Source organism: Hermetia illucens, chromosome 1 (genome assembly GCF_905115235.1).
Source record: "Hermetia illucens chromosome 1, iHerIll2.2.curated.20191125, whole genome shotgun sequence".
NCBI classification, from domain to species: domain Eukaryota; kingdom Metazoa; phylum Arthropoda; class Insecta; order Diptera; family Stratiomyidae; genus Hermetia; species Hermetia illucens.
Window position 1 is genome coordinate 61,743,359 of NC_051849.1, and position 144,179 is coordinate 61,887,537.

A 144,179-nucleotide genomic window follows, 5' to 3' on the forward strand; every position below is an offset into this window, starting at 1 on the left:
ATCTTAAAAGCTATAATTTCAGTCAGAATAATTAGGGTCATGCTGTTAGAGATTATGGTATACTGATTATATGACTGTAAACACTTCTTGGTCATTATAGATCAGCAGAAATTACCTAAGAATACCTGTTTGGAAATCTGTTGATAATATCCATATTTGTACACACATGTTCCACCATATTTAACTAGTTAAATCAGTGGAAAAATTATTACCTCAAAGAATTATTTCTGAATGTTTGAATCTACTCAGAGACAAGTGCTTTTCGCATTGACTCCTTGTAAGATAGTCTTTCATTCCTCCATTTGTGTAAATACAAAATCGATAGAGGCAACAATTTCAAGTTGGCGGATTGATTGGCTTTCTCTAGTTAAATAATTGTAATCCGCTGGACAGTTTTATGTCGCCCTTTTTGCAGTCAAATTAAAGTATGCCTCGATAACCCAAATGAAGCCTACCAAATGCAAACTCAGGCAAGTAGTAGGTTGCTTTCTCATATTTCATTCAGTTGGTCGTTGTTAATTCGGACGCAAACTTCAATTTTAAAAATATTCCATGCTTGACTTTTTGAACCTCAGTCTAAGGAACTTATTTGGTGGATTTTGTCAAGAATCATGTAGTGGATAATATAATATTTTGGAGCAATAGGTGGAGTGAATTTTAATACAATTTTATCCTAAGACAAAAGTGGACCTATTTCGGGGGGCTCGATTCTAATGTATTAATTCGATTAAGTTCGGAAAACAATTAAAAATATCTTCCATTGGAAAAACTAGACAAATTGTTAAGTGCTGTGATAGTGTTGTAATTATAATTCACGAATATTAGGCATTCATAGACTTTCTGAAAATTGTCCACATGGATTTCGACGAGTACAGAAGGCGGGGTAAGTACATTTTAGCAATTTTCTTTACAAATGTTAAACGTTTTAAATTACAAGTACTTATCAAATATATAACGCGCCTAATAAAAAATAGAATAAAGAAAAAGGGAAAGAAATTGTCAAGTTGGTTCATTCTGCATAAAATTGTAGAACATTTATAGAAAGATGCTTTTATCGTTTTTCATGAGGTGAACGATTTTCAAACTGTACCTACTCATTTTATCGGAAGTTTTGTATCTTCTTTGAATAGATAATCGATTTTCTTGAAATGCAATCGCATTCCCTGGACAAAAAGAACACAAATGTTGTTAGAACACATTTAAATTCTTAATTAGTGCATCCGAGCGGAAATGGAAAGTCAAGGATTTGGATTAAATTAGAACCACTAAGAATTTTTTAAAATATTAGCCCCTTTACTCAAAATCTTTTCACAAGAAGTATAAATGTAATTAATATTTTTGTATACTTCATTTATTTACTAAAAATAAAAAAAAATCTAATACAAATTTTATTTGATAAAGCCACTCCTAGGTTCAATACCTTCCCTTCTTTCATCTGGAGTTTCAAAAAGTGTTTCTTCCATTACTCTCGTTCATACATTTCTAACATCCTTTTGAAAAGAACATTTAAGATACGTTTATAGACCAGCCCCCTCCCCTCCCTGGTTTTAAGAGGCTGAATATATTTTTCATTAGGATTAAATTCAGGAAAAGACTTTACCCTCGCCACTAAGCACACATTTTGAAACTGCAAGATATTATTTATTTTTGCAATCCGATAAAGACTTTTCATCTGACATTTCAATTTAAGGTTGACTATATGTAGTTATTCCCCTAAGGTCATTCTTCCCAAACTTATTACTTCCTACTTGAAGTCCAGGTATTTCTGATGGACGTCAATGTTGAATTTCCGGCAGTTTAGCAGCACCTGTTTGACCGTAAATAGCTGGTCATTTGTCGATTTCCAGTCTGACAGTGTAAATATTTTCTCTATTATTTTCATCAAGATTTTATAGGAGGCACAGAGACAACTTAACAGCTTTTTTGTGGATAGGGCATATCACATTTTTTGACCACTCTTACGGAATCTGTTCTTGCTTCGACATGGATCGCCTGATTTAATGAGTTCAGCAGGGGTATGATCAATGCCAAGAGTCCTGTTCATTTCTTCATACTTGATGACTAACTCTATCTTCCAATGTTTGCGGTTCAATGTTCCCATTATGTTCGACCACAATTCGTATGAATCCTGGTGACTGAGTTGTATGCGAGGGGTTTAGGAGTTGAGTTTTGAAATAAAACGCCCATCTCTGGCGTGTTCCTCACGTCTTCCGCGGTTGTTTTGATAGCGCGTTTTAGCTCATACCAGATATCATCTATAGGAAATTTAGTGCACAGTTTTTTAGGCTAAAATAGACTACGTATACGAAGTAAGAGAAAATTATCAACGGTCTCAAAGTTGTAGTCTCCTATCTTTATTGTTTCATTTGACCAGTGCCAATTGACGCCTTTGTCTTAAACCGTTGTTGATATTGAATGATCCCGAGATTGATTCTGCTGATTTTATCTGTCCTTGGACATTTTTCGAAGTCAGTCTAATTAATTTTATCAATTTGATCGGGATACCGCATTCATGACTGTGCTCAGTTCTACCGTGGCCAATCCTTTGCAACTGATAACCATATTTCAGCAGTTTCCCATTTGCCTGGAGTAAAGTCTCTTTCTTATGGGCCGATGATGCTTGGGATGTATGGGACTTTCGGGCCTCGTTCTTTGAAAGTTTAGCATTGTTCAGCATGTAACATTCCTCCGTTCCTTTCCACTCGTCGTCAAATCAGTCGTCGTCCAGGCATGGAGCGTGCGAGCAGAAGGTTGCAAATACTGCCACCACCAATCATGGACAGTGTGACTTATGACTTATATATCATAAGTCGCCAGGAGCTAATGAGCCAAACTGGTTAAATATGGAGACGACCAACTCACCAAGCGATTTATCAATTTATGCTCAAGGTGTGGGACAGCGAATCAATGCCTGACGACTGGCAACGAAAAAGTATCTATTCCATACATAAAAAGGCGTATATCATGTAGTGCAGCAATTATAGAGGTATCACGTTGCTAAGTACCATTTATAAGATATTTGCCGCTGCCTTGATAGGCCAGGTGAGCCCGTACCCCTAGAACATCATTGGCCCATACTAAAGAGGCTTCACTCCAGGCAAATCAACAAGAGATTAAATTTTCTCCCTACGACAAGCGGCAAAGGCATTGAATTAGTCGGATCAGATTATAATTACTACTTCATTCAAAAATTATTGACCTGTCCTTTGAGAGGGTTCATAATTTAATAGTTTGATACCTTCTTTAGGAAAGTGTTAATGTATTCACAGCTCTCTAAAAAATGGAGAGATTAGTTACATCCATTTTACTAAGCATTTGTGTAAAACAAACTTACATGCTAAAGGGGATGTAAAATTGTTTTTCGCCATATATAGTCATGTAAATAAAAGGTTTCGATTAGTACTTTTCGATGCTATAGTTCAATGCAAAAGTGTGAAGAGCGGGAGCCGGAAAGTGGTAATCTCTTTCACAGACCCATTCTCAAAACCTACTCAACTGAAAAATCTGAAAAAATCATGAAGTTACCACTATACCGTACCTAGGCTCCTAAATAACCTTCACACCGATATCTTTTCAAATAATAATAATAATAAGGGTCAATGCGCACCTCAAAACCAACAAAATTCTGCTTGAAACGCATTGAATGTATTCGCTATCCCTTTACTGGCTTATGCATGAATATTATCGTTGATGAAGACCGATCTGGAAAACGTTCAGCGGCGAATACGGACTACTATGTCCAAATTCCGAATGCATCATCCAAACTCCGCCGTGGAGCGGATGAACTTGCCTCGTGACATCGGAGGTAGAGGCGTGGTTGACGTGGCGGCACAATATCACCGCCAAGTCGACTCGCTGTGTGCTTATTTTTACAACAAAGAGCAGGAGAATCTTTTGCATGTGGTTGTCTGTGGGCTAACTCCACTTAACTTGCAGGATCGATCTTTCAATCCTCTGAGTGGGGTGAAGTCGGACCAAGAGCAGATCGATGAATGGAAGTCGAAGGCAATGCACGGTAAACACGTCAATTGTCTTTGGTAGCCATTTGCCGATTTACATTTGTCGAACACATGGCTGTGTGCTGGGAAGCTCTTTGCTGAGACGAAGGAGTTCATGTGTGCCATTCAGGATGGCGTGGTCGCCACCCGAGCATATAAGAAGCTCATCATGGAAAAATGGGTGGAGAATGACCAGTGCAGAATCTGTGGTTCGGAGTTAGAGAAGTTAGATCATCTCATTTCTGGCTGTGCTGTTATGGCACCGGCGCAATACATCACCAGGTATAATGCTGTATGTAAGGTTATTTATTAAAACCTGTATGCAAGGGCTAATCACGGGAACATGCCCGGTTTACCGATATGAACCGGAAGCAGTAGCTCCGTTTACAGCATGTATTGGAACCAGCAATTTTTTGACTGATCACCATATTCCATACAACAATTTGACGTACTGTTAGTTGACAAGACGGGTCGCTCGCATATAATATTGATGTTGCTATCCCCCATAATAGCAACATCGAACGGAAATACGTGGAGTAGAAGGTGAACTATGAACCATTGGCTCGGGAAATCAAAGAAATTTGGCATCTCGAGTGGGTGGTTGTAGTTCCGATAATATTGTCAGCTACAGGTATTATACCTAAATCCCTCACGGCTTCCTTGATGATTTGGGACTCTCATACAGTCTGGTTCAAACAATGCAGAAGTACACCTTTCTGCAGACATGCTCGATGTTGCGGGGAGTTCTCGACGGATTCTCCCATTGACCTACCACCGGCCACCACCACCATCGCCCCTTTAGTTTTTAAGTAGGTGGGATGGTCCGAGCCTAAATGTTTGGCACTTAATGCTAGTATTAGGTACAATCTGGCATCAGCCGGGGTTGTGGTAACTCGGATATGTATATTACTATAATTCTTAGTAATTGACTGTAAACCCTCCTTAAGTTCATTCTAGAATCATGAAATTTCAATAATGGAGGCTATAATATAAACCGTGATCCTACTAAGTTTGTTAGGGATGGCACTATTACCAACAAAGTTATAGTGGCTGAATTAGTCTCCTAAGTGCACATTCGAAGACTTTGAATGTCAGTATCATGCTAAGTGAATAATATAATAATAATAATCGTTGGCGCAACAATCCATATAGGATCAGGGCTTTGAAGTGTGTTAGAGACTTCATTCAAGACCGTAACGGTAGACTACAGTGCAATGTAGGAGGAAATGTGGTCAGCATTGCGCTCGCCCAAGATTATTACCCTGATTTGACTCAGGTACTCATTCACAGCTGAGTCGACTGGCAACCGACGTTAAATGACGATGCCCTGACCACGACCTTCCGTACGACAACCCTGTGCTCTAACCACTCAGCTATCCGGATAGTGAATATTCTGACAAAATATTGTATATGCATATATATTACGTGCTAGCTACAAATGGAACAACTGTGCACTCAAATATTTTTATATATAGCGTCCAACTTCTGGTTTCCCAACTTGTTCATTTTCAAATAAAGGCATTCTGGCGAATTATTTTCACCGAAAACCGCTGAAGGTCGGATCTCGTCTAAATCAATCAGAACTTTCCAGATTACACGACTAAATCGGCCTGTCAGTTACGCCTGAATAGTTCATCCTATCGCCTGTTATACTGAAAACACCACCCGCCGACCGGGAAGCCGGACGGCATTATTAATTCAATCCAGGCCATGGAAGGCATTGAGAGGCAAATTTGAGATTATTTATAAAAGAGGTTTCCAAGCGATGCACATGCATATACAATTCTTGCTTTATTGGCGCAAAATATGGCTGTGATTTTCCCACATGATCGACTGACTGAAGTTCTTAATTATTGGAAGGAGTTTTGAGGAGTGTCCGGATAGCTCAGTGGTTAGAGCACTAGGCTGTCATACGGAAGGTCGCGGTTCAAATCTCACTGGTGGCAGTGGAATTTGCATCGTGATTTGACGTCGGATACCAGTCGACTCAGCTGTGAATGAGTACCTGAGTCAAATCAGGGTAATAATCTCGGGCGAGCGCAATGCTGACCACATTGCCTCCTAGTGACCGTTACGGTCTTGAATGAAGTGCTCTAACACACTTCAAGGCCCTGATCCAATATGGATTATTGCGCCAACGATTATTATTATTATTTGAGGATCTGAAATTTTTAACGATAATATTACCCTCCAAACACTTGGTAGAATAATACCCTCAACGTGTGAATCAGTTTACAAATTTCTTCTTGAAGGTAAGAAAATGAACATGTAACAATTAGGAAATTTTATTAGATATTTCACTTTTAACATTAGTGAGCGTCTTTGTAAAATATACACTTTAGACATTTAAAAATTCATATAAAAAGAACATCAAATATCATCATACATTATACACTAAAAAAATAAAGATTGTTTTACTAAGGCTCTGTTTTGAAGTTGTGCTGAGAAAGAGACCCCGGGGTTGGGGTTGTGGTAAGAGGTGGGTTTAAGCGTGGAGAGGGAGATCTGGAACGTGACGTAGAGTGAGTTGAAGCATAATTATCTGCAAGATATTCATGTGAAGGGCGATATTGCGTATCTGGAAATGAATTGTATTGTGACGTAGATGGCATTCGGCGTACAAATGCAAAGTTGCCATCTAAACTGCCACCTTCAGCCTCAAAAAGAATATCAAAAATGAATTTCTCCGCCCACCGCTTTTGGTCGCTGCGTAGATCTCTCAATTTCATCGCGACCATTTTACCAAAAATGTCATAACGGTCATCTGTTGTTTTTGCTGGCTTGAAATATTCCTTTACGTTCATCAAAACTTCTTCAGTACGTTTATTAGTATCACTTGGAAGAGATCTCCGGGGGTGTTTCTGGGGATTTTCATACGCAGCACTGAAAGCAGAAACTTCAGAGAAAGTGGAAGATTCGTCCATATGCATGTCATAGGCTTCAGCAACATTTGAACTTTCACTCTTAAAATGTCTACTCGGGGTTTCTGCAAGTTCCTAAAAATAAAAAAAAAAAAAAAAATCATGAATGAAAATGGTTAACTAATTAAAGTAGGCACTGAAAATCTTGTCCAGCTTGTACTTTGTCCTTGATCAATGTAATATGTCTACTTAATACAGTTTAAATTTCCTAAGATTGATGAACTCCCCGCTTAATGGTGGATACATCTGTTCTATTGACATTTCCACTAATTGAAGTACACATTTAATAATTATAATTTTCCCAAATTTGAATTAGAACAAGGCTTGTAAAATACGGAGTTTGACTTAAACGTCACTAGGCGAGTGTTTTGGATGTACACTGTATCAAGTCAACATATTTGCATATACAGTCTCTCTCTCTCTCTCTGCCGCTCTGGCAGAACGGTTGTTTGAGGTGCTACGGCTTTGGGCGATTGGTGATTTCTCCTGGGCAAACCCCACTGTTTTTCCCGTAAATTAACTGGCCAGTGAAATTTAATTGGCATTTTCGGATTACAGTCTCTCTTCCTCTTCCCCCTCCTCCCAAATGTAATTCCACAAACCACAAACACTGTTGATCCTCCAAAATTCTTCAAACCTGATGAATCCTATCTTTCTGTATAATGTATCACAAAGTAAGAAAAACCACCCTATTTTGGTTGACGGACAATTTGGCATTGAAGAAAAGAGGAGTGTTGATTCTGCTTAAAACGCGAATGATTTTGTAACGACCAAACTGAAAAACAAGCAGATATGGTATTACAAAACGTTTTTCCGTCATGCTCATCGTGGAAGGGATTGTCAGTAACAGCAAATCGACAGCGAAAATTGTTAATGCGGTTAGACTCAACAGGTGAGATCCAGATAATCCTAACATTTGCATTCTTTCAACCAATGTGAAGTTAATTCTAATGGATTGAACTCTCAGAATTCACTATCTTCGATTATATCAGAATTAGGTAGAGTACTATCTCCCAAAGCCCAGACAGTGTATAAAATGCGGAAGACTTGGTCGTTCGATCAAGTTCTCCAGTTCTGTTACTGCGAAATGTGTTAGCTGTGGAAAAGAAGAGGAATGTCATGAGTGCGAGAATAAAAAATGTAATTCTATCAGGGTTGATAAAAATCATGCTTTTTTTTTGTTTTTACAATTTTTTTTTTTATTAAAAAAATCATTTAAATCATGATTCGTTTTTATTTAATTGTATTTATTGTAATTTTGTCATAATTATATTATACAATGGCATATTTTGACTTCACTAACTGCTAACTAGTGAGCTACTATTTAAAAAAGCTACTTTCTTACGGCAACAGGTAAATTGTGAACGTTATATATGCTATTGACAGCAGCTTTACTGTGCCCAGGTATCAGTCACAGTCACAATTTTATTTGGAAAAGAGATCACTTGATGAAGCTCACAACGAAAAGAAGGAAAGGGTTGTTCTACTGAGAAAGATCGTATATCTCAATAGATGTGTTGTCAAATTGATCATTGAACCCCTACTGACTGACTAATAATCATTTTTAGTTGTCAAGGCCTACTACGCCACGGAGAACACCGGTGGTGACATCTGTCAGTCAAATTAACAATATTCGAACTAAATTTCGAATATTGCTAACCCTGCTGTGCCACAATTTTATGCTGTAAACTAATATTTTTTATAAAAAAATTGGTTTAAATCATGATTTTTATAAAAAAATCACTTGATTGAAATCAATCAGCCCTGATTCTATGCAATAGTGCCCTACACACCGTCAGCAACAGGTCTTGCCCTATGTGGACTGAGCACCAAAATATAATCAAAATTACCGCAATCAAAACATATCGATAGGGGGAAGCAAATAATTCTTCGTCGAATTACTTCGACATTCTGAGTTCGGATCAGTTAGTCGATGACTGGTTTCCTACTTTACTCATGGCAAACGCACTTCCAGTAAGAAGCCAGAATAATGTCATAAATAAGATCCTCAGCGGTAATCGATCCTATTGATCACAAAAACCAGTTTCCAACAGCAAAACCCTATATATGCTGCAATGGTGTAACTGCATGCAACCGCCCCATTGCATCAATTCTGCCGGACAACAAAAACAATGATGAACATCTGAAAGCTAATAACTTTAGCCTCCGTAGATAGGTAGATAAAATCAAAACATCCAGTGATCCCTTGTTTGTCAAAGCCGCAAATGATGAAGATTTTACAGCATAATATTCAAAGCCTACCCAAGAATAGATACATAGAATCCAACAAAAAACTCCCTTGAATATTTTGCTAACAGCCAAAACTTCGATATCCTAACTCTCTCGGAATTTTTCAATACCAACGATAGTTGAGCGGTTAGCATGATCTCTGGGTACAACACATGTCTCAAAGTAAGAAAAGGCCGATACGAATACATCAAATGATATCTTTAGGGAAGAGACTGAAAGAATTTTCTCATTTTTAGAAAACAAATCTAACGCCATCATTGGCGATCTCAGCGAAAGCCATGACTCTAGAACTTCCGGTTAGTGATACCGAGTTCAGTAATCTGACTTTCTACCAAAGGCCGAATAACCGTCAAATCCACAATTCAGTCCCTGATACCACTATGACAAAGAGCACCCATCTCTGCTGGTGATGAGACACGCTCCTATTGAAAATAGTCATCACAGCGTAATCACCATCCAAAACTACAACCTTGGATATGCCTCTAAACACGTCATCGGTAAAATTTTTCCCCAAAATAAGTTAAACCAAGTAGTCCAAGACTTGATGGATAACAATTCGCTCTTAGATTGTTTCCTTATTCCAAGAGGAGATTGCGAGGTCCACAATCAACGTATCTAAAAGGAAACGTAAGGCGTAATGAAAGCCTTATATAAAAGTCATTTTCGAAGCCAACCAAATGCATATAAAGTCTTCAGAAATCACCCAAACAGAAGTACCAACTTAAAATATATTAATGCTCAGTCGGGATGGAGAACCAGCCCACGAAAAGTTAAAAATAAACATTGGACCAAACCATTTTTTTTCTTCAGCTTTTGTCCCGTTCACAAGCGGGACGGCTTCGCCATTTTATTTTATCAAATGCCTGATCTGGATGCAATCTCGAGGCTTTTAAATCCCCATCCAGCATATCAAACCACCGTTGTTTCGGCCGGCCTTTTGTTCATTTACCATTGACTTCGATGTTAAGACCAATCTTGATAAGTGAATTTTCATTAGCGGGAATTGAACGACCATACCATCAAAGAAGTCTCTCACAGTTTTTCCATGATCTGTGCAACCCCATATTGTTCGCGAATATCCTTATTTCGGATGTGATCAAAACATGTCACGCCACTAGTTCAACGCAGCACCTTCGTCTCCATTACCGCAAGACACCGTTCATTGTCTTTTATAGTCGGCCAACACTCAGAATCACAGAGAGCGACTAGACGGACGACATTACGGTAAATTTTAGATTTGAGCCGTTCATTAATACGTCGAACATAAAGAACGCCAATTGTGAAACGCCACTTCATCCAGTTTGCGCTAATGCATGGCTTGTAATAATAATAATGAGTGGTGCAACAATTCAATTGAATCAGGACTTTGAAGTGCGTTAGAGTACTTCATTCAAGACCGTAACGGTAAACTACAGGATTACAATACCCTTTATGAGCCAATGTGGTCAGCATTCCGTTCGTTCGAGATTATTACCCTGCCACCCATTCACAGTTGAGTCGACTGGTGTTCGACATCCAATCACGATAAAAAATCCCTCTGCCACCAGTGAAATTTGAACCGCCACCTACCGCTACGACAGCCCAGCCGCCCCCACCATTCGAACAACTGACTTGTGCAAACCCAAAAATGCCCATGAATTCTGGTACTTATAAAAAACGTTCGAACGCCAGAAGAAAAAAAACACCGATTTACCTGGAATGACTCTAATGGTCAACGTTATTTGAATAAGCCAAAATCGCAATATAACAGGAGAAGTGCTTTTGTCCAACAACACTTCTTTATTCAAGATCTTTACAATATCCCACCCAAACCCAAATCCTACTCAGTATCGTACCAGCACCGTGGCTAAATGTCCCAACTAAGCACAATCGCACGGTAGCATAAAATAATGTATGACTACTTGTAAGAATCTCGCCAGATTGCATATATATTTGGTTGCCATTCACCCCTTAGTGGGGTATAGCGCGTCAACCACACCTAAGCACCACGGTTCATGATTACTTGAAATACGCTTCAGAGCCATTATATGTCGCTCTGCTAATGGCTAGTTTAGCCAGAGTGCATCTCCTGCGTAGAGGACTCCAGATATACTCCCTGTTCACGCCACCGAAAGCTTTATCGAAATTGATGAAGAACAGGTACAGCGAAGATCTAGATTCCGCGCACTGTAACAAAATGATAGGGTTTTGATGTGGTCAATGCAGGAAGATCCGGAGCGGAATAGTTCGTATCCGCATGATACGGTGACTAGTCATTTAATCCACAAGAGGAGGAACTTCACCGGTTAAGAACCGTGGTGAAGTGTTCTTTCCACTTCTTCAGTTGCTCATCGACGTGGATGAGGAGTCGACCGTTGATGTCCTTCACAGCACCATGGAAAGATTTGCGGCAGGATGCGTGATACGATAATACAGTCCTGAAATCATTGCGTTCTGTAACAGCTTCTGCTTCCCTGATCAGCGCGGTAGCAAATTCTCTTCTTCTTGTCACGGCGTACACTACGCTGAACTTCTCGGGATTTCACTCGCTTTCGGAGATCGAACGCATCATGCCCGCCATCATACGCAACGGTCCATAGAGCTTTCGACGCCTTTCGTTTATCAATCCGTTTCTACGATTCCGCAGTCAACCAGATCTTATGACGCCCCGTCAGGACGAGGCCAACGTGTAACATCCGAGAAAAGAGCATTATAGATTGTGGCACAATGCCCATCCATATTCTCAGGCGGGTTACTCAGTATATCTGCCATCCGATCACTGTTGAGGGACAGATGGATCATACAAGCGATCAATATTAAACTTAGGGAGTCGCAGCTCATCAACCCTGCCAGAACCAGCGAAACCTAACTGACCATATGGCAGGCTCTGTGCTCCAACGATGTACCACCAATGACGAGGCGGTGGAAGTTGCAGAAATCCTCAAACTTCCCACCATTATCATTACGGCCGCCAATACTGTGTTTTCCCGTTCACATGTCCGAACAAAGGTGTTGTCAGATACTACCTTGGCGTTCAGATCACCCATCAAGATTACAATGTCACTTTTAGGAAACCTCACCTGAGCTGCATGTAGTCGCTCGTAGAAAGCAGCCTTTTCTACTACATCGGAAGTCTCCTTTGGTGCGTTATATTGTACAATTATGATCTTAACCCAAACCGGAATCTTGCAGTTAGAAGTCTGTCAGAAACCGGTTCTCAGTTTAAGAGAGCGCGTTACGGTAGCCGTCCGAAGCACACCGGATTCGTGGCTGTTGCCAGTTGGCTTTCCAAAGCACAGAAACATTTTGCCATTAGTGGGGCAAGAGGGAGAGGAGTGTGTGTGTGTATGATGGGGGAGAAGCTACAGCTTCTGAGCACTCAGGCCGTCTTGGACCATTGTACTCGCCTCCCCCGTCTAACGGAATATTCCGGATTCGTTAACGTATCGCAGGATTTCCATTAGTGGATGTGATGCTACCCGTCGCAATTGGAGAACATCGGCACCAAAGGTCTAATGCCTGATGCGTCCATAGGCGGGGCATTCACATAGGAAATGCTCCGTGGATTCCGCTTTCTCATTACAGGAGGGACACGTATCATCTTCGGTAATTCCTATTCTGAACATATGCCCAGCTAGTGAATTATGGCCTGTCAGAATGCCCACAATACACCTGCAAGTCCTCCTGCTTTTCGACAGGATAAACTTTGCGGTACGTATTTTCGGTTCTGGCAGGAAAAGTTTGGTGTGTCGAGCAGCATTTAGGCTCCGCCACCTGTCATTATGGGAAACTTGTTCCCAGTTTTTGAAAACAGATTTAGCCAATGCTACTGATACTCCAATTGCTGGCTCCGGTCCCGGCATAGGGGAGATTGACCCCTCTTTCGCTAAAGCGTCCGAGATTTCATTTCCCTCTTTGCCACAGTGACCAGGTACCCAGAGTAGTTCCACCGTATTGAATCTAGACATAGAATTCAAACGGTTTCAGTATTCCTGAACGATTTAAATTTTTCACACACTTGTATGTAATAAACCCGATTTTTGTGGAAAAAACAGACTAATTTACTATTTAAAAAATATTAACAAATTTAAAAAAAACTCTCCAGCGTTACCTCGTAAATTATGTACAGAAATAATGTTCAAAATTTCAAAAGGATCGGTGCAGTCATTTTGGAGTTATGAGGAGCACCGACTTAGAAAACGTGAGTTGTGAAAAAAACGCTTTGAAGTTTTGAACACTAGAAATTTTAGAATAAAACGTTCATAAGCTCATACTGAATCATTGATGCTATGTCTACAAAGGATGTTGCTATGATCCATGATGTCTGAAAAGCTTTTTTGCTCCTGTCTACGACGAATTCTGCCTTCTTTAATCTGTTTTACAGCTTCTGGCTCCACTCGCCTTATCGCGCCCATTCTACTGCTGATTCTCATGCCTTGCTCAATGGTTCACAAAGCAAAGAAACTTCATTGAAGATACAGGCTGTCACATAAGCTGCAATATCAACTTCATTAGAGGTTCCACTTAACTGCGTTGGTGAGATTTTCCAAATAAGTTAGTCCAGGCTGTCATTGTTGTTTTGCGTATAATCTCCGAAACATTGTTCCAGGAAAACATCTTTGCTCAGATTTTCATAGACAGACTTGATGGTACCCAGAAAATTTCTGTATGAAAAGCACTACGTGTGTTTCAACGAATCCAGTGCATTAGCAGTTGCAGCGTTTTGCCATTCGAACCACGAGTCCGCGCTGAGTCATGTATGAGGCGTGGTTGCTTAATCCGATGTATCTTCCTTATTTTTGCACCAGTTCATCTTAAATTTTCTCACAATATACTTAAAAAGGTCGAGGAACACCTAGGAAAATAAGCCTCCCTGGGTTAGACGGGCTTATGATTACCTTCAAAACTATTAGAGGAAATAAGGAGGAAGAGTATAAAGTAACGCAAAAGCTTACTTTTGCCAATACATTCCCAAGTCTACCTAACACATCTTGGTTCAACAATCTAAACCGCAAACCCTGCTCAACTATATGAACTTATTGACAGACTAATGACCAATCACACCTAAAATAAGCCTTTCCTTCTTAAAATTGGTGTACTAACGTCCGCTTTATGTCAGAATGCAGAGTAAGGGAGACTTTTCTTTAAAAGTAAAAAATTTTCAGAGTTCGAAGTGTTGCCTGATCTTTTCAACACCTTTTCCAATGGCCAATTTCATAGAAATAGCAAAAATCGAAATCTAATTTTCAAATTCATTTTTGTATAATAGTTTTCGGGTTGTAAATTTAAAATGTTTCCCGCTCACACATTTGATGCATACCACTTTCAATTCGTCATGACGCCATAACCAGTCAACGCACGTCATAGCTTCGGAGAGAGAGAGTAAGGAAAAATTGAGATAATTAAATGACTGTAAGCCTGTGACACATGTCAAACCTATCCGGTTAGTGTTCTGACTAGAAAGTGTCGGAGACGGAAGTCAAGTTGTAGAGAGATTCGACCATTATCTTAATTAATGTATGTTGATATAATCGATTATTGCTGGTATCGCAGGCCTTAGAAGTACAAAGTCGTCGTGGGCGCCGTGGATCACCACCAAAAAACATTTGTACATAAATTAATTTGTAGGTCCAAACGCGAAAGTTATGGAGAGGATGCACTAGGGAGAAGCAAATGATGCATGTTAACGGCAATTCGTTCGTTTGTTGACGTGCCTCGGCTTGACTTGCCCATAATGAAAAAATGTAGCCAAAGAATCTAGACAGCGGTGAAATTTCCTACATAATCGTGGGAGCAATAGACCGGAAACATGTGACAATCATTCCTGCCGCAGAAAGCGGATTAGAATTTTATAATTAAAAAGGTCAACATAATATGGTGTTATTGGCAATAGTCGATGCAAATTATAGTCGCAACGACTTAGCGCATTCATTACGCCTCCAAGCGACGACTGAACTTCGTTTGCGACGACCCATGTCTGCTAAGAAGCGTCGTGGTCGTTATTGTCAATTTGACAGTTCTCTTGTTGAGTGGGTTCAAATGCATAAAAATTCGGAGCTATGCGATTTGATTGTAATTTCAGAGGATATCAGCTCAAAATTACCTACTGCAACTTATTAATTTCGCTAAAAACACTTTAAACATGTTATGACAGTTCAGCCCGCAGTGACATTTTGAATCAAAAAGCTCGAAGTCATATGGAGTGGAGTCGAGGTCGTGAACGCCACAAGCGCCAATTGGTGGGGCTAATGTACGATTTTAGAGCAAACATAAACAGAGCAGAAACTCTACACTACGCTCCAACACGTACATATATTTTTCGATTTAGTATGAGCAGATAAAAAATTGTGTAGAATCTACTGTTCGATATAATAAATGCATTAATTGACTACTGCACAATGCTTACCTCATCATTTTCACTGCTTTTATTGTCCGAATATATGTTTTTATTTGATTTCTGAGGGTTCCTTTCCTGGTCGTTCAAAAAGGTAAGTAGGTGATAGTACCATAGCTTTGGTTTGTATACATCATCCAAAGATGAAACGGTTTCCTGAGATTCTCTCACTTTTTTCAGCTCTTTTCGATAGCTACTTCTCAAATTGTTAATTTTTTTCAAAATAGTTATTTTGTCACAACTTCCATCCACTTCTTTCCACACTTGAACCAATCGTTTGTACGCACGCTCTTTCATCACCCTATCATGGTATTCGGCTGATTTCACTTTCCACAAGCAACTTTCACTTCTGTATACATTTATAAAATCCTCCAAGCACTGATTTTCTCTATCGCGTGACATTTTTTTTCTATAGAAGGAAATTAATTCAAACTACACGTGCAAAAACCAGAGAGCATATGTTCTATATTATCCTGTAACAAAACGCTGACTGACTAGATGATCTGTCCGGCGACCGCCGGCCGGGCGCCTCAACGCACACACACGAACCGGTTTGCCACCGGCTGGCCGGATGGTTGAATCGTTTTTCCATCAATCACCGGCGGCCTGAACCACAGTATATCTAAAACTAGGCACGAACGTGCAACCAGGTTGCAGTTCGTTTGCCACACACCATGCAACCGAACTTCAAAACAATATTTTTCGAAAGTGTCATTTCGTTTACGCAAGGTAGTAATGTCCATAGAGGAATTGCAGATATAAATATGCAAAGATATCTCTGATTGGAATTTAGAGAATCCGCTTATTATTTTTATATTTTCACAAATGTGTTGCGATCACACACTATTACACTTTAGTTGCGGAACGTTAAGTCTACGTAAATGTTCATTGATTAATATAAGTAATCAGCAAAGAGTAGTGTTTATTTTGCACCAAATATAAATACTACATTAAGGGGGGAAAACATTAGAATGGTTTCAGAATCGATTTTCTAGCTATCCCAGAATGCGCTCTAGAAATTTCAAAACGAAATTCGTGGTCCTTTAGATTTTATAGAGGTAGAAGCCAAATAGTATCGGGTACAGGCTAAGAGTCCACCGCACAGGATGTGGTCGCTTTATATCCTTACGAAATCCTGTAGCGTTATGTAAATAGTGCATTTATAAACACTTGACATTACCCCCTTGTACGAGATCATTTGTGTTCGTTGTAATTGTATTTTGTTCGTAATTAAGAGCGATAAACGTCTTCATATCCGTATGGTGATTTTTCAACCATTCATTCATTCATATTCAAAGGCGTTTTTCTCCAAATGACGTTTTCTGCACATCCGTGGGAATTCTAGCTCAAAAAGTAATAAATCGATCATTATGAAATTCCGAGATATGATCTTTGTAAAATTACCAAGAATATGAACTAACATTTGAGATAAAAACATATTTTTGAAGGTATTTTTCTTAACACTGGCAAAATTTTTGATATTGACTGTTTTGAGCTGCTCTCAGTAGTAATGTAAAATTAAAACCTTTTTGGTTTCAAATGAAGATTAGAGTCGTCCTGCGGTTGGAGAACTCTAGCTACGTCCTTCAACCGGATATTGTCGCGTAATTTTTTTATTTTGTCCTTAAACTTTTTAAAGAAATTCTCAAAAGTTGATCAGAACATGGCTAATATAATGTCCAAATCTAATTGAATTTCAAATAATTCTTCCCACTAAAAAAAATCTCTAAGAATAACCTGGAAAAAATCCTACGCTCCAGAAAAAAATAGGCATGTGCAATAGAGATCAATCATTAACAGAGGATGAACATGAACCCTGGGTCAAATTAATTTGTCTGTCTGTCTATTGCAAGCATTCTTCTCGGAGAAGGATATAGCGATTGACACCAAATTTGGTGGAGAGATGGGAACACACATACAGTGAGTTACATCATTCTACGTCTGCATGCAAAAGGGGGGTGTAAATTTTTTTTTCACCAAATATAGTCATGTGGAGTATCATATGAAAGGTTTCGATTAGTGCTTTTGATGCCAGCCTTAGTTTTGACATTTGTTGGATAGGTGGGTAATGCGGGGGGTCGAAAATGATCATTTCCTTAACGGACCCATTCTCAGAAACTAATCAACCGAAAAAACTGTAAAAAGTCAGGAGGGTGCCAGTATATGGTGCCTTAGTTCCGAAATACCCCCATAAGAATATTCTTTCAAATAAAGTTAATAATAGTATAATTTTTAGTATAGTATTATTTTTACTAATTGCTGCAAAACCCCCCTTAAGTTCATCTTGGTAATTAATACTGACTACTAATTTTGTAGTAATGTGGCTACAAATCGCACAATTAGTTACAAAGTTATAGTAAGCCAAAGTTGTCGCTTTTTTTGCAAATTCAAGACCATGAATGTCAATATCATCCGAAAGTTTATATTAGGTGCTACGTACTAATGAGACAAATTCACACTTAAATGTTTTTATATATTATGATTTTCAATATTGAATGGCGTTAAGTCCCTTTTTTTGAAGTTTTAGGTAATTTAATATTTTAAAACTATCATAATTTTTCAACCCGTCAAGTTAGTTCTAGTTCGAGCCCTAGCTACATTTAGTTTTGTTTAGATCATTTATACTTTCCTTTTCGAGTTCACAATTTGTTGAAATACACAGGAGAAGTTGGATTAAGTCTAAAGAAGGGTAACTATGACATAATATACAGTCCTGTTATATTTTATTTTGATTTCATTCTTAATTTATGAAACAACAAAACTCAAGCTAACATGTTATTTCGTTCCCCGAAAATCACAATTTCAAAAACGCACTGCTAATTGCGCACTGAGGGTGAAAAGTGCCCTCAAGGGGAAGCCACATTAGAAGGCCTTTTTTCAGGGACTGTTTTGAGATTTTTTAGTGGGAAGAAGTAGTTTGAATTCAATCAAATTTAGACATTATATTAGTCATATTTTGAACAAATTCTGAAAAATAATAATTTAAGCCGAAATTAACATAGTTAGGCGGCATTAGTGCCCTGAAGGTCGTAACTAGAGTGCTCCAACTGCGGGATGTGTGGCGACTTCAATTTTTACCTAAAATCAAAAATGTTTTAATTGTACACTTATTTTCTAAAAATATGAACCTGAATGCAGATATAAATAGTCAAAATTAAAAATTTTGTTTTAAGAAAATATTTTAATCTTCGTCAGTTTTATCACTAATTATGCTCTTAAAAGCTAGAATAGCTGAAAATGCAGTCGAAATAGGCCCGACAAAATTACACAAGGGCGTAAAGTACACGATAATCGCTCGGTTCTACCCTCATAAAATCTAAAGGAACACGAATTTCACGGATTGGGACTGACCTCATGCCGAAGACCTTGGGCTATCGAAAACGAACCATGATTGGTTTCTGGAATATGCGTATGCTCCTCGACGAAGGTAGGGAGGGTCCTCAGAATGCTTGCGTATGATGGGAACACATGGTCTTGGCGACTGTTATGATAATGGTACAAGGTTAAGGAATTTTTGCAATTTTCACCAGCTTCTTCGAGCACAGATCCTGCCATAAGGTCAGTCCGGCTTTAGCTGGCCGACACTGTACAAGCAATCATATCAACCGTTTTGCAATCAGTAGTAGACTTTGGAGTTGTCTCCTGGATGTGCGCAACAAGAGGGGCGCTGGCATCGGGCTCGAAAGGGATCAACATCTGATGGTCGCTTACGTTAGCTTGAGCGTTGCGTCCACCACTTTTCGCACGGTTGGGTAGTTGCAATCCCCTAAGTTCAACATCAAGCATTTGTATACTCCAGCTATCGCTCCACAGTGGGCAAAGTTATCTTGCTGATAGAATTGTAGATATACTAAGTAACCTGTCTAAGAATATTGATGAGCATTGTCATACGGGTTGTCGGCCTCCATGGGCGTCAAAATCTAGTTGACCACGCAATCGTGCAAAAGGATCGATGAACAGAAGATATTAAAGGCTCCATCTACCGCTGCAAGCGATGACGGGGGTGACGTGCTCGAGCTCCGATGCCGAGCGAAATCAAAACAAGTTCAGCGTAGTGTACGCCCTGACAAGAGAGAATTTGCTATTCCACTGGTCAGGAAAACAACAATTACGGTAGAAGGCAATGATTTCAGAGTTGTATACCGCATCACAATAGAGCTTCTTTCTTCCGATGGCCCTATGAAAGACGCTAACGGTCGACTTCACATCCACGATGACGAGCAACTGTAGACGTGGAAAGAACACTTCACCATGGCTCTTTACCGAATCACATCCTATGAATTTCCTCCTCTTATGGATTAAATGACTATGTTGAACTGGAGGTAAAAATCAAGAAAACCAAGGTTCTTAGTCTAACGGGTCATCGCAATTCCCCCGTCGATCAATTGGTATGAAACGTTGGTCCTGGCAATGGTGGCATCGAACTGGATGTTGTCCGAGGCTTTCGCTGCCTTGTCTAAAACCTGTAAATGCTATCTCAACACTAAGATAAAGCTTAGACTGTTCAGTGCTAATGTTCTTTCTGTGTTGTTTTATGGGGGTAGCACATGGAAACCAAATCCAATAGTTACTAAAAAGCTCCAAGCATTCGTGTACACCTCTCTTCGCCATATCATCTTAGTACGCTGGCCTGAAATTATTATAAGCGAAGAAATTGGTCGGCGCACAGCTTTGGCACTCGTACACACTGTGATCGGAAGGCGGAAGTGGCACTGGATAATTCACACATTAAGAATTGGCATCAATTGCATTGCGGCTACGCGAGGCGGTGGAATCCACTCTCCCAAGATGGCCGAATGCCGAGGAGTGCGTTCGTCTCGGGAAGTCGTGAGGGGAGCTGAGGTACATTTTTTCAGTAGTGACCAAAGTAAATGATATATGAAGATAAATTATCATTTGAATCATAGAACCGATGATAAAGTTCATAAACATAAGAGCTATTTGAGGATAATGGAACCATTGTTGTAGATATTTATAAATGCAACCCAATTAACAATACATTGAGTTAAACCTTATTAAAATTGGGTCACTGTCTGTCTTTCACACGTATTTTTCTTGGAAACGGTCTTGGCGATTGATACCGAATTTGGTGGAAAGGTGGAAACTGTGAACGCTGACGCATACAGTGAGTCACAGTATTCTGCATTGAATTTAAGGAGATCCCCATACATGCAAAAGGAGGGTGCAACTTTTTTCCACCAAATGTTGTCATGTGAAGTCTTGGTTATTACTTTCCAAAGCCTATCTTAGTTTTAATATTTGTTGGAAATGCGGGAAGTTCGGGCGGTCAAAAATGATCATTTCTTCCACGGACCCATTCCTAGAAACTACTCAACCCAAAAATCTGAAATATCAATATTTGTTCAAATAAACTTAATAATAGTATATTACAATAATTTTTAGTAATTGACAGCAAAACCCTCCTTAAATTCATCATAGAATCAATCATCCATTTTAGCAGCAATGTAGGCTATATAGAGCATGATTCTGCCAAATTTGGTGGAAATCGCACTAATACTAAAAAAGTTATAATAGGTCAAAGTTGTCGCTTCTGTGCAAATTCAAGACTTAGAATATCAGTATCACGCGAAAGTGGATATTCTCACATAATTTCGTATATGCTTATTTTACATGGTAGGTTCTAATCGGACAAATGTTCACTCCAATGTTTTTATAAGAGAAATACACAAAACCTTTCATACCTGAATCGTCCAGCTTCCTGTTTCCCCATTTGTTTTTTTAGTATTGATTTTTAATTGACTTCTTGGCTTTAGTGTCGCTTATTAATTGTTTTCTCTTTAAACAAAATGAAACTATAGATTTTCATATGAATAATATAATTTATAATTTCACATTTTCAAAGATTACAAGCGAGGATTGCAGAGTCAATCTCAGAATAAGTTAAATTCGTATGAAGGCCTTTTAGTGTAAAAATTTGGCTAGTAAATTATCCCTAAAGGAAGAATAATTACAGAAAATAATTATTAATTACGTGGGATATAGCCTTCTATGCCTGTAAGAGAACCTTTGCCAAGAAATGGGGTCTCCGGCCGAGGATGGTTCTCTGGATGTACACCGCTGTAGTGCGTCCGATCCTGACGTACGGATCTATTGTATATGCTTTGAAGAAGAAATACAATAGGACGAAGCTTAATGGGATTCAAAGAACCGCGTGTGTAGGTGCTACGGGGGCTCTGCAGTCATGCCCGGCAGATGCTCTCAATGTACTCCTGCATCTCCTCCCCCTTGACCTCCACATCAAATATGTTGCAGCGTGCAGTGCCGTCCGACTACGTGAGTCCGGATGCTGGGCAGCGAAGTCCTACGGCCACAGCAACATTCTAGATGAAATACCTCGAGAAATCTGGGCATCCCCCACGGACTATGTCACACGCAAGCTGAACTTCACGAGAAACTTTGCTGTGGACCTTCCAACCAGGGCAAAGTGGAAGACCGGCGGCGTGTTGCAAGACTATGGCACGGTATTCTTTACGGACGGATCGAAGATGGCCTATGGAGTCGGCGCGGGGGTTTTCTCGAATACACACGGTGTATCCAAGTCGTATGGTCTCCCAGGTTTCACCAGTGTATTCCAGGCGGAAGTACTGGCGATATTGGAAGTCTGTTGATGGCTGGAGCGTGATTCGAGCCCCAAGCGTAACATAGCCATTCTGACCGACAGCCAAGCGGCCATGAAGGCCTTGTACTCAACGACGACATCTTCCCGGTTGGTGGGGCAGTGCAGAGACACGCTCAATCATCTGGGCGGCACGCTCAAGATCACTCTCCTCTGGGTTCCCGGGCATAGGAACATAGAAGGGAATGAGCGGGCTGACGGATTGGCCAGGGAAGGCTCTGCTCTTGGCAGTCCCTCGGGGAACACAGTCGGTGTTCCGCTGGCGGCTGTCGGGGGCCGAATCTACTCGCACTACCTAGCAGCCGCGGGCCTGAGATGGCGAAGGCTTACAAGCTGTGCCAAATCAAGGAGAATTTGGCCCGCTTATAACATAGCCCGATCACGAGAGCTCCTGTGCTAGACGCGCGCAAATGCATTCAAGATTACGGCGGTCTGCACGGGGCACTGGCCCATAGGGGACCATGCCGCTAGGCTCGGCTTACCCTACAACTCGCATTGCCGAAGCTGCGGAGAAGGAAGGGAAACCCTCATGCACTTTCTCTGCGATTGCCCGGCTCTGGCTCGTAAACCATTCTTTGGGGACCTCAGTGAGATTTCTAGTTACAGGGTCGGAGAGCTGCTTTCCTTCGTGAATGCTATGGGCTGGCTCTGAAGATCCGAGCTGTCCTGTCCCTATAACAACAGTCACGGTCTTAGGAGTTTGTGGCATCAAAACGGCGCACCAAAGCGCTAATTGGGCTCCTCGGAGCGGTCACTGATACCTACCTACCTACCTATGTGGGATGTGTTTCACAGGAATTCCACCTACGCACACATGCCTAGCCTATTTTTCATAAAGTATCCGAATAACTAGATCAAAGGTTTTCCTATGAGGGCTCCATATTTTAACCTTCCTTTAGTTTTTTTTAATAATAAAAAAAATATCTTTTCAATCTATGTCTTGAATTATGGTACACATTTTAAACTGACGAATCCGATAATCGTTTGTGTTTGTCTTCTTTTTGTCAAAGTGGGCTCTAAAAAAAGATGGGCGGTTGGTGGTAGACATATCTCCATCTGTAGTAATACAAAACTAAAAATCGAAATGTTTTCTTATTCTATGTAATTGGCCCTATCGTCCGAACCATGATTATAATTTTACCTTATTAAACATTAAAATGGCGGAGTTGTAAAGAAAAATCTTCAAAAAACACGTTATCAAAAATCCGAAGCAAAAATAAGAAATTATTAACGAAAATATATTACCGTCCTTCGAATCAGAACTACTGATATGTAGAATAATGTATAAAAATTTCAGCACGATCGGCTTAACAGAAGAAAATGTGGTTTCGGGAAAAATGTATTTTATGTAACTCGGTAAATATTTTGAATTTCGATCTAAAATGTCGTACAGATCTTTAACTTAGTTATCCCAGAATATGTTGCAAAAATTTCGAAGTCAAATTCGTTTTTCTTTAGATTTAATGAGCGTAGAACCAAGCGATTATCGGGTACAGGGTCAATCGAATGTTCAGGAAGTTAGTCGCTTTGTGTCGTTACGTAGCGCTATGTAAATAGCGTATTCATAATAACTTACGTACAGTCGTTTCTGCGAGTGCAACTGTTTTTGTTATAACTGTTGTTGTTGTTGTTTGTAAATAAAAATGAGAAATCTCTTTAAATTCGACAGACAACTTTTCGAACAATTATTATTCTCACCTGCATTGAAGTTCATATTCTTAGAAAATACATTAGTAATATAAAGTTAAAACCTTTTTAGTTTCAGATGAAAAAAGGTGTTACGACCTTTAACGGGCTAATGCATAAATGTATTTGTGTATATATGTATTTGTGGCTTAAATTATTCGAAAGAATTCTGAAAAGTTATTTGAAATATGACTAATATATGTCCATTGATTGAATTCCAATTAGTTCTTCCTACTAAAAAAACCGAAGAAGTGCGTGAAAATAAATCTTTTACAGTGGTTTCTCCCCAAAATTTCCGCATAATTAAGGAAAGTGTTCTAGTAGTATACTCCTTAACATCTCGACTTCTCGAGTGGTGGCATATACTAAAATTGTTCCTTAGGTTACAAATCACGCTACACACATCGAACCGATTCGCAACTGTTTCACAACCAGAGGTTTCGGACCCCAATCAGGTTTCTTCGCTGCAATTTTCGACTAAGCACTTCATGAAATAAATCTTCCGAACTTTCTGAATTGATTCTTATTTGACTTCTGGTTAGCGCCAAACATTTTAACGATACTCACCCATCGGACAATATCGTATAATTCGTTCAGTGAGTTTTTGCTATTCTGGTACTACTACCGTGCCTACTCATACAGCGAAAAGTAGCTCGTCCGGTTTGTCAAACACAGCTGATTCGGTTTTCCATACATCTCCCTCCTGCTTAAGGCAACAGCAATTTAGAATAATGCATATTCGCATTGATTTCATTTTCTTAACGGGCAAAGAGGAGTTTGTAACTCTTTGTGTCTACTTGTGGCCTGAACAATGCAAACTGATATGATCCCACACCTAATCGACAGGTCGGTCTGATTGTATGTGACAATCGTACAGTGGCTCCCAGCTTATTTGATACAGTGACTGTTTTTAATTTTACAGCACTGTAATGTCAACACTAGGGTGGATAAGTTATCCATCAAGTTTAAATGCATGTTCAATAAGCGAGTTTGGAATAAGGGGAATCCAAGAAATTGCTTATGATAGCGAATTTCAGTTCAGAGCTTATTCCATTCAGTTTGAGCGTTTTATTTCTTCTTTGTTTTTCCGAAAATAACTTTTTTATTTCACATAGTAGTTCAATACAAACTTATAACTATTATAGCTTAGGAGTATCATACATTTAAACTTAATCTAAGGTGTAAACGAGTGGGCCTCGGCGCAAAACCGGGATGACCGGAGTTCCTTATTAAGGCAGACCTGGACTGGATACCGGTTGTTACGCCATTGATAATGAAGTGTAAACTATCTCTAGACTAACTTATCACTAAAGCAACATATGTATGTATATAATAAATGAAACTATTTACGTATTATCAAAAACTTCCACTCGTTGAACACAGCTAAAAAAGTCGGGACGAAATGAAGGGGCATTGCATTTCAGGATAGGTTACAGGGATCTGAAGGCACCGGGTGCCTTTGTAATGTGAAGTACCTGTGAGAGACGGGAAGTCATTATCACTTTGAGGTATGTGATTTCTTTCACTATTGGGATAGGATCGCTGTAGATTTTAAGTAACAGGGTTCTGATGTTACTCCACATTTTTGGCATCATTCTTATGTTTCCATGGAAACGATGGTTTCGTATTTGTCGGGATTTAAAGAGAGTTTCCAGTGGATGAATTATCGGTAAAGTCCATCTAAGTAACAATTCAGATGAGCTTCATCGCAGGAAACATCTTTGGCAGAAGGAGGTCATCAGTGTAGTAATGGATGGCTGCGGTGAACAGGGAGAAAAGAGTTGCAGAAAGAATTGAACCCTGAGGAATGTCAGGGGTCGAGTATAGGAAGAGAAATGGTGCTGCTGGATATTGAATTGCGATTTCCGTCCGTCCAAAAAGCTAGGAACTATCTTATAGAGATATGAGTGGAAATTAAGAATCTCGGAAAGTTTAGAAGCGAATCCGTATTCCCTCCTTCGGTCTAGGAGACAAGCTATGGTGGATATCAGTCTTGAGGATAAAAAATGCGTGCTCAATCGAATGTTTAATTCGGTTGGGGAATTGGAACTCGGGAATAGTGTTAGTGCTCGTCTATGAGGAATTAATTTAATGGCCCGCTCGAAAATGTTGGCGGAGGAAGATAGGAGGTAGACCTATAGTTATCAGGTTTAAGAGGGTTAAGGTTCTTTTATGGGTGGGTGTAATGCGAACACTCTTTCAATTAGTGAGGAATGGAGCGTTGAGGAGACAGCGATTAATAAGTCAGGAAAGTATTGTGGAAATATTGGGAGCATATTTTCTCAAAACTATAGATGAGATTTGTTAACACCCATTGATTTCACACGCATTTTTCTCGGAGATGGTTGTAGCGATTGACACCAAATTTGATGGAAAGATGGAAACTGTGGACGCTCACACATACAATGAGTTACAACCTTTTACGTAGAATTTAAGGGAGGGGGGAGGTCACCATGCATACAAAATTGGGGTGTATATTTTTTTTCATCAGTCATGTTGGTTATCAAATAAAAGGTTTTGACTAGTACTTTCCGATACTGGTCTTAGTTTTGACATTTGCTAGAAAGGAGGGAAGTGAGAGGGGTCGCAATTGATGATTTCTTTAACGGACCCATTCTCAGAAACTACCTAACCGAAAAATCTGAAAAAATTAAGAGGTTGCTACTATATGATGCCTAGGCTCCGAAATACCCCCCATTCTGATATCCTTTCAAATAAAGTTAATAAATTAAGCCTTAAGGGGGTCATCCCGTGTGTCGGATCCGCGGAATCGATTTTTTTTGTTGCATCGATTGCATCTAGATATAGTGTAGAATATATTGGTAAAGTAATTTTTTGATGTGTCCGGATAGCTGAGTGGTTAGAGCGCAAGGCTGTCGTACGGAGGGTCACGGTTCAAATCTCACTGGTGGCAGTGGGATTTGTATCGTGATTTGCCGTCGGATACCAGTCGACTCAGCTGTGAATGAGTACCTGAGTCAAATCAGGGTAATAATCTCGGGCGAGCGCAATGCTCACCACACTGCCTCCTAGTGTACCGTTACGGTCTTGAATGAAGTGCTCTAACACACTTCAAGGCCCTGATCCAACATGGATTGTTGCGCCAACGATTATTATTATTATTAATTTTTTGATATTCGGAGTCGTTCGGAAATTATAGTGTTAAACACGTGATAAGTCACATGTCAGATTTATGTCGATCGCCGTAATAAAGCGCGTATTTATTGGTCCGAATGACGTTCCAATGACTTCGCTAAAAGGACAAGAATTGAAGCCAAGGCCGTACATGTGTTTCTTCAAGTCAGTTAAGGTGTTATGGCTAAAAATCCCATTCTACTTTTTAAATGCGTTCTTCTCGAGACTGCATGTTGAAAATCGGCTGCCACCATAGCGCAAAATCTATCCACCGAAATTCTTTGAAATTTTCACGACTTATTCAGAACATATTTCTACGGTCCACAAACTAGGATAATTGCGATTGATTCAGTAGTTTTTTTTATTCATTGAAGCAGCCGTAAAAAAACACCAAAAAAAAAAGTTTAACAAAGCACCAAAAATCTAGTTTTTAATATTTTTTAATAATGCTAGTTTGCGGACTGTAGTTAAGTCTTGACGTTAAAATGCCGTTTACTTTTTTCTTTAAGGTGATCACAGCACCCTCTAGCGTGGCAGAAGAAAAACACCTCTTTTCGGAGATTGGTGTATAAATTGCTCTGTATTTCAATAACGAACTATGCCATCGGGCTGAAAAAATTACTATGCACGGTCAAGGTATTAATAAATCTATGGTGAAAAATTCGTATTTGTATCTTTCTCCAGTTCTTCACAAAAATTTCCAAAAGAAGCCAAAAAACCTCCTTCACACGGGATGACCCCCTTAAGTTCATCTTAACACCACGAAATTGCAGTAATGTAGGCTACAATATAGAGCATGATCCTATCAAGTTTGGTGGAAATCGCACTATTACTAACAAAGTCATAATACGTCAAAGTTGTAGTTTTTTTGCAAATTCAGGACTATGAATGTCAATATCGCCCGAAAGTGGATACTCTCACATAATATATGCATATATTACGTGCTACGTACTCATGGGGCAAATGCATACTGAAATATCTTTATATAAGAAATACACAAAACCTCGTCCAGCTTCCGGTTTCCCGACTTTTTGGTTTTTGGAGGCTGCAATTAACTGTATTTGGCCTGACAAAGTCGATGGGAACATCTTTTTGTTTCTTATGCTAGACAGAGCAGGAGAGGTTTGGAAAAAAAATTTTTGGCTTGGTTAAGGCAGTTAAGGTGTTGGATTGAAGTGGGTCTATAGATTGGATCATAACGCTTTTGTAATATCGATCGCGAATATGGAGGGTGCAGCGATGTGATTGAAGGGAAGTGGTTCGCAAGGATGTTCACCTTTTTAGGAGTGGATAAGTTTTGTGGAAGAATAGTTGTTTTACTGGGTGGTTTCGCCCAGACAAGGAAAGTATTTTGAGTTCCCTGAACATTTCCGGGTTCAGTTCTATGTTTGTGGAGGTTAAAACTCTTTTGCGGACCTGTCAAGAGAATGGATTTCGAAAAGCAAGGGATTGCCTAGAGTATTTTTTTCTAAACAATGTCCGCCTTATGGTACATTCGTATTTGATATTCTCAAGGATATTATAAGCGAGAAACATTATGTTGCGGCAGTTAATCGCTTCAATATATTGACAAACTGTTCTATCTATTGTATCGTTGGAAACTATTTCAATGGAAATGGGAGACTTTAAAGTTCGCATTTCAGGATTCGGTTAAGAAGTTTTCAGCTCGCCTTTTGGAAGTCAGGAACTAAAGTTGGAGAAGGATGTACGACTCTGTCGGGGAGTTTGATATTTAGGACCACGACATTGTGGGCGTTGATACCAGGGGCTGCTCTAGGAAAGGTTTTGTGGTTGGGTTTGAGGGTTAGATTGCTGCTGATTAGAAAGTGGTCAAGTAGGAACGGTAGTATTTGTTAAGGGTGAGAAGGGCAGGGCTGAAGTGGGATAGGTCGATGTTGGGATGAGAGCTGGTAAGAAAATAATTTTCAGTTCAACCGTGCATCGAGCCAGGACGGATGTCTGGAATTAAGGTCTCCATCTATTATTACGGACCAGGACTTGCTAGCTCTCGGGTTTGCGACGCGATAGTAGGATATGACGGGTATCATGATTGTCGAAGGGTTATTAGGGAGAGAAGACGGCAGCAATGAAGACCATCGAAGATTGGGTTTCGAAGGAGATAAGGGTAACTTTGGTAGAATGGAAGCTATTTGATCGTGGGACTAGTTGATTAGAAAGGAATTAAGCAGAAATGAGGATGACCGTACCACCACAGGTACCTCGCTCTTGGGGATTAGATTGTGGGCCGTGAGTTTGAGGTTGAAATTTGGAAAATTGATATATGCTGATAGTGCCGCTAAGTTTCATGCGAGAAGTTTATTCTCGCCAAGAGATAGCTTTAGCTCGGTCGATGATAGAGTTGATGTTCAACTCAATGAACCCAACGTCCATTGTTGGACAGCAGAATACAAACCATTGCGCTGAATACCTGCAGGAATTCCTGCGATTTCCTGGCGAGCTCAAGGAAATCAGGATTGGAGATGTTCGAAGGATTTACCTGTTGGGATAGGGTATGGTTGCGGCAACTGGGTTATGGCAGAAAGGTGGTATTTGTTCCTGAGCATTCCTCTTCGCAGCAACTTGGAAGAAATTCGGGCAATTGTGATACATAGTTTGCGGGGTAGTCACTGCCCTGCAGTTCACGCGCTTTGACGCTTGCTAGTTTTCGAGCATTATCCCGTACCATGACCCTGGTCGCATTTCACGCAGCGTTAGGAAAGGTGATAGTTTGTTGCTGCATGACCCGGTCGTTGGCAGTTTCTGCATTGTAATTTTAATCAGGTAGTTGTTGGGGAGGGCACGAGAGATGTTGTCCTTAATAATTTTGAAGCCATTGAGGGCCCACTACCAACAAACAAGTGGAGGAGTCTTTCGATTTACTTTCTGATTACTAGTTCCAGGTTCTCTGATGATTTAAACGGTCGAATAACTCGAAATGAGCTAGCTTGCCTTTGCCATGGAGGATAAGAATCGAAAAAATCAAAAATTGGACTGACGGTTTCGTCCAGGGCAGAGGCAACTCATCAGACGCTGCCTCACCTCTGCCCTGGGAGCAGCGTGACCGAAAGTGCCAACAGGTGGAAAGACGCTCTCTTTTATCATCGCAAAAACACGACAAGGTTGCGAGTTATATTTGACTTAAAACGCCAGTCGTTGTAGTCTAAGCTAGACTAAAGCTAGGTTGTTGTTTAGGATCTGCGGGATCCTAAGTCCCCATCCACTTGATGGTGGACAGGACTAAATGAGGAGCAACTTACTAGCTCGTTTTTTAGTCCATGGATCCCTAGTTTGGAGCGTAGCACCCCAAGCATTAAGAATCGAAAAAATCAAAAATTTGACTGACAGTTTCGTCCAGGGCAGAGGCAACTCATCAGACACTGCCTCACCTCTGCCCTGGGAGCAGCGTGACCGAAAGTGCCAACAGGTGGAAAGATGCTCCCTTTTATCATCGCAAAAACACGACAGGATTCAACATTTTCGATTACTGTAATTTTTGTGGACGAGTCAAAGGTTAATATTTTCGCCTCCATCATATGTCTGGCGGATGGCAAATACCGAAGTGAACAAAGAGAACTTCAAAAGATTGTGAAGCATGGGGTGGCCATATGATGGTTTTGGCATGCATGTCCGCAACCGGAGTTGGTAGCTTAGTTTTTATTGAGGGGACAATCAATAAAATGCAATAGATATTAAATAAAATTTACTGAAAAGTGACGAGAAACTGAACGTACGTGATACGGGGGTACGATAATGATCCGAAGTACAAGTCTGGAGCTGTGCAAACTTGAGCCGCGCGTAATGTCACCATCGGCGCAGTCTGCTGATATAAACTTCGACGAGAATTTATGGAAAATTTCGGACAGCAAATAAGGAAGTATAAGATTTCGAATTAAGAAGACCTCAGTAAGGCGTTGCTGGCAGAATGGCAAATAATTATTCCAGACTTTACACAAAGCCTAGTTAATTCAATATCAAATACGCTACAGGTTGTCAATATCAAACTAAATATTAATTATTAGCATACATATTTTATTTAACAATAATTTGAAACTGTGCCAAATAAGCTGTGACTTCAAATATTGTATTTTTATGGGGTTTCACGTTTTCCTAATTAAATAATAACCTTTCTGTCGGCTCGTCGTGATCGGTTGCGCCATTTTACTCTGTCAAAGGCCTGATCTGGATGTAGTCGGTCGCCATCGATTTTGATGTTTAAACCAATCTTGGCAAGTGAATTCTCGTTAGCGCGAATTATATGACCATACCATCGAAGACGTCTCTCTCGCAATTTTTCCACAATCAATGCTACCCCATATCGATTGTGGATATCGATTGTGGATTGCCTGTTGCATGGGCATCGGTCGACGAAACTTCAGTTTTATTCAGATTTAATCTGAGACCGCGGGAAAGAACAGAGCTTCGCGTTCTACTTATAGTTTTTAAAACACGCTTTTCTATTATACCAGCTAAAACTGTGCAATTTTGAAAAACTTAATTAAGATCCAAATCAAGTAATGCAATGAATAGTAAACTTATGTCATCTTCGCCTTCAACAATAATGTTAATATTTTTCAACCCCTTTAAACAATATTTATTTTTTTAAGTCGATGGAATTGAATATCAAAAAGTACTTCTGTACTGGTTGCTTGTACTGAGTCACAAAATACTTTCACTGTCTTGATTCTATTGTTAGAGAAACAATAAAATAAACAGGATTCAGAAACAATCCAAATTATATACCCTTCTGCTATAAAATGGAATAATGGGATGTCAATGATCATTCAATTTATGTCTAATAAATTCCAACTAAATCCTTGTTTTAAACTCTGTTCTTTATACTTTTCCTTACCATTCACTCGTCAGCAACTGCAAATGAGGAAATAGTATTCTAAAACCCTTTCCTCGTAGTGTGATGCTATTATGTCCACTCTTGTAACCATTTGCAGGCAGATCCAATGAATGTGTTGACTTGACTCTCCGTGGTGAATGCTTTTTCCTCTGCAGTCCACGTCGTGAATGGACATACATAGTAACAAAGGGTCAGTATGGATAAGCCAATTTAACGAGGACTTTATAAGTTGCATTGAACGAAATAAGATTTGTCATTTGTCCTTTGTTGATTCGTAGCGTGTCGGGTGGAGAATGACTACATTTTACTATGTGTCTTCTAAATTAGGTGGACTTTCCGTTCAGAGACATGTAAAATACTTCCAATCTGTGAATTACTGTCAAGATGGATGTGTCTACATTTGTGAAAGCAATTAGGGTTTCTGGAACTGTTTGAAAAGATTGTCATGATGAAGTTACTGCTGCACTGAATACTAGAAAGTCTGCGTTCTGGCTTGGGTATGTGGGCAGACCAAAAGTACATTTATTTATGTACAACCCCATATAAACTTGAGAAATTCGTTTCATTCTATTTTTTTTTGAATGGGGTAACAACTGCCGAATAACTAACAATACGAAACAATGATTTTGACTATCTTCAGATATTCCTCTTTTCTCCTCTCTCAACCCTTACCCGCGTTCAAGAAGAAATGGATTAAATCGGGTTCCTTATTAAGTTAGATCTAGACCGGGCAACGGTTATTGCCCCCGTTGTTGAAAGTATGTTAGGAAAGTAAAACTAATTATAACATGAGCAGGATATTCCCCTTCTATTGTCTATTTCTTCTGAACTCAAAACACACCAACGTATCACTCACAGATTTGATAAATAGAATAGTTAAGAAATTGGGGAATTTTAATGCCTTTTATTTTGAGTGAGATATAAAATAAGCATATAAAGTATCACGAGGGAAATATTAGCGGCAAAATGGAGCGAAAGACTGTGATTTCCTCCTACACCTCCAAACATTTTAAAAGTTTTGGGAAACGGCATATTTGCTGGAATATAACTGTAATTTATTTAAAAAAAACTACTCTAATATAAGAAACTAGAGTGGACTACCATAGATGAAGTACTTTACGAAATGACTGAATTGAGTCAAAGAGTCTTGAAAGATAGTACACAATTGAATTTTGACCTAAGTAAAAGCAGCATTGCCATGTACTCAATTTGCCTCAGATAAGGAAACACAAAACCTTTCAGCTTCCGAGATCTGGACTCATTTTAACATTGGAACACTTACATATGTAAGTCAGTTTTGTTGTGTGTTTCTTGATTCTAAAATGATATTAAATAGTTTTGTGATCTTGTTATTGACGCTATTATGACAGATGCTAATGACAGTGACAGTTACCTGCTCAAAACCGAGCGATTAGTAGCAGTAAATTAGTAATAAGCCCATGAAGAACTTCAGTATCACAACAATGCTAAAAAACCTGCATAGTCTGACCCTGATCAATGTGCGAGACCAGGTAAATGGGGCAAGATCACTTTCCGCACCAATGAGAGAAAAGGGGCTGCTCCAGCATATATAATTTTTAACCTAGTTCTAGAAGGAATAATCCTTGACGATGAAAGGATTTCTTTAAGCCCAACTGCTGACCTATACTGGCAATATCGAGACAATGGCAAAAAGGCGGGAAACTAAAACTTTGAAAACGTTCAAAATTTCTTTTATCTGTGGTTTTCGAACCACAACCGATAATAATTACGATGTTCGAACCCACCCATGGTGGTTAAAAGTCAACATAGCCTGTTCCGCTTGAAACGTCTCTTCATAAAGTTCTTACTGCACAAGACACGAATCCCGTCCCCATTTTACCCGGGAGACTTCCGATGTTCGCAGGAAAAATTGCTAGTCGTTAGTGTTCGACAATATCTTCGAAAGAATATTTGGCCCCTAAAAGAAGATAGTCGCTTTCGTATCCTACACTATAGGAATGATATATTCCACAATTGTTTGATTTTGGGTAGAATCCAGTTCAATAGGCTCCTGCGGATGAATCATCTAATCCATATGGATGAAGATGACCCAGATAACTTTCTTTTCCTTCGCAACTTTCAGTCCATCTTATGTCCTCAAGCATGTGAAGAATCCAATTGACCAACAGCGTATCGATTTCATGCTGTATTGCCACGTCACAAGTCGCCGTGAATGAGGCATAATTAAAGACACCTTCGATGTCCGTAAATACGTCTAAGGAGTAGATGCAACGCCTTTTTAATTTTTGCCGTGAGCTCATAGTGTGTTGTCACTGTGGATTTAGCTTTCTGGTAGGTACTTTGCCTACAGCGAAGTGGACACCTAGAAATAATGATACATGCGTTCCCTAATGAACTTATGAACCGATCTTCCAGTCGTTTTAGTAGAAAGGTCGTTAGACTGATTGGTCGGAAGCCTATTGTGTCCTTGTAGGTAGATTTCCCTGGTTCGGGAATAAATAGTACCTTCACATCGCGCCGGTTGGTTGGAATATAAGATATGTACGATATATATTTCGAATATGTAGACCCAGGATATTAAATACCATCCGGACCGGCTATCTGTGGAATCTATGGAAAGAGATAAATGCCCATTTTACTCGCTCCAGTGATACTACTCTGGATGCCAGATTCCAGTCTCTCGGTTGAGGGCTGCATGAACCTGTCCCCCTAGAGGCGAGATTTTGGATGTTGCCTGCGAAGTATACCTTAGCTATTACCCTCGTGCCTTCACTTTCGGTATATTAGATAATTCTGATGAATGTTATTCTGTTTGAGCACAGAATTTCGTTATCTCCCTGACGACTTTTTATGGTTAGTTCACATTGGTTGTTAATTAAACACCGCGCGGGAGGGGGGGCGGGGGGGCTATCGCTTCCATTAGCATATAATAAGTCAGCATGCTGGAGGTTTAAGCCAACGATATCTCCTCCAAAAACCCATGGTTATTGTATGAGGTATATGATGCTGTTGATCAGACGATTGATAAGTGCAGTGGCCGCTTTACAATGCTGCAAATTTGTGCGAGAAATATGGCACTCCATCTTCGCCTCAGACGAAGATTCGTAGGCTGCATGTCACCTTCAATGGTCTTAAAAGCCGATATTTGTAACGAGTTAGTCGCGCATTTTTCAACACATCGTTGAAGAAAGGGCGCTATTGCCTGAGCTTTTCACTTGTGCTTTAACATTTTTCGGTATAAATCTAGAGATTCAAAGCAAACTTTAATGACTTACAGCTAAGAGGAGTTTCCTCCTAAGCGGTTTTCCCAGATGCAGTTTGCCCGAAAACAAGACTTTAGTCTTGGCAAGTGACGGCGAGTAAAGTCCGGGGTCAGGAGTGCTGAGAGAAGGATTCTGCTTCATCTCTGGTTTCCACATAAATAACGGATCGATGAACTCAGGCCTGCCCCTTCACACACAGTTGGATCGTCACGCCTTAGTTATACTGGGGAAAGTATGTTGATCTCGGCAGAGCTCCTTTTTGCCGAGAAACGGCTAGTTGAAACTGGGTAGAAACAATTCCTGTGACTATTCACTCCTCAGTAAGGTAATCACACCTTAACTTCCGGTTTCGATTACCGCTTAACTTCACTCCTGGTTCCTGAGCCTCCCTCCCTCCTCCCTCAACACGATAAGGTAGGTAATCGGCGAGGGAGGGCGTGTAACTCTTCTAACCTTTCTTATTCTCTTTCGCGTCTGGAAGCAGCCTGTGAGGCGTTGGCTATACCTCTTCACAGGCCTTTCTTAGTCAGGTAACGATGATCTCCCAACCAATTTCCGTCGAAAAGCACTCAATACATTTCTCACGTCTAATATCGTTTTTAATAAGAACCTTGGAGATTGGCATTTTCCTAGAATTTACAAAGAGGCTCTTATTTTCCTTAAACACAAACATACTTTCACTGAGAATCACCGCCGTATTTCTTTCCTGTTCCAAATTCTTGAGAGATACATCAACGATCGGTTGTAGGCTCACTTTGGACACTACTACTACTACTCAGTTATTTGACTTCACTAATTTCGTAGTCAAACGTTCAAATCCTTGGCACGAAGTGCACATTATCGGTACGGATTTTTCAAGGCGCTTGACTCTGAAATCACACATTACTGCTGTTCAAAATCACTCATTCATCTGACTTAACATTCCACTATCATGTGCTGCCCATTCCCCGAAGGTGATGGTGATTGCACGTCTCGCTCTTTTTTCTCCTTCCTCTGTTAAAATGCAAGGATTACATCTGACTCTACTACTATTTGTATACTTCAGCAACGACCTTTACTACTCCTCACTAGCCATTGCATGCTTTACGCCGATATCTTTAAATTATAAGAGCTTAGTCGATTGCGCGATGGTTAAAAACCATCTGACTTAACCAACTAAGAGGGGTGAGCTATTCCGTAAAAGTCACCCGCAAATAATGCAGCTCCACTGAAGTGTTTAGTTGATACGCGCTTGAACGTTCTGCTAGTCACGCTCGGGAATTCATCTCATGTCATTAGCAAAATATCGGCACAACCTTGCGTGTGGAATCGAAAAACTCGAGATCCAAGAGCTGTGATCGAGACAGAAGATCGGTGTTTCCTGCCTCAGACTTTTCGGTGCTGCATTTAAGGTTCCCTCCTTTTCCTGTTGTCATTTCAGTGTAAGCTCTGAGTTAGTTAAAGAGAAGTGGGAAGAGGGATACTCAAATTAAATAATTAGCTACAACGGTTTATTAAATAATCACAACAACCCGTCCCACGTAACGCTATTCACAATTTTAAGCATGATTCGATTAGGAAAGTGTAGAGTACAGGAATCAAAACAGAAGTACAGGATCTTCGAACCCTTTCGAATACCAAATGTTGCATTTATGTAAATCACAAAAATTCACTCGTTTTAATAATAATAATAATCATTGGCGCAACAATCCATATTGGATCAGGGCCTTGAAGTGTGTTAGAGCACTTCATTCAAGACCGTAACGGTACACTACAGTATATTGTAGGAGACAATGTGGTCAGCATTGCGCTCGCCCGATTTGACTCAGGTACTCATTCACAGATGAGTCGACTGGTATCCGACGTCAAATCACTGCTATCAGTGAGATTTGAACCGCGACCGTCCGTACGACAGCCTTGTGCTCTAACCACTCGGGCTATCCGGACGACGTTTTAAATTCAGTCGAAATCTAAAAACCGTACCGATTTGATGGTGATCCAAAAAACACTAGGGAATAATTTAGGCCATTGGAAAGTTCAACCACTTAAAAGTCGATTAACTCTTACAAATTTTCACTACAAATCCTTCCATCCGACACCCTTCAGGTGCTCCAACTTTCCAATTTAACTCCCAAGGACCAAAATGTTCAATGTTTCCACGACAACAGAGAGCTTTGAACAGTTTTTGTAAGTTGAAATAGGCCTTTGGCTGCCAACAACCGTGCGCTGATTTCATCGTCATAGCGGTTATCGGTTGTGAGTTTCGATCCTACATAGGAGAAATTTTCAACGGTCTCAAAATTGTACTCTCCATCTTAATTATTTTCCTTTGACCGGTGCGATTCGATGTTGTTCGTTCTTTGGTTTTTGACGCTGACGTTGCCACCATGTACTTAATCTTGCCTTCACTAATGTGCAGCCCAAAATCTTGCTCCGCCTGTTGGATGAAGGTGGACTGTACATCTCGGGTTGTTCTTCCTATAATGCCAATATCGTCAGCACTGGTCAGTAGTTGGGTGGACTTGAAGAGGATTGTGCCACTAGCATTGACATCTGCATCTCCACAGCCACGTTGAAGAGGACGCATGATAGGGCATCCCTTTTTCTTAAACCGTTGTTGATCTTGAATGGTCTCGAGAGTGATCCTGCTACTTTTATTTCGCTTCGCATGTTGGTCAGAGTCAGCCTAGTCAGTCTTATCAATTTCGTTGGGATACCGAATTCTCTAAGGCTCTCTCTAAAAAAATGTGGCTGATCTCATCAGCCTGGCCGAAAGCAGCTACAGATTGTGTTTGGTCTATTTATGTTAAATTCAAAACCCAACAAGATATGAAGTATATTATCGAAACCAGGCAAAAGTTTTTTAAAAGTATTTGCTCCTTACGCAAAAAAGGGGGTCAGGGGACTACACCGAAGGAGTAAATTGCTCTTCAAATTATCCTTCTATCCCAAAATAAGAGTATGTTTCTATGTAAAACGTAGCATGGCAACGTAACTTTCGACAATCAGTTTTGCTACGAAAGTCATGTCTTTGATGTCACCAATCTTACTTCCAAAACGTTGGATTTCTTATTGTGTTTCTTTTATGATTTTGATTTCACCCAACCCTTTTTAATATTCTCCAACTCCCTATTGTTGTATGTCACTGAGCAGACTGATATTTATTATTACAGCAAACTCTCATGTGCTGCGTTGCTAATATTCGAGTACAATTATTGACTTCAACTAAATTAGGGAGAGAATGGAGGTCAATGCAAACCAAGTGGACTAACAAGTTAATATCACACAGATTCGGGACCAATTTTAGTAGTTTAATTCTTTTAGTTCAAGAAGCCGATCATTCCGAACTGCAAGCCTAATGTCGAAAAATTAGAAACACTAGGAAGATAACCTTTATTGCTATCACTAAAATATCATATAGTTGTGTTCACCAATTCAAGACAATTTTAATCGTAAAGGAAAAATAAGTATAATAGTATGTCGGTTAGTCCTACATTTGATCATATTGCAAACATCTAGGATATAACGTTTTCTAATAATTTTATTTTCCTCCGTTTTAACTAGAAAATGATTACATTGCATTTTCCAGGTAAAGAAATGGTGGACTACATCGCTGACTACCTTGAGAACATACGTGATCGTCGTGTTTTCCCAAACGTCAAACCTGGATATATGAGAAACCTCATTCCCGATTCAGCCCCCGTGGATGGTGAAGATTGGGATAAAATTTTCGTAGATATTGAACGAGTTATCATGCCCGGAGTGACACATTGGCAAAGTCCACATATGCATGCGTATTTTCCGGCTCTGAATTCGTTTCCTTCACTATTAGGGGATATGTTAGCAGATGCCATAAACTGCCTTGGATTTACTTGGGCTAGTTCACCTGCATGCACCGAACTGGAAACTATTGTCATGAATTGGTTGGGAAAAATGATTGGTCTTCCAGACGAGTTCCTGCACACGAGCGGCACCAGTAAAGGTGGAGGTGTGATTCAAACAACTGCAAGTGAGGCAACCTTGGTGGGACTTCTGGCCGGACGAACTGTTGCAATTAAACGATATCACGAAAAAACGCCAGGGTTACAGGATGCGGAAATCAATGCAAGATTGGTCGCCTATTGTTCTGATCAAGCCCATTCTAGTGTTGAGAAGGCAGCATTAATAGGTAATTATTCTATGCGCAAAGCAAACAGTTAGCGCCCCCTTCATATAATATAACTCATTTCGAAAGAAACGTGAAAACATCTTACAGGAAGCTAACATTTCAAATCGTGTTTCAGGACTTGTTCGAATGCGATACATCGAATCAGATGAAAATCTTAGTCAGCGTGGTGCCCAACTCACCGAGGCCATCGAAAATGACATCAGAGAAGGATTAATACCATTCTGGGTGAGTCTTAGTAAATTGTCCACGTCGCTCGACCCACATAACTACATACTCTCTATGGCTTCTTACTCTCCACTTCATTAAAATCGTTGCAAACCATACTCTAAAACGAAGGCGAAGGAGAAACGTGTAAGGAATAATTGTGTATGAGTGACGTAAAGGAGCTTTATGGCTGATAGTCCCTTGGAGACCAATTAATAAAAGAGAAGGCAGTCACCAAAGGCTATTAGTGCGAGCAAGCTGATTGTTTTCTGGTACCAATGAAAACTGACTGACACCTGTTGCCTTGTTATGTTGCTCCCTTGATGTTTACAGTATTTGTTATTTCGGATTGATGGTTAAATATAAATTCATACTTGCAAGTATTGGTGTGAATCTTGCAATTTGGAAACTGATTTCAAGCGCGTTTTTAGTTTTTTGGTGGATGAGGAATGTATTCTATCCAAATTACGCTTCTGGGAAAATTACAAAAAATTAACATGACGAATAAATTATGCTCATCATTGCTACATCTCATACTCAAGAGATTTTGTATCTTTTCATGAAAATTTAAAGAGCCAACTAGAGTGGAATGTGGGTTTTTTATTACGCGGCATTTGTTTTCTATATCATAGGAATATATGCTATTCTAGGAGGGTAGTCATCATTAGATATGCGGTACCAACGGCTATATCTTAATTCAAATATATGCAAAATACACCCTAAAAACCAACAACTACTAAGTAATTTACTCAGCTGATGAGTTACTTCGAAAACGAGCGAATGTTTAGAAATTCATTTCTTGTAGAGGAGTGACCGTATCCTGCAATTCATAAGACTGGGAAGTCATTCTTACTTTATCCGATGCGTTCTTTTATCTGACTTTGAATACAATTGTCCAATTGAAAATTTCATTCATTAATGAATGGTACTGATGGTACTGATTTCACGTCTTTGCTTAATAGTTACAATAGAAAATTATTGCATCTGATTTCACGTTGGGGGCTCGATATTCGGAGGCATTGTTTGGAAAACACACAATTGAAGAAATTAACATTATCTGAACTATCAACTCAACAAAAAAATAATTTTTTTAAAGGCTCCTATTTTTTCTAGACTGTATTCTAATTTCGAGTTTTTATCGTTTACTATGCGTTCATCTACCTTCACTACTAACCTAGTATTGCGATGGCCTCCTGAATAATATCTTTTACCTGCTGCGTAATCTTCTAGGAATTAGTGAAGTTCATACTTGGCTAGACCTATTGTGTTATCTACTCAGACTGTTCCCAATCGGATGATATAACGATAAACCCCGACTTTAGTTCCACCGTTATTGAATCTCCACCTATGTATGTTCGAATGACCTCGTATCCGAATCATGCTTATTGCTGCCCCAATATAGGGCTGATATAACAGCGTTACAAGAGATGCGATGGACAGGGACGGGTTTCCTGGAGAAGAGCCACTACACTATATATTATAGCGGTCATTCAGTAAACCATGTGCTCGGAGTAGGTTTCTTAGTCAGCCAAAAAATGAAACCTGCTGTTATTGGCTTCGAAAACATAAGCGAACGGCTATGCACTCTGCGCTTGCGAGGCAAGTTTAGAAATATAAGCCTCATAAACGTTCACGCCCTACAGAGGAGACTGCAGAGTCGGAGAAGGATACCTTCTACGAGGCAGTAGAACGAACCCTCGAAGCCTGTCCCAGATATGATATCAAAATCATACTTGGGGATTTTAACAGCCAAGTAGGGAAGGAGCCCGTATTCAGGCGATACGTTGGCTCCCATAGCTTACACGAAAAAACAAATGATAACAGACTGCGGACTATTCAATTAGCAGGGTCACACGAAATGGTTGTTGGAAGTAGAGAAAGTGATCCGTGATGCCGAGGTAAATGCAAGAGGTACGATCCTCTTCAAGTCCACCCAACTACTGGCCTATGCTGACGATATCGACATTATGGGAAGAACCACCCGAGACGTACAAACTGCCTTCATCCAGATTGAGCAGGCGGCGCGAGATCTTGGGCTGCACATCAATGAAGGCAAGACAAAATATATGGTGGCAACGTCAGCACCGAAGACGAATCAACCAGCAACACCAAACCGCACTGGTCAAATACGAAGAAGAATAAGGATAGGAGAATACAACTTTGAGACCGTTGACAATTTCTTCTATCTAGGGTCGCAAATCACAACCGATAGCAACTACGATGATGAAATCCGCTCACGGTTGCTGTCAGCCAACGGAGCTTATTTCAGCTTACAAAGACTGTTCCGCTCGAAACGTCTCACCATAGGGTCAAAGCTCTTACTGTACAAGACTATGATCTTGCCAGTCCTCATGTATTCCTCGGAAACTTGGGTTCTTAACAAGAAAAATTGCGAACTTTTAGGCGCGTTCGAGAGAAGAATCCTCGGAAGAATTGTTGGCCCCCTACATGAGGATGGACAATTCCGTAGACTACACAATGACGAAATCTATGAGTGATACCATGACCGTCAGGTTGTGGATAAAATCCGGCTCAATAGGTTACGGTGGGCGGGTCACTTAATCCGTATGGATGAGGATGATCCCACCCGGAAAGTCTATAAGGGCAATATCTATGGTAGAAAAAGAAGACGAGGCAGACCCTGCCTAAGATGGAGCGATGGCGTAGGTCAGGACGCCAGACAGCTTTTAGGGATATCGAATTGGTGGACCTCGGCGCAAAACCGGGATGTCTGGAGTTCCTTATTAAGGCAGGCCTAGACAGGATACCGGTTGTTGCGCTGTGGATGATGATATCTGCAAGACATATGGTCGACAATTTGAGCCATGATGAACCAGTTTTATTTTTGGATTTCACCACCAAGAATGCCAGTAAAGACTGTTAAGTCTCGAATGGTATCAAGTAGCTGCTTCTGGTTTTGCCTCTGCAAACTTATTCTGTGATTTAGTGCTTGTTTAATTTCATTGTCACTAAAGATGTTGAATTTGCAACAGCTAAGTTTCTCTACTTCGGAGTATAGAAGCTGTAAATTTCTAATTACTAGTCCCTTAAAGCTTGCGCTGCCTTTTCCAAATTACCATGAACGGATCGGCTCAATTTTGAACGAGCGCGCCCTGTAAAAAGTTATACAACAGGAAGCCAGTTGTTTTCGAGAGGCTAGGCATCTTGCGAATTCTGTAATATCATCTTGATTAATGTTGGTGCCCCTATGGAGAGTCTACCCATGATAAGCAGGATGCTTTTTTGATGAGGTGGAACGAGCTCTTGAAGTTTGTCCCATATATGCCATTTAAATTGCGCTCTGCAACAAGCAATACCTTGGCACCTATAACCTGCATGATATGACCAATGATAAAGAATTGCGAACAATCGAATTAACAGCGATGTGAGAAATAGCCACCTAGTTTGCGCGGAAGATATCAGTTTTTATTCCTGGTTATTGTCCATAAGATATTTCTGACTATTTCACACAACAGGATAGCCTCATTTATGCAGAACTTTATACGTCGCCAGCATCGATCAAATTTCGAAAACAACAACAGCGTGTAACTCGCGTTGTTGATCGAGTTCTCCCATTTGTTTCGAAATTTTCCAGGCGGCTATATGCCGACTTCCTTCTTTTGGAGTAGGTTCCACTATATGGCCTGCCCGCTAGAGCCGGAAAATTTTGATGTAGGTAAAGGCTTCCGGTTTGTCATATAAAAAATACAACAAAGGTTGTTCTTTGGCTTGAGACAGCGGCCGTAGTGCCCGATTAGCTAAGTCAAATTCTTGCAGGTCGTTAGTTTCGTCGTCGAGTGTGTATTATTATTTTCTAATATTAGTAAAACGTGATGCTATCTTGTTAACAAGCATGATTTAGACCTTGTTCTTGTCGATTTCATCATTGTCCTTTGAAATTGTCGTATCTAAATCTATGAAGGTGCCTACTTGTTTCAAATCGTAATCGTTTAGGAAGATGTTCTGTCAAATTGGCATCTATTTTGTCGTCTGAATGATGATCTATGCAGCACCAATTCGTCTTCACCAAGTATGATCCCGCCTGTTGATTTCGTCTGTTTGGCTGTTGTCCTTGGGATAGGTACTATGGCATCTTTCGGAATATATAATCTAGCACGATGTTAAATAATGTCAGGGTCAGCCTTGCTTTAATCCGAAGTCTGTGCCGAATCATCTTGTTAGTTGGTTTTGCATCTTTACTTGAGCGCTAGACTGATTCATTGTCATAAAGATAAGCCTAATCATTTTCGCTGGAACGTCAAATTAAGACAATATTTTGTATAGTAACGATTGATCGATATTGTCGTATGTCTGATTGAACTCAAAAAAAAAAAAAAATTGAAAGGATATCAATATTATATTCCAAGCACTTATCCAGTATTTATTTCACTGAGAATAATATTCGGCAGGAGGAAGACGGTCTTTGCTGCTTCGATGTGCGGAGATTGGGTTGTACCTTTGGAGAGCTCATCGAAATATTCAATCTATCGACTTTTTATTTTTCCTATGCCTCCATTAAATTTCCTCGCTGCGTCTCTGCAAAATATAGATATAGAATGCTGTTATCATTACTTCCATTAAGTGGTAAGCGGATCTTAAATTATGCCTCTTAAAATGATCATTCAATCTATAGGTTCCCTATATTTCCTGTTTTATATGCTTCCGTTCCCTCTCTCTGTAGATCTTGTCGGCAGTATACTGACACCTTTGTCAAATCATTTAGTCCTTTTCCGCTGAGGCTTATGACCAACTTTCTCCGCAGCCGCTTTTGTTGCGTTTAATTCACTAGACATTACTCCTATCAACTTCCTGGTGCCTGCCAGCGTATGCAGGATTTGTTCTCCTAACGCTGACATATTTCGATACCATTTCTCTGTTGCTTCGATATCTCAAAAAGAACTCAAGTCAAAGATGATGCACAGATACAGCTCGTTTTTCAATAAGAGTGTGATCAATCTGGTTAAACGTTATCCCATCTAGTAATGGAATCGCCATGTTTCAGCTGCGAGCGAATTCTATAAGCCAGCTTTCCCTCTCGGTAGTTATATCCTGAAACGTTCTACCCTGCGCTTAAGTCGGCAAACACTATCCTCAAATCGTTCACGGTAAATGAATCAAATACTGACCAAAGGCGACAATAAAATTCGTCTTTTACTGCGTCGTCCTTGCTTTCCTTGAAGTATCTATGTTGATTAGCCTGTCGTTGAAAATCTTAGTTTTCACTGGAAGTTCTTGGATTTCCTGGCCATAAGTCATGATAGCATAGCCACTATAACTATATCGAACATGTGGGACATTGACAGCACTCAGAGAGTGATGTGACGCGTTAATCAATTACAGATAGAGGCATAAATTTTCGAAGAAGTTAAATTCATTTCCAATCTGGGGTCAAAAATCACAGACGGCAACAATATGAAGAAAGAAAGTCGTGCACCACTGATGACAGTTAATAGAGCCTAATTAGTTCATCGAAATCTTTCCTCTTAACCTTCATCCGTCCCTCGTATCAATTTGATACGAATCGCTACTTTCACGTTCTGTATTTTGTAGTAATATTAATATTTTGACCTGCTTTTTTGGCCCAAGGAATATTTTTATGAAATTCATTAGATAATATATTTCCTTCTTTTCTATTTTTCACCCAATTGGCACAATAAAAAAAGTCACGTAAAAGCTAATGTTATGTGTTCGGAACAGAGGTACAGTACCGACATTTGTTTTCTTGTAGCTATCAAACGAACACAGTTCTGTCTGCTTGCCAAGCGTAAGCAGCGCCATAGCGGTTATGCACCTTTCTGTTGTCAAACGTACGCCATAAAGAACAGTTCTGCTTCAGCGTTTTGAAAATTTTTATTTTGTGTTCACTTTCGCGTTTTATTGTCGAAATGTCGAATTTATTTGATTTCGATCCTCGTGAAGACGACGAGGAAGAAAGTGATTTTGATCCATTTGAAACTAGTAGTGACGACGAAGAATATTTACCAGAACCGGGTGAAAATGATGAAAGTAGTGAATACGAGTCAGACGACGATGTTGTAGATAATGAACCACAGCAACATGAAACTACTTGTTCTGAACCGAAGGAGTTTGTGTTATCGAAAGATGCAAAATATTGTTATTATTTCGAGCCGCCGCCACAATTGCCGAATAGATCTAATGCTTCATTTGCTCTACATGAAACACCTGGTAAATTTTTCTTCATATTCTACTTCTTCTTGTTATGCTTGTGATATTTGCTTGAACAGGTCGAACTTTGTTTGCGTCGTCACGATGTACTGATATTTTGTCGTCTTTTCTATTATTCGTGGAACCAATCGAAAAGACAATAGTCGAAATGACAAATTTATATGGATCTCGAAAATACAAGGAACTTTGGTTACCAGTTGATATTGCTTCTTTGCGCGCCTATTATGGTTTGCTAATATTAGCTGGCGTGTACAGATCGCATGGGCAATGTATAAATGAATTGTGGGATGACCAAACAGGACCACCAATCTTCCGCGGAACAATGACTTTGAAAAAATTCAAACTAAAATGAATGCATTCGTTTCGATGACAAAGAACAAAGAAAGGGAATTCGATCAAGAGATAAATTGGCACCAATACGAAACGTTTACGACAAATGGGTGAATCGATTGAAAATCTGTTACACTGTTGGGAAAAACGTTACAGTAGATGAACAACTTGTACCATTTCGCGGTCGCTGCCCATTTACACAATATATACCATCAAAACCGCATAAATACGGTATCAAAATATGGTGTTTGTGCGATGCAAGTACATATTATGCTTGGAATCTTGAAGTATATACGGGTCGCGACCGAAATTGTAAGAAGTAAATCAAGGCCAAAGAGTTGTTCTGACTCTAAGCAATCAACTGAGTTGTTGTAACATCACAACAGATAATTTTTTTACTTCACGGCAGTTGGCCCTAGAATTGAAAAAGAAACAAAACAAGTTGATTGGAACGATCAGAAAAAATCGAAAAGAAATTCCACCATTGCTGCTACAAATGAAAAACAATTTGTGATCGATCATGATTTGCGCAGCACAATGGTCTCTTACGTACCAAAAAAGAATCGTTTTGTCACTCTATTTAGTACACTTCATGACCAGAAAAGTGTGGCTAACGACGAACAAAAAAAGCCGGAAATTATTCGATTCTATAATGCGACGAAAGGTGGTGTTGATTCTCTAGATAAACTCGTAGGCACTTATCACTGCAAACGCAAGGTGAATCGTTGGCCATTAGCCCTTTTCTGTAACATCGTTGATACTTCAGCATACAACAGTTTCGTAATATTTATTCATCTCAACGCAGATTGGAAATATGAGAAAAAAAAGTATCGCCGTCGCTTGTACTTAGTGGAGCTCGGAAAGCAATTAGTTACACCATATATTGCGAACAGAAAAACTCGTCCTCGAACACCAAATGCAAGTGCTGTTATAGATGAAATTCAGAATATTTCATCAAGATCATCATCACCAACGACATCAACATCAGCAGCGCCAACATCAACGACAAACGCATCGCGAAAATCGAATTTACCAAATTCTCAAAAACTCACGCATGCTCCGTCAGCAGGAAAACGAAGTCGTTGTGCACATTGCGAATATAAAAACAACAAAAATTTATACAGCAATCGCTGTGATAAGTGTATAACTTATGTTTGCAATGCACATCATTTCAAACTATGCACAAACTGCATTGATAAACTATAATTTAATTCATTTTTTCATTTTTTACATTTCGGGATTGAAAGTTTTTTGCGAAAATCGACTTTTTTTTTTAATAAATACTTATGAACTGAATTCAATTTTTTTTAAGTAAAATATTTTCGAAATATTTTATTATTTATTTTATTTTTCCAAATAAAAATAAATAAAAATGCATGAAACACGTCTACTTTCTATGGGGTATCAATTTGATACGCGAGGAACTTTAATGTGTGGGGAAATGAGGGACGGATGAAGGTTAAAATTTCTTTCCAATTTCGTCAAAGGACTTACTCTATAAGACCATGATTTTCACAGCCCCCATCTATTTTCCGAGAACTTGGGCAATTAACAAGCTGCATTCCAAAGGAAGATCCTCTTCGGCCTAATAAATGGTGATGGACGATTTCAGCGTCTATATAACGACCAAATTTTTCGTTGAGGCTTAGGATGGGGTGATCTGAATGGACAAAGAAGAACCAGTTTCAAAAGTTACAAAAGCAATATCAAGAATCAAAAATTTTCTATCGCGGACACCAGTTGCTGCGCCATTAATGAAGATGATAAGAAAGAGGTGGAGGTTTTGTTTGCAGGTCTTATACGGTTGCAGTACTGCTAAGACTCGTGCTTGGACTGATTTTTTGCGCGAAGCTGGATAACGCACTAAGAGAAACTCTCTCGATAAGTTTAATACAAACGTTTTACTCACAATTAATGATACAACAATTACTTATATTCGAGCGGTGTTTATAATCAGACACGTATTGATCAGGAATTTTAGTCGCCATATTTTTCCAAAGTGATTTTCGCCACAATACATCCTTTAATTTCGTCCAATTCTCTCATTAATATTTAGCCCAATATTTTTACTGGCTCAACAACTCGCTAACGATTTTTGGCATATCATTCATCGGTGTAGGCCATTCCTACAGTAGACCTACTGACAATTTCCAAATAAAGCATGATGGTAAACAATAGTCCGGAAATTGTACACATTGTGTCAGTTCATTCTATTGCTCTGGATTGACTTATTTTAATTCAGATGAGCCTGATCAGTTTCGCACGGACTCCAGGCAGTATCTTATATGGTACAGATTGATTTATGCTGTTATGCCTGTTTGAAATCTACCCATTTCTAATTCAGGGTCTCTGACTTCTAGTGTAACTGGGAAGCGGATATCTACAAAGTTCTTAACGTTTGAAGAACCTGTCGTGCCTGAATAAAGTATTGAGTCCATCGGTTTTTGAACTGTTCGCAGTATTCCTGCATCTTTTCATAAGATTGTGTTAATTGTAATTGTTTAATCCTATTGTTATCGGTTTGCCAGGATCTCAAATTGGGCGTCTCAACTTCATTCATTTGTGTTTTTATTTTTTTTTTGTTTTTGACATTTTTTCACTCGTATCTCAAAATTTTCACGCTTTCTCCTGGAGCACTCCTGATATTGTTTAAATGTTTCATCATCGAATCACTTGCCTCTATCCCGCAAGTTTCGTGCTAGCTAATCCCGTTTCTTCACAATGTTATTGTTTCCTTGATGCTGGTTTAAAGTCAGTAAAATTGGTGCTTCTGTGAATTCTGGTTGAGGAAAATTGATTGTGAGGTGACCATATTTCTGTTGTATTTGCATTCCATAAGTCTGACACTATTATTATTAGTTACATTCTGGAGATATTCACTCTTGGTAGTTGAGAACCTCCGCCTTTTGGAACTTAGCATTGAAAATGCTGGGTACATGCATCGAAGACAGGGTATTGAATACTGATTCTTCCTTTGGAGAATGTACGCTTAGGAATTAGACCTTTTTACTAGAAGCGTTTGTATTTTTGTGCACACTCAAAGCCTCATTGTCTGATAATTTCGTTTCTGGGATCGCTAAGACACCAATCTTGTACTTCTCGATCTGCTCTATGAAAGTCATGGACGACTAACCTCAAACCTGTCAAATTTTGGTCAAAAATAAACTGAAATTTGCACGGTTGAATTTTTATATACATATAGAGCGAAGACTCACAAATAAGAACAAATATTGTCAGATGGCTAGATGGAAGATAAAGGGCTGTCAGAAGGCTTAAAGTTGCAAGAAACACGTAAAATTTCCATATTAAAAAGTAGTTTGACAATTCGTTTTTTCGCACTGAGAAAGTACTGGGCTGTCGTAGCGGAAGGTCGTGGTTCAAATCTTACTGGTGGCAGAGGGAATTGTTATCGTGACTTGGTGTCGGATACCAGTTGACTCAACTGCGAATGAATACCTGAGTCACGGGGTAATAATCTCGGGCGAGCGCAATGCTGACCACATGACTGCCTACAGTGCTCGGCAGTGTATCGTTACGATCTTGAATGGAGTGCTTTGACACGCTTCAAGATCTTGATCCAATATGTATTGTTGCGCCAACGATTATTATTATTATTAAAATGGCGTAACTAGTCAAGGCTTTTGAGCGGGACAAAGGGTGAAGAAGAATCAATGTTGTCAACCAATAGTGAACTAAACTGGAGCAATTTCACTTTATGCATCAGCGCAACTTGGATGAAATGACGTTCTTTGTGAATGATGCATCAACGAACGTCTCTCCATGGTAGCCGGAGTGATAGCCGACTATGAAAGATAATGAACCGCGTCTCGGTGTAACGGACACAACGACGTTGCTTTGGCCCTGTGACGTACCGCTAGGACTACATCCGAAATCCATATGAGGTTGCACCGACTGTGCCGACCGAATCAAAGATGGCTTAATACGTGTGATGGTGATTTGAAAGCCTCTCAACTCCAACCAGATCATGTCCACGACCGAGCAAGATGTCGTAATCGATTAAGACGAGCCGACCCCGCTTCTGAACGGGGCAAAGGTAGAAGAATAATATGAAGTTTTTCCTTTCCAAGACTATTGCCTTGGCCTCCTTTATTACTGTCAGCATCAACTTCCTATTTTTATTACCTCCGGTTTACCGATTGGTGTCTTTCCGTGAATTTTCTTACTGCCAACCCCCTTTTAGATGACAAAAACAGTGGAGCTTCTGTAGTCGTATTATGACCGGGACTTAAAAGAGAAACTTATTGTAGCTTTCGTACCCGTCTTTCCAGTATATTCCAAAGGTTCTTCCTTTTTTCCTGCCTTAGTTCAAGTCCACATTTCGCCGCGATAGCATAACATAGGAGCGGCCAACATTTTGTAGTTGTTAAGCTTTGTCTTGTTGTGTATGCATTTTAAAAATAGGAAGTTTTCAATTCGTGTAGGCCTGAGCCATTCCTATTTAACTTTTGAATTCATGGATTATTATCTACTACCTGCTACCTAGCTGTTATTTCCGGGAAGTGAATGTTCAAGACTCCTGAATTTATTATCCTTTTGTTATTAATAATATTAAGTAGAAATAATTTCGTAATATTCACCCATTTCCAGGTATGCGCAACTTTAGGAACAACTGGAGCTTGTGCTTTCGATAATTTAGATGAGGTAATATTAATTTCCGCATATTATGGGAAATAATAATTTTTGACTGTAATAAATAGATTGGAGACGTTTGTCGTAAGTACAACCTGTGGCTGCATGTTGATGCCGCCTATGCAGGTAGCGCATTTATCTGCCCAGAATATCGAATTTGGTTGAAAGGAATCAATAAAGCAGATTCAATTGCATTCAATCCGTCCAAATGGTTAATGGTGCATTTCGACTGTACAGCCATGTGGTGAGTATCCATGAACTACCTTCAGAATTTCGGAATATACTGACCATGAAAACCTTCCGTTCGATATACAGGGTTAAGGATAGTACCGCAGTTCATCGGACGTTTAACGTAGAGCCTTTGTATTTGCAGCACGAGAATTCAGGTATTTTTTCTTATAAAATGGAATATTGGTCAGAAATCAAACTAGGTTTTATACACGCAATCACTGAATGTATGTAATCCTGTTTAAGGGCTTGCGATTGATTACATGCACTGGCAAATCCCTCTGAGCAAACGATTCCGTGCCCTTAAACTCTGGTTCGTTTTGCGATCATATGGAATCAAAGGACTTCAAAAGCATATTCGCGAGGGAGTTCGTCTAGCACAAAAGTTCGAAGCACTAGTGTTTGCAGACCACCGATTTGAATTACCAGCAGAAAGGCATTTGGGTAACTACATAAAATTTTCAACAAAACTTATTGAGTAATAATTGTGATCGCTTCGCCCCTAGGAATGGTGGTGTTTAGAATTAAGGGCGACAACGATTTGACGGAACGTCTATTAAAAAGAATGAATCAACGCGGCCATCTGCACTGCGTTCCAGCTTCTTTGAAAGGGAAATATGTGATTCGATTTACTGTTACATCTACGCGTACCACTAACGATGATATATTGAGTGATTGGGCAGAGATACGACAAATTACTACCGAAATCCTGGAAGAACTAAATATTAATCTAAGCGACAGAGCCAAAGTTCCATTGAAAGGTAATGGTCCATTTCCATATCTACTTTGTGAAAATCCTGCCATATCGCTCTGGTTTGACTGATAAATGCCTACACCCGCTTATTTCGCCATTGCGTTCCTTGTAGATATTCGAGAGAAAAACGATACATTTGGTTCCAGTTTACTCCTAGCCAACACACCAATGTCGCCGAAGATCGTAAATGGATCATTTGCAGCTATTTTCGATGCTGGGGACTTTCTTCAGAAGGCTTACGCTGGAATAAGACTCAATGTAAGGACAGCGAGGCTAGGAAATTAATCTATATTTATTTCGAAGCATCAATCGAAAAAATATGCATATTGGAAAAAGAATTGATTAATTTATTTTTTTTCAATAAATCTTTACAGAATCAAGATTCGCCAGCAATGAGACGTAGAGTTCGTGGGATTCTTATGTCTGGTTAGTATTTGAGTTGTTGTTAAATGTCGCGCTCCTTAAACAAAGAAAATGACACAAACTGGCATTTCTTTTTAAAAAATTTTATTCCCAAGTTTTCCGTTAATCGTTTCTGGTTGATTGCTTTTTTATTTGAATTTGTTCTTATAATGTAGCAGCAACATGATCATTTTTGGAGTGTTTTGGTAGACCATATTTCAATTAAAAAATTGAAGAAGGTTTCCCGTTTTTGGCTACTAACTGCTTCAATCTTCCGATTACTGCTGAGGAGGATACTGCTTATAACTTTTATTGTATAAAAACAGAACCTTATTGGAATCGGCTTACTGCTGCCTATTTTTTTAAGGTTTTGTGTAAAAAAAAAGCTTTCTAAAATCGATTTACTGCCTGTCTACCTGTCTGTCAAATTGCTACACTCGTCAAAACGAACTTTGGTGGAAGGGTGGAAACTTTGACATCCCACGCATACTGTGAGTGACATAAATTTACGTGGAGTTACATGAAAGTGGAGGATGTAAATTTTTTTTGACAGAATATAGTCATGTGAGGTATCAATGAAACCTCTCGGTTAGTACCTCCTGAAACTGATATTGTATTTAACGTGAATTGTAAACTGCGCGATTAACGGGTCAAAATTTGACCACTTAAAGTGAAACAGAAAATACCCAACCCAAAAATCTGAAATCTAGGCTTCAAAGAATATCCCATTCCGATATTAGTGCAAATAAACTTACTAATAATATACTACCATTTTTAGAAATTGAGTGGAACCCACCTCCCCCCCTAATGTTCATCTTAGGAGTACTAACAGCAAAAAGGACAATATTGCACATATGCATGCCAAGCTTCATGGAAATCAAGCTATTATTATTAAAGCTGCAGCAGTTCAAACTTATCAGTTTCCCCGCGAATTTATTGTATCTTGAGCTATGCAAATAAGATGCTGACGTCATAATTAAGGAGAATAAGTGACATTCGAGTGAAATATTTTAATATTTTAATTTCATTCATGAAGGATCTACTTCTCCCCAGCGGCCATTATCTAGTGGGGCGCGGTTTTTCTGAATTTTTCTTTGAACTATGGGTACTGGGACTTAGAAGAAGGTATTCTCTCCATAATCGTCCTTACGTCGATGTCCAGAACGCGTTCTATGGTCTTCAACACGAAAGAGGTGAGGCTGATTGGTCAAAGGTCCTTCGCAGACTTATTGCCACGCCTGCCCGCATTGGTATGAAATCCACTCGGGCGCGTCTCCAAGATTGTTATGTGTATCCCACAGATATGCTCCGGTAAATCTCGAGTAGCCACTGCACAACCGTTTCTTGCTGTTTCTGTAACATGACTGGAATTATGTCATCTGAGCCTGGAGATTTATACGCGAAGAATCTATAGCCCAGCCGATCTTTAAGCAAGACTGTGACTTTCAGGCCTCCTCGCTGACATGTAAGTGGGTCTGAAACAGCAGCTCTAGGGTCTCATCAGAAGACTCCGTCCAGGAGCCTGCCAAACTTTTAAGGAAAGATGGGCTGGATGCTGGCGATGTTCTGGCAATAATCCAACCAGAACCACCTGTTGGTATTCTTGGTGGTCGACTTGTACTTCTTCACGCAGCCCTTGTATGGCCAACATTTATGCCTGTTGCAGATGTTGAAGATCTCCCTAGTCAGCTTCTTGAGGCTGGACAGATCTTCATTCCACCACGGTGAGAGTGTCTTCTTGCTGTATTTAGCAGGGCGCGAGACTTTAAAGGTGGTTTCGAATGCTAATCTTATCAAGAGAGTTTTTCTTGATAATTTAACCAAACTTGCTCCAGTTGATCTTCCTGAGGTACCTGAAAGATTTAGAAACGCCTGCGGGGTGATCTTGACTGAAAACTATGACTATGTCGTACTAATCATATCAAGAGAGTTTTTCTTGATAATTTAACCAAACTTCCTCCAGTTGATCCTCCTGAGGTACCTGAAAGATTTAGAAATGCCTGCGGGGTGATCTTGACTGAAAATTGTCCAACTATGATCTGAGAAGCATTTCTGGTCAGATACTCTCTAATTCTTTACCCTAAGAATCCATATCATTCACAGTTCTCCGAGCTGGGAAAACGGAAGGTTAGTGTACTGCTCATGATGCACGTAGATTGTTTTGTATTACTAACAACATCAATCACTTCTTTTGTGGATTTTTGAACTACTCCAAAGTGTACGCCTTGCACAAGCGTCGCAGTCTATCAACAGGTTGGTCTTCTTTGCAGCTATGCAGTTTTTCTGCGGAGTTGATCGGTCGTGAGCCATATAAGCCGAGGAAATATACACGTTCTCTGCCCCGACCTGCTCCAGTTTGACCACCATTAAGTCGCTGGAATTCAGGTTCGCATACAGAAAAGCGTGCAGACGCTTCGTCTCAAGGATATATGCTCTAGGTCTGTCCCGATCAGCGTTTCTTGTGTTGTGGAATAAATTATAATATTTGCTTTCGATGCCATTGATGACTCGGTCACCTCCGATCCAGGGCTCCTGTACAAGTGTCATGTCGATGTCTCCCTCTATGAGGAAGACAAGCAGGTCTATGGGGCACAATTCAAGTGCTGCAGATTTGTCTGCACTGCCCTCAGCATGATCTGCTTGTATAGGGGTTGGTCAGTAACCGCCGGAACGTCGATCTCCATCTACTCCAATTGCTTGTTGGTGGCGCCGATTAGATCCAGGCCGTCGCCCGGTTTTGCGGAGCGGAGCACTTTTACCTTTGCTTTCCTGACTCCGAACTGGACTTTGTAGTCTGCCTTTTCCAGTCCAGTCCAGTTCGTCAACCAGATGCCAGCCAGGTTTCCAGGGGATCTCATCGTAGGGGATGACTTAGAACTTTACCCTAAGCGTCGCTGATCTTAGCAACGTACGAACAGAGAAAGTGTCTGGAGAATTGGCCTTCGTATGTAATAACGTGGAACCCGCGGACCTCCTGAGATGAATCGAAGCCTTTGCCATCCAGGAGGTACCTGGTGACCATCTCCGACAGCCTCACGTCCACACTGGTTCACACCTTCGCGGCTATTTTGTCACTAGGGAAGTTGCCATCGGCCAAGGCCACATGTAAGTAACTTTTGGTCATGTCGCTGAAAGGTTTCGCAGTTTACGGCTCGTCGACTGACTGTTGCTGCTTATCTGTTTGTAGAGGTTGTTTAGAATCTGAGCCCTTGCACACTCTACTCTGGTTGTGTTATTGTTCGACTCCGTCTTGAGATCGATTGCGTTTGAGAGTGGTTGGTTTTGCCTTCTGCTAGTCTGCCAGGCGTTTCCTGTTATATTCTTCAACAATCGCCTAGCATTTAACGTGGTCCTCTTCATCCCGTTCGCCGAGTATTGGCCTCCTTATGCTTCGAAATCTTGTTCAGAATTTGTATGACCTTTTGGTACTGGCTTTTGAGGAACTCTGCTTCGTAGCCACTTTCCGTTGGCCGGGATTCTTGTTAGTCCTTGCTTTGAGAGGGCCTCCGATGTCGACGGTTTGGGTTAGGAGTACTATGGCTGGTATTCGTTACACTCAGCTCCACAACAGTGGATTCCAACCTAGAAACCAATAGTCCGTCTGCCGCCTTGCTCCGGGAGGTCCCTGCACTTGGTTTTAGCACAGCGGTGCTATGGCTGGCACCGACTGTACTGCCCTCGATGATTACTGTCTCCCGGCTAGAACTCGGCAACTTGCCCTCCGATGATGCGCCTGGCGTTACTACCTCTTCTTCTATCCTGTTTTTTTTTTATTTTTTATTTGTGTCGTTGGCTTGGTTCCACGAGTAGTTTGGAAGGAATGTCCACACTGGCTAGCTCGACGGCCACGTTAAAGGGCCTCATACTGGCAAGTTTGGTGAAAATCCTACCCATTTCAAATAAAGTTACAGCGGCCATCCAGTTCAAGGACAATGGTTTCCAAGCTGGAAGCCGCTAGTATGTCAACCACTACGGCCGGCACTGACTGTAGTGCCCTCAGCGACTATTGTTTCCTGGCCCGAGGATGTCCACATACTAGAGGCCAAGCTTCTTCTTGGCTATGCAGCCCGCGACGGATACTGTTCGCCTTGGTGGGGATCTTAGCGCAGGGAGGATCTCGTTCCCGGGCTATTGCTATCTGCACAATTTTGGCCCGTCCCTTCATGTGAGGACTTGACCTCTTGTAAACTCAACCTGAAACATAATCACAATAGGCCGTCAACTTAGTCAAACCCCATTTTGCATTTCAAGCTGTTTCTAGATTTACACAGGGAGTAAGCCGATTTTACGAAGTATTGTTTCATTGAAAAGTTTTAGCAAAGGAAAAAGGAGAATTTCCCAACCATTTGTGGAAAAGCGTTCTTTCTTTATATATTTTACTTCAAATCAAATTATAAAAATTTTATTTTAGGAAAGCAATTCTCGTTGGACTCGCGAATGGACCTTGTTGTGCATCATTGTTTGGATTCTCATCCGAAAAATGGCGAAAAAAAGGCAGCTGCAATTCGAGAAGATAGTGAAGATCTCTGGGAAGGTACGAAGGGAAGGTAGCGTAGAATTCATTTCATATATTGCTGTGTACTGTGACAATCTCGATGTTAGCAGTTACGAGAGAGCATCAAATAGTATCCTTCCAAGAAATAAAGATTCACATTATTTACATTTTGCTTGCCAACATTACTCATCTTCACACATCCAAAGTCCAATAAATTTTTTAACCCGCGGAAAAATAGAATTTATAAAACTGTGTTGTGTGTTTGTTTTAGTTCATGCAGGCTACTGTCTTCTCCTGAACGATTTCCCCATAATGGTCTGGAGATCATTAGGATACCCATTACGGTGGATTATTTTACGTTCCCAAAAGCTTTTTGCATATTATATTTGGAGTAGTTGTCATTTCTGCTGTTTGTAAGATTTTGTAAATGTTAATAACAAAACTTTTCAACAAACAATTTTTTAATTCGCAAACTTATATATATTTCGGGAGCTGCTTACTCCCTTCATTAGTCCTTAGTAAAGCACAATTATATTTGGCTTTTTCGTTTTCTAAACTTTATTTCGTTACATCAGTGCATCCGAACATCAAGCTATACACCGTATTAACAAACATTTTCTCCATATGAATGTATAGTATGTATCTAATTTATTATATTCAATGGAATTACGTTTTTATTGGATTGCAGCTTATGAGAATTTGGGGACGCCTCCACTAACGCCGTCACCGATGGTCTCACCTATGGCGTGTCAGGCGCCATCTGCCAAAACGATAGTCACGGGTCGCCATCGAAGACACAAATTACAGAAAAGCCTAACCGTAAACTCCGCACAGGATCTGATCCATAATAAATCTACCCCAGACGCATCGCTTAGTCAAGACTTTAATTTCGATAATATTGTTATAGGCCATCAGATGGGCACGAATATAGTAGGAAACAAATCCAGTGGCTCCTCAACTGTGAATAGTCGCCTTTCGTCGAATAATTTCCCCACTAGATGTCACAAGCCGTTGAAAGCTTTGGAGCCTATCCCGAGCACGACCCAGCCAAACATTGGAACTTACAGACCTGCCGGAAGATGTCGCGACGGAAGATCGAAACAAGAGTCTTCCCATGCGTTTTACAACAGAGCGTTCAAGGAGGATCTAGTTCATAGTCGGAGGCGCGCATTTCAAAATAGCGTGTATGCGACCGGAACGATGCCAAACATTGCTGAGCATGGATTTGAGGATGCCGTGGACTGGAATGCACTGAAAAAATCATTTGATGAAAGCAAACCGAAAAAAATGCCAAAAGTAAGGATCCGAATTGAAAACGAGTCGGGCGAAAGGATAGGCCACCTTTGTGATACCTCAAGTGACGAAGCCAGTCCAGCTAATGTGACGCAGGAGGTAAATGTGATTTGGACTTCCTTGGATTGCGGTCAGGGGGAAGACAGCCCGTCGACATTGTGCAAAAAATGCGGACATCATCGGAAAGTGGCAACCTCCTGATATTGGGGAAACTATTTGACGAAGTGTTACGTTTGGATTGTAGTTTAGATTTAGTTTGCAACCGAATTAGGCTAGAGTTGAAAGTGGATACGCAGAAGGAAGGGTCTACTTTCACTGCTGCTGTGCACGAATCAATAATTAGCTTAGTCTATTGAAATTAGAACAGTAATGATGGGAGTTTGGTGGAGTTTTTCGAGTTATTATCCGCATAGACAAGTAATTATTTACGACAAATGTGATTGTGTGTTGTTCTTGAAAAATTTTCTGTCCATTTAATGTTACTAAATTGGATTCAATTTATGCAATGTTATTGCTTGCATTGCAGACCTCGAACTTTTACTGCAATTCTAAGAATACATCTGAGTGACGAAACCCAGGTTTACCCATGCTCTGTTGTGATGTAAAATCTTTTTGAAATATGTATTCATATTGTAGTTAATATATTACGGAATTGAATTCCTTGTATCAGATTTCCTGCTCCTGTATATTCTTATCTATTGAGATCCTATAAACAAAGGTGTTGCTTGATTTGCTTGGGGATAAAATGGCTTTCGAATCAGCGACTCTTAATTCGCGGATATGTGTCCGGGTGGCTCAAGTGGTTAAGAGCGCTGGACCCTAGTAGTGGAAGGTCGTGGTTTAAATCTTACTGGTGAGTGGAGAGAAGGTTTGTTAATTTGATTGATTACCTGAGTCAAATCAGGATAATAATCTCGGGTGAGCGCAATGCTGACTACTGTAGTGTACCGTTAAGATCTTAAATAAAGTGCTCTAATGCAGTTCAAGGCCGTTGTCCAATATGGATTGTTACGGAAACGATTAATATTATTATTATATGGAAAAACTTGCTTCAAAATTCCTGTTTTCCCTTTTCCTTATTGCCTTTACGTGCAGCACACAGTACTAAGGACAATTGTATTTATGCATTTCTTTCTATATACATATGAAATACCATAATCAGAAAATTACTATCCAGAAATCGGGGGATGGCAACTTGTTGCTTCCAATCAGTTGTTCATTTAATAATTACACTTTTTCAAAATTTGGATTTGGACAAGGCGGGTAAAACTACAGAGTTAAGCGTCCACATACGTCACTGGGCGAGAGATGGATGGATATCTTCATCATATTTGTACATTAATTAATTTACTATTCCACAGAAGTGTTCTGGCCCGTATAAAGGCGTCTTTGCTCCCTTCTTGGCTAGTTCGTCCGCCGCCTCGTTGCCTTCCAACCCAGCTTGTTGGACGAGCCGAGTGTATTCAGTCTCTCAATGCATTCCCATACCAGTTTAGAGTTCATCTGGTTGGATCTAAGTGCCTTGATCGCTGCTTGGCTTTCGGTGAGAATAGCAATATTCTGCCCTCTGTACTTCCTTTGGAGATTAAAGGAGGCATATCTGTCTATGGCGTATATTTCTGCCTGGAATATGCTAGTGTACCCAACACATTGGCTCCAAGTACATTTTCCTTGGACCAATGACACCGGCACCCGCTCCCTTTGCTGTGAGGGATCCGTTAGTGTATCAAGTAATCAGTTGCTGGTTTAAACCGCATGTTCCACCCATGCTCTCCCAGTTTACCTTGTTTACCTTCTTCATGTGTCTTCCAGAGTAATTTTTGGTTTCGCGTAATTCCCAAGTATTTGACATCTGTTTCACGTTTCACCACCATGTCATGTAACTTTATGGCTCTCAGGTGATCAAGTTTACGTTTCCTAGTGAATGGTACAATGGTGGTTTTGGCTGGATTGATTCGCAGTCCTATCTTCCTGCACCAGGCACTAGTAACACTTAGTTGAGTTTGGATTCTATCACATAGGGTATCTTCATATTTGCCCCTACCAATTAAAACAATGTCGTCCACGTAACCCTGGACCTGTATTCCAGTATTTGTTAGCACGTCCAGTAGTTCGTCCACTACCATACTCCACATAAGTAGCGATAGTATCCCGACCTGTGGACAACCTTGAGTAGTATTCATGACAATAGAATTTGTACTTATCGGACTTCTATTTGCCTACTTTCTAGCATTTTGCCCATCTAGAAAGCCAGGGTATTTCCCACTCCTTTGCGGCTTAGGGCATTTTGTATCTCTGTGTGCGATATGTCGTCGAATGCTCCTCCGATATCCAAAAACGCACACCGTGCTATTTCTTTTGTTTCTATGGCATCCCGTAGTATATCCGTCAGCTGATACAGACCAGTTTCAGTTAGCCGTCCTGCCTGGAAAGCGTGTTGACACTGATGTATGGGATTGCGCTTTAGAACGTTAGTTCTAATACAGTTGTCTATGACCTTCTCCACTGTTTTGAGTACGAACGATGTCAGGCAGATCCTTTTTACCCGCTTTCGAAATAAAGACCATTTTTGCCCGTCTCCATGCCCTTGGTATATATCCCAGTGCTATGCGCTTTTTTACTACCCTCAGAAGAGACTGTTTGATGATTCCTAGGTCTCTGGATTAGTGTTGTGAAAATGCATCTACTCCGGGTTCCCCGGCATACCTCTTTTGCTAGTCTCCAGTTCTCCTTTCTTTCCCTTTTATTCGTTGTTGGAATGTCAGGCAGAATGTTGTCGTCTGCTGCCGTGGGGTAGGATTCCGGGAAAAGAGTTCTGAGACGCAGCTGTACCCTGTTCTCCTCATTGTCCCATCTTCCTTCTTCAAAGAGGCAGAGGATATTGCCCCATTTTTGGCTACAGCCTTATAAAGCCTGGTTGCTTCTGTGATCTGTTCGATTCCTTCACAGAATTCCCTGAAGGTGTGCCGTTTTGCTTCCCTGATTGCGTTGCTATACGGAGGCAGTGCATTTTTGTACCTGTGCCAGTCCCCGGTTTGTTTTGCCTGGTTGAAGAATTTTCGTACCTCTGCTCTCGTTCTGGCAAGGTTCCTGTTCCACCATGGCACATCCCTTGATGACTTAACTATCTTACCCGGACAGCTGGTCCCATAAGCGTCAATGGCGACTGTGTTGAGGTTTTCCACTACTGATTCTAGTTCCAGTTCGCTCCTGATGTCACCATCCCTTGGAGGTGGGTCATGTTGTTGCTCAAGTGCGTTGCATAGGATTCCCAATCCGTTCTCCTGGGATTCCTTAATATTGTTTTTATTTCGGAGTTACCCTCAATGTCGAATCTGATTATTTTGTGATCAGACATAGAGGGCGCATCCGACACCCTCCAATTCCTGACCAGCCCGCTCATTAGAGTATTTCCTGGAGTTATGTCTGGTACCTCCTATCTAGTACTGGTCACAAATGTTGGAGTGTTCCTTAAGTTACATATTTCTAACTTATTGCTCAGAAACATTCAAGAAGGTACTTACCACTTCGATTGGTGTGGCTGCTTCCCCAGACTTCGTGGTGGGCGTTGGCATCGCAGCCGAGGAGAAGTGGTAACGCCCTCTTCTCACAATACTTCACCAGTTTAGCGACTTCGTCCGGTGGAGTACATTTCTTTTCAAAGATCCTAATTTCCCCATTTGGCGAGCACTCAAGTTAAACTAAAATGACAAAAACCACCCGTAGGTGAGTACTAGTCGAATCAGAGTAGCAAATGATTTTAAACTTTCGGAAATGATGTGGAGTATAAAAGAGTCTAGAAGAGACATGAGTGCTTTGCGCACGCTCTCTCGCGTAATTTAAGTGTGCTCGTTAAATTGAAGACGTTCGTCAAGACACACACTCAGGTATTTAACGCACTTCATATAAGGGATTCGCTCAGAACCATTCTTGTTTGCGACAATGTGGAAATCTCTCCAATTCCTTTTTAAGTTCCAACTGGCGTAGGCCAAGGAATTTCGAAACAGAATCGTTTCACACTTCTGCGCATTGATTTTCATCCGCCAGCTGTTCGTGAAGAACTTAATGTCATTGAAAATCTTCTGAAATTCAACTTGTACCTCTATTACCATCTTGTGTGCCGTGCCGATCCTTTCGGAGATTTATTCAACTCGAACAACTTGAGTAATTCGCCAGCTAACACCGCAACTAGTATAAAAGGAGTCACTTTTCCTTGATGCAATCTATTCAGAACATGCAATTCTCCAGAATGTCCAGATGGAAATCCGAATTGCGCATTGGACAATAATTCCATCCTCTTGATATGCTCGTTCAAGGCTTTTAATATCAAAACCTCAAATACCTTGCTGATGTTAGGCAGCAAACCGATTGGGCGGTAGCTCTTAGGACTGAATGAATCCGTCCCTCTCTTTCAGAAGCCCGGGTGTCCTGGAAAGAAGGAATTGTTCAATAAATTATTGAATAGGAATGGCAATGTCCGGTAAATGCTTGAGAATTACGTTGGGAATGCCATATACACTGGATGATCTCTTATTGTTTACCCGTCTAAATATGGAGGTTATTTCCGCACATGAGACAAAGTAATCAATCAGATTATCACTCGGTATGAGATCAGCCTGCATTGCAAGACTGAAATGGAGAACTGTTGTGCCGTTCAGGCTATGGACATCTCGTTCTACAATTTTCGAAATTCTCGTTGGCTCTAAGTCTGTTCTGGGCCGATGCACCGATTCAAAGTACTCCCCTATAAGTTCGAGTTTCAGAGCATCATCCATCACGATGTAATTGCTTTGCGCATCAGCAGTTACGCTATTCGTCTCTATACCAGAGTCAATAAGGTGTTGTATCTCGCTGCCACTGACTTTAATTCTCGGCACAGTTACTTGTGACTTCTTTCGGAATAACATATTTATCTTTGTAAACATGGCATCTGAATCGCTTGGTGAAATGCCCTTTATCTTCCCGCCATTGGGAGCTCACTTCATTTATGTAGTATTGGCGGATAAGATTACGCGCGGAGGAGTGATTTGAGCGCAACTAATATGGGATAATGATAGTCCCCTTACCTCCAATAGATTTTGTTGGCTTTTACGGCTGCAGTTTCTATCCTTCCATATTATTCTGAGATTTAATCTTAGGGATGACTTGTTCAGTTGTATCCAGCGTCAAGTTCTCCAGCTTGAGAAGATACTAAAGTCTTTCTTCGTTGTTCAAGTTCCTGCCACCTGACGCAATTGTGCTATTGTTTCCCCCATTAAAACGTGAGCATTCCTCTCGATATCCCCGAACAAACCTGTCTTGTTTAAAGTTCAGCCAATGGCCGCCGACAGAAGGCGAACTCTTTGTCCATCAAACAGAACCTTAATGAAAATAGCGTTATTGTCGCTATCGTAACGAAGAGTCTGTAGTTTGCGTTGAGGATTCCTAAAACTAAAGTTCAGACGCGCGTCAGCAATGCACACAGATAGGAATTTACCATAGGCCAATTTGGACTATCTGATCCGTATAATTCGCATTTATTCTCTTTCTGGTATTGCTTTATCCAAGATTTGAGGAATACCCTCTGGGATTATTTGTGGCGTTTAGCCACGAACTATGCTTAGCATTCAAATCGCTGGCTATAATATAATAATTATGCAGCCTGCTCAGAGAGTAAATAGAGAATGGAATTCGTCTTTGAACAAGGCTCGGTTGTTTCTCACTGCTTATACTGACAGAATGTATAAATTCCCTCCTTTAGGCAGTGAAAACAGAATACAAGAGATTTCCAGGCCAATTAATAGGCCTGAAACGATAATGGCAACCCACAAGCATTCCGGTACCACCTCCCTCATCATAATTTCGTCAATCGTTCCCCCAAAATCCTTGAATGTTATCGAATGCCTCGCACTTAGAGGGGTCTCTGAAATCAAGACAATATCAGGCTGTTGCCTAGCAGTGAAATCAAGGAGCTCCTCTCTTCGGTGGATACCTACGATGAATTTCACATTAATCGCGGTAGACCATCCAGCGGTACCGCTGTGACTACAGACCTAGTGGCGGGCATGCAGTTTTTGTAAATATTTTGTTATATTGTTTATTTTTGTATTATGTACGTATAACGTATGTTTTCACACATGGTTAGTATTTTATTGAAGATGGTGTTCATCCCGCCACTTGCATCTTGTTGGGGTGACTTAGTTCCTCTTGTTGGACTACTTCTCCAAACGGGATCCCCGGGACAATTGGTGCTGAAGGGACGGTACCATCCAACACTGCTGACACCTTCGTCCTTTGGGCCCATCTCGCTATCTTGTGACATTGCGGTATGCATGATATCCTCCGATGCCCTGGGTTTCCGCAGTTGACACAGAAGGTTTTTTCAATGCCCTCTGCTTTATTCAGCGATCATTCGGTTGCAGTATGGCTTTTCCCGCACTTTACACATCGCAAGGTCATTTGTCAGTTCACTGTCGAGCGACCATTGCACTGGCATCTTCGGCACTTGGCTATTTCGCTATTTCGGCGCTCAAAATGAATTGCCCGGTAATTATGCGACCTGATGCCGATCAAATCGCTTTCCCGGTTCTTCGGGCTTATCTGCACAAGGAAGTGCGGGAGAATTCGTTGTTCCAAACGGATCTCCTCGTACACTGAGAGTAACTTGGCCTCATCTCCCGGAGCATTTTGAGCACCTTATCGGGCTCTTCGTTAGCGTCCAAGCCTTTCAGAAGGGAGGTTTGCGCCTTCTCTTCCTTTGGGGTGTAGGTAAAGTGAGGAGCCTTCACTCGCTTGAGGACCTCTTTTGCTTTTTTGGAATCCGCTATTTGTTTACATTTGATTTGGAATCTCTCGCCCCCGTCTTTTTGATAATAAAATTCGAGAGCCGCGCTCCTAAGTGGAGTGGCTAAATCTCTACCACCTAATTCATATACATTAATGGGGGCACCCCTTACTCCTTTTCTTTATTTCGGGTGCTTGTTTAGTCATTGTTTTTGCTCTTTTTGTATACCATTATACTCGCCTGATTGCCACCATTGTGGGGGTTAGGTGTTCCACTGCGCCATAGCCTCTAGTTGCAAGGTAAGGTCAAGCTTACTCACTGATGCGATCAAATCAGTGAGGGTCCAATAGAATATATGTAGCCAGTTACCTCCGACTGCAAAGTGTACAAAGGTTCGCGTAGCACCCTGGATTGAGGGAGGCATGTTTTGATTTCCCAGTCTAGATCTGGATGTAGCTATTTGTAAATTTATCCAACAATGTCACAAGAGTCAACCTGACTTTTATACTTGCTGTTGTATTATATTTAGGTTCGTTGCAAGCGAGATATTCATAAAAGGAGTTAACGCATTTGCCGTGATAGTTAAGCATGCTTCCCTTCTAAATTCAAATGGATAATTGTCCCTAGGAATAGGATCGATACATGTAAGTTGGCTCCTGTTCAATAGCATTAAGTAACTTTAAACTTAACTAATTCATTATGACAAAATTATTGTGAGCAAAACGGAAGCACAACAGTTTTAAGTAAAGTTTGAATGAAAGGCAGACTGCGGAATTCTGTGGAAACAACTGAACTTTGTGTGAAGAATTGTGAAAACTAATTTATGATAGGTCAAATGAGATGTTATTTCCAAAAGTGTTTTTTCTTGATGTCGATAAAATTGCTCTACCAAATTCCCAGTCATTTTTGTAAATAAAAAAGTTAAAGTTATTCAAAATTGTACTACTAGCTCTCATCCACTCTAAAACTGCTATAAAAGCCAATAAATGTGTTTAGCTTCTATGGATGTCAAATGTTAATGCTTTCGGTGTTAATAAAGATACAGCTGAATCGGAAATCCAATCAATTTTTTCACCTTCCCTGCCTAGTGTGGAGTGCGTAGTGTCTCGCAGGTAAAGGGTAATATGTTTGATGTTTCGGTTTAACCTCTTGTGTTAGCTAATATAGTTTTTAACACCTTATGGAAATAGAAAACTACTACGGACTACGCAGGTAGTAAACGGATGGCGCGGCAAATTCATCTTTTACACTTTTGCCGCCGTGGAGCGCTTTTCGCTTGCGCAAGAGGAAACTTTTTCCACACGCGAAAAAATTGATTCGCACAAACAGTGCACAATTATGCAATTTACAATTTCATTTTTGTTTTTACCATTTTTCGGATTTACTGTTAATGTTATTACTGATTCGAATTGCAATTTTTATTTCCTGATAATTTTGAATCGATACGAATTTCTAATCTGACTCTGAATTGGATAATTCATTGCAGATCTAGCATTTTCATTTACAGACGGCCAGATACCTGGCCAGGTAAGTTGCATTTGGACGGATAGATTCATTGCTTGGCTACGACTTAATATCAAATTGAAAGTCGCAAGGTCGGCGCTGCGTTTGCTTGTCGCAATAATTGATACGTACGTACAACAACGACAATACTTTTTGCGGTCTGTTTGACAAAGATTGCGTTTCTTCAACTTCGGCCAGAGGTCTGTGCAGAAGACAGTTTTATGGACGGCTGGATCATTTGAGCGGATCGCCGACAATTTCAAAATTGAGAGGATGTCAACTCAAGTGTGAAGCTTGCTAATATTATTTACCACAAACTACCATCTGCAATTTTCAAATAAGCTTTATTATTATCGATATTCTGATAATGAGCAGGAATGCCTATGACGTTCTTTCCCGGAGATGTGGACAGAAAATGAAAGTTAAGTACGTAATAATGCTTCGATTTACATAAAACCTTGAAAAGGGTTTGCATATAACGTATGAAATAGTGGTGTGAACCGATGAAATAATAACCTTTATTTATCGGTTAGCAAGTCAGGGTGTGATCGTCCGACCTCCACGTGATTATTGCTCGCAGTCCTTTTTTAATGAAAAACAACCAACACTGGAGGATGCAAGTGTCCCTTCGACCTGGGGGGAAGTCCGCCAACGCCAGGTTATAAGTTGGTGTAGGGCCGACAATCCTACCTAGAAAAGCAACCTGTGCCTGGGATGAACGAAGTTTCGGACTGGATGGATACACAGCGCCAGAGGCAAGGTAAGGGCACGCAATTTGGAAATATTTTCATGGGTCCTACACCCCTGGGCCAGGGGAAGCACTGATCAGCAGCTAATCGACACCACGCTTGAATATAAGTCTGATATCATTGCGTTGAAAAAAGTGCGTCTCTCAGGGACTATGTTCCTGTCGGAGAGTGGCTATACCGTCTAGTTGGTTAAAAAATATAGCTTGTTATTATCAGCAGTCAAAGGGTAGTATATGTGCCAGCGCGGAATGTGGATTGGTATCAACGATGGAGCATAAAACCTGGGAAACGCCTGCTCAACCAACACTAACAGCTCTACTACCAAACTATATCTCCACCTCCACCTAGTGATCGCTGGGAGTTCTTTCTTAATGAAAAACTGCAGACAGAGAAGATGAAGGCGAGTCTCTCGCGCTTGAAAACGGAACAAATTGTTCCGGCTGGTCCTCCAGGCTGGAGGTTGGGTAGGGCTTACAACCCTAAACGGAAAACCGACGTTATGAGCTCATAGAAAGAGCCTCGGGCAGGATAGACTTTAAAACGACGAACCTGACAACGACAATGGAATAACGATTTTTTTTTAGTACCAATGATAACAGACTGCGGATTATTCAGTTAGTAATATCGCATGAAATGGTTGTTGGAAGTACCTGGTTTGCGCGGAAAGCGATCCGCAAGCATAAATCGGCCTCTTCAGACGGGATCAAATTAACGTTCTTCAATTAAACGTTCTGATTGAAAGCTCGCACCTTTCAGCTTTGATGAATGTCGGAACATATGGGGGCCAATATAGACTCGGATTACTACCTCGTTCGCATAATGCTTCGGGCTCGAATTACAACAACACCTACAATCCCCTCTGACAATCAGGTAAGAGTGAATATTGAAGTAATTCACAACACAGCCCTTCGTTACACCTATAAGGGGGAAGTGGATGCCGCAATAACCGCAGCTAGCAGATGCTCTGCAGGTGAAGCATCAATAAATGATCTTCACAACCACCTGAAGGGCGTTATCATTGATATGGCTACGAACATACTTGGCTCCAGCAGCAAGAAAAGTCGCTCGGAGACTTATCACGAACTTCGTCGAGTGGAGAAGCGACTTGACACACAGAAAAAGGAAGCATGGTGTAACCAAAATATTTGTGAAATTGAAAAGTACAGAGATCAACCACACCAGGTGCGCAAGTTTTACGAACAAATCAGTATAATGAAGCCTTATTCACTTCGATGCTCATCCTGCCGAGACAAAGAATGAAATCTGATTTCCGGTAGAATGGGTATATTGGAGCGATGGGTTGAGTATTTTGATGAACTCATCAACATCCAAAATGGTGAGTTGGAGGTCCCGTCAATTGAAGACCACAGACAAATGTTGCCACCACCAAGCATGGAAGAAACAGCCCATGCTATCATCATGCATAATTCGCCAGGAGCAGATGGAATTACAGCTGAATTAGTTAAATATGGAAACGACCAATTACACAGTATAAACTGATACTCAAGGTGTGAGACAGTGAATCAATGCCTGACGACTGGCAAAGAGGTATTATCTGCCTCATACATAAAAAGAGGCATATCATGCAGTGCAGCAATTATAGAGGTATCACGTGGGTGAGTACCATCTATAAGATATTCTCCTCTATCTTGCTAGGCCGGATAGCCCCATATGCCCAGAACATCATCGGTCCATACCAAAGAGGTTTCACTCCAGGCAAATTAGCAACAGATCAGATTTTCTCTTTGCGACAAGCGATGGAAAAACTGTTGGAATATGGACATCAGTTGCACCATCATTTCATCGACATTAAAGTCGCCTATGGTAGCATAGCCAGGGTAAAACCGCAGGATCACTTTCGACAAACATCAACAACGGTCCAAGACAAGGGGATGCCATATCAGGCGTCCTCTTTAACCTGGCCCTGGAGAAAGTGATTCGCGATGCCGATGTAAATGCGAGAGGCACAATCATCTTCAAGTCCACCTAACTACTGGCCTACGCTGGCGATATCAACATCATGGGAGCAACAACCCGAGATGTACAGTCTACCTCCATGCAGATCGAACAAGCGGTGCGAGATCTTGTACGATTCGAAGTTGTTCGTTGGCGCTTACAACCTATACTTCGTCTTGAAGGCAAGACGAAGTATATGGTTGTAACATCAGCGCCAAAACCAAAAGAACGAACAACTTCGAATTGCACTGGTCAAATGAAAACAATGACGATAGGAGACTTCAACTTTGAGACGGTTGAACGGTTCTCTTATCTAGGGTCGAAAATCACAACCGATAACAGCAACGAAGATGAAATCCGCTCACGGCATCGTGACCTACGTCATCGCTTCATCTCAGGCAGGGTCTGCCTCGTCTTCTTTTTCTACCATAGATATTGCGCTTATAGACTTGCGGACTTTTCGGACTTATGGTTTTTAAGCCGATGAATTGCACGGACTGTTTCTTCTATGCTTGGTGGTGGCAGCGGTCAACGTCTTCAGTTGGCGGGACCTACAACTCACCGATATTTTGGTTGTTGAGCAGTTCATCAAAATACTCAACCCATCGCTCCAATATGCCCATTCAGTCGTCTGAATCAGATTTCCCTCTTTATCTCGGCTGGATGAGCATCGAGGTGCATGGGACTTCATCCTGCTGACTTGTTGGTGAAACTTGCGCGCCTAGTGCGGGTGTTCCCTTGTTGGTTCTCCCAGGCTTCCTTTTTCCGTCTGTGAAATCGCTCTCCGCTCGACGGAGTTCGTGATAAGTCTCTGCGCGTGCCCGCGTTCTTTGAGAATGCAACATTACTCGGTATGCGGCATTCTTCCGTTCCGTTGCTAGCTTACATTCATCGTCAAACCAGCCGTTCCGCTTTTCTTGCGGCTGCGGCCAAGTATCTTTGTGGCCGTATCAATGATAACGTTTTTCAGGTGGTTGTGAAGATCATTTGATGAGACAGCTTTTAGGGGTAGCAAATTGATAGACTTCGGCGCAAAACCGGGTTGTCTGGAGTTCCTTGCTAAGGCAGGCCTAGACCGAACACCCGTTGTTGCGCCGTTGATGATGATGATGGTTATCAGTTTTGAAAATATAAGTGAACGGGCATGTACTTTATGCTTGCGAAGCAAATTTCGAAATATCAGTTTCATAAACGTTCATCTCTCGACAGAGGGTACTGGCGAGTGGATGACAAATTTCTTCTATGTATTGTTAAAGCCTGTTTCAGATGTGTAATAAAATTCACACTTGGGATTTTCAACAGCCAAGTTGTAGAGTCCGCGTTTGTGCAGCCCTTCCTTCTTCTTTTTCATAGGCAATTAAAAAAAATGCATCCGTTAATATACAAAGATCCGTGAAGAATGCCCAGAGAATAATGAACACATATTCCGTTGTACTATAGCCAAAAGTTTTAGATACCGTTGTAGAACCATAGAATGCCACATTGTCCGTACATAAACTGGTCGAGAATCCAGACGAGACATACGGCTTCGATAACGGAAGCTCTCTATGACATCTGCTCAAGGACACGGATGTGAGGTTAGGGGGATTTGTAGATTGGCACAGGAGACAGGTGCTGTCTTTGACAATGAGGTGTGTCTTCAAAGCGAGAAAAAGAAATTCGTAAATTGACAGATTGTGCTGTATAAATGAACAATAATTCTCAATTCGTTGAGTTGCATTTCAGTTTCCTTTGACTGCCTGTGATTCGGGAACATCAGATGTGATCCGAGGGAGGCCTATTGAAGTGGATTGCATGTGCTGCGAATTCACATTTTAAAGGGATTCCATAAAGAAGGGCCAACGATCCTGATTGAAATATCCAGGTTGGAGAATTAAAAAACTTTAAGTGTTTTCATGTGATGTTTAGAGTAGTCAACAGAAAGGCCAAAAGTAACTATTATGACATTCTGAGTGCCTTATTGGCCCCAGTTATCAAAACAGTTCAGTGCTTAGACTTAAATAAAGCAACCGGAATACGTTTTGCCAACAATGAGATTAAACACAAAAATTAAGATTGTCAGTTTCCTGAGATTCTGAGTTAATTTTTGCATCGCGCTCCTCAGCTCATGACTATAGAACTTTTAACCATGCAGTCAGATAGGTCATGTTCTGTTCTCGCAGACAGCCAGCTCTTGCGACGTCTTTTTTGGACACAGCCAACAATATTCCTGTGCCTTTGATTTTTTGATTTTATGCAGTTTTCCCAATAGGAAAGTTTCCGATGATGTGGTTGCCGCTCAAAATTCAACTAACTTTTTAGTAGGCCTTATGCTCGTATAGTGTGCTACCGATGATCGTGGTAAAAGTTCCAGAACTCTATAAACCTCTAACCGTTATTGTTGTAGTTGTCCGAGCCTTTCCGTCATCTAGCCAAGGAAGCTCGTGTTTCTTGTACTGCATTCAGTTGCTCAGGATGTTTCCATGGCTTTTGTAGCGAAAATCTCCCTTGGGGCATCGGATTGAAGAATTGCAATGCAATCTTGCATCAAGATCCTAGTAAAAATCTGAACCTATGCCAAGAAAACGCGCCTTGACAACAGTCTAAAACCGGATTCCCTCTGCTATCACTACGCTTCTCAGTATATAGAAGTGCAATGCTGCCAGAGAGAATGGTCCAGAGTACCAACATCTCATTTCGCTTAGAATAATATCTAATCTATACCGGTAGGATTATCGCTGAAGTTGGAGGAAATATTCATGTTGTAATTTACATAACATCTGAGCGTTCATAAGAAGCGGCTTACCTGGGGTGTAAAACGGAATTAAGTATGTTAAAATATGATAATTACTAAAATAAATTGTTTAATCTCAAGTGTTGTGAAACGAAAAAGAAAAGAAAATTTATAGTGAACTAATATTTACTTTAATTTCAAGCCATTTGAAACATAAAGTAAAGCAGTTACATGTATAATCCCTATCCGACACTTTGGGCGGCTACCAAATTTTGGACGATGGCTCTATTCCCTATTATCAAGTCCTGTGCCCATGAATGGATTAGACACTTTATTTTTTCTCGTTCTGTTTCTGTGAATTTTTACTATTGCCACTTTGAAGTATACTGAACCGAAAAAATGGCGTAAGTTTTCTTTCAGATGATAAAAAGTAGCGTTTGCCCAAAAATATACTTTAGGCTTATAGAACCAATGTATCGGTAGTATCTGGTTATCAAGTCCAAAATTCTGAACGGAGTAATTTTTCGCTTGCACCGGATACTTGAGTTCATCACCGAAGAAGTCATTTATTAAGGACATTAAAAAGGCGGTTCCATAACCACCATGTAAACGTGCACCCTTCTCGCCAACATCGTAGGTGTGATTGTAGATTATTGAGCTTTTCCCATGTGGGTTAACTTGCAATACCTCCAATTTAAATAAAAGTCCAGAATAAAAGACTTGTTTCAAATGAACCACCAAATCGAAATGGGATGTGTCTCTTAAAGTGAGGTTGCAATCAGCATAATCTGGGTCTCGATGACATCCCGAATTAAGTATACGCAACTCAAAATCCTGTGCAAAAATATATTTCAGTACCAGTACCAGCACTAGATGTAAAGTAACAAAAATTAACCTGACGTGATGCAAAGGATATCCAAACCAATAATGAACTTATTACAACCGACATTATGATGTTTTTAGGATACATTTTCAGAAAGGTTAAGTAAGTGTAGGATTTAACTTAGATCGGAATCGCAAAATAAGTTTAGGATATTTTTCTGGCCAAATACTTATATAAAACTAACCTCCGATGGCTAACCGAAGCACTAAAATTAACTTTTGATCCACTACTCTTCAATTTAAACTTCATTTCAGTTATGAAATTTATCAAATCGATTTATCTAAGTAGTTAGGATTGATGATTTCCTAGTGCGTTTAATTGAGATCATGACGTGAGTTACTAATTATTAAACCATATTCCAAAGTCCAACAACTGACTTTGTTGGGACAATGATACATAATATAAGTACGAGTAAGCGCTGGTGTTTTAAGAATTTCTGGATTAGATGAAAATGTTAATCGACTTACGGGAATTGTTTCGGGACTTTCTGAACTCTAAAGAAGAAAACAAACCAAACAAAATGTAATATCATCTCTCAAATTCAGGGAAACCGTTAGTAATTTACTAGAAAAATCACTTTCTCCCATTTTAATGTATTAGGCAGACTATTGCAGCAGGTAAATTAAAAATGGTGTAAGTCAAATAAATTGAAAAGTCCGCAAAGTCAGGCTGCGGCCAGGCTCTTTAGACTCACTGTTCAATTCGGCCCCTCGAACATATTTAGGACTTTATGTAAGTCGCAGGTCTAAACCTATCGCTGAAATGACAACTGAGGCTGCTTGGATCTTCCGTAATCTCCATTCCTACTGTATATCATCTGCCGAGAAGTCTACGACCCGGATTTCTTCGTTCTAGTCCAAGGGTACGGCTGCATCGATTGCATACCACGTTCGTTGTTGAATAGCTTGACTTTATTATTAGATTGTTGCACATGAAATAGCCGATTTGGCAATCAAGTGCAGTTAGCCGCGATTTTGCTGTATCAAACCACCACCAGTTGACTATCGGATAATAAAGTACAAATACTCCTATACATAATCAAGGAGTCATTTCAGTTTCGACCATCGTTGTGATAACAGTGAATAAAAAGGAAAAAAGGATGGAAAAGAGCCAAGGACGTATACTTTTTCTGTATGAGTTCAAACTCGGTCAGAAAGCAGCGGAGTCGACCAGGAACATTAACAGCGCATTTGGAGCTGATACGGTATGCGAACGAACCATACACTATTCGATAGCTTCCCGGCACTTGCAACAACTTAGAAAGGTGAAAAAATTGATAAATTGGTTACGCCAGCCCTTACGAAAAAAGACATAGTGCTTCGAATGGAAATTTGCACTTCTTTACTCTCCCGCAACAGAAGCGATCTCTTTTTGCACAGAATAGTGGCATGTGATGAAGAGTGGATATTATACGACAATCGTAGCAGATCAGCACAATGGCTAGATGCTGATGAGCCACCGAAGCATATGCTGAAACCGAGCCTCCATCCGAAGAAGGTAGGTGACTGTTTGGTGGTCTACAGCTGGCGTTAACCACTCTTCTTTTTTGGCACCTGGAGAAACGATAAATGCACAGAAATACTGTGCCCAACTCGAGGAAATCCACCAAAAATTGAGTATTCAACGGCCGAGATTAGTCAACAGAGACGGCGTGATATTCCTTCACGACAATGAACAACCTCATGTTTCCAGAACAACGGTTCAAAAGTTGAACGAATTGCAGTATGAGACTCTGCCTCATCCACCATATTCACCCGACCTTTCGTCAACCGACTACCACTTTTTTAAGCATTTGGAACATTTTTTGGCGGAAAAACAATTTAGGAATGAAGACGCCATCAAAATTGCCTTGGAGGAGTTTATCAACACCCGAAAATTGGACTTCTACGAAACTGGCATACATGCTTTTGCATCTCGCTGGGAGAAGTGTTTTGAATCGACTGGCACCTATTTTGATTAATTAAATAAATTTTTGTAAGCTTTACCGTTGTTTAAAATTTTAGTACCAAATCGGCCATTTCATGTGCAACAACAAAATATTTTACCAGATTCTTTACGGAATACACTTACAATAAGGAAGACAATTTAATGCGAAGTTTTGATGGAGAATCTGCAGATGGAGTCTTGGTGAATGTTGTAAGTGGTAATGCTTGATGGCTTGCAAGCAAATGTTATGCGGTGGGTACTCTCTTCTCAGAGTTGGAATTGTTGATTGAAGAGCCGGTATTCGGTCTAGGCCCGCCTCAGTGAGGAACTCTAGGGATCCCAGTCTTGTGCAGAGGTCTACCTATTCGATATTCCCAAAAGTTGACTGCTGTCCTGGCCTATTCTATCGCTCCATCCATCCATCCTTAGATATTGCCTTATAGACTTTCCGCGCGAGGTCATCCTCTTCTATTCGGGTTAAGTGACTCAGCACGACCGCTGTCACCTATTGAGCCGGTCGTGGTATCGCCCATAAATATAATTGTTATAAAGGAATACGGAATCGGTCATCTTGCTGCAGAAGACCAAAAACTCTTTGAAAAATTTTTCTCTTGAGCCCGGTTAAAAGTTTGGAAATTTGTTTCCTAAGAACCGTCTCCGAGGAATACATGAAGTCTGGCAAAGTCATTATCTTGTAGAGTAAGATCTTTGACCCTATGGTGAGACGTTTTTAGCGGAACATTTTGTGATGAAATAGACTTTCCTCGATGGCAACAACTGAACGCGCCGATTTGGTCGTCATAAAGTTGTTATCGGTTGTAATTTTTGACTCTAGATAGGGGAAATTAAAAGCGGTTTTAAGGCATTTGATGTTGTTGTTATTTTGGTTTCTGATACTTCTATTGCCACCATGTATTTCATTTTGGCTTCATTAATGTGCAGTCTACGATTCTCCGTCGATCGCCGCCTGCTCGGGTTGTGTTTCTCATTATGCTATTAGTTGGGTGGACTTGATTCGCATTAACATCAGTATCATGGATTACTTGCTCCAAGGCCGGGTTAAAAAGAATGCATAGCAGGGGATCCTCTTATCTTAAACTGTTGTTGATGGTGAAAGCTTTCGAAAGTGATTTTGTTGCTTTTGTCTGGCTCTGTACATTAGTTAGGGGCAGCCTAGTCAGGCTTATGATTTTAGTTGTCATAAGCTGCCTTAAGGTCGGTGAATCAATGGTGCACTACATTCCAAGAGTTTTTTTTATTGACCGCTGCATAGAGAAAATCTGATCTGTCCTTGATTCACCTGGAGTGAAGCCTCATTCGCATGGCTGGATGATTTTCAGGGCTTATGGGGCTATGCGGCCTAGCAAGACAGTGGAAAATATCATATAGATGGTAATGAGCAAAGTGATAACTCTATAATCGCTGCACTGGGTGGTATCTTCCTTTTCATGTATCGGACTGGTAATGCCCTTTGCCAGTCATCAGGCATTGATTCGTTGTCCCGAACCTTAAGCAACAGGTATTCAAGCGCTTGGTGTAGTTAGTCGCCTCCATATCGAACTTATTTCGGCAGTAATTCCACCAGCTTGTGGCTACTTATAGGTACGCTTCTTAAGCCGATGAATTGCAGGGACTGTATCATCTATGCTTGATAGTGTCAACATTTGTCCGTCGTCTTCAATTGGCAAGATCTCGATTACTACCTGGCTATCGAAAGTTGAAAATGATTGATTACTGCAAGTGCACGCGCCCCTCTACAAGAGTCGTTTTCTCCAACTCGAGGGAGAATTTCAACGATATAAGCTGAACGTTCTGCGTCTAAACAAAATAAGATGGTGGAACTCTGTATAGTGCTCCTCCCCCTTGCTTCACTAATGGCAATGCGCCACTGTGGATCTCGGCATGTTTCATCGCCGGGTCATTAGTTGTACTTTGTTCGAGAACAGAGCTTGTTATAAAGCAAACGAACAATCAGCTTTTGCAATCATTGATTGAAGGATATCTTGAATGGACCATGGCGAAACTTGATGCGCTAAAACTGCCCTACAAAGCGAAATCCCGTGAAGTCAGGCGTAATTTGCGTCGTGGCAAAAGGGAATTAGTTATTGCACTGGTCAGTGAAGCGGAAGATAGCCACAACGCGAAGTGCATATCGCACCACGAAATAACCTTTCGATGGCCCTGTGAATGATTTTAGCGACATCTTATCCACGATGAAGAGCAGCTGAAGAGGTGGGAGGAATTATTAGTTTCACCTGCTCTTCATTGATCCACTAGGGTTACATCTTGTCACTGATATTGTCTCTTCTTCGTTTTGGTGACGTTCTTCATGCTGCCTTGTCCGGAGGGCGTGGAGGAGTTCACTGGCCCATGAAATCTTTCCTCAAACACGATTAAGCTGACGACATCTATTTGTTCTTTCATCGGGCCATGGACCTTGGCTAAATGACTCTGGATTTGGAAAGGGAGGCAAATAGAGTTAGACTGGAAATAAACATCAACAAAACCATGATTCTCAGTTTGACGGGCATCGTACTATCCGTATTTGCATTAATGGGTAGAGCATCGAATGCGTTGACTAATTTTTATGTTGAGGAAGCGCAGTTTCTGCTGACGGTGGCACCGAACTGGATGTCGCCCGATGCATTAATAGTGCTACATCCGCCTTTGCTGTCTTGTCTAAAATATCGAAACGTTATTTCAATTAAGATCAACTCTCAACTTGATCTATGCTAGTGTCCTTTCTGTGTTGATATATGTTATAACACATGGGAAATGACCACCACAGCTACTCAATAGCTCCATCCCTTCGTCAAGTATTACCTGCGACCCATCATCGGAGGGCGCTGGTCTAATATTAATCATACAAGGAACTTGGCGGGGGCACAGGCCTGTTACCCGTACGCGATGTAATTGGAAGGCGAAAGTGGGAGTGGATAGGCCACACATTCAACGGAAACAATTCCATTGCAATACAGTGGATTAGTTCTGGAGGTTTCTCTCAAGTTGGCTAGCGAAGGAATCACCCCAAGACCACTGGGCGTAGAACAATAGAGGTGAAATGCACGCGTCTTGGGAAGTCTTCGGAGGAGTTGAAGCGCATTTCAGTGAATCGGTTAGGTGTAGATGACGCGTCATACCCCATCAAGGGGTGAATACCAACCAAATACATATATGCATTCTGATATTCCTCAAGGGTGAGAGGTAGCCGTCGATTAACACGATGTCAATTCGGCTGGATGTAGTCCCGTCTGAAAAAACCCATGCTTGTTTATGGATCTCTCTCTGCGCAAACCAGGCAGTCCCAACGATCATTTCGAGTTAATTGAATAATCCCCGGTCCGTTACAATTGGAAATTATTCCACAGCTTAGAAGTCCACGGATCGCTTGAGTATAGGCTCCGTTCATATTTGGCTATTAAAACCTTCAAGAGTGATTTATATATTGCTGGGGCAGGCTGCGTGGGTCCGCCTCACGTCCTCTTAGGAAGCATCGTTCTCTGATTCGGGAATCACCTCTGTAGGAGCGCAAAACTTAATGGCGCTTATATTTCGAATTTTGTCTTGCAAGCGCAGATTGTATAGCTCCTTACCTTTGATTTTCAAGCCGATAGCAGCAAGTTATATTTTGGCGAAGCACATGGTTTACTGGATGACTGCCATAATAGATGGTGTAATGGCTCTTCTCCTGGAAACCCCTGTCTAGCATATCTCTTGTAACGCAATGACGTCAGCAAAAACGCGTAAATAGTTTTTATTGCCAGGTCTGCCGTTGTAAAATCAATTCAATTCAAGGTTCCTTTTGTGGCTTCATAACATGTAGTTTTTCGTATGTATAGCATGTAGTTTTCCGGAGAACCAGTTGGTACAACTTGTCCTATCTTCAGCCACTCAAGAGTTACCTTCATTTTTCCTTTTGGAGTTTTTCATTACGAAAGAACTGCAATCGATCACTACGTGCAAGTGGAGATAGGGATTGGTGGTGGAGCTGTTGGTGTCGCTCAAGCAGGTGTTTGCCAAGTTTTGTGCTCCGTCATGGATACTAATCCACGTTTTTGCCCTGGGATCTACACTATTCTTTGACTGCTCGCAGATACCCCATCAGTTGTCACACTTAAGGCCAATGCCCTTTTTCTGAGCTTTTAAAATCATCCCCTTTTCCATTCTTTGTAAAAATGTGGAAGTGGTAGATCTACAGAAACTGCAAGGGCAGTAATGAATAGTGCTGCGGGGGTGCGTCAAGCTGAAATGCTTCACTCCATCTAAGTCCATTTATGGCTGAGATGATTTCACTTCTCGTTGGAGGAACAGTCCACATGTGCATGTTACGATGACTACACATGCTATCCACGAAAAGTTGAACTGCATCGGATGTGATACAATTGAGAGCTATGAGGAAGTGATATTTACACCTCTTAGTGCACACTTGGTTTAACTTTCCGATATTTTACGCGATCTGGGAGCTAGTTCTTCACGCTGGCCAGCGGTCAGTAGAGCGTTGAATCCATATTAGATTCTTCGATCCCATTCCACGGTTCCACAGTCAGCCAGATCTTCTGATTTTTGTTTGGGACATATCCGATGACTTGAGTACCGCCCAAGAATTATATTCTTTTCGATGGGACTACTCCATGCATTTGACTACAATCAGTAAGATAGTTTTCTCATTACAACAGCCCTGTGAGAAGCTTGGACACAGCACGCCAGCAAAGATAAGCGATTATGAGATCATAATGTACGCCCATGGAGAAGTGGTGGGAGCTGAGGAAATCCACAAATCTTTCGTCAGTGTTGCTACGGTCGCCAAGACTCGTCTCGGCATCCAGATCACCCAGAACTATTTCCGGAAGCTTCTCCTAAACTGCTCGCAGAAAGCATCTTTCGATTCGGGAGTTTCGTTGGTGGATAACATTGTATCATATAATTGAAATGTTCTTAATTCTCGATTTTCTCCATCCTCTCTGAAACTAGCTCCGTTCACCGTAAACGTCAATCCAAGACCGGATTTACGCTTGTTGTCATAGGCTTTCTGCAGTACAATACATTGTCCTGTGAAAGGGAAAGGAATGCTCTTGAGAGTCCCAAAATTTCACCTCACTTAACAGCAGAATATTCAGTCTGTAACGCTCTAACTCTCACATATAGTTTATTGTTGTCAAGCATTGATATTGAAGCCTTTAAAAAATGGTTATAATATTCTACGAAATAGAAGCCTTACTTTCTTCGATTCTGGATGTTTTGCCCCAAACAAAATTATGAATATTATATTGTTCAAGTCGCTTCAATTACCAATTCGAATTGTTGGTTATTCATTTGCAGTTTGTAGTTCTAGGTTATACATACTTTCAGAACCTATTAATAAACATCCGCGTGCAGGATGTAGAGCACCATTGCAAGATTCTTCATCACCTTGTGTTCAACTATGTCTCAGGTTTAAACTACCATCTTCATTATAAATATACTCCTCCGAAAAGTTCGAAGACTGATCCGGTGAAATTACTGTGTGACCACACAATTTAAACGAACTACCGGGTTGATTATAATAAGGCCAATATACCTCTGTTTCTCAGGAAACGAGCTCGTGCTTCATAATCGATGCAGCCGTACTTTTGGACAGCAATACTATTGAAAATATATAGTTGCAGTAAATACCTGTGTAGGTCATGTTGCATCAACCATCGTTGTCGGGTCCTAGAAATGCACTTTAGCTCTCCTTAGAAATTTACGTAAAGTTTGCGCTCCTCCTCCATTGTTCTCCACCACTCTATTGTAACCCTCTCCTTGCCCATCTATCTAGGTAAGTATAAGTAGTCGTCGGTTCCATAAGACCCTAAAACAATGACTGTTGTTCGAAGGACAAAGCACGTATCTTCAGAGCCAACCTGTAGCGCCCACGAAGCACTACATTGCTTTGAGATCCCCAAGAAATTATTTATTTTGCATTAACGAAAACGGTACCTTTTATTTCCTATCCCTGTTGTATCTGAGGGTATTCATAAATAAGAAAGTAAACTTAACTTAGAAAAACAGTTACTTTGAACGCATTTGAAACAAAAGCTAGTGTAGTTGCATATATATTTCTTATCCGACATCTTAGGTAACGACCAAATTTGTAGCGATAGATCTATTTAGTACTATGAAGTCCCAAAACCATTTGAAATCAGTTTCCTGTCCGTGATTTGAATGAGGTTTTTTGGTACTTCATGTTTTATTTCTGCGAATTTTTACTATTGCCACTTTAAAGTATACTAAACCGAAAAAATGGCGTAAAGTTCCTTTCAGATGGTAAAAAGTACCGTTTGCCCAAAAATATACTTTAGGCTTGTAGAACCAATGTATCGGGAGATTCTGGCTGTTAAGTTCAAAGTTCTGAACAGAGTAGTTTTTAGCTTGCAGTGGGCAATTAAGTTCACCATCGAAAAATGCATTTATCAAGGACATCAAAAAAACGGTACCATAACCCCCATGTAAATGCCTATTTTTTTCACAAATATCGTTGGTGCGATTGTATATTATTGAGCGTTTCCCATGAGAGTCAATTTGTATTATTTCCAGTTTGAATAAAAGTCCCGAATAAAAGACTTGTTTTAAATGAACCACGAAGTCAAAATGGGATGTGTCTCTTAAAGTGAGGTTGCAATCTGCATAATCTGGGTCCCGATCGCATCCTGAACTCAGTACACGTAATTCAAAATCCTATGGAAAAATATGTTTCAATACCTAAAAGGTAGATACAAATCAATGGAAGTTAACCTGGCGTGACGCTAAAGATATCAAAACCATTAATGAACCTATTACAGTCCACTGTATGATGTTTTTAGGACACATTTTAAAAAAAAGTTACGTACGTAAATGCAGATCGGAACAGAGAAATAAGTTTCCGTTTTTTTTGGGACCAGGTAGTAAGGTAAAACTAACTAGAGATCAACTTTTGTTCGCTATGCCTCAGTTGTGTACTTCCTTTTAATCAGCAATTTTATCAATTCAGGTCCATTTACTTTGGTAATTAAGACTGATAATTCGCTAGTGCGTTTCATTTAGATCATTACGTAAGTAAAGTATTAAAGTACTTTTTTGAATGTTGACTTCATTGGGGCAATGAAAAATAATGCAGTGCTGGTGTTTGTACAGCAATTATTTTATTAGATGAAAATGTTTATCGATTCCCTGATCTTTAACAATTTTCACCTATATTGGGTTGGACATTATCATTATAATTTAGAGCGAAACAATCTGGCTATTCCCTTTTCTGCCTACCCGTACCTGGGGACCACCAGCTTAAGTAAAATGGAAACACTATAAGATCAGATAAACTGAGAGTCTTTAGTGTCCGCGGTTTTGCGAAATAGGCGGTATTTCATTCACCTTTCCCAAGGTTAATTCGACAGGAGAGTACGTTCAATATTATGTAATATTCCCTCTTTTTAATTTTAGCTTTCCAATTAACTTTTGCCATTTCATAATTATCATCCCGACATTCCTTTATATCCAGCATTGAACATTTAAAATAATTGATTTGATTTATTTTTTAAAAAGGAAAATCTAACAATTACGTTACGTACGTTGCATTCTGATTACGTCTGGAGTGATATTTCTTCAGGAATTTGTTTTATAAACACAACATTCATACATCTCTGTATTAGTCACAACTTAGTTAAAGGATATGTAACATTTTAGCGCCAGTCGGGTATTCTTTTATGAGTTCATATCCTAACATTGAACTTGTATTGGAGAGTTATTAAGTCTGCATCGCATTAAAATCGGTTCAATGTCTGTCTGTCTGCCTACGACACACACTTTTCGCAGAAACGGTTTACCTACTGACACTAAATGTTATAGAAAGGATGGAAGTGTGGACTCCTACAAATGCAGTGAATTACATTGTTCTATACTGGACTTAAGGAGGAATCCCCAATCAGGCAGAAATGGAAGTCATTTCACTTTAGAGGACGGACCTAATCCGAAAGACCGAAAGGGTAGAGGAAAAGAGGCTACTCAAGAAGTGCGGGGTGGTTCTACGGAAAATGAATACTGCTACCATCGTCCAACGAAACATCTCCATGGATGCCGGAAGAACTGCTGTATCTTATTGCATACCATCTAAACTCCTGGAAGACAGCCAAAGTGGAGGTGATGAAAAAGGACATTGCTAGTGCAATCCCCATTTGCAAAAATTGTATGCTCTCAGCCCTACAGAGGGGAAACAAATAATCGACAAAAGGAGACGAGGGGAAAACAGCGAGTATTTGCCGGATAATTCCGCGAGCAGCATCGAAAAAGGAGAAAACTCAGCAACCACAACCTAAGTTGAATAGCGACGTCAGTGTAGCAAAGTCGAAGTCGACTATGACGGCGACATCAGCGCCAAAGTATAAGAGACGGGGCAAACCACGATTAGAGGCCATTCTCATTAAGCCAAAAGAAGGGAGATCTTTCGCGGAAATTCTTCAAGAAGTCTGCAACAATGCCACACCAAAATACGGTGGCCTAGATGTTAAGTCTCCGGTGAACTCATACCGATGATATACTTGCCCAGCTTGAGTCGAAGACCGCTAAGAAGATTTCTAGCCTAGAAATCCTTTCACATCCTTGAAATAAGGGATCTGGATTGTCTCACTAATACGAAAGAGAGATGTGAGTAACCTTAAGTTGGGAATTACATCTGTTAGCTTGAGAGGGGAAAATTGGACACTGTCACTGTCCCTGAGAAGACAGCGATCCAACTTCTTCATTGCGGTAAAATAAAGATCGGGTTCGTTGTTTTAAGTCCTGGACATACGACTACTTAGCAGAGACTTGCAAGGGTCAGGACAGATGCACTTTGCGTTACAAATGTGGCGAACGTATGCATAAAGCAATGACTTGTGAGCTGGAAAAGTGCTGTGTTCTTTGCAAGGATTGCGGTTTGCAGAAAGAAGATGTGGCGCATATTCTCGGTCGGTGTTGCCGGGTCTTCAAAGAATAGTTACAGAAAGTGAACAATCAAGCACCACGTTAGACATCTTGCAAGTAAACATGCATAGGCATGCAACTGCTCACGAACTTATGGGACATGGTATGCCAGTATATCTGGCACTGCTACTATCTGGGTTTGAGATACGGTTAACTTGCGACTGTGGGCCATGGCTGAGGAGACGGTTTCGTTTGGGTTCGTTGTGCGGAAGTGACTTTTTCAGCGTTTACCTTACACCGAATGAATCGTCGTCTTGAAGGACGAGATTAAAAACACTTAAAAGAGAATTCTAGTCGGAAGAGACTTTAATACCAGCGCCCTCGAATGGGGTATGCCTAACCAAATTCTCTGAGCATACAGGACAGGACATATTGTCCTAAATAGCGGTAGCACCCCGACATTCCGAGACCCTGAATTTGAGGGCACTATCGCCGAGATAACTTTTGCTACGGAGTCTTTAGTGTCAACGGTCCAACGATGGAAAGCTTCGGAAGATTTCAAGTTCAGTAATCATTAGTATATTTCCTTCGAAGTGACAAACGACTCTTACCAATGTTCTGCTGTCTGAAAAATGGGTACCGGGTGGAACCTCGGGAAAATCGACGTTGCAATATTTGTCAAAGTTCTTTCAAAAGGGGTAAATCAGCAACAAACCCCAGTTGCAGACAGAAGAACTGTAACTTAATCGTACTTCATTCAATAATGAGCCTTTTCACCGCAGCTTGTAATGCATCGACTCTCATAAAGAAATAGGGTCCCTGCAAATTATCGGTGGACGGCTGAAATTGCAAAGCTACAAAGAAACTGCTTGAGATTTCGGCGGATTGCTGAGCGTACAAGAGGCCAAGATCCGTAGAGTATAAGAGTGGGAAAAAGGAAGTCCGCCGCGAAATCAACAGGCAGAAGGCACTCTGCTGGCGGGAGCTAATCAACGCTATTAAAAAACTCGGTGCCCATCGTTCATTTTGTTCTATGGGAGCAGCGAAGGTGGAAGAAATTGTGGAATTGTGTGTCGATGAAGGAGTGGGTACTGAGGACTGCCTACTCTTTACTTCAAAAGAACTAGAGGAGGCCGTTCTGTCCATGAAGGACAAAAAAGCACCAGCATCGGATAGTATTCGCTGCAAATTGTTGAAACTCGTACGTAAATTCAAGCCCAAGTTGCTACTCGACGCATTCAACGCATGTTTAAAAGCTGGTGTTTTCCCACTCGCTGGAAGGTTGCAAGCGTCGTCAGCGTGTCGTCTGCTCAGTATGTTGGACACAGCGGTGAAGCTGTTTGAAAGGCTCGTCAAGTCACGACTGAATGACGTTTTAGAGCTGGGCGATCCACCGTTGATGCCATTGAGGAGGTGGTCCAAACGGTAAAACCAGCTGGGCCACATAGCCGGCATTGCCAGCGAGTGGTGCTGCTTGTGACCCTCTATGTAAAAAACGGCTTCAATTTTGCGAGGTGGTACTTCATGATTGTGGCACTGGAAAATCGTTTCCATATTGCAGGCTACCTATTGCGGATGTCAAGCGACAATTTATAGGATCGCACCCTACTCTACGAAACGTGGGAAGGGCAGCACAGAATGAAGCTAATATCGGGGCCGATTCAGAGATCTATCCTTGGTTAGGACTTTTGGAATGCCTTGTATGACCCTTATACGACTCGGGATGCCTGATGAATCAGTGCGTCTTACTTTAGGGATCTGCAGATGGGCCGACTCCCTCAGTAAGGAAATTTACCATAAGAGCAAAGTACTAATCAAGACCTTTCATTTGATACCCTATACGACTATATCCGCTGAACATTTTTTTTACATTCCCCTTTGCATGTATGGGAAGCCCCCCCCCCTAAAATTTATGTCACTTACTGTATGCGTGGGATTTCATAGTTCCCATCTGTCCACCAAATTTCGTTCGGATCGGTTTAGCCGTTTTGGAGAAAAGTGCGTGTGATAGACAGACAGACAGACAGGGTCTGTCCTAGGGCCACTCTTGTAGATTATTATGTATAACGGAGTACTGACGCTAAACCTTCCTATTGGTGTGGTCTCCATTGGTTTCGCGGACGATATTGGTGTGGCGGCTGTTGCACGCCTTCTCGAAGAAGTCGAGCTTTATGCAAATGAAGCAGTCTATGAAATTAAATCCTAGTTAAAGAATGCTGGTCTACAGCCGGCAGAGCATAAGACGGAACTAGTACTTATTACTAAGCGGAGAAAGTGCACTTCCATGAAGATCAAAGCTGGAAAGCAAATAATTCGTTCCAAGCCTGTGCTTAAGTACTTAGGCGTAATGATTGACCAGAGGTTAAATTTCAGATTGCATGTAGAGGGTGCAGCAACCAAAGCATATAACATCGGAGCGCTGGTTGCGAGACTGCTACCAAATATAGGTGGCCTAAGGCCGAGCCGTCGGCTCCTTATTTCGAAGGTGGTCAGTTCGACCCTGTATGCAGCCCCAGTATGGGCAGATGCACTGAAAAATATAGCAAATGAAAGAATGATTGGAGCTGCGTATCGCATAAGTGTACTCCGAACATGTTGCGTTACAGAACAATATCCAATGAAGCAGCTTGCGTGATAGCAGGAATGGTCCCGATTGAAATTCAGGCGAAAGAAATACAACGACTTTACGATCGAACGTATCTCGCCTTAGAATCCCCTGCCCGTCGGCGACAGTTCGTACGAACTGAAACTGTCGCGAATGGCAAGAGAAGTGGGACGAATCAGAAAAGAGCCGCTGGACTCACAAAATCACATGGAATATCCGAAAATGGATTGAACGACCCCACGGTGAAGTAGGTTTTCACCTAACTCAATTCTTGAGCGGACACGGAGGCTATCGAGCATATCTGTATCGATTTGGGTGTGATGATTCGCCATATTGCCCAAAGTGCCAAAATATTGTAGAGGATGCAGAACACGTCTTTTTGCATTGCCTCAGATTCGAAGTCCAGAGGACTGCATTAGAAGCTACAACCGGGGAGCACTTTACACCTGAAAATATAATGGAACTTATGGTGAAAGCAAAGAGGATATGGACCGAAGTCGAAAAGGTGATTGCAACCATCGGAAAGAAGCTTAGGCAGGAAGAAGTCATCCGAAAGAATAAACGCGAGAGAAATACGAATATTAACATGATCGCAGAATAAATTCTGATCCAGCCTCGTGACGTAATAGCAAATGGGAGTCCCGCTGGGAAAGTGGAATGAGAAGGAGTTGGTTTTAGTGGGTAATAGTCCGACATAACCGTGTTGCAGGAGCCTGTGGTAGCTTTTGAAACTTTCCACCTTCCATCAACAAAAAAAGACAAACAGACAGACAGTGAATCGATTTCAATAAGGTTTTGTTTGACACAAAACCTTAAAAATTAATTCGCTAAAACACTAGTACTACCATATTTAAGTGAATTTGCTTCACATTTTCTCCCATTTAATGTGTGATATTTCTAAATTTTCGTTAATTAAGCTTATCACTTACACATGTCATTTGAAAGGTAACATAATGAGGCAACTTTTTTATAATGCATATTGAAATTTAGATAAAAAATCGATTTTGAAATTTTATTAAAATTTTAACAGTTGTATCTTCGAAGTGATAATTACCTTTAAAATTAAAAAAATTATTATATTATAAATATAATATAAGGAATTTTCTGTAGTTTTCGAAAATGCTATCATCCGGAATTAAATGATGGAGGAAGTGGAAAATCGTAATTCTTTTGGAAAGGTCAAACTTTTTGACACTATTCACGAAAAACCCTATAACTCTGTAACGACAAAAGACAGTGTGTCCATTCCAGGGCCTAATTTTCTTCAAATAAGTGGTACTATTTACCATTAAAATGTATACCATCATAAACGGAACACTGTATAATACTAGCTAACCTTGAAGGACTCCTCAAGAGTTCTCAGGGAGATATTTTAGTCCACTCTGATTCTCAGCGCTTTAATTGTAGTAAAGAACCACTGCCTTCGCTATTTGAAATCACCAGCCAAATTTAGTCAATTGTGACATTCATATATTATGTAATCAACGGGTTTTATAGAAAACTAGCACAAATCAGATTCAGGTAAATCAACAAAAAAAAATCTGTCAGCTGGACTTCCCTCCCCAGCAAATAACAATGATTGAATGCCAACATCAAGATTTTGCAAGGGTCTCTTGCATCTGTTCATTGTTTTCTCTGGTTTGTTTTGCTCACCCCGGCATTGTTACCTCTATCCAATTGCAGTTGATGGAATCAGAGAAAGTGAAACGTGATTTGATTATTATCACACAATGAAGGAGGACTGCCACTTGTAACTTCATGCTCATATACTACACTTCATGTCCGACAATCGCTGTTTGGTATAGATTATCTACTACACTCAACGAATATTGCAACTTTGCCAGCAATTTCGCCGTCATCTTGGATTACCACTAAGCCAGCATTGCATATTTGACTTATTTCGTTTTGCAGTCCAATCATGAACCTAGGCCATCATGCGGCAGTGCTGAATATTTATTATCACTTCCGATATTCGTGACTCGTGTGATAGTTTACGGAGTTGCATAATCTGAAGAAATGTGACTACAGATTATGTGTACATTGCCTATGCAACCTAAATATTTGATTTGTGTTTACTATCGAATCGGAGGTTTCACGAACTGAGGCGCGATTCAATTGAAGGCTTGTGGGATTTATTTCGTATGCAATAGCCTATGATCAATTAATTAAAGGTACTTTTTAAATCCTTGCGCGTACTGTAAGTAAAAATTTCTCAGAAATATCAGAAATTAGCGATCATTTTCGTTTCCCATGAGTAAGTAGAGTCACATGAGTTTGAGAACGGCCTCTTCCTTTCAACTTAGATTTATATATGTTCACACATCGTGGAAAGGAGAATTTGTTAACTGTTGATGCATATTACGGAATTTATCAATGTCTAGAGATATGCGGATGTTTCTTAAAGAAAAACTACGACGGAAGTTAGTGAAAAGAGGAAATAAAACAAAAATGGGTAATTACCAGCTTAAACTTATATACTTCAAACATGAATGTTCCAATAATAAGTATTGACGTAAACCCTTGTTTGGAATCTCATATTAAAGAAATTAATACAATCCGGAAATTTCATTTTATTTTATCAAAATTCTATGTTACCACCTACTGGAGTAAAAATATTTCTGAACGTAAAATTAAGGTGCCACTTGTCGACCCGATACTGAACTGAAGTCAACCAAGAAATTCACAGAAAGGACATATAAGTTAACTCGCGGAACATCCCCAATTAATAAATAAAGTAAATTATAATTTCGTCGATTTTGCGGATAATGCAATTTTTCGTTTTGCATCAAAAGTGCATTCTAATCATTTCTGCAAAGTGCATATTTCTGCAAAACTTTCCACTTGTGTAACTAGTTGATCTTTGGATCATTATCTATGGGATCAACAGCTAAGAATATGAAAAGAAAGTAGTTGTATTCTCTTTTAAAAGTAGCTTTTTTCTTAAGAAAGTAACCTATACTTTTGGGATTATTATAGCTCTTTATAATGAGTTAATAAATTCCTTCCCAAGCTATTACGATGCGATTAAAGTATTCATTTTCTAATTTACTTGAACATCCTCTCGTGTCTCTTTTAAATTTACTTGTAAGATTTTTTTACTTTATTGCATTTAAATGTTACATTGAATATTACAACAATTGGGCGTACCTAACTTATAACTGCGCGTGCATGCGCATGTAAATAATGCAATAACAGGTAAGCATTAAGTTTGGATTCATCTGATCAATTTCACGATTGATTGGGTACCAATTCTACTTACTTCATTGTTCCAAGGAGCAGTAATAGACTTGGATTCAATTTATATTAATATAACCCCTAAACAGCGAGTCAGTCATCTATATTATTAGTTGAGTTTCATCTTTAGCAGGCAATCTGCAAAATGGCTTCAATGGATACGGTTATTATACAGAATACACCGTCTGCTTTAGAACTCAGTGGCTGACGATTTCCAATTCAAGACCGGAGCGTACGATTCATCCAAACAATTGTCAAAACGGAAACTACTATCAAATGTAGGAGCCGCAAACAACCCTTGCAGTGGTTAGTTCCAATGACCGTTTGTGCAAAGATCTTAATGCAAAAGATATGGCAATCCGGAATAAGCTGGGATGATATCTCAACAGAGGAGCTTCTGAACCAACTGAACTACTTAGAAGTTCAACTATCAATCTCGGAGTCTACTCGGTCTAATGATGGGTTCAATACTCACGGAACAAAAGAAACGATCTACATGGAAATTCCAACATATCAGAGTCAATACATGCCGCTATCGTCTCCCTTAAGACAGTTGACATACAGAGGGGAGTCAATGTTAGCCACGATTGGAGTTGAACGGAGCTTTTCTATTAGCCGAGCTAATGCAAATTGTGTTTACAGCGATGCAATTGAAAGTAATGAGGGTGCAATGCTGGTGTGACCCGAGCATAGTTTCAGCATGGCTTAAAAAGATGCAGCCACCCTGAGGAATTATGTCGGTGATTGGGTAATCAAGATATGGAAAATTAGTGATGGATTCTGGCCTAGGTGATATGTAAAATTGAAGGACATCTCGAAGATTGTGTTCTCAGAGGAACAAGCCCCAAGTAGTTCGTAAGGCGTCCACTATGGTGGAACAGTCTACGATGCTTCGCAGGCAATGGGGCTTAAGACGTAAGGTGTTTTTCAGCATAGTAAAGGAGGGTGATGTACTGGAACGTTTTCCGCCATTTTCGAACCTGCAAGGGTGAAGTCATGTGCCCTTCTTGTGACGAAATAAAAAGTAATGATCTATTCAAAAGAGTATGAAAGAAGTAGACTACAAATTCTCCGATTTTTACAATAGGTTCGATGTGGCCAAAATCAACCCATTGTAGAAAAATCGACAGAAGCTGTATCCGTTCTTTGATCATCAGAGCGTCCTGAGAGTTGGAGGAATGCTACGAAAAGTCGACATATCCGAAGAGCATAAACATCCCATCTACTTGCCGAGAGAATACCGTGTTATTTGCCTGATAATACGGGAATCACACAAAAACACGTTACAAGGGAGTGTTCAGATAGTCCGTAATTATTTACGAATACGCTGTTGGAGATTCATTTTGAGGTCTAAAGCGGAGTCCCCCGGGGTTGCATTCTGTCACCGATATTATTTCTTCTTGTTATAGGTGATATTCTTCATGCTGCCTTGTCCGGAGGAGGTGGAGAATTTCAATGGACGATGACATCTTTCCTCAAACACCTCGACTATGCTGATTGTCATCTGTTTGTTCTCTTACCAAGTCATGGACCTTGGTCAAATGGTTGTGGATTTTTAAAAAGAGGCAAGTGGAGTTGAATTGAAAATAAACACTAACAAAACCAAGGTACTCAGTGTGATGTGTCATCACACTACCCTTGGCTGCATTAATGGACAAAGCATCGAGGATGTTGATCAATTTGTCTATTTAGGAAGAGTGGTTTCATCAGTGGCATCGAACCGGATGTTGCGCGACGCATTAACAACGCAAGATTCGCTTTCACTGCCTTATCCAAAATCTGGAAATGAAGTTATATTAACACAAAGATCAAGATGCGACTGTTTTATGCTACTACATTTTCAAGGCAATCTGCTATTTTTGTCTGCGTAGTTTGTGTCAAAAGAAATTTCCATTTGGTGTGAAGAATATTGTATTTCACCTGGTACCCAAGGCCGTGACAAAGTTGCTATTTGCAAATTATCGATTGATTGGGTCGAGTTTTTTTATTGTAGGATTATTATCACCATCATCATTCTCCACACCATTCAAGTTCCTTGGAATTTCTTGAAGGTCTGGCTGAATTCAATGGTCATTAAAAATATTAAGGCATCGCCCTCTATGTGGACATACATAGTTTAGAAGCTTGTTGTTTTCTCTCATGCGATGTAAAGGAGGCAGTGACAAATAATCATTGTCATCCTACTAAAATTCCTGGAAACCCATGAAACAATTTGTCATTATGGTAGGTGTGACATCTTGAGTACGGACTAAAATCTTTTTAATTTTCCAAAAGGTGCAGAATTTTCTTTAAACTAGTTTCAGGTAATGCATTTTGAACTTCTGAGTGATTCCCATTTCTCTTGACTGAACCTTTTTCCATAAGATTTTTCTCGCCACGGGTTAACCAACTTGTAAAAACATCTCTTGTTATCCACGACTGCTTGTTTGCCATATAATCGACGGGCGAGTAATTTATTCATCGAAAATAATGAGATCCCTATTATTGAAGATTCAACTATGCTGCTCCAAACTACACAGTTAGCTTTTCTTTGCTATGCTTTCTGTCTAGTAGGCATTCGTAAAAAGCCCTGCTTTGGTTTATATTTTCATCAGTCGAATTATAATATAATTTTGGAAGAAGCTATTTCCGGGCGGCTCAGTGGTTAGAACGCTAGGCACTCATTGGTGGGTCACCGCTCGTTCCTGTCAAGCAACGCGAAGAGAGGAGAATGGAGAATGTTTGGACTGTATTTGTATTTTAAGGTTGTGTATAAAACAAAACCTTATTAAAATCGGTTTACTGTCTGTCTTCTTTTTTTGGCGTTGGAAGGTGGAAAGGTTCAAAATCTACCGCTATCAACTGCCATACGGTTTTGTGAGACTTTTACTTACTAAAACCACCTCCTTTACCTTCGCTTACTTCGCGGGACTGACTGGTATTACGTCGCTGGGCAGGATAAGTTACGAACTGCGGCTTGTGTTGTTATTTACTACTTTCCTCCGAAGCTACTCCTTCTTCAACAGATTGTGGATCGCCTTTATGAATTTTTCCATCGCTCTCCAAATTTTTTCAGAGGCTAACATTTCATCCACGATATTCTCGGCTGACAACCGCACCCCGGCGTCAACTTCCGCCTGCGCTTTGTGTGTGACGAACCTCGGGCAGTCAAAAACAACATGCTCTGCATCCGCGGCATCTCGCATGATGGGCTATATGGAGAGGCGTCACTCTGGAAGCGATATAGGTATACACGGTACCCTCTACGCCCGCTTAGGAATTGGGTCAGATCGTAGCTAAATTCACCGTGCTTTCGTTTGATCGATGTTGAAGACCTGTGGAATAATCCTATGAGTCTAGCGTTCTTTAGTTGAATCATGTTTTGCCACTCCAAAATCACTTCACTTCGTGCTAATTGTCGACGATAGTTATAGGACTCGCCGATTGCATATGATAGGTCATAGGGGCGTCCTTCGTTCACCAAGATGTCGATCGGGATCATGCCTGCTATCAAACATGCTTTTTCGTCTGATGTTGTACGGTAAGCGCACGATGTTCACAATGTACTCAATCATATGGGGCTCCAAATTTTCTTCTGCTTGCTTCTTGCTTTTATGCCGATGACCAGATTGGAGCTGCATAAAGCAAGACGGGGCTGGAAATTCTCGAGTCGGAGTCTCGGAGTCGACGGCTTCGCCTAGGGTCACCTACATTTGGTAACATTCTTGCCAACAATGTAGCAATCCCGCAAACCTTTGTTGCGAAATTCTCAAGATGGGGCTTGAATTTTAGTCATCGATCAACGATGACTGTGTTTTTACCAGTTCTGACCTTTATCGACGTTTGCTCCCTTCGCTTAGTGATTAAAGCTAATACGGTTTTATGCTTTACGAGCATCAGACCAGCGTCTTCTAACCAAGACCTCCTTTCAAAAAATTCGTTTGGGAGGACCTCGACCTCCTCAATATCTTATACGACGGTAGTCACTCCGATGTCGTCTGTGAAGCTAATGATTGTCACCCCTTTGGACAGTTGCAACTTAAAAATCCCATTATACATTATTACCCTTGACTGACCCTTGTGGAATCCTGCAGGTTGTTCTATATGTCTTAGGTCCATCGTCCGAATCGTAACATAATAGCCTCTCCCGGAGGAATTCTATGACTATGCGCACCAGGTATTGGGGAGCGCCCAATTTAGCCAATTATTTTGGTCCATTTTGCAATATTGAAGGCATTCTTTTCGTCTAGAGTAACTATCGCGCCAGATTTATTGGCCTCTACTGCTTCCTCAGCAATTTTTTTACCGCACTGATCGCATTCACAGTAGATCTTGTCTTCCGGAATCTGACTTGCCTATCCGGATCACCCAAAGGTTTATTTGGCTTCCGGATTAGGATAAGCTTTTGTTTCTCCCACTTTTCCGGCAAAAAAAGCGCTTCTTTGAGGCACGTCGTAAATGTTTCAACGAACTATCTTGGAACTGTTTTAATGGCCACTACCTGAGCTTTATTTGGAATGCCATCCAAGCCTGGGGCTTTATTTTCTATAATTTTCTTTGCGGTTCCCAGGACTTCAGTAGACTTCAGTATTTACCTCGAAAGTTTCATCGGAATCTATCTGGACAGTAGGCGGGTTCGATTTACTTGAAACTGTTTTGACTAATGATCCTCCTTAGCAAACCAGGGTTGGTGATCGGAGGCGAGCGTTTACTCTTGATTGATGTTATGACTGCTTTGAATGCACCTCCCCATGGGTCGGAGTTTGCTTCCTTGCATAACTTCTTGAAGTGTTTAGTTTTACTTCTAGAGATGGCTACTTGCAATTCTTCCCTCGCCTTCTTGTATCGGTTGTGCAATTGTTCAGACTTAGGCCGATTTCTGCTACATTGACTGCGTCTCCTGGCTTTAAGCATATTTTGCGAAGCACATCGATTTCGACATTCCGCTAGAAGTTGGACATTCGTTTCTTGAGCGCAGTGCGGTGTGACATGGAAGCTTCATATGCTTTTTGTATCTTTTCACGAACCTGCCTCACCTTTTCTTCTGCGCTTCTCATCGGCATCGCTTCCCCCTGAAATATGCTGCAGTTTTCTTGATACATTTTGCTGCTGTCCTACGCTTCATCTAGAAGATTATATTCACTGTGCGTATATTCCTCGTCAATCTGCCATTGGACATAATGATCCCATATCCCATCTCCGAAAAGTATTGACGCCGCTAGTATTGGCCACAACGACATTCAGACGTGAAAATATTGTACTTCGAACAATATGCGAGCTCTTGCATTGTTTCGCGACGAGCCCAATCTTCGGCTATTATCATTGGGTTGTGGCGGCTTCGGAAACTATCATAATATTTCCACCATCAGTACGAATTCATCAAGCGTTTGGTGCAGGAAGCAATTGAATATGTGAACGCCGCCTACCTTAGTTCGTGTGAATCCGTCTTCTGGGCTATTCTTCATATCTTCGATTGCTCGGTTTCCACAGGTCTAGATTACCGTTTTTCCGCTTCTGTCTGATATAGAAACACCACTGTGGATATCTTTGTAATATTCACATATGCTGGAAACATCAATTTTATTTTCAAGCACGCTTTGGGATAGCAAGTCCTGGGCTGCATGAAAATGGTTTAAATTCAGTTGTAGGAATTTCATTTATGGAAAGCTGAAATCGCTTTCTTGAACGCCGGACATTTAAACCGCCTGTGATATGGTGGATGTTACACCCCCGTGTGTCTCTGTAGAGCAAGTATTTAGGATTCGCATCGCACTCTTTGGCAATATAAACTTCCTCGCCGCATCTTCGGCACAACTTAGACCTATCGTACTTGTCTGTAGACTTTCTCGAAATGTTTCCGAATTCCAGGCGTTTGGCAATATTTGCTCTCGCAGTCGGCAGCTGACTCAACCAACAGCAATAGCTTTTTTCGCTGCTTGGAATGACAAGGCTATTGTGGCGGTCTGAGTACCGTATACATTACGTAACCGGATCACTTTGGACTCAAGGATCAAATCTAGCCAAGTTGGGTCTTTAACGGATTTGCAGATCTCCGTTTTTGTGGTGATGTTGTTTTGGTCCTTACACTCAATCAGCATTGAGTCCTGGCCCACTTTTACCTCCGTTGTTTTGCCCAATGATGATTTGATCTTCTTATGGAAATCGTGAGAATTATTTTCCTCAGGTCTAAGGTCAAGGAGTAAATCTTCTTTCTATCTGCCTTAACCTTCCGCAAGATTTCCGCATAGGTCAGCTCGCTAGTTATTTTTATGGCCGCGATCTCTTTTGTGATGTTTTTGTGTGATGTGTTTTCCCCTTCTTTCGCTTTGGAGTTTGCTCTGGGGATTCTCTATTAGCATCCCTACGCTGTTTGCGGGGCTCTGGTATTTCTTTTCGGTCTCTAGTCCGGGTTCCTACTGGGGTTATTGACTTTGCGGATGCTTGTGCTGCTACTTCTACTGTTCAGTTCGTTTTCTTGGAGCAGTGTAGCTCATTTAATATAATAATAATCGTTGGCGCAATAATCCATATTGGATCAGGGCCTTGAAGTGTGTTAGAGCACTTCATTCAAGACCGTAACGGTACACTACAGTAGACTGTAGGAGACAATGTGGTCAGCATTGCGCTCCGCTTCAAGCTCATTTGGTACCTCAAAATACATAGATCGTATTGCATGCGCTGGACTTTTTATTTCGGGGGACCTACAAACTTCATCGGGTTCGAGATCACTACCGCTAGCTTTGAAAACGCGTCTTTCTTGTCGCCGATTGTAGCATTAACGTCGTTTGCCAATGAGATCTTTTTTGAACTTACAATTGGTGTATGCTCCAATTTCCGGTCTGTCTGTCTGTCCGTCACACACATTTTTCTCGGAGACGGACCTAGTGATTGACACCAAATTTGGTGGGAAGGTGGAGACTGTGCACGCTCACGCATATAGGGTGGTCCAAAGTGATCATTTCTTTCACGGACCGATTCTTACCAACCGAAAAATCTGAAAGAAAAACAAAGGGCCGGACTATATGGTATCTAGGCTCCAAAATACCCTCCATACCGATATCTGTTTAAATAAAGTTAATAATAGTATATTACTTTAATTTTTAATAATTGAGTGCAAAATTGAGCGATATAAAAAATGGTGATTTATAAGCACGTTGCGATTCCGCTACTTTTACAGAACAGTCTTTCATTTTGGGAGTACTTAAAGTTTCTGCAACGCTCATATAAATTTGCGTTCAATTTTCTTCTTGCGATAAACGGTTCCAGTCCGATATACGTAAATTTCAAAGTTGTCTAGTTACTTCTATTGGGTAAAAAGGCTGCGCTGAAAGATTTCTCCAACCAGCGATTAGTTGAAAAAATCCAGAATAGAGACCCATCATTACTTCAGGTGACAAAAAGATAGCATTGTTGTCCCCTTGCTAAAGAATTTAATACGGAATTCCCAATGCTTGCCAACCTAAATTTCTTGATTTAGTAATATCTACTGCAGTGAAAACTTTCTCATTTTATTCACGTTTAGAGAACCTCCTTCCGTGGAATATCCGAGGCCACTATTTGTGTTTTTAGTCCAATTACTTGGAAGCTTTACCATAGGTGGATACGCATAATCAAGAAATTACAGTACGAAAACAAGGTTGAATAGTAAATTTATTGCAATTTTTTTTGCATTTTCCTTTGCCTTCCGTGGGACTTTATTACTTTACAACTATCTTTTCAGATTGTAGATTTAATATGCCCGTGTTGTGGTGGTGACTCGTTCGCAGAAAGCAATAATTGGAACAATTTTTAAGCTACTTCGCATTCAGATGGACGACAAATTGTGGTTAAAGATGGAATTTAACCGATAAAAAGCGATAGCCCACTGGAATAAATATAAAGCTCTGAATTATTGAGCAGATCATGAATATGTTTTAAAATTTTTTTAGTGAAAAATGTGATTGTGAGAAATTCCAAAACTTTTGAAATTTAGAGAAATTATTGCAAGCAAGAGGATCATCTGCACTTATTACTTCCTGTGAAGAAGAGCTACCTATCTCGGCACTAAGTGAGACATTGTAAAAGCTCATTTCCTGGGTGAAGGTGTCTTAAAAGCCGTCGGTCAAAGATTTCACTATAAGTGATCTTTTACTGCATTGACGCCATCCACTGATAATCGAAGTCGGGAAGTGTTCACTGGAATTTACTTACAATTAGTTGCGACAAATACATTTGCAACTAAATAACGAAGCGCATTTGACCACGGTCATAATTAATTTCATGGGAGTTAACGCGCAGCATCTGTGCAACGGGTGCCACTGTTTGCGCATAGTATTAGGTACATCTCTAGAGCTAATGCCACTGCAATCAATTTTGGTCGAGTTTCTTTTTGGGAAATTTCCGAGGTGAGCGAGTAATTCTGTTGGTACTTCTTGTAATAGGAAGTTATTTAGAAAAAGAAGTTGAATAGGAGAGATGTGATTTGAAACGAAATGCCTTTGTTATCGGATCATTACTAGGTGCAATTGCAACGGATGTAATTTGTTAGTGTAAAAGTAGAGGGAAAGTTGAAGTTGTGATGTAATGGTGTTTTTAGTTTAAATACATCTTTCGGATCAGAAATAAATAGCAGCTTGTCAATAGTACCATTGGATGAGTGATGCTTGGCACACCCATATTGGTAATTCTATGAAGTTTCAAAGAGCCTAATCATGTAAAACCGAAGTTCAGCTTATTTTATAGCTCTGAAAGGAAAGAGAAAATCTCTATCATCGGGCTCTGTCTCGTGGATGACGCGTGTAGTAAAATAGCGTCATGTCCTATATCATGCCACATATTGTTGCGAAATTGAATTCCTAGGTCGAAGGGTTTTGGGTGAGTAAAATGTAGTATCCCGGACTTCACACATGGCCATATTGTCGATTTTTTCCACTGAGACTGCATTTTTGGACTTCCCTTTTCTTTCGCAACTGATATTGAGAGCGTGACCTTATTGTAGCCGCGTTTTTGTGGTCATCATCTGTTCTTTCTAGAGCTGGTCTCAAAAGTTCCTCGCTCTATAATATGTGAGGTTTCATTCTATACCAAATACTTTGTCTAATTTAATTGCATGCATGATTTTACCGCAAAGTATAATTTATAATTTACATCAGTCCATCCTGACTTCACAATAATAAAAATTAACGTATGTAAACATATTTATTATAAGATGATCATTTCTAATTAAGGGGGTCATCCCGTGTGTCGGGTTGGAGAAATCGATTTTTTTTGCATGAATTGTATCTATATAAAGTGGAGAATATGTGGGCAAAGGGATTTTCCGATATTCCGAGTCGTTCCGAAATTACAGGCTTAAACAGGTAAGGAGTTTGCAGCCGCTGTTAGAGTACTCGATGAGAAAGAGCATCGAATCTTTTCTTACCTGTTAATTTTTTACCTGAGCCTTATAAATTCGAACACAGGTATAAATATAAAAAGATGGAAAACCAATCAATTGTCTAAACTTATTTGCTGTTTGGAATAAAAAGGATAATCCAGTCTAGAGTGAGCACTGAAAGGCTTTCAAGCTATACTCAGTTATATTTTGTTGTAAGTATTGTGCTGTTTGTGTGTTCAGTGATTTTTTTTAAGTGGATCGTGGTACGTGGTACGAAGGGAGATCGTTTTAACGTTCAACGTCATGCTCGCACTAAAAAACGAGTATTTCATGGGAATCGATACTTATCAGAGAAGAAAAAGGACTTCGCATCAACATCAGCAAAGAAACTTTTAGCAAACATGAACATGGATGTTCGAACAAGTTTTGTATATTGTATATTGAATTTTGCTGGAGTTTTCTCCGGTATTTCTGCAAATTTCTGCAAATATTAAAATATAAGTGGTAGTAAAAAAGGAATGCGTAGGACATGTCAAGGAAAGAATGGGAACGCGGCTTAGAAATGCAAAGAAGAATCACAAAGGCATTGGTGAAAAATGGCCTGGAAAACTTACTGATGAGGTTATTAACGACCTCACTACATTTTTTGGGCTAGCTATTCGTCGACACGCAAATTCGATAGAAGGAATGAAGCAAGAAATTTGGGCAACTTTCTTCCATAAATGTTCTAGAGACGAAAATCCTCAGGATCAAAATTGTCCAGTTGGTGCAAATGGCGCAAAGCGGAAGCTAAAGGAGAACTGGATAGTTTCCAGCACGAGAAGGCACCTTTGACTGAAGGAGTTCAAACAGTCATCAAAACAATCTACGAAGATTTGTCACGAGACGATCTGTTGAACAGATGTTTAGGAGCAGAGACCCAGAATAACAATGAGTCGTTAAATGCATTAATCTGGACTTTCGCTCCTAAATACCTTCATTCTGGGGCCAAGGTCGTAGAAATAGCCACTTTTCTGGTTGTAATTATTTTCAATGAAGGCTTCAATGGCATTCTCAGAATCCTAGTGACAATGGGATGTCAAGTTGGTCACATATGTCAGGTTTATGTCGACCGCCGTAATGAAGCGCGAATTTGGCGGTCCGAATTGAAACCAGAGAGCAACAATCGGGCTTACAAGACTTTTTTGAAGAAACGGAGGGTGCTCTCTATGGACCAGGTATAGCAGATTAATGGTGAGTTAAAATTTTACTGTTGATAATCACATTTAAATTTTCAAATGCGTTTTTCTCGAAACTGCATCTTGAAAATCAGCTGCCACCATAGCTCAAAATCTATCCAACCAAATTCTTTGAAATTTTCACGGCTTCGTTAATACATATTTCTACGGTCTGCAAACTAGGATAATTGCAATCGGATGGGTAGTTTTTTTTTTATTCATAAAAAATGCCGTAAAAAACACCAAAATCCAAAAAATTTATTTTAAAAGCCCACCAAAAATTTACCTTTTAATATTTTCTAATTATCCTAGTTTGTGGACCGTGAAATATTGTCCACATTAAAATGCCGTTTAGTTTTTTTTCTTAAGATGAACACAGCGTCCTCCAGCGTGGCAGCAGAAAAACACCTTTTTTTGGAGATGGGTGCATAAATTGACACGTATTCCAAAAACTAGTTACGATATCAAACTGACAAATTTATCACATATATTAAAGATATCTATAAACATATGGTGAAAAAATCACGTTTCTATCTTTATCCAGTCCTTCAAAATAATTTTTCAAAAAAAGGCAAAAAAAAACGGCCTTCACACGGGATGACCCCCTTAAAAAAAAATCTGCCAAAAACCCATCCACCTTCAAGCCTTCCCTAACCTGATCATATGTAATAACTCTCCAGTAACTGACACTAAAAAAGTACGAAGGCGGCTTACATTTTCGTACCAGGGCAGAGGCGACTCATCTGACTGCTTCGTCTTTGCCCTGGGAGTAGCGCTACACGCTCCTTTTAAAGTTTGCAAAATACAACATGGGTGCGAATTATATCGAATGTAAATCCACCCACTCTTCAGACCAAAGCTAGTTTCGGTTTCACTTGGTAATTCCGGAAAAGAAGCACACCTTCTTGATCCTCATTGGTTAAATGAAAACACACAACTTACAAATTACTAACACTTTATTCTACACTTAATCCACGAATGCAAGGATTTATATTTGAGGCTACGATCCGGCAGCGTAACGGCTAAAGTGCGATTCGAGGTACACTTTGGTGAGGAAGTTTCAGCACCTGCCCTATTTATCCATTCTAATTACAGACCTGTTGTCTGCATTCTTCAGGTCTAACGTTACCTGCAACATTTTAATGATACAAGCAGCGTTTCACGTCATCCAAGAGAATTTTTACGTTATTGTCATCTGTGACATATGTAACTAGCTTGATCGGAGTTAGAAAGTTTTTATTTGGAGTTTGAGGAGTCCCTTTGATATCGGGCTGGATCAAGCAAGTCGTTGACAAGATGTAACTCTGGTTCATCCTGCTTTGGTCAGATTCAGATTTCTCTAAGTTGTATTCCAGGGTGGTTTGGCAAATATTTTAGCGACGGTAGAAAGCACACAAATACCCGTTTAGTTGTTGCACTCAAGATCTCCTCTCATATTTCTCCACATTTGGGGATGTCATCTAACTTGTCCGAGGTTCTTCACCGCCCTAAATACTGAAGGTAATTTGAGCTTGTCCAAGTCGATTGAGCTACCGACTCTTAGGAGCCTCCTGAGATTCATCAGGTCCGGCTCGGGTTGGCATTGTTATGGCTTGTGATGTCTAGTCGTCTCTCTTCCTTGCATACATCAGCACTTTTATGATGGTTTTCTTAGGAAGCGACCTATCTACTTTAAATTTTTTTTCTAAGCTGCTTGTATCATCCAGTTGTATAAATGTCTACGCGTCCGCTTCCAAAGCCGACGGTATTGGATTCTCAGCCTCTAAATTCTACGCTTTAAGTGCCTTCCCTGAGCGCTCTGCTTTCTCAAATTCCGCCTGAATCCTACCTACCAATTTTTCTCCGATTTCAGCATTTTTTTGAAAATGATTGACAATCTTGTGAACTCCCCTCTGAGTAAAATTTTAGATAGTGGAACACGAAATGCTTCGTGTTCTCTGGTGTGCAATCACATTCAGGGCAAAAGGGAGAATCTTGCAACCTTAATCGGCACAGATACTTACTGTAACCACGATGCGTTGACAGCTATTAGCTCAGGTGATAATAAATCTCGCCGTGATGGCGTTAAATCTATTCCTTATTACGGGAAATCGGCGCGAATTATCCCAGCAGCCATGGCGAGATTCCAGCGTAACGATACTTTACAGCACTTATAAATAAGTTGACTGACATTCTGCATCCAGTCACGGTTCAAATCGTTCTGCCACTAGTTAGATTTGAATCACGACTTTCCACTACGGCAACCTGCGCTCTAACCACTGGGCCATTCGACAACAGTAAGCTAATACGGTGGTTAAAACTCACGGCATACATGCAACCCTCAAGCATGGTGGACAGAATCAGGTAACTTAAGGCTTCAAACCGACCGGAGTGAATAGATTAGTATTTATTGACCACAATATGAAAAGGAAGTATATTTTAATGAACTGTGCTTAAATTTATTATAAAACGCCACCGCAACCGCTTGCCTTCTAGTAGGACAACAAGCCCAAGCAGACTTCCTTTTCGACACCAGAATGGGTATTGTTTAATGTCCCACGAAGACTCTACATGGCTCCCCAAATGGTAAACTTTAATCTGGTTGAACATCGCAAGCTGCATTCGGTTATGTTTATTTTCTTTGCCTTGCTTGTGTTATCTGTACGTGGAAATAAATATTGTTACGTGTTGTATGACAAAAAAGTCAACAGATATCCACGACCGCAGTTGATTTCCGAACCTTCGAATTTTATCTCCTGTCATCTCCTTTTTGGGGTCAAGCAGTGGCGTGCAGGATAAACTGATGCGGAATACAGTATTCTGGGAACCAACGTATCTCTCTCTGGGATTGATATGTGGTTCCCCAGGAGACAAGCTTCTCGTCTACCAAAACCGTTAGTGGGTGGTGACAGCCACACCCTGTACAAAGTGACCCTACTGTGAACAAAACGCTACGAAGCTAGGCTGAGGAGTCGAAAGGCAAATTTCCACACCATTGTGAGCCAGATCTCTACACCCAAGAAGGGAGAAGCTGGAACGTCAAGCAGTAGAGCCAAGGTCAACACTGGTCTACTGCGAAGACCGCAACCACCAAAGGCTCCGTTCAAAGGAAAGGAACGAGCAAGGGCACGTTTGAGGTCAGGGTATCAGACGTCAGGAAGAAGACAGACCTCAGGGCGCTAAATGGTACCTGAGTACCACCGTATCTGAAGACCAGAAGAGGCCCTTAAGAAGGCTCAGGGCAAACCTAAGCCTTGAGTATCAGAGCTGAGAAAGCAGGGAGGAGCGGAAATCTCCGGGCGATCAGGGATGAAGGCATGAATCGGGAGACCCGTCGTTAGCTATACTAATGCGGTAAAGAGCATTCGACTGGCTATATTGTCGAAAGTATCTCCGGAGCAGACATACTTGTGAGTAGCAGGAAATGCTTGATATACAGTAATTGCTAGGGCAAGTTCCAAGGATAACATTAAAATAGTTCAGGCTTAATAACCCCTCAAAAGAGAATTAAGATAAGTATGTCTTTCGGAGTTTCTAATTGAAGACCTCGTGGTTGTCAAGTCTCACCACAAGCCAGGGGAAGGGTTTGAGATGCAGTCGTGCTATCAGGATACTTTCGTAATTAGTCGGGTCCCCCCGGAATTAGTTGTTACACTGGCGTAGTTTTAAGAAAGGAAGGCGCTACCACTCCTTCTCAATTGCGACGCCAGTGCCCACCAAAAAGTCTGGGGAAGCAGCAGCATTAATCGCAGAGGTGAGCACCTTCTGGAGTTCACATTCATTAACAAGCTAGAAATACATAACGTATTAAACAGTCCAACATTCGTGACCAGCGTCAGGCAAGAGGTATTAGACATAACTTTATGAAATATTCTGATGAACGGTATGGTCAAGAAATGGAGAGATCGGATAAGCCTTCTATGTCGGATCACAGAATACTCAGATTCGATATTGAGGGTAACTCGGAAGTAGATTGAATTATAAGGAATCACAGGAGTATAGACTGAGACTCCTACGCAAGACACCTGAATGACAACATGGCCCATATATAGGTGGCATATGAGGCCAGCTGTTCAGCTAAGACAGTCAAGTCGTCAAGGAACGTAGCTTGGTGGAACAGGAACCTACCCAGAATTATAAAGGAGGTACGAAAACTCTTCAACTGGGCGAAACAAACCGGGGACTGGCAGCGGTAAAAATGAAAACTGGCGATGTATAGCAACACGATCAAGGAAGCAAAACTAAACAGCTTTAGGGAATTTTGTAAAGAGATAGAACAAGCCATAGAAGTATCCAGACTGCATAAAGCTATAGCCAAAGGCAAGGAAATATCTTCTCTCTGTTTGAAGAAAGAAGTTAGTTGAAGAAGAAGCTAGAAATCATCTTAGAGTTTCCTCTAAGGGTGGCAAGAGGCAACATAGCTTTGGGTTATATACCAAGGGCATGAAGGCAGGCAAAAGTGATCTTTATCCCGAAAGTGAATAAAAAGGATCCTTTTTATCCTAAATCAATTTGACTAGCATCGCTCATATTCAAAACGATGGAGAAGGCCTTAGATAACTATATTAGAACTAACGTTCTAAAGAGGAATCCCCTAAATCAGTGTCACCACACTTATCGGGCAGGACGGTCAACAGAAATTGCTCTGTAATACGTGACGGATGCCAAAGAAACAAAGGAAATATTACTTTGTGCGTTTTTGGATATTGAGAGAGCGTTGGATAACACATTGCATATCGAGATACTAGATGCCCTAATCCGCAAGGGAGTGGAAAACATCTTGGCCTGCTGAATGGCAGAATGTTAGAGAGTAGGCAAATAGAAGTGTCGATAAGTATAAATTCGATTGTCATGAACACTACTTAAGGTTGTTCACAAGGTGGGACATTATCACCACTAATGTCGAGCGTGGTAGTTGATGAACTCTTAGGAGAGCTAACAAACACAGTAATACAGGTCCTGATGAAATTGTCATAATCTGTAGGGGTAAATATGAGGACACTTTTTGTGACAGAATTCAAATCAAGTGCAAGAACGCGGGTCTGGGCATCAATCCAAACAAGATCAATATAGTACTATTCACTTGGAAACGCAAGCTTGATCATCTGAGAGCCGTTATATTACATGGCATGAAGGTGAAACGGCTCACAGAGGTCAAATATTTGGGAATAAGAATAGATCAAAATCTACTTTGGAAGACACATGTTGAAAACATATGTGGGAAAGCCACATAAGCGCTGATGACTTGCAGGTTCACAGCAGGGGAAAAATGAGGATACACCTCGAAAATGCTGCACTGGATGTACACTGCAATAGTAAGGCCAATGATCACCTATGGAGCTGTAATCTGAGCAGACAAAATGGCACTCTACTCAACAGCCAGGGAGATACACAAAATTTAAAGACAGGCTTGCGTGTGTATCAGTGGTGATGTGAACTTGTCCAACAGCCCCTTAGAGGTCATTCTAGGATTAAATCCTCTTCTTCTACACATACACATACAGACAAGGAGGGTGATCTTTAGAACGTCCGGGAGTATCAGTGAGGGGGGGAGTTGCTTAAACCGAAGGAAAATTGATATTCTTTTTAACCGGCATCCCAAATTACTGATACCAAGACATAACAACAAGGTTTCACTTCTGTAACAAGTTTGAAACTCGATGGAGCAACAGAGCAAACTGAGAGAGCGTGGCATTGACATATGGCTTACACCAGCAACTGACTACCTGGTTCACTGACGGATCCGTTACAGCAGGGGTAGCAGGTGCCGGGATCATTGGGCCAGGGCTAGAGCCATTTAGTGGAGTCGGAAATGGGTTCATGGGCACGACATTGAAAAATGAAGAGGAACGACTGACGAAACTTTATTGGGCGAACTTACCAGGAATTGAACGTTCTAGGGTGCTCATGGAGGGATGCGACCCCAAGCGCACAAAAGATTGTTTAAATCTCCTTAAGAAGAGCCTCCGGATCATAGTGGGCTAAACTATCACCTGGGGAAGTTATTCACGGATATTGTCTGCAGATTCCCGCGGGTGGGAAAAACCGCCCGCTCACATGACCATGAACGTAGACTTCCAAAGGCGTAAAAATGCATGTTCATACGCAGCCGCCGAGCGTTCCTTGATGGGAGATCAGGCAGCTTCACATAGGAAGTTTGTCTGCCACAAGTAATTTAATCGGAAACAAAAATTATAAATAATATTGATAGACCAGGTTTGTACTGATGAAGGGGGTAAGTTGCTATCGAAATATATATCTACATTGAAAAATAAAAATTACAGTTTGGAGGAAGCTACTGGTCTATCAATTTTAGGCTAGACGACAAATAGCAGACAATATCTAATCTCTTATACCTAATGACTCATTAGCATGAAATTTAGGAAAAATGTTGAAATGAAGAGTAGGTATCAAATGGAAAGTGCTGAATTGTACTTTTGTTAACAAGTTAATTTCAACATGCATTGTAAAGGGATGTTGGAGAAGGGGGGGGGGGGTTGAAAGTGCTCTATTGTCATGATTTTGCTTCGACATGTATCTACGGAAATACAAATACCAAACAAGTTCATAATAGTATGTTACCATATTGTATAAATCATCTTAGAAGCACAAAGGAAGTTTAGATCGAATTCTGCTGTTTTAAGTACGCTTCAAAGTTTGCCCATGCGAATTTTGTCATTCATATTTAAATGAATGCTGTGGCATACTACATGCTTGTACATCCGTTGCAAGCAAGCAGTCGACCTCAAATTCTTACATAACGAATACATAAAACTTTTCACATCTGAAGCACTGTGCATCCGATTTGTTTTCTATTACCAAGTTTATATTTGAAACTGTCCTTATTTATTATTTTCAATTTAGGTAAACATTTAATTTGGAAGAGCTATACTGAATTTTAATTACTAAATAAAATGCTAATTTTAGTTATCAGTCAAACTATCAATTTAAGTGCCTGACATCTCCCTCGCAAAACCTATCATGAAATCGCCGTGTTCGTTCAAACCATATACAAATTCGCAGGGTATGTCTGTCCACGTACATGGTTCAATATAGTAAATAAGATGCGAATATAAGATTCCTACTGCCAACAAAATAAATGGCTTTGTGATTGCCAATCATTAACTTTTTCACCATAGTCAGTCAATCATTCTTCGATAATCTCAAAAAGAAAGCATCTACTCTTCGCGAAATTCCCTCCTGCCAAATTAACAAACCATTTATATTTTGAATATAAAAATTAAGTTACTCGGAAATAAAAGCCAACGAATGTGCATTCAACCTCATAAAAAATTCAATCAAAAAATGAAAGAATTGGAGAAATGAGTTGGTCCCGGATGAAGATAGTTCCCAAATGTGAGTGCACTCTTATGGCACTCTTTTGTGTACTCAACGTTGAAGAATATCATCAATCAGATACAGCACACTTTCATCATTAATTGAACAATTCCGGAGGCAAATTTCTTCTTCTTGACAACCTTAACCTTGATGCTGTTGCCTTTGGCAGGCGGAGTAGGCTGTGCGGCTAGCAAAAGCTAGTTGATGGCGGTTCCTCTTCGGAAAGTTTGGGGCTAGACCAATGGAACGCGGAAGCGCAAAACCTCTTAACAGTAACAGTCGAAAAAGAATTTGGCCAATCTTATGTATGATTACGTTGAGAGGTTTTCACTGAAGGAGCTAAGTTGAATCTAAAATTATTTTTGATTCTTGGAATCCTAGCAGCTCGCAATAATGTTCACAAGTACTTTTCAGATTTGACCTTTTTCTATTTCTATTTTTCTTCTTTCTGTTTGCAGATTCCCACGCTGGTAGTCTTGGTATTCCTCAACGTCTTGACTATTCATCCAAAAATACTTCTTGGAGCACACACTGTCCATTGCTAACCCACATTTCACCCGCTTCTATTCGTGCAATTTGACTGATGTCTTCAGCTGATGTTCCGGCTAGTTAAGCACCTTTAACTATCTTATTGTGGTTTTAGTGCGTAGTCACCCTCTCCAGCCAGTCACTTACCTTCACGGCCACTTCTTTCTTCGACACATATCGCAACCCGAAAAAGAAAACGAGAAGGAAGAAAAATGAGCAGAAGCTGGTCTAAGTTCGAGTTCGCCCATTCAACATTTCATTGTTTTGCACAAAGAGTGAAAGTGTTGTTAGGTGGAATGCGATCTTCAGCGGGTGTATTACAAACCTTTTAACAAAGGAATGATGATAGAAGTGATCTTGAGTTACATGAGTGTTTGCTTTTTCGAGACTGAAATAGTTTATAAATTCTTTTCATTGATTATGCTTATTACTCCAATCCAATTCCCCTGTCAAATTTTACCTTATTTCATTCGTTATAATACATTATATGGCATCAATCAAAGTGATGGCTTGGCAGGCAGCAACTTTGGATGAAAGGTACTCGTTAGATCAACCTTCAAGTTAAAATTTCAAATCTTGATTCAATTGACTGGAACTTTATGTATTTTTAAGTCTTCTTACCATCTTCCACAACGATTTCAAAGGAGGGGGGGTGGGGGGGCGTGGAAAGAGGCATGGAGGGTCGGATTGATGATAAAGCTAAAATTCTCGGTTTTTGAAGTCATTTTATCCTTCGTGTCTGCCCGCTTTTTGGCATACAGTGACCATGTGGATGAGTTGTTGAGAAGGTTGAATTGGTAAAAGTTAGGGATGAGCTCGTGCACGAGTGTTTGCGCAATCTGCGTAGATTTACATAATACATCTGCCTGCCTCAAAACAAGGAGGGCTCAAGTGAAAATTCTGCAGTAACTGTGGTGGACCACGTATCGTTAACTTCAGAGGTGGTTCAGTGTACATAGATATTAAGAAAAAGATGCGACTCCAATCATGCTAGCAACCCAATAATAGAGATGAAGTACCCAAATCATCTTTCAGAACTGTGCACATGCCAACACCTAATTATCAGCTCGCCATTAGCTATGTAACTATTCTTAAATCCACTGCCCCAGGTCAAGTTCCAATGAATTCCACTTCGGAAAGTTTAGAGGGGGACTTGATGTAACAATATTTCGTCAGGACAGCCTACGTATTGGCCCGCTGACCTATGTAAGCTTCCTAATCTTCCTAATCTTATCCACGTAAGAGTTCCACTGAAAAATTGCCACGACATCGACAAATTCTGTCGAAAAATTCAATCAATTCATCGTCGCAGCAGCTCGACATTCTCTACCGCTGCACTGTAGTGGTGGGTTCAGAAAAAAAGTCTTAATCCTTATCATAGCAACAACTACTCTCTATGGAAGGCAACCAAAAAGCTGAAGTGATCTGTATAGACTGAGCCATCATTAAGGCTTGCTAATGGAAATTGGGCGAGGAGCGATGCCGATAAAGGAGCAGTGTTTGCATGTTTTTAACCAAATTCCTCGGGCAGTAATCCTCTTTTACCCAGTTTGCTCTCTGAATGGCAGAATGGACTAAGAATTACCACCATTTGCTATAAAGTATCTCACCCAGTTATTCAGTGGAATTATTCAGTAGAATTATTCAGTTCGGTTACTTCCCATGGAACTGAAAAACATCACTGATTACAATGATCTCCAAAGCTGGCAAGTATCAAAGCTTTCGAGAGCCTTCTCCTTACAAAACTCTCACCGCTCCTTGCTAACGAAAAAGTAATTCCCCAACATCAATTTGGTTTCTACAAAAGACACAATACGATGGAGCAAGTTCGTAGAATTGCGGCGGAAATCAGCCGAGCATTAGAGGAGAGGAAGTATTGTTTTGCGGTGTTCCTGGACACAGCACAGGTATTTAATAGAAATTAAGAAACCACCTTCCGCTGATGTTCACTATATTCTTGAATCCTATCTAATTAGACGGGAGTTTAGAATTATGTACAAAAATTTACCGTGCGTGACCAGAACATCAATGCTGACGTACCGAAAGGATCGATGCTGTACCTTATCTACACGTCAACTAGCCGTAATATAGTCATATCTCTATTTGCGGGTGATACTTCTTTTGTTGCCACTCATGTCGAACTTCGATTAGCACTTTGCGCCCTACAGCTCCATTTAAATCAAATCGGAAGGTGGCTGACCATCTGGAAGATCAAAGTCAATAAGCGAAAATGCCCTCATATAACATTCATCAACGCTCCGTCGGGAAACCTGCCGCCCAATCAACTTAAATGGAACTAAAATTTCTCTGCACTACCTTTTCAAATAAGCGCTTTATGCTTAAATTGGACTCCAAAGTCCTTTTATACAGTCACAAAGCCTATCTGGACATATAGGATTTAGTTATTGGGTTCTACGAAAATATCTTATATAGAGCTATTGCAACGCGAGCCAACCAGAATTTTTCGTACAATCACAGGGTCCCCTCAGTTTGTGAAAAATAACCAGGTTCAACAGCGAACTTCAGATACCCACAGTCTTGCAGCCAGATTGTAGCCTATAAAAACAACAACAAACTGACAGTTATCTACTGCGAAAGTGCAAAACTCGACGGTTCAAAAGGCTTTAAATATATGAAAGAGGGATCCAATAATATTAATATTTGATGAAAATGTAACGTTCTATATACTACCTCCTAAAAATCATACATACCTCGATCTTTGGAAAGAGACTTGTGAAGTACCCTAGTTTTCAGATTTGATTTTGAGTCTAATTTTCCTGGCTAATCGATCTCCTACGTCTGTATTGCACTGATCCCAAACCAATAAAGTTTTTGGCCACAGTCATGGAAAGGTGGCATATCATTTTATGAGTGCGCTCATCTGAGGGTGCTAATAGTGACACGACGTCACCACCAAGTCGATTCGCTGCGCGCTTAGCTTTACAGCAAAGAGCAGACGAGTCCTTTGCATGCCGCTGTTTGGAGGGCAGATTGTGAGCTGACTCCACTTAGCTTGGAGGATCGATTTTTCAACCCTCTGAGTGGGATGAAGTTGGACTAAGAATGGATCGGTGAATGGAAGTAAAAAACTCATAATGAATGAGCGGGCCGAGAACGAAAAGTGCCGAATGTGTGGTCTGGCGTTAGAGACGTTCTGGCTGCACTGTAATGGCACCGGGGCAATACAGAAACAGGCGTAATGCTGTGTGTATTGTGATTCTCCAAAACTTTGCACACAAGCATGGGCTGATGGCCTTTATACGGGCCAGAACCCTTCTGTGGAATCGGAAACGGTTTCATGGCTATGAATCTAAGAAACGAAGAAAAACGGTTGAGGGAGCTATATTGGGCGGGCCTACCAGGGATGGAGCAGTCCAGGGTGCTTATTGGGGGATACGAACCCATGCGCACAAAGGATTGCTTAAACCTCACCAAAAAGAACCTCCGAATCATAGTGGGAATTCTCACTGGTCATTGTCGGCTGAACTACCACCTAGGGAAGCTAGGGATATCTACGGACACTGCCTGCAGGTTCTGTGAGGAGGAGGACGAAACCTCTATGCACGTCCTGGGACAGTGTCCGGCACTTGTGCAAAGTAGGTCGATACATCTGGGAGAACACTTAATACCAGATGCAAAGCTGAAACTTCTGGAAGTGGGGAGCATACTAAAGTTCCTAACGGTTACTGGCCTGCTTGAGATACTATGATCAACAGGTACACTATAACCAGTAAAAGGGGCACAATAGTTCTTCAAGGACGCGGTGCGACTTTCCCTTAACAAATAATAATAATAATGGGCTGATCACGGGAACATGTCCGGCTTACCGGTGTGAGCCGCAAGCATTACTTGGTAGTTCTGCTTACAGCATGGAATCGGCAAGTTCTAAATGATCGCCAATCACCAGACAACAAACCAGACGTTCTGTTGGTTGACAAGACGGGCCGCTCCGCGTACATTATTGATGTTACTATCCCCCATGATAGCAATAGTGAACGGAAATACGTGGAGACGAAGGTTACATATAAGTCACTGGCTCGGGAAATTAAAGAAATTTGGCATCTCGAGAAAGTGGTTGTAGTTCCCATAATAATGTTAGCTACAGGTAGTGTACCTGAATCTTTCACGACTTCCCTTGATGCCCTGGGACTCTCATATAGTCTGGTTCAAACTATGCAGATATATACAATTCTGCACATGTTTTCCATATTGCGGGGAGTTCTCGACGGATTCTCCCATTAATCTGCTACCGGCTATCACCACCAGCGCTCCTTAATCCTTTAAATAGGTGGAATCGTCCGAGCCTAAATGCTTGCCGAGATAGTTGCATAATCCGAAGTCCGTTGGCTCCATTGGTAAATTTATGCAACCTATGGGAGCCGTATTGCCTTAATACCCGTTTCTGTTGAAATCCCGAAGTATTATTTTGATATGATATCAGGGTTTGAAGATTTGTTTCATTACCCCGTAGAGTATATAGCCACTTGCCAATGTTTTCAAATCCGATAACAGTAGGTTTCACTTTTTGGCTGACTATTAAGCCTACTCTGAACACATATAATTTGTGTCTCTGCGCTATAATCTAGCAAACCCCTCCTTGCTCAGCGCATCTCTCGCAACGCATTAACATATACTTTATATTAAGAAATTGGAATCAGAATTGGCTGCTTACAGCCGGTTTGTACAGAGAGCGCATGTTCCATGAGAAAATATGCAAATCGGTTGTCTTTTTTCTTTGCAGAGTCTATTTTCAGCTATTTGACCACATGTGACGATGATTCTGCCCGAAAAGTCTAGAAGGGCAATATCTATGGTAGAAAAAGACCCTGCCTCAGTTGGGACGATGGCCAGGACGTTAGACGTGTGTACGTTGCGAACTGCCGCAGAACTCCGGTGGCCAACAACTTATATTACCCCTATAGATAATGAAGGTATACATGATAACCCAAAAGAGGTGCCACCATCTATGCAATCGAAGAAAGTACGAACATTTTACCTGTTAATGAAGTGAAAGAGATCAAACGTGCAAATGACTGTACCTGGACTAAACTAGGAACGGGAAAAATAGCAAAAGGGATCACAATTAAGTGCAGTGATTACCTTTGATTCTGATTAAATGCTTAAACACTTATGATGTTACATAGATAGATGAGTTGCTATCTGTAGGGCTAGATATCGCTATAGGGGTATTCCAAGCTTTTAGGGTTTGAAAATAAGCCTAACGCTCGTTGACGTTTTTCGAAGAGAAAATATGGGCTCGACAATGAATCTCATATTTAATAACGTGGCTAGTTAGTAAAGGCTATATTCATAGTGATCACCGAGCTATAATTCTTTAAGGGGTTTTTGCTATATGATGGTCTTCAGAAATCATTTTTTTCTTTTATATATATAATATTTTGAAGGCAGAATAGGTTGGAAGTTTATTGTTGAACTTTCAGATCGAAATTCAAAATATTTATCAAGTTACAAATCTGTTGAGCCGATCGAGCTGAAGTTTTTACACATTATTTTGCATATCAGTAGTTCTCTTCCGAATCACAATTGAATTGTCAATAACAAACGCGACTTTTGAAGATTTTCTTTTACAACACCGCATTTTAATGTTCAGTCAGGTAAAATTGAATTTGTAGTTTAGACAACAGAAACAGACATACAAAAGGAGAAAATGTTTGAATTTCCACCATATACCCACTTTTTTAGACCAGGCTACTTTGGAATGAATACAAAATAGCAAATTCGTTAAATAAACAACGCTCCACTAATAAAATATAAAAAGATTACATTTATTTTTATTGCAAAATAAAATAAATATTCAAAAAAAAAGTACAACTATAGAGCGTCACATAGAAAAACCCCCTTAAGTGAACCTTTCTATCAGGACTCAACATAGTACCTAAGAAAAGTGGGAAAATATTAAAATTGTAAAATGCATTAAAGATGAATCGAAACTGAAACGTTACCACGTTGCCATTTCGAGAAGTAAAGTCAGCTACTCCGAGCGATTATTCCAGGGCTTTCCCAGAAGCCTGCCCTTCTCGAGATAGCGCACGCTCAGGAATGTAATGGTCGCAATTCTCAATGTGTGTCCTATTCGCTGCGTCTGATCAACATGTACGCGGGCTTTTAAGAACATAATTCAAATTATTCCGGGCCTACCTATCTATCTTTTTTCCATACAAATCAAGTTAATTACCCTCAAATATTGGCCATAGTTCTGCCGTCACACAATCCATCTGAGAAGTTTGCTGCGATACAATTTGAATGATAAACCAAAAGCACCTGCAGTGCTCCACATAAAGCCGTTCTTTGTTTTCTCTTGTAAATACTAATATGCAGTTCCTAAATGTGTAATCGTTATTTGTAGATAACGCAGCCTGGCACAATTGAGATTTTTGCAAATCAGGCGTCCTGCGAAGTTAGACTCTGATTGGAGAGGTGGTTTAGTACTAGCAAAGGATAAAATGGAGGTAGTTTTGTGACTAAATGAGGAAGTGGAACCTTGCAGCCCAAATATCCAAAAATTACGATTATCAAGTAACAGCTTATTATAGGCACGGTTGAGCGGTCGCTGCAGTACAAGCAGTATACCCTTGCTGCCTTCTTGGATATAGAAGGAGCCTTCAACAACGTCAGTACCAACGCCATCAAGGAAGCCTTGACCGGTATTGGATTGGAGGGGTATCTCACGCATTGGATTATATCCATGCTGAGTACCAGGATAATCCAATCCGATCTGGGCGGCAACCACTTGACCAGAGCTGTAAACAGAGGCACGCCCCAGGGTGGTGCTATCTCACCGGTGCTCTGGTTAATAGTAATGGACAAAATTTTACGTACATTAGACAGCAGCGGGGTGAAGGTGGTGGCGTATGCCGACGACTTGGTGATACTAGTATCTGGGATGTTTCTGTCCATTATGAGCGACATCATGGAAGGAGCGTTGCGAAAGGTGTGCCTGTGGGCCGCAAGATGCGGACTCAGAATAAACCCAACCAAAACGCAACTGATGCTATTCACCACCAAGACAAGGATACCTGAATTCCATCTACCACGGCTGAATGAACAAAGATTGGTTCTTTCCTCTAATGTGAAGTATTTGGGTGTAATCCTGGATCCTAAGCTAAATTGGAGGTTGAACATAGAACTGAGGGTTAAGAAGGCCTGTATAGCCTTCTATGCCTGTAAGAGAACCTTTGCCAAGAAATGGGGTCTCCAGCCGAGGATGGTTCTCTGGATGTACACCGCTGTAGTGCGTCCGATCCTGACGTACGGATCTATTGTATGGTGGCAGGCTTTGAAGAAGAAATACAATAGAACGAAGCTTAATAGGATTCAAAGAACCGCGTGTGCAGGTGCTACGGGGGCTCTGCAGTCTTGCCCGGCAGATGCTCTCAATGTACTCCTGCATCTCCTCCCCCTTGACCTCCACATCAAATATATTGCAGCGTGCAGTGCCGTAAGACTGCGTGAGTCCGGATGCTGGGCAGCGAAGTCCTACGGCCACAGCAACATTCTAGATGAAATACCTCGAGAAATCTGGGCATCCCCCACGGACTATGTCACACGCAAGCTGAACTTCATGAGAAACTTTGCTGTGGACCTTCCAACCAGGGCAAAGTGGAAGACCGGCGGCGTGTTGCAAGACTATGACACGGTAATCTTTACGGACGGATCAAAGATGGCCTATGGAGTCGGCGCGGGGGTTTTCTCGAATACACACGGTGTATCCAAGTCGTATGGTCTCCCAGGTTTCGCCAGTGTATTCCAGGCGGAAGTACTGGCGATATTGGAAGTCTGTCGATGGCTGGAGCGTGATTCGAGTCCCAAGCGTAACATAGCCATTCTGACCGACAGCCAAGCGGCCATCAAGGCCTTGTACTCAACGACGACATCTTCCCGGTTGGTGGGGCAGTGCAGAGACACGCTCAACCATCTGGGCGGCACGCTCAAGATCACTCTCCTCTGGGTTCCCGGGCATAGGAACATAGAAGGGAATGAGCCGGCTGACGGATTGGCCAGGCAGGGCTCTGCTCTTGGCAGTCCCTCGGGGAACACAGTCGGTGTTCCGCTGGCGGCTGTCGGGGGCCGAGTCTACTCGCACTACCTAGCGGCCGCGGGCCTGAGATGGCGAAGGCTTACAAGCTGTGCCAAATCAAGGAGAATTTGGCCCGCTTATAACATAGCCCGATCACGAGAGCTCCTGTGCCAGACGCGTGCAAATGCATTCAAGATTACGGCGGTCTGCACGGGGCACTGGCCCATAGGGGACCATGCCGCTAGGCTCGGCTTACCCTACAACTCGCATTGCCGAAGCTGCGGAGAAGGAAGGGAAACCCTCATGCACTTTCTCTGCGATTGCCCGGCTCTGGCTCGAGTCAGGCTGCGGACACTGGGTAAACCATTCTTTGGGGACCTCAGTGAGATTTCTAGTTACAGGGTCGGAGAGCTGCTTTCCTTCGTGAATGCTACGGGCTGGCTGTGAAGATCCGAGCCAGCTGGACTCCGCTTCCCTGTTCCTATAACAACAGTCACGGTCTTAGGAGTTTGTGGCATCAAAACGGCGCACCAAAGCGCTAATTGGGCTCCTCGGAGCGGCCACTGATACCTACCTACCCATAGCCCCGAAACTAATCTTTACTGAAAAAGTGGCCAGCGGTTTCAGTAATTCTCAAACAACATAACAACCTTCACATTAAAAAAACATACAGGAAATAAGTCGGACTAAGTATGCTGCCAACATCTTGCGCCTACGGAAATAAACTCGTACATAAGACATTTGAACAACAACATGACTCATTATAGGTAGATAGGGACTTCAGGAAAGAATTGAAACTGTGCAAGAGAGAATCATACCAGGTTTATATAGCTAAAATGGCTACCTCATCAAGAGATGTATTTTGCTATAATGAGAACCTGGTCACGCTGAGGAAAGGTGTTTCAAAATCCTTTCACGAAGCTAAACAAATGCCCAGTGAGGCCATTAAATACGCCACAGAGGTATCCACACTTACAAGGCATCAGCCAAGCACAGAATAATATCCTCGGTCTATTTGATGGAGCTAATGTGATGTTCATCAAAAGCAAGGAAGGTAGCGGGAGCCTTCAAACTACCCAAGCCTTCTGTAGTGTGGTGTTTTGCCAACGCTCTAGGATGTAGGAATCGATTGACAATATTCCAAAAGGAGGCAAAAAGGACGATTAAACCTTTCAGACTAATTCGCCATATCATTCTGGGTACTTAGAACTCATGTTCTAACGGACAATCCTTTCTATTCATCCTTACATGTATTACAGACACCAAGTATATCACTTGGAACTGCTCTGTGTCAGTTGTGGAAAATGTTACATGACACCATGGATGGACTTGCCTTCGTATGCCCATTTACAGGACGTCTTTGGCCGTAAACGGTGGCGCGATGTTAAAAAACAATATTAGAAGTGGGAAAAGGTTACCATATTAACGAAGAAAAGTTGGGTAAGGTATTGTCACCCATGATGGGGATTATTGTAATAGGTGAGTGGAACATCGCAGTAGATGAGCTTCTTTGGGACAAATAAAATATACATTTGGATTCCATTTGAATTAGCACTAATAACAATTGGTGCAAGAAAGAGGCTAAGCATCATTCATTTCATTCCCAAATTTTCAAACGCGTTTGTCTCATAAACACGTTTTTCTAACCGGTAGCCAACATTTCTCGGAAACCAATGAATCGATTGTGGATTTTTGTGGTTATTCTATATACCATTATCTAGCACTTACCATAGAATGTTTTTTCCGTTACTTAGTTCTTCTCTTATAGGCAAAGTTATAATTAATTTTTGGGCCAAAATCACTATTTATGTTCAAAGGTCCGCCATTTTGTCATAAATCGATATTATATAGTATCTAATTTAATAATCTTTTTAGTTTTTTTCGGATTATTTTTGAAGAAGGATTATATATACAGAAAATTAAAACATATTTTGAATGTATATACCTTTAGATAATGAAAGCACCAATTTGAGATTTAAAACAGCATTGCTTGATTAAATTCACAAAAATGATTTTTTTCCGGCTCTTATGTGTACATCTCCTCTTGATGCCATCCTTGCTGTTAATCAGAATGACAATGAAACACTTGGAGCTCACGGCATGCATCAGTTGCTTGAAATACATTGGCAAATGCTAGAAGACAGTACAACTCGGTTACACTATGCGTATTTGAGAAGAAAACTCCTGCACTGGCTTTACCGACCACCGAGTCCCTGACCTGCAGCCCACCCACACACCTTCTCTAAAGCCCTCCATAATTTCACTTATAACGGAAGAAAACATCACTGACACCAATATCATGAAACCATTCACATATGCCACCATCTTCACCTCACACCAGTTCAATATCCGTAGAATTTCTTCCATTACTATCATCCAGAGTGCCTAAAGTAAGGCGTCCTAGGGCGTCCAGCTGCATACAATTCTAGTCAAGCGGCTACCTTTCAGACAAATTTGGATTATCGTGACTTTTAGCATGGATACTAAGATATGTGGTGTAGCGACCGCTCAACCGTGAAGAACGGTTTCTGCGTATTTGCCTTTGTACTACGGGGCCTCAAATTTAGAGAAATGTGATTTATCCATGGTCGTCGTAGATGACCAGAGCTTGCTTTAACTTCTTCAACACGTAAGATGTGAAGGTGGTTGGTCGAACTTCGTTTGTGCTCTCTTGGTCCAACTTCCAAGTTGTCGCTATGAAAGCCACGGGCGGGGGTCTCCAGGCTTTCAGCTTATAGTCCTCCTCGGTAGCGGGGAAGTGCATTCGGATTGCTCCAGGCTCTCACCAGAAGATTCTGCTCAGGAGCCTTCGAACTTTTCAAGAAAGGTCAGAATCTTACTGAGCCCCCGTAAACTGGTTGATCAATGTTCTGACAATAGTTCAGTCAGGACTGCTTGCTGACAGTGTTGATAGACAACTTGTACCATTTTAGGCTGTACTTGTATGACCATCAGTATGTTTGCCAGTATCAGATGCGAAAGACGTTCGTGGACAGTTTTCCGAGAAGGGACACGCTTCTCTACAAATAAGATCTTGATGCCCCCCTCATGAGCGAAGATCAACATATTAACTAAGGTACATTTCGAGTATTGTAGATTTATTTGCAATATCCTTAGCATGATCTACTTACGTAAGCAGGCCGTCAGCACTCGTCTTTATGTCTTTTGGAAGCTCGTTGCTCACGTCGAGTGAGTCCAAGTCTTCCGTGGTCTTTTGGGTTCGTGACTCTAAACCACACTTTGTAGTCTCCCTTATTCACTGCCTCCTTTTTGATCGTCACACATCGTTAATTGAGACCCTAGAATTTTGAAGGTGTAGGAATCGGCAAACAGATGCGAATAGTCAATCTCCTGGCAATTTCCTCGTATGAGAGAATGTTAAACTTTATGCCTTCCCAAGCGTCGATGACTTTAGGGACATTTGAATCCAGAAAACCCCTGGAGAAGTGGTCCCCGCAAGTTATTACGTGGTGCTCCCGAACCACCTGGGAGAAATCAAAGCAGAGGACACATCCCAACTTTTCTTCCTTGTCGTCCAGGAGATGCTCAATGGCATTCTTGTCGGCTCTTGTTCTTTGGGCAACCTCGGACATCGATGGTTTCGGAGTAGGGGTGCTGTAGATGGTATTCGCTATCCTTAGTTCGACGACTGTTTGTCTGCCGCCTCGCTCCCGGAAGTCCTTGCTGTTGGTCCCTGCTACCGCTGTCATCAGCTGTACTACCCTCGATAACTAATGCTTTCAGGTTGGATGGCAGCAGCTCATCCTTTGATGATCGCCTGGCGTCAACATCTCTATTTCTTCCATTGTAAGTTTTTATTGTTTCATTTGGAGCGCATGTTTTTGTCCCATGAGAAATCAGGGAAACATGTACAATCTGGCTAGCCCCGCTCGGCCACCGCCTTAATTGAAATTAAATTTGCCAGGGGTATTGAGAGTCCATGTACTAAAGATCAAGTTTCCCCTTGGCCCTCCACGTAGGTGGTTTTAGGGTCCCTTAGTACCATTAACCGTGCCGGGAAAAATATCCATGGGTTGTAGCTCTTGTTTCGCTAGATCTGCTTGCCTCTAAAACATGGCAAACAGTTCTCGTTAGATGACCTCGGCTCTACACATTCTGGGCCCGTCTGAAGACATCATGGACTCAATTATACAACCTTGACTTGAAGCATAATCGAACCAAGCCGCCATCCATCTGGAGTAGTATCCTGACATTTTTGTCGGTTTTAGGAGTGTTCGATATATGCTATATATATGCGGTAGGCACACTATCACTATAAAATCAACAGGTCACAAGGACACAAGGAAAGCACGAATAATAATATCAAAAGTGGTTGGTGCGACAATCCAATTGGATCTGGGCCCTGAAGCTTGTTAGAGTCCTTCATTCAAGCCGACAACGATTTACTACAGGACTATGGTACAGTATGGTCAATGTTGCGCTCGACCAAGAATATTACCCTTACTTGACTCAGGGACGCATTCACAGCTGAGTCGACTGTCATCCGGCATCCAGTCACGATACAAATCCCACTGCGGCTTTCCATACGACAGCCTAGTGCTTTGACAACTGGGGCATCCGGAAACTAATACGTCCTTTTTGCTGTTAACATAACTATCTGTTCCTTTACTTATTGCTGTTTTTATTTCGAAATGTTGGGAAACAAGGCATATTTTATAAATAAATCTAAGCGATCACTAAGTATATTTCACGTGTGGTACAAAAAATATCTTTTACTGACCGTATTCAAGTGGCATGGGGAAATTAACATATTTTCTACGAGAATGTCTGGACCGAAACCCTCAGCTTAATGGGCTTGTAGCAATCTAAACACATCGAGAATCGGTCATTGGGTCGAATTGCTTCACACTAGTGTGATTCATAGTAGAACTGCTAACCTGTCCTTCGTTTGTACTATAAGTGGTTATGTCTCCGTCATCATGTAACGATTGATATTTTAAATATTGTCGACGAAATGGGTCTTTGGAAAGGTATTTGCTAACAAACATAGTTTGAAGAAATTGAACAGCGTTTCCTCCGTATTTCAAACATCTCGAGTGATATTCTAGACTATGTGAATTGCTTTTCATGTATGCAAATGAAAAAAAAAAAATAATTGCTTAGGATGGAGAAAATTTCAAATGATTAGATGCAGTTTAACCAAAAATTAAGCCTGTAGAGGCTCTGATCGCTCATCAAAACAATGTTATGACCTCACTTGACCAGAAAACTGCAAGCGAGTTTATACCGGCGCCCCACGATTATGCATAAATTAACATACGAAAGTATATCTTTTATTGTAAAGTCAACGTCTTAAACATCAGCTCTTTCTTTCCGCCATTCATCCAGTCATGGTTTTAGTCTTTTTAGGATGATTTTACTGCTTACTATTTGTGCGATTGACCGGAACTTGAAGCAAAAATCATCTGCTGGATTTTCTATGATTGTTGACGGGACATTTTCACCACGTTTTTGGCATTATCTGCAAAGTAGACAGTTATGATAATCAGATGGAAACCGAATAAAGTAAGTCAACTTCGTTTACAATATGTGAACAAGATTTAAGGTTTCTCATTTTCGGCAAATTATTATTTTAAGTGATTTTAAATTTCTAAAAATATTGTGAATTTTTTTTCGCTTGCAGATTTAACAAAGATAGATAAATTGGATTGATATATACGTATCTTGGACGTACGTATGTAGAATACTATAATAATTTATGTTTGACACTTTTTTAGATGCAGGAAAAAGGAATAATTTCACCTCCCTAGTTGGGAATTTCTGATGATTGCAATTGTTGGTGGATGGCCCGAACAACAATTCGGGACAGAATCTATCCCAGAAACTTGAAATGAGGTGAAAGTCGGCCCACAAATCCGCTACTGCATTATATTTGCATTGTAAGTAAAGCGGTGAAATTCGCAATGTAAAAAACTGATAAGGCAGAAATAAATAAAATGTTGGCTCCAACAGGAACCATCGCTCACCTTCTAAGAATGCATAATAATATGAATGCACATAGGATAACGAATTATGCTATAGAAACTACTGAGCTGAGCTGAGGTAGCTTTGTACTGATGAAGGGGGTAATTTGCTCCCGAAATATATATCTACATTGTAAAATAAAAATTGTAGTTTGGAGTAAGCTACCGGTCTATCACTTTTAGGCTTGATTAAGAAAAGAGGACAATATCTAACCTTTTCGTAAGGGGGCTTTTCGGGTAAATTTCCAAAATATATTATAGCAATATGCTATTATTAACTTAATTCGAGCAAATATCACAATGGGATGTATTTTGGGGCCTAGATTTCATATAGATGCCCCATTGTGCTTTTTTTGGCGGAACTGACTGTGAAGGTCCGCCCACAAATACTGGAGCTCGTTCTAAGTGTTCCGTCGACACGCGCTTGATCGCCCCTAAGCTGGGTAATATAGAGAGTTCATCATCATCATCAACGGCGCAACAACCGGTATCCGGTCTAGGCCTGCCTTAATAAGGAACTCCAGACATCCCGGCGCCGAGGTCCACCAATTCGATATCCCTAAAAGCTGTCTGGCGTCCTGGCCCACGCCATCGCTCCATCTTAGGCAGGGTCTGCCTCGTCTTCTTTTCCTACCATAGATACTGCCCTTATAGACTTTCCGGGTGGGATCATCTTCATCCATACGGATTAAGTGACCCGCCCACCGTAACCTATTGAGCCGGATTTTATCCACAACCGGACGATCATGGTATCGCTCATAGATTTCGTCATTGTGTAGGCTACGGAATCGTCCATCCTCATGTAGGGGGCCAAAAATTCTTCGGAGGATTCTTCTCTCGAACGCGGCCAAGAGTTCGCAATTTTTCTTGCTAAGAACCCAAGTTTCCGAGGAATACATGAGGACTGGCAAGATCATAGTCTTGTACAGTAAGAGCTTTGACCCTATGGTGAGACGTTTTGAGCGGAACAGTCTTTGTAAACTGAAATAGGCTCTGTTGGCTGACAACAACCGTGCGCGGATTTCATCATCGTAGTTGTTATCGGTTGTGATTTTCGACCCTAGATAGGAGAAATTGTCAACGGTCTCAAAGTTCTATTCCCCTAACCTTATTCTTTTTCGTGTTTGTGTTTGACCAGTGCGGTTTGATGTTGTTGGTTGATTCGTCTTCGGTGCTGACGTTGCCACCATATATTTTGTCTTGCCTTCATTGATGTGCAGCCCAAGATCTCGCGCCGCCTGCTCGATCTGGATGAAGGCAGTTTGTACGTCTCGGGTGGTTCTTCCCATGATGTCGATATAGTCAGCATAGGCCAGTAGTTGGGTGGACTTGAAGAGGATCGTTCCTCTTGCATTCACCTCAGCATCACGGATCACTTTCTTGAGGGCCAGGTTAAAGAGGACGCATTATAGCGCATCCCCTTGTCGTAGACCGTTGTTGATGTCGAATGGTCTTGAGAGTGATCCTGTTGCTTTTATCTGGCCTCGCACATTGGTCAGGGTCAGCCTAGTCAGTCTTATTAATTTCGTCGGGATACCGAATTCGCTCATGGCCGTGTACACTCTTACCCTGGCTATGCTATCATAGGCGGCTTTAAAATCGATGAACAGATGGTGCAACTGTTGTCCATATTCCATCGCCTGCCGCAGAGAGAAAATCTGATCTGTTGCTGATTTGCCTGGAGTGAAGCCTCTTTGGTATGGGCCAATGATGTTCTGGGCGTATGGGGCTATCCGGCCTAGCAAGATAGTGGAGAATATCTTATAGATGGTACTCAGCAACGTGATACCTCTATAATTGCTGCACTGTGTGATATCTCCCTTTTTATGTATGAGACAGATTATGCCTCGTTGCCAATTGTCAGGCATTGATTCGCTGTCCCATACCTTGAGCACAAGTTGATGAACCACTTGGTGTAACTGGTCGCTTCCATATTTAACCAGAGAGTTGCTTTGAATATTTCGACGCCACACGTGACATTTAATGATACTTCACGTGTTGTAATGATAAGAGTGGAAATAGGAGATCACGTCGATCATCCTGAGTGGCCGATAACGACCTAGAGGGCAGAGCTATCCTAAAAGTCTAAACAAATTGGCTAAGTTGACCGTGAAGGTCAGCCCGCAAAGATTGAAGCTCCATCAAAGTGCTCGGTCGATACGTTCTTGCACGCCTCTGTGCTAGCCAGGCTCGGGAATGTGGGGGTGTCCTTTGAGCGCTTTCATCCCTCACGCTTCACTACTACAAAACAACGTGTCTTTTCCGATGCGTGGGTCCGCACCGGATTCTAAAATAGACGTTAATTAGGATTTCGCGACGCCTATCGAATGATAAACAGAAGACGAACTAAATTGGAAAATAGAAAGGAAAAGAAAAAAAAACGGCTCGACCGCGCGCGTGGAGCCGTAAGTCTGCGGACCCGAGTGCCGCGATCAAGGAGGGGAAGATCCACGACGGATCACCGTCTCAATTATTGTCTCTTCCGCCTCAGATCTTGTATGAGGCGTGGCCTCTGAGGTTGCCACCCTTCCTCAACATCCTCAGGCCAGTTATTCATTTTGAGGATGTCCTTTTATAGAAATTCTGCAGAAGAAAAGGAGAGTGCTTTGTTTTGGCTAAGAAACGTGCGGATACAAAATACTGAGGAGAACAAAAAACTTAAAAAGAAAGGAGAAAATAAGTGAAAAAGAACATAGGTTTATACTTAATTTGAAATTACATTGGAGTGGAGGAGGAGAAGTGGTGGAAATAATATTTATGTGAATTTTGCTTTTTCGTTAATGCTCTAACCGGAAATATTTGAAATGTGAATTAGAATAAATCTAAAATTAAACAAGCACATTGCACAAGAGTGAAAATTACGGCTTTAGGTAGTTCTTGTATTGAATTGCGAATCTTCATAGCTATGTTTAGAGAGGGTAACAATTAATATAGATATTGATGATGTCCTGTGACATGAATAACGATCAGATTTTTATGCATTCAATGTTTCGTGTATATTATCACTGGTAACATCAAAGAACACAGAGCATGCGCAACGGCGAAAGCTGCTACCTGCATAAATTGCACTTGGTGTTATTAATATATGCATAGATATTATAATCGGTTTACATCCAAGAGAGAAGAGACTTGGTTTTTTTTTTAATACAGAAGCAAATGAAGATGAGGCAGAAATTGATCATTAATTTCTAATTCTTGTATTTAAGCAATTACTTAAAAATGGAGAGTAAGCAACTTTGAACAAAGTAAACCAGCATCAATCCGAGCTCGGAGTGACGACCTGGGTGAGTCATTGCTTTTATTTTCTTTTTTTATTTTCTTTTTTATTTTTCTTTTTTTTTTTTTATTTTATTTCTTTGAATTTTACATATTGTTTATTTTTATTTTCATTTTTTTTGTTATAATTAATGTTATGAAGTTTGCTGGAACAATGAACAATGATGCGTGAATAGTCTAATCGTAGTTTGAGGACTTCCTCCCTTTCGTATCCTCCTTTCTCCCGCGGAATTTCTATAAAGGGACATCCTCAAAATGAATAACTGGCCTGAGGATGTCGAGGAAGGGTGGCAACCTCAGAGGCTGCGCCTCATACAAGATCTGAGGCGGAAGAGACAATAATTGAGACGGTGATCCGTCGTGGATCTTCCCCTCCTTGATCGCGGCACTCGGGTCCGCAGACTTACGGCTCCACGCGCGCGGTCGAGGCGTTTTTTTTTTCTTTTCCTTTCTATTTTCCAATTTAGTTCGCGTTCTGTTTATCATTCGATAGGCCGTCGCGAAATCCTAATTAACGTCTATTTTAGAATCCGGTGCGGACCCACGCATCGGAATAGACACGTTGTTTTGTAGTAGTGAAGCGGGAGGGATGAAAGCGCTCAAAGGACCCCCCACATTCCCGAGCCTGGCTAGCACAGAGGCGTGCAAGAACGTGTCGACCGAGCACTTTGATGGAGCTTCAATCTTTGTGGGCGGACCTTCACGGTCAATTTAGCCAATTTGTTTAGATTTTTGGGATAGCTTTGCCCTCTAGGTCGTTATCGGCCACTCAGGATGATCGACCTGATCTCTTATTTCCACTCTTATCATTACAGTGTCCTTAACCGATTGCATCGGTGCGCACCGGAACCTGACAAAAATCAAACAACCATGGGACTTGACGTGTACCTAGCTGGCTAAATCTGGAAATTAAATTAAAACAAGTCGGGAGCCAAAAGCTCGGCGCCGATAAAAAAAGTATTAAATAATAATTAAAAAAAAAATATTATAGAAGCATAAACAAATTATAAAAGAAAAATAAACTTAAAGCAAACAAAACCCAAAGCAAGTTGGAAACAGGAAGCTTGGCGCTAGAGGTATGTAAGGTTTCGTTGACCTTTTATGTAATAATATTTTGGTATAGGATGGTTTCGTTTATACATAGCTTGTCGTGTATATACGCAAAATCCATCCGATATTCAACTCGATGTGTTACTAATATTTTATCTCTTAGGTAGTAGTTATTTGATGAGAAAGAGGCAACTTTGACCCACAAGAACTTTGTTAATGATAGTAGGGTTTCTATCAAACTTTTCGGTATGATGCATCATACTTAAAACTATATTACTGCATTTTACGGATCTGCGATGAATCTAAAGGTGTTCGCAGTAAATTTTCAAGATATAATTATTTGCTGACTAACTTGAGCAGATATGGCAACGGAAAGTATTTTGAGGCCTAGATACCACCATAATTCAGAATTTTAGGTTGGGTTGTTTCTAAGAACTGATTCTTGAAATAATTGACCCATTTCGTACCCCGGTACTACTCCCCTTTTTCAAGTAATGTCAAAACTAATGTTTGGCTCTGAAAGTACTAACCGAGGCTTTCCACTTGATACCATACATGGTTATATTCGGTGAAGCAAACTTTTCACCCTCCCTCACTGCATGCAATAGGATTGACAGTTTTCACCTTCCCACCAAATTTCGTATCAATAGGAGGAATGGTTTCTGAGAAAATGGAGGTGACAGACAGACTGTAAACCGATTTTAATAAGGTTTGGTTTTTAATAAAACTGTAAAAAATAACGGCAATAGCCAGTCCCAAGCCCGGTTGCCAAAGGAGGAGGAATAGATAGATTCAATATGATTGGCTGTATGTCACCACGGCACCGCAGGCGCTTTGTTGGCTTGCAGATGAAAATGAAAGATTGCCTTAGAGGATATTTCTCTGTTTTATTGGCTGAAATTATATAATTTTATTTCATCTAATTTTCTAATAATTAGATAATTTTAGCCAATAAAACGGAAAAATATCTTCTAAGCCAATCTTTCATTTTAAGAGTTCGGCTAACAAATTATCTTCTAATCCAAACTTTGTAGATTACTCACTGAAGAAACTATCACGACACCTGGCAAATGAGAAGAAGTAGAAATTTAAGTTACAGTACTGATAGGTGGCGCTAGTCGCCTGAACTGCTGACTGGGTCGGGCTCCGTAATTAACAGCAAGGCATCGAAACCGCTAATGGTGGAGCGGCTTAACGTCAAGACCCAGTTGATTTACTCACAATTTGTGGCGACCATTTCAGGGGTTAAAGTGAACTGAGGATATGAAACTCTTTATTATCGTTCGAAACAACAACGTCGGGGCATGTACAATACAACATCATACTGTACCCTGTTGCACCAGAGATTCTTCGAGGGTTTCCCGTAATACACAATGCAGCGAGTTGCAGACCAGTACCGCTTTATTACTCCCGGCCGTCGGCATCAACAATGCTGGGTCGCATTGTAGGCAACAGTTTCAGTACTCGCCGCACTTTTCTTCATCGTCCGGCTGAAGTCTCTGCTGAGGTTCGGGACGAATTCTAAAGAGCGTTCTCTACACGGTCAGAAATGGAAATGGATTTTTTGCATAGACCAGGTATTCCCAGGCTCTGTTCATCTTCAGCAACTTGAAGAATTCTATCTCAAGTCAATGATAAGATTGCATCTCGAATGTCTGTCGATATGTCGCTGTAGCAACTATAATCACTTGAGTATTAAGTACCGGAAGTATGCTATCCTCAGTAAGACACCTTTACTTGAAATTTTGGATACACTAAAGCAGAAACTTTCCGTCGTATGCAGTCGGTTGCGACGGTGTGCCGAAAGTCACTCCAGACGTGTTCAGAATGCAAAGTGCGCTAGGAACTAGCGTAATTTTTTAAAATCTTTCAACGAATCCTAACAGAGCGTCAAGGCAGTACAGTTTTCGGTAATGGAAGCATAGAAGGATTGAGTAGATTACCGCTAAAGGCGCCCGCCATACGACTATGCTGGACATGATTTTTGCGGATGTTACAGGAACAGGAGGTTCGACAAGCCATTAACGACTGGAAAATCTGTAGGGGATACAGCATTTCTGGTGAAAGAAGTTGGTTAACATACATGGTCGGTTGGTACATAACATAAACCACGCCATTAGTCGGTCTACGGAACTTCCATCCTTTCTCACTTGGGAAATTACCTAACTTGTCCCTAAAAAGGATACGTTTCAGAACCTCATAAATACTAAACCGATTACTTGCTTATCAACCCTCTTTAAATGCATAACGTCCGTTATTGGTGGAAGAGTGGATGTGCTCTTCAATACCAATATTCTGTTCGATAGTAGAAGGACTGCCGTGTTGGGTCAAGCGATTGCAGAGAGCAACTCATTATCGACTCAATAGTTGTAGGGGAAGCAACTAGAGGTCAAAGAAATCTCTTTAGTTGCAATATCAATTAAACCAAGGCTTTTCATAGTGTACCGCACACCAAACTAATAAAGTTAGGTCTGCAGGAGACCTCTTTGCTGAGGCAGAAGGATCTATGTTAGATACATTAGACTATCTCATTTCTAGTTGCGTTTTTATGGCATTCCTGGGACTTTCATACAATATCGTTCAAACCATACATTTTGGTTCCAACCATGGAGCATTCTGCAAACGTTCTCGTTGTTGCGGGGAATTTTCGTCTGATTCTTTCATTAACCTACCACCAGCCACCACCGCCAGAGCTTCTGTATTTTTAAATAGGTAGGATCGTCCTAGGCTAAGTGTTTAAGTGCTTGGCACTTAGTGCTAGTAGTAGGTAAAATCGGGCATGTGGAGATTGTGATAATTGGGGAGAATAAAAAAAAAAAAAATTGCAGAAAGGAGGAAAAGAAAAAAATATTGATCACTAATAAATTCAAACAGGGAATGAAGGCCCCCTTCCTTTGCGAGCTGAAGTTCCGGTTCGGAATGGTTTTTTTACAAAGAGCTGTTTACTTTCTATGCAAAATCAGAAAAACATGGATTAATGGATTCACTTTGCTTTTCAGGGAATATTTGACGAACTTTGCCGGTATCAATGAAAGAATTGAGTGATTTAGTATCACTTCATCAACAGAAGGTATCATCAGTTCAAGCCTTCTTTGCTGAAGTTCCTGTTGTCGCTGATGCTGGAAATACATTTTTCTTTGGAGACGAATAGAGGTGAGAGGCATTATCTCAAGCTTATATTCTCCTTCCACTTTCGTCCGGCGGCTTCTGAACCTATGCTTTGATGACTCATAAAGTCTACAAAAACCGGCGACACCTCAATCAGTACAAGGTATACCTTTATATAGTTCCCGCTAATTGATGCGCCCGCTTTTCCCGCGTACGATTATGGCTAACTCGAATACGACGTATTTAGAGAGCTTTCGTTGTTAATGTCACTTAACCAGGTGCTCAATTTGAGTTGACAATACGGTAACTGAACAAAGTAAATTTGAAGTCCTTTCTTTGGCAACGGCTCGAAAACCGAAGAAGTGATTTTTCTGCAATACCTTCGTCCAGTGCAATAAAAAAGGCAAACCCACAAAATTTGCGTTTTCACCACTAACTAAGTAAATCAAAGAAGCAACCCACACCAAGCCCCTGGACATGATCTTGTTATTTTCTAAACGATAAAAGAATGAATACTTTCAGGGAAGGTGGCCTTTCCATATATATCAATTACAATTTCAGTTATTCCAAAGCTAACAAAGAACATTAGCCGTGTCCTATCAAAGATCTTCGAAAACTGCTGTTCCACAAAATAGTCCCATTCTTAAGTAAAAGTGGCATTATCTTAAATCACCAGTTTGGGTTTAGAGCCAAACATAATACAGTCGACCAAACACGCAAGATTATCAATAAAATGAAGGCTGAATTTGAAGATAGAGAATACTGTGTTGGATTATGTTTAGCTATCGCCGCAGTATTCGGCAGAATAAGGTGCAGAGGTCTTCAGGATGATGGCTTTCCATTCTCGTAAATTCAACGGATTACTATTCAGTTATTTTTGCGGCAGTGTAAGTCTTTGAGAAGACTTTGGTTGCTGCATAGAAAATCTAAGCTAAATCCAGCAATCCAGAAATCATAGTGTAGCTTGCCACTCTGGGTTGCAGTCAAAAAGCAAACACAAATAACGAAAACGAAGCAATTTTTTGTGCCCCGTGATACCATTACCAATGCCAAAAAAGTAAACACTAATAATAATAATCGTTGGCGCAACAATCCATGTTGAATCAGGGCCTTGAAGCACTTCATTCAAGACCGTAACGGGACACTAGGAGGCAATGTGGTTAGCATTGCGCTCACCCGAGATTATAACCCTGATTTGACTCAGGTACTCATTCACAGCTGAGTCGACTGGTGTCCGACGTCAAATCACGATACAAATTCCACTGCCACCAGTGAGATTTGAATCGCGACCTTCCGTACGACAGCCTTGCGCCCTAACCATTCAGCTATCCGGACACCAACACTAATTATATATATTAAACGGCTGCAAGTGGTTAAAGAGGAGCTTGGCCCCTCGGACGAAAAAGTGGATTGGTACCCACGATGCAGCAGAAACCTAGGAAACGCCTGCTAGCCCAACTCTAACATCTCTACTACCAGAACCTGTCTTCCCACCTCCAAATGATAGTCGGTTTTAATTCTTTCTTAACGAAAAGTACAGACAAAGAAGGATGAAGGCGAGTCTTCCATTGGATAGGGCTGAAAAATCTATTCAGAAAAGAGTTGTTACGAAGCCATGGAAGCAATCTCGGATTGGATTAATTTTACAATGACGGAACCAATAGAGAAAATGAATAAACTACTTACGCAGGTTCTAATGAAATGTTCATTCCGTGCTCAGACCAAAAGCTGTTCAGCAGTTAGTCGGAACCCTATCTCAATATAAGGCTGATAGTAATGCGTTGTTTCTTGAAGAAGCGCCAGTATATATAGCATAGCCATATATTATAGGGGTCATCCAGTAAACCATGACGGATCTCATGCATACAATTACCGATGACAACAACGTGCGGCTTATTCAACCAGTAGTGTCATACGAAATGTTTCTTTGGAAGTACCTGGTTTGAACGGAAAAAGAACCACAAACCAATGTGGACCTCACCTTACGGTGAGAATGAACACTGAAACTATTAATAACAAATCCCTCGTACGCGCACAAAGACGTAGCGTATGTCAAAACAAATATATGCTTCGAAAAGTACTAAACAAGACCTTTCATTTCATACCCAACATGGCTATTTTCGGTGAAAAACATTTTCCACCCCTCTTTTAGGTTTGTAGGAAACCTCCTTAACTTCGTGGAACGTGGAACGATGCAATTCATTGCATATGTGGACGTTTATAGTTCCAACATCTCTACCAAAATTATATCAATAGGCGTAACTGTTCTCGAGAAAAGTGCAAGAAATAGACAGACATGGACCGATTTTGGTTTTCTGAGGGAAACCTGGGAAAACCAACACATCTGTGAACTCAAAAGAATGAAGCCATATTCACGCCGAAGCTCACCAGGACAGACAAAGAGAGAAATCTAATTCCCGACTGTATGGGCATATTGGAGTAATGAGTCGAGTATTTTGATGATTTTAGTTTACTGAGCTGCGGAGAGTCGCAGCTCCAACCCCTCAAGCTTTGGCCCATTGTACTCTCCTAAAATGGACTAACTAATGGCTCCACGCTTCCGCTGTCTGCTGGCTTCTATGAATCTAAGCACGTTTCCTAGAGCTGAAAAGTTTTCGTTGAAAAAAATCTTACTATGATATATTCGTTTGAGGTCTGAGGAGACCGGTATCAGTCTCCTCCTCTTCCTAACATTGGCTAAATATAGCCGAGACCACCGCCTAATTTTGTTTTCATGCGGTAGTTTAGTGAATAGTGTTCCGTTAATAGCTCTATCAGCGTTTTCATGTCCCAATTTTCAATTTCCATAAAAGTATCGCTCTGGGCGGTTAGTTGAAGGTATCGCCAAATAAAAACGACAGACTTTGACGATACCTCTCAAATACACTCCGATGGCGCCATTCAGGCTGAAACTATCCAAGTTATATTATTTTCCGATTTGCGTCTTGAAAAATAACACAACTCTTTAGTTCGGTTTAATTTGACTTTATTGCCGATCAATAGTCAATTATAAACATGCAACTTTTACATACCGTGTTCAATGTGTGGTACAATAGATTAACACCCGCGTAGATGCAATATGTTTATTGGAAAGCAATGAACTTATGAAAATGAAGTGCTGAAATTCGAGTAACAAATGAACAATGTGTGGAGATGATTGGTTCCAGTTTAACTATAGATTTTATTTAAGGACACGTATTTCGGAAAAAAAGTGTGTCCTTCTTCACTGCTGGTTTTGTTAGATTACAAAACCAGCACTGAAAGACACAGAAGGACACATGTTGTATCTGAAACACGTCTCTGCAATCCTTAAATAAAATTTATAGTTAAACTCGAAACTTTCACTTTTAATAGTTAGTTGTACTTAGTAGTATAACTATTTGAAACAAAAGAAATACTTTTATAAAACTTATGATTGGTTCATTGAATGCAAATGGCGAGAGGGTGATAACATTCATTCTTCTTCCTTTGACAACTGATAGCGACGAAGCTCATGCTTTAGAACGAATGAATCAATGAATAATCGTAACTTCTTGCGAATTTTCTTAAATTATTATTATTTCAGATTCTGATGCGATTTCCAACGGTTCATGTATAAGACACGTGAGAGGACCTCAAGTTTCCGAAAGGATCCTTCTAGCACATTCACAAGCCTGGCTGGTAGAGCGGCATGCAAATGGGTATCGCCGGGACACTTTAGCAAAGGGATTTTGCTACTTTTAAAATTTTTGGGATAATTTTTCTCATTGTCCCCTGCAGTCATACCGGATGGTGACTCTGGTCATCCACCAACACCTAGAGTCATTACAAATTCCTTCCAAATGAGTCACCAACCAAATCTCCCAAAAATTCCATTTGCAAATATACCGTGCACATGTATTTATTTATATTCAGCATTTAAATCAGGTTTCGCGCTTAAGTCTTTTGTTTTATTGATACAACAATCTTTAAGTACGAAATATACAAACTCAGTGGGAAAGAATTTTTTGATTATCATAAAATGCTACCGTTCCATTGATCAATTTTGAGATATATAAAAACAATCCATTAAACAAGTTCAATCAAAAACTGGACCCGTCGTAAAAGAAATTGATCCGGTCGTAAATTAAGTACAAAAGAAAATCAACACAAAGGGATTTTACGTAAGAGCTCTCCTCCGGTTTCAGCGGGAAAGAAAGCTTAGCTCCGGTGTAATCAGCATCATTATTATTGTTGATATTTTTTATTTGAATAACTTGCCAATGGTGAGAGGAGTTTATTTTGAATTTTACAAAAACTTTATTTGTATACGCAAAATGCTTGTGGGAATGCCTGTAGTGTGGTAAAATTGTCAACAACCGAGATGGACATGAAGATATGCAAAATTTCATGCTTCGATCTCATAAAAGAAAAAAAATCTCCAATAAAGTAGATTTCATTAGAATTTTATACTTTATGCGTGTATTCATTTTATTATACGAAAAACCTGCCAAACCAGTGAACGACACATTGATTCAACTCTGTGGAGCCTGTTAGCCTGAGTTCATTGAATTGCCATTTCGTGAGAAATGGTTTACGCGAAATTCAGTCAACAATGCATTGGACTTGGTTGGATCACGAACATGGTGTTAATATTTCTCAAACACAACACTCATATTTGAAGCAGTAGTGAATAAACTTGATCTAAACCTTGAAAAATTTCACTTTCGTTGAGACATTTCATCCTGATATCGCGTTGATGTGTTTAAGGGGGTTCGTGCTTGGAAAACAGTTTCACAGTAGTCTTGCAAATTTTTCTGGTTGGATTTTGCTTTCAATGTATGCAAAAATATTGAAGTCAATCGAATTGAAAGTTCATGATTTTATTATCGTAGTAATCGATTAAGATTGATTCAATTCCAAAGTTAGTTTTCTTGGAGAAGAATTCAAGATATAATAAACGGTATTGGCAATTAGTTTTTTGGTAATGGTTTCAAATTTGAAACGGTTTGTAAAATTGCAAAATATCTCAACTGCTGCATTAAAATATGAGTGAAATGAAGAAATTATTTTTCTTCCAATTCTCCTTAATTCTTCCGTGATATGTTGCTATTAAAATGTATGAATATATTGCATTTGTGGGAAGATAATTTTTACCTATTACATACACTTGAAAGAGACGTTTATGGCTAGCGTTATTTGCTGTTATAGCAAGTGCATAATTAAAACATTTACTACTTAGAGGGTAACTGCTTTGGAACAATTGTTCACAGTTTGTGAGCGTTGCATGTTAAATTAAAATAAATTTTATGAGTAGTCTTTCCACAATGATGAACAGACAACATAAAATGCAGTGAACTTCTGACTTTGTATTTCGTATTATCGTGAACTGTTTTATTATTTTCTTATATAACTAAACTTGAATTCTTATATGGTTACCCAGGTAACGAAAATTCAACTCGGTCTCTTCTGGTACTGAATGCGTGTGGCCTTAAAAAGGATGGCTTATAAGGGTTATTCAAAAATTATCCCACCCTCTGATCTACAATTTAGATGGAAGGATTTAATGACAAAATGGGATTCGGCGATTGGCCAGAAGACGACCAAGGGAGAACACTTAAAATGCAAATGAATAATTAACAATGACGGTCCATCGAAGAGTTTCGTCGGCACGTGCTTACTTGCCTCTTAGCTAACCGGGCTCGAGAATGTGGGGGTCGTTTGAACATTTCGATTCAAGAGGAGGAGGTTAAGGGGAAGTCCTCAAATCAGGAAAAAAAAACAACTGGATGCATATTAACTAAAATCCAAATTTACAAAAAAAATATATATATATTTCCAAATAAAAATATTACTCAGTCATAAACTGACAAAGATGAAAGTAATAAAGGAAAGATAAAACGAAAGACAGGAAAACTTAAGAATAAACCTAAAACCAGAAAAAAGACTAAAAAATGGAAAAATAGAAAAAAATATAACTAATTGAAAGTAGGAAAAATAAACAACATAAAAAAATGCGAAAAAGGCGTTCAATATTATTCAGTCAAGTAAGGAACTCTAACGGTTGCCAAACAAGTAAGGATGATTTTAGTGAGAATATTTATAAAAGAAAATTACATGAAATTGGCTAAATTGTATTATGCCCGGTAGATTGGGACATAAGCCACAATGATTGCGAATACCTTCCCATCAATAATTGCACACATTGGCACATAATTGAAACAATTTGTCAATGTGTTCCACTACCTACAATCGCCCTAGCACCCATGAATTTACGATTTACACGTGGTTTAGAAAAATTTTAGGGATATACAAGTAATAAGATTGTTAACAGTAATCATCCAAGAATAAATAGTTGCTGCCGGGGATTGTTTTTCTACTTTTTTCAGCCTCTGTTCCGTTTACAAGCGGAGCCTGACTTGTATGCACAAAGAGGAGTGGTGAGAGGGTGCTTCCTTAATGAAAACAACAGAGACACAGTGTTGGATCCCAGCTCTTTGCTTTTCAGGTTCTGTGGCTTTCCCTGATTTCGTTCGTTTTATTGTCTCCTCGACTTCAGCCGCGCTGACAGGTGGAACTGCTGCAAATGTCGGTGGTAGAAGAGCAAACTCTTCAGTTGAAATCTGCTAGCCTCTATCTATCGCGGCTTGACGATTGGTAAGCAAAATACCGTTCTTGTCATTAACGGAACAGAAGTGTTCGATATCCTCTGTGCATTCGTTACGGCTTGTAGCAAGTCGATACAGATCTTTCTCGTCATCCCGAGTGTCGTAAAGATTGTTGTAATGGTCCGCTCGGGTGACAGCGACTGCTTTCTTTGCTTTATGGTTGGCATTCTTATAAATTTGCCAATTGGCCAGCGTTTTATCGTCGAGAAATTTGTGATTGAGGCGTTTCTTTTCACGGACCTTCATTTTAATATCGTCATTCCAAAGCTAAGTATGTCGGCTGATGTACCGCTTACCCGCCTTGGTGACCCTTAGGGTTGCAGAGGCCGCTTTGTGGATCGTTTCTTTCATTTGGCTCCACGATTCATCCATATTTGTAATGGTCGATAATCGTGCGAGTGAGATTATTTCTTCTTTCTCCTCACGAAATCGCCACCATTTAATGCGCGTGGGCCAGTGCGTTCCTCACGCTGTTTTATCGGTGGCTTAATTTACAGGACGGCAATCAATGGCCGATGTTGAGGTGCGTTGGTCTCATAGGGAACGACTTTGCAATCAGTGACGGTGGTAAAATGTTGGCATTTTATGAGAATACAGTCGATCGGCGTTTTACTGTTCGCACTATAAAATGTAGGAAGATGAAACAATCGTTTGATGAACTATGTATTCGTAAGTACAAGGTCATGGGTGTCCGCAAAATCTATTGTATGCTCGCTACCGTCATTCCCCACTTCGAACCTCTTTCCCCCATGGCACCTTTTACCGTCTGCTTTTCACCCACATCGTCGTCGGCAATGATGATATAGTGGCCAGTAGGCATGTCTTTTCATCGAGAAGTTGCCAGAAAGCATCTTTCTCGGCATCAGGTCGACTTGTCTGCAGTGCGTACGCGGAGAAGAAGTGAATAGTACGACGATCTGATATAATGATGAGCTTCATCAGCCGATCGTCAAATCGTTCGACTTCTTTAATGACATCACGGAAACCCTCTGAGATGGCAATGCCAACACCATATTGAGTGTGTGGGCTACCACCAGCCATTTTTACGGCGTTCGCGTTCAATGTCCCAGCTTTTGGCACCAGACCATCGGGTTTCTTGGAGAGCGCGGGCTCTTCCGAGTTGCTCGGTCGTTCCAGTTAGGGTACCAACATTTAGCGTGCAGGCACGTATTTTGTTTGGATTAACTTACTTACGTCCTGACGTCGTCCATGCGTCAAGAACCTTTGCCCATTTCTCGACAGGACCGGGGCCCGTCCAGTCGCCTCGCGTTGGCTGATAGCATTGATCCGAGATATTTAAATTACTCAGTTCTTGGCACATCGGTGCCACTGACAGTGATTGTACCTGTTTTACGGTGGTCGGCCGATAAAAGTTTAGTTTTATCCAGATTCAATCTGAAATCGTGTTGCATAGAGCAATCATTCCCTTTTTGGAAAAATTTCTCAAGACCATCTTTGTTATTAGACGCTAGGAAAACATCATATGCATCAAGCGGTGTATAGGGCGCGTAAACGTTGGATGTCCCATGTAACAGTATCAATAATAAGAACAAAGAGGAGTGTTGAGAGGGCATTTCCTTGTTGAATACCGATAGAGACACGAAGCGGTTTTCCTACACACTGCCACACTTCAAACTGCACTTTTTGGATCGTGATAGAGCAATGAACCCAGCGGGCGAGTTATTTTAGCACCACGTGTTGTCGTAGAGCATAGCAGATGAGTTCGTGTGACACACTATCAAACGGTTTCTCCACATCCAGAAATGCAATGCAAAAAGGGGCATGTTTCCTACGGTGTCTCTTCATGAGTAATCGCGCAGCGTCTCTTGCATCAGTTGTAAGCGGTAAGCAAATTACCGTTTTTTCATTAACGCAACAGAAGTGTTCGATAATCTGTGTGCGTTGTCTTTTTTTGACAAGTTAATACAGATTTCTTTCGCCATCCCGAAAGTCCAGTTTATCCTAATGATCTTTGGGACGCTCGAGTGATAGCGACCGCTTATTTTGCTGCCTGATTGGAATTCTTATAAATGTGCCAATTGGGCAGCGTTATATTGTCAAAAACCTTGTGTTAGAGGCGTATCTCGGTTGATGAACCGCCTACCTGGTTTGATGACCTCGTGGGTTCCATTAGTCGCTTTGTGGATCGTGTCTTCAGCTTCGTTCCACGATTCTTCCACATTCTGAAGTTACAATGTGAAGACCGGTACCGTATCGCGCCGGCCTCATACTAGGCCGGCACCTATGTAGGTTGCTAATTCAGTGCATCGGCGGAGGATGCGTTCAATGCGATGCATTGTTGGCAATGTAGTGCGTTTTTCGCGCCCAGGCTGTGCCGCCATATCGCTCCGCTCTCCGCTGACACCGCGTGGATTCAGCGGAGGATCCCGGGATATGATTCCTTCAATGGTGTTATCAGGTGATCCTGTCACTTCGCGAACGCTTTGTTGGAACGCTCCTCGAATTGGCAAACGGTTTCAGTTTCGACAAAGAGACCCATTTGAGACGGCCCGGACGTTGAGTTTGTAAAAGTGCTCCCGTAGCTCAAGGGCTTTCAAGGGGCGTTTATATGGCGGCTTCTGAGAAGTGTCCACCCTAATTATGACCCGTGAGCATGTCTCAGGCTTCCTGGGGCTGTTGACCTCCGCTGTTATATGTCGGAAGGTAAAGTCGGCAGCAGTTTCGCAATCGCGGAGCAACAGTAGCATGCGGAGTTCTTTAACCGCGCTCCGATATCCAGCAAAGGGTCGGGGATGGGTCGCAGGTTCTCCTCGTAAACCATCTCGGAGGGCCTGGCCGTGAAAATCTCTCGATGGCCGAGGAGGACGAAAGACGAAGACTGCGACCACGACGAGTCGTCGTGAGCCATTAAGGCGGTCTTTAGCGTCCGGTGCCAAAGTTCCGGCAACCCTCGCGGCGGAGTAAAGTAGCGGAGACGTGACCCAAGCACTCACTTGCCGGCAGCGTGACGCTTTGAACGCTCCCTCCGCCGATGCACTGAACTACCGACCTGCACAGCTGCGACCTAGCACGAGACCGACGCGATACGGTGCCGGTCTTCTTACCGTGACCTCTGTCGAAGAAAGTCGCCTTCTTATTCAAAGTAATGTTAATATACACATATAAAACTATTTAAAATCTCTTGCTCTATAATCATTTTATTAGTTTGTTTCACATATTTAAAGAACTAAAAGACGAACATTTTTCGAATAATAGGAGAGTAGAAACGATCAATGTTTCATTTTACTCGTCTGAATATGCGGGATGCTGCTCAGCATCTGTTTCAAGCTGATGATAGAGCGATCCCCTGAAAAAACGGCGAACAGCTGTTGACGATGAAGTTATTTTAGTACATCATCACTAGAGTAAGAATTATCTAACCCTGTGACAATGAGACTAATGTACCTATCTATTGTAAATGTGAAGGAAGGATGGTTACCTTCTTCAAATATTTTTGCCGGGTCATATTCGGCTTTCATTGTGTTCTGTTGTTTTGATTGCTAGTGCAATTGCTGGATCAGTCTTTCATGCTGCCTTTAGCTGTATAATCTGCAGTTCCAACAGCGTTATTTTGGCAGTTTCGCGTTGTATGACTAGAAGTTCTGATGGCTCGATGTCATCAATTATTTATTCCGAGTCTAAAGAATCTTCTTCTAAATCGGAGTTATTCTGAATGTTCGATGGCTCCGGTGAGTTTGCTTCTTTCTCTTTGCTCCCTCGTCTTTCCATATAACTAAGTACTCGATCTTCACGTAATTAGGAAAAATTGAATTACTTCCTGTGCAGGAAATACCAATAGCCTCACATGCGCATCAATTTCCAGGATTGCAGCTTTTAGGTTAATTGCTGTGCTTGTCCGGAATTGACTGACTGACATCCGAGACGGACCTTAAGCCTTTTTTATCACCGAACATTTGCGAAAGGTATTTGAATACTTCATTAGAAAACTACTGTGCCACTTTAACAAGAACTTCTTACTGACAAAAAATATAGGATAAACGGTTTCGTCCAGGGCAGAGGCAACTCGTCAGACGCTGCCTCACCCCTGCCCTGGGAGCAACGTGACCGTGGGTGGCTGAACAATAATTTAGCTTTAGCCTAGCTTAGGCTCAAACTATTGTCGGTTGCAATTGGATATAATTCGGACCCTTGGCGTGTTTTTCCAAATATATAAAGGTGCGTTTTCCATCTGATGCCACTCACGGTCACGCTGCTCGCACGGGAGAGATGAGGCAGCATCTGACGAGTTGTCTCTCCCCTGGACGAAACCGTTTGTAAAATATTTTTTGAATGCTTGGGTGTTATGCCCCAAACGAAAGATCCGTGGATCAAAAAGACGTGAGAGTAAGTTGCTCTCTATTTGGTCCGGCCCAACAGCAAGTTGTTGTGGAGTTAGGATCCCTTACTTATCCTAAACAATCCTTACTGACATTAGAGTCGTCTGTTATCAAGCATTCTAAGCAAATATTCGCTCTACTATTTTACAATTTTGATTTCCTTGCTAATTGCCATTGCTACAAATTAGATATACATCACACTCATTTTCCAAAGTGATTTTCATCATAATATATTTCGAAAAAAACTACTCAACAGCTCGCAACTCTCCATACACCACATGCAAAGGCTTGATTCCACCAAGTAGGTGAAATTGATTACAAATAATTGAGTGAGACAAGTCAATCGGGCAAGACAATCTAAACTTGAAGAACAGGGAGCACGGTGAGTAAACCGACTTGTATTGGGTTTTGTTTGACTTAAAACATTAAAAACGAAATATAATATAGTTAAGTAACTCTCTTGACCCGCAAACGTAGCTAGAAAAGTAAATTGGATGTCCAAGTATGATATTGTCCTGTCGGTTTTCTCCGATATATTTACTTGTATAAGATCTTAGTCAATACATTGGCGACATAATCCTTATTTTCATTAATTTTTACAAATAAAAGATTGAAACGAGTAACCCGAAAATCAAATTTTAATATTTAATATGATGTTGGTTGTGCACATTTTCTTTGATTGGTTGACACTCTTTAAGAAGGTAAATAATGAGCCTCCGAAGATGGAAAGAACTGATAAAAAAGCAAGTTTGGGGCAAAATGCAAGGAAGGTAAATACCACTTTACATTAATGACCAAGTTACCAATATTTCCAAAATTATGAAGTGTACAGGATATGTTTTGTAAGTTTTCCTTTTTCTACTGATACCCGATACTTTAAAAATTAAATTACAACAACAAAAAATAAATTTTCCCAAGCAACATTAAATTTTCTGTCGCATGAATGATAACAGGAAAATAACTTGCTGGTAAAACATTCACATGTAATGATAACGCATCTACTGATGTTGTACTTGGCGCCAAGGGGTAATTATAGTCACTTTTAACGGTCATCGACAGGCCACAGCCTCCATCTCGAAGATTGCTCCCGTCTTATCTCATGCCATTGATTGATTTATCACCAGGCAGTGTGTGCATCAATTTAGGATTTTCATGAATTTTTGGTAACAATTCACGCATTGCTAATCACCTTTATAGCCTCAAGTGCAGTAAAGAAGTTGCTGAACTGGAAAAGTATCTGATCTGCTTGTGCTTGAAATATTGTGGACGTAGGTTCAGATCGGGTACTCCATTGTGGAATTTAAGTTACCAGAAGTGCGGATGGGTGCAGTGTTGTGAGCTTAGTGGTATGCTTTAATACGAAATAAAGTACTCCCTTCATTCACATTATTGAGTTCTACTCGTAACCATATTATCACTAATTTGAACACACCATCCAACCACGGCAACACTATCGGAACCATAACAGGCTAGCTGGGGAGATGGAAGGTGTTTATATGTTTGTTTACCATTGAGGAGATGACGCGAGGTGAAAGTGAAATTTAAGTCAAGCTCCATACAGTACAGCCCAACGTTGAGTTAGACTATTTAAGATATTGCTTCTTTTTATTTTCCTTCTTTTTCCATTATGGCTTGGTTGCAGTTGTTTTTCTTTATTTGGAATCATTTCGGGTGGAATAATGATTCACTTTTTTGGGATTAAGAGGAAGAAAATGTTTACGCATCAGCCAAACTCAAATGTACCAGCTACAAAGTTTCGAAGCTAAAATCGGCTTATCCTGCTTTTTGGTAGATTCAGTGAAATTTCAAATATTGCGCAATTATTTGGCTTAAAGAATTCGAATTTTCTAATCCTTCATGTACAGTACACTAAGTCAGAGTATTCATTGTTTCTTCACAGAATCTTCAATTCTGCTGAATAAAAGACTCGGCAGCCGAAAAGTTTATCTGAGGAGCTTAACAACATTGAGTAAATTGTATTTGTATTAATTCAGCATTGTTAGGGTATATTTCGCTTGATATTGTTAGCAGAAGTTATTGTCATATTGCGAAGAAAGCATTTTCTCTCATTCCAACACAAAAGACTGGGTCTTTCGTTGTGAACAACGAGTAGGCAGAGACAACAATTTCCAGATACAAATCTGATCTTTGAGATATTATTGTATGGTAATTTTTTTTCTCAAAAAAGATTTCAGAGTCATGGTTCATGATTTTTTTGCTAACATGAAATTTATTCGTCTCGGGTAGTACTGAAGAGATGGAAACAAAGAAACCGTTTATTTAGAGATTCGATATTTTCATGTCTTCGGACTTATTTTTTATTAACGGAAGTGGCAGCAGCTTTTGCCCCATTGTGTTGATCAAAATCCGCTTTGTTAACATATAGACGCATCCTCCATATTATTTTGGATAAATGGTTTTTACGTGTTTTACATAAAAAATTAAATTTTGCCTATTATTTCCTTTTAAGCGAAACATAATTGTGCCTTCGGAATATCTGATTTCATCTAATATCCACAATTTCCTTGAAAAGTAGGAGAAATAGTTTACCTGACTGAATAGATACAAATCATTTCTATCACTTATCTACAGTAATCAAGTGGTTTCATAATGGAGTAATGAAATCTAATACAAGATTTCAAATATTTGAGGCTCTACTCTGACCAGTTCCTTAATATTTTTTTATTCTATGAAGAGGCCAGTTACTGCAATTCTTCAAAGTTTTAGACAGGCTCTGATGTTCTCAGCAATGAGATAAGCTTGAGTGATTAAACCAAATAGTTTTTCTCTCTTAGAATTGCGTTTTATTGATTCCTTCGTAAAACTTGAAAATCATCTTCACTAGATCTCTTAGTTCCGGATATTTAATAGAATCATAAAGTGTGTATCCAGAGGTAAGTAACAGTGGATCATCATTTGGTGAATATTCTTGAACACCTTTAAACTATATTGGTACAAGCTGAAATCTCCAACATCTGCGGGTTCATACCTATTGGATGTCATTATTTTGTGCAGCTAATTGTTTACAACGGCAAACTTGAGTCAGTTGCTGGTGGTTTTAGGAAGATTCATCAGTACCATATCGATATCAAATTTAAAGAAAACTTGGCTTCCATTCAGGTTCCAGTATTTACTTCCGCAGGCCCATTTGCAGAATGATAAGTTGTCTCTTTGAAACTTGATCCTTAGAGGAAACTCATACCGCAGTGGTTGCAAAAAAGGGTGTAACTTATGAGCCATCCCCTTCTTTCCAGTCCTTAAGATAGTGTTCCTATACGACATGCAGCTTCACCTACTTATGCCGAAGGTTTAGCTTCTTTGGGTTGTATTTCTCTGAAAATTACCGAACCTAGCTGTGCGGCAACGCCGTCATTCCCAAGGAAATTCACCTTGTTCCCCAGTACCTTAATCTGTCGTCGTGCTTCTCAAAGTGTTTGTTTCCACAGGCCGATATTAGACCAGTTATCTTCCTTCTCCTCTTTTGGTAAGGATGGTCGGAAATAAAACTACATAGAACGACTTTATGGTTTGAGTGAGAAAGTTTTTTGTCATCGATATCCCCAATGGCCTATCCTTTCGTTTCCTGTTGAGGGTCATATAGATAGAGGAGAGATCTGATGCAAACAACGACACGGCTACCCAGGGCATAGTAAAGATCTAATCTGAGAAATAATGCTTTCCAAGTAAAATTAGAAAATTCGAACTAGGTTCAACGCAGTAATGTAAAGAGAATATGACTTGGCCGCGAGTTTTGAAAATATATATAAATAATTGGAGAGCATGAAGGATACCGTGCCCGGATAGCTGCGTGGTTAAAGCATAAGGCTGTCAGATGGGAGGTCGGTTGGAACCTCACTGGTGGCATTGGGATATGTATCGTGATATGACGTCGGATCCACAAATCCAAGAGCGAACGAATTAATTCAGAAACTAGCTTACGAACAGCAATGGAGGACAAAAATCTCTTATCAGCCAATTTCAGATTACAAAGGGATGCGTGGGTAAAACAAAGATTTTAAGGAAGCTATATTGCTGTATTCGGAGGGCCATTACCAACTTGGTAGTTGCATGCCGAAAAAGTTGCTGTCAGCTAGGAAACCTCCTTTTGATATTTGCTTTAGATGTCAGACGGTTATATGGCTAAACAGCAAGGGCATAGAATAATCTAGACCGATGAAAATAATATAGAGAGACTATGGACACTTTGCTAGAAATTGCGAAAAAGATACTGAATGCTTGCCATTACAAGGACCTAATCGCGATAAGCGAGGCAATATCCGAAATAACAATTCAGGGTAGACAGCCAGAGCCTTGAACTTCACATGGAAAATAGTGGTAACATGAGTACATTAAATCG

The 144,179-nt window shown here is 40.7% G+C and overlaps 2 protein-coding genes across 3 annotated transcripts; one reads left to right on the forward strand and one right to left on the reverse strand.

Annotated features, from left to right (window-relative positions):
• The first annotated feature begins 300 nt into the window (after positions 1–300).
• Positions 301–59,223, forward strand: LOC119646648 (histidine decarboxylase). Of its 2 annotated transcripts, none has more exons than XM_038047164.1 (12): positions 301–883; positions 38,663–39,241; positions 39,357–39,466; positions 50,570–50,623; positions 50,680–50,855; positions 50,927–50,997; positions 51,086–51,283; positions 51,346–51,600; positions 51,706–51,851; positions 51,968–52,019; positions 56,407–56,529; positions 57,179–59,223. In XM_038047164.1, the coding sequence occupies exons 1-12, from the start codon at positions 856–858 to the stop codon at positions 57,982–57,984; spliced, it is 2,598 nt and encodes an 865-aa protein (XP_037903092.1). In that variant the 5' UTR covers positions 301–855; the 3' UTR covers positions 57,985–59,223. The 2 variants fall into 2 exon arrangements, with proteins under 2 accessions (XP_037903092.1, XP_037903093.1); XM_038047165.1 differs by having other exon boundaries at positions 56,407–56,542; positions 57,179–57,315.
• On the reverse strand, positions 6,268–16,247 carry LOC119646649. Its single transcript, XM_038047166.1, has 2 exons — positions 15,555–16,247; positions 6,268–6,994 (listed from the first exon to the last, which is right to left on the reverse strand). Exons 1-2 carry the CDS (start codon positions 15,942–15,944, stop codon positions 6,416–6,418), a joined length of 969 nt encoding a protein of 322 aa, XP_037903094.1. The 5' UTR covers positions 15,945–16,247; the 3' UTR covers positions 6,268–6,415.
• Positions 59,224–144,179: the final 84,956 nt, after the last annotated feature.

What these genes read in the sequence shown, in the direction of transcription:
- LOC119646648 (XM_038047164.1), top strand. Translation starts at nt 856, where the DNA reads ATGGATTTCGACGAGTACAGAAGGCGGG. An exon ending in TTCGACTGTACAGCCATGTG is followed by an intron (nt 50,856 to 50,926) that starts GTGAGTATCCAT and finishes TTCGATATACAG; the next exon opens with GGTTAAGGATAGTACCGCAG. An exon ending in TTTGCAGCACGAGAATTCAG is followed by an intron (nt 50,998 to 51,085) that starts GTATTTTTTCTT and finishes ATCCTGTTTAAG; the next exon opens with GGCTTGCGATTGATTACATG.
- LOC119646649 (XM_038047166.1), bottom strand. Translation starts at nt 15,944, where the DNA reads ATGTCACGCGATAGAGAAAATCAGTGCTTGGAGGATTTTATAAATGTA. An exon ending in AAAGCAGTGAAAATGATGAG is followed by an intron (nt 6,995 to 15,554) that starts GTAAGCATTGTG and finishes TTTTATTTTTAG; the next exon opens with GAACTTGCAGAAACCCCGAG.